The sequence below is a fragment of the Ctenopharyngodon idella genome, chromosome 18, assembly GCF_019924925.1.
Source record: "Ctenopharyngodon idella isolate HZGC_01 chromosome 18, HZGC01, whole genome shotgun sequence".
Taxonomy (NCBI): domain Eukaryota; kingdom Metazoa; phylum Chordata; class Actinopteri; order Cypriniformes; family Xenocyprididae; genus Ctenopharyngodon; species Ctenopharyngodon idella.
This window is the reverse complement of record NC_067237.1, coordinates 32,804,554-32,948,732: the sequence shown is the minus strand read 5'-3', so window position 1 is coordinate 32,948,732 and position 144,179 is coordinate 32,804,554. Positions and strand designations below refer to the sequence as shown.

Genomic DNA, 144,179 nt, shown 5'->3' with positions numbered 1-144,179 from the left:
AATGCTGATTGAAGGAATTGGTCTGGAAAGGAATACGCCGGTTATTTGTTTGAGCGTGTCTGTATTTGTTTGCAACCGCAAACTTTGTGTCAGCATGTTTGAAGATCTTCACCTGCTTTCCATCATCATTTTCTTTATCCCTTTGCATTTTTTTCCTCTTCTCACTTGCAAAATAAAGAGAGGATGTTAGAATGTTTTGGTGGTGCAGGATATAATTTTACTACATAAAATTGACTTTTCCTATTTGACACTATGCTAAAAATGCAAAATAAAGGTATAGTATAGGCATAATCTAATGCGCATCCAATATGAGTAAAACATGCATTGTTTGCATTCATATAGCTGCACTGTCTTATATTTGGGTTGTAGAAAGTTGGCATCTCTACCTCTTAATCTGATGCAGTGTGCTGTTCATATAAACATCCTCTTTACAGAAATAAATCAAACAAAATTTGAGTAAAATAAGAACAATAATGGGATTTGTGGTAACACTCAGCAGGGGTCTCAGGATTAACGGTGGAGCAGAACAGGCATGCGTCTAATAAATAAAAAGCCCTTATCTAATTGAATTCTGCACGACTGGTCGATGTATTGATGTTGATTAAAGCCTTTACACTGATTAATGATCGTCTTACTGTGACTGAGCATTCTGGGCAAGAGCCGTTGAATCAAAGTTTTTTAAGAGAACACTGCTCAACAGACAATCCTCACATGTAGCTGAAATTGCACTCCAAAAACAAATAAAACTAATTAATTTTAGTGTCTTAATTCTCTCAGGTAAGCGCAGATGTTGTAAGTCTACAGTGTGAAAAATAAGGCTTAAAATAATAAATTTAGTGAGGTTTAAAACAAGTAAAGGAATTGAGTGTATACTGATATTTAACAAATTCTCACAATGATTAAATTTGGCATGACATCAAAATTAACCCTATTTTTATTTTCTTAAAGCATATTACTGGTCTTATTGTAAATGCATCATCCATGAATTTATTATTTTTTTCAATATATTTTTGGACTTTTTTTTTGCAATCTTTAATCAAAATATCATAACTTCAAAATCAAAGCTGCATTTATTTGATTAAAAATACAGTATTAGTAAATTTGTGAAATATTATTATTACAATTTATAATAACAGTTTTCTATTTAAATATATTAAAAAAGTAATTTATTCCTGTGTTGCATAGCTGAATTTTCAGCATCATTACTCCAGTCTTCAGTGTCACATGATCCTTCAGAAATCATTCTAATATGGTGATTTGCTTCTCAAAAAACATTTATTACTATTATCAATGTTGAAAACATTTCTGCTGCTTTATATTTTTGAGGAAACCGTGATGCTTTTTTTCAGGATTCTTTAATGAATAGAATGTTTAAAAGAAATCTTTTGTAACAATGTAAAAGCCTTGCTGAATAAAAATACAATTAATTTCTTTCAAAAAAGAGAGCATAAACTTCTGAATCATAGTATAAGTCACATTATGGTAGTATAGTCACAGTCACAGCTTCTGTTTCCTGCCACCTTTAAGCAATTTTGTTTCCCTGGTAAATTGATCTTGTTTTTAAGCCATTATGAAATCTAAATTGACCCTATTTATTTTCTTAATACATATTCCTAGTAAAATACAAATATAAAATGGTTTGTCTTTCAGAAATCTTCATCAGAATGCAATAATTTTTCTCACCTCCAAATTTCGACCATCCAGGTCTGTATCCTATATCATTTCTCACTGAATATCCTGTTTCAATGGAAAAGAAGACAAAAACACTAATTAAGAAATGGAATCACTGTTATTTTGCTCTTTCTTTGCTTGCGGTGTTATTGAAATCAGTTATTTGTGAAAAGTGAACAAGTGTTCAGGCCTCTATGTTTAATGATATGCAAAATACTGCATTTAATAAGCCGAGACTTATTAAAACAGTGTTAAGAGAGATCTGGACACGCAAGACACTGCCTAAGGCTTCAAATATCAGAGCTGTTTTACATATAGTATATTTAAAACACACTACACGTATGCAATCACAACACCCTGAAGGCAGAAACTCATTGGGAGAACTCTTGTCATTTAGACAGATTTACGCCTGCAAACATCATTCCCACCACAGCATGAGGATCTCCAGACAGATGAAGGTGAGAGATGCACATGTATGAATGTTTGTTTGCATATGAAGACGAAACCCACGCTTACTGACCTTGAGCAGAGATGCTGACATTTAAATTCGGTTTCATGGATAAGGGAATAACTGGTGTGTTGACGTTTATCTGAACATATGAAAGCGGCAGGAAACAATAATGTCTCTGGAGCTGCAGGGCTCCGGCAGTAAACAATGCATGAGAACTCCCACTGTGCCTTGTGTGTTGTGGATACATGCAGTTCTGGAATGAGCAGGCGGCTCATAAGATCGTCTACAGGTTTCTGATCGATGGGGCTGAAGAGAAAAGGCACATATGAATAATGTCAGTAAAATTCTACACATTTACTTCTATAAAAATCCGCAATCACTGCCTAAGGTGAGTGAACAAGGTTCAACCCTGTTCTCAGACGTCCCTACACAACAATTTTACATCTTTTATGGTAAAATAAAGTATTTTATTAAAGGGGTGGTATAATGCCATTTTTACAAGATGTAAAATAAGTCTGATGTCCCCAGAGTCTGTATGTTAAGTTTTAGCTCAAAATACCCCACATATAATTTTGTATAGCATGTTAAATGTCACTTTTTGAGGGTGAGCAAAAATGCTCAATTTTTGTGTGTGTCCCTTTAAATGCAAATGAGCTACTCCTAAGCAGACAGCAGAGTTTTTAAAGGGATAGTTCACACAAAAATGAAAATTTGATGTTTATCTGCTTACCCCCAGGGCATCCAAGATGTAGGTGACTTTGTTTCTTCAGTAGAACACAAATGATGATTTTTAACTACAACCGTTGCGGTCTGTCAGTCGTATAATGCATGTCAGTGGCAACACAATCTATAAGAGTCAAAAAAACAAGCACAGACAAATCCAAATTAAACCCTGCGGGTTGTGACGACACATTGATGTCCTAAGACACGAAACGATCGGTTTGTGCGAGAAGCCAAACAGTATTCATATCATTTTTTTACCTCTAAAACACCACTATGTCCAACTACGTTGCCCATCCGGTTAGTGAGGTCTGAACGCGTTCTGAATGCGGAAGTGATGTCTCGCGTGTATACTTCAATGAGTGCGAAACATCACTTCCGTTGTCAGAGCGCATTTTCAGTTTTGGGTGAACTATCCCTTTAAGAGCTTGTGTTAGCACACAGTGTTAGCAGCGCCGATTACCTCATGAAGACTCACTGAAAATGTCAGAAACTGTTCAGCCTTTTATGTTCAAACCGGAGTCGGACAATGATGGAGAGACTCAAGAAGAAGTGACAACATGTGGAATGCAACAGGACATTTCTTTATGTAAATTCTAGGGTTAGTGATATCACCAACCTGGGAAGAAGCTCGTTGTAGTCCCTACCATCCATTTGTTGTAGTCCTTAAACAGAGAATTCTTTAAAAGAAATATCTCGCTTTGCTTTGAACTTTGAGCGTCATAACTTTGCAGACGTTGTTTGTGCTTTAACAGCAACATTACACACTAACTAAAGTTAAAAAAGTGAAATCATAATGAACCACCCCTTTAAATACTGCTGTTTTCGTTATGAAAGTCATTTGAACTATTTGTGTACAGTATAGGCTATGCGTACACTACAATTCAAAAGTTTAGGGTCAGCAACATTTTCTGAGTATCTTACCAAGGCTGATCAAAAATACAGTAAAACAGAAATATTATTACCATTTAAAATAGCTTTACTATTTGAATATATTTCAAAAATGTAATTTATCCCTGTGATGCAAAGCTGATTTTTCAACATCATTATTTCAGTTAAATCATTCTAATTTGCTGCTCAAGAAACATTTCTTATTATTATCAATGTTGAAAACAGTTGTGCTGCTTCATATTTTCATGAAAAACCTTTTATCAGAATTCTTTGATGAAAAAAGTTTAAAGTCCAAATTTCAAAAGAACAGCAATTATATAACAGAAAAATAAAAGATATTTTGTAACATTATAAATGTATTTATTTACATACCTTTTGATCAATTTAACGCATCATTGATTAATAAAAGTATTAATTTCTTAAAAGAAATCTTGCTGACCCCAAACTACTGCATTGCATATAACAGTATTGTTACATTGAGTGTATATTTGTTGGCAAGTCAAGTTAAAGGTAGGGTAGGCAATTTTGGATAGGCTAGCAATAGCAAGCTAGCTTTGAAAGCATAAGATCCCAACCTCCCTTCAGATCATCTCCAAAGCCATGCCTCCTTCAAAACACATGAATGCAATGCACACAGCAGCGTCTGCAAAACGTCACAAGAGATGGCGTTAAATTACCTCATGTCTCAAAGCACATAACATTACAATAATAATGAACTTAAACAACTTACAGAGCTGTACCAAGGACTATAAAATAAAAGAGACGTCACTATATTGTTTTGAATGGGAGAAAGTGCAACGCACAATATGGCGAAATAAGTCCCGCCTTCTAAATAAGAGCCAATCGCCGATTGGTATAGTCATCACGTCATTGCAGCAGCCGTCAGAAGCTCCAGTTCCTATAGAAACGGTCAGACACGTGCCTCTGAAATTAAACAAAAGAGACGCGCACTTAGGACTGCGCATTAGCTTGATCCAGCCTGAAAAATACCATTTTTTTGTTGTCATGATTCGAGCATTTTTTGAGACAGTTTTTGTCAGATTTTATTGGTGATTTCAAATATGAAATTTAATCAAAAGCTTGGCAAACAGCTTTGGAGAATTTGATGTTTCCCCATTTAAAGAGATAGGAGCTGCACTTGCATGCCCGAGAGGCGTTTCAAAGATGGCCGCCGAGTGAAATGACTTGTCTTAAAGTGCCCCTATTATGGATTTTTGAATGTAGTGTGTAACATAGCTCATTTGAATGAAGTGAATGAAAACATCCTGCAAAGATTTAAATCTGAAAGTGCACCGTATATATAAAGTTATTGTCTCTCAAAAGTAAGAGTCGACTCTGAGTCAATTAAACGAGTCGTTTTTTTTTTTTTTTTCAACAATACCACAGCAGTACAATCTTTTGTTGTGTTCCCGTCATTTTACTGACAACTGCATCTCAAACCTCGAGGAGTTTAATGCAGGATTCACAAAACGCTTGGTCTTAAAATATGGATCAATGCCCAGTTTATTTGGACCAGCTTGCTCCTCTGAATCTCAATCTGTACGTATGATTAATAATTGATGTTTATATTTTCTAGTGATCGTTCAAAATTCTTAGTTTTGTATTTTAGGTTGTGTAACGTACACCCTAGTCTGTCTTCTGCTAACTGGCTAACTCACGTTTCTGTAGTTCTGTTATTCAGATATGGGTCCAATATTGTCTTGTCTGTCTTATTACTTGGAGTAATGATCAAGGATGGAGCACGACTTTTGTTTACGAAGTGTAATGCAGTATCAGCTATTTACATTTGTGCTCGGCTAACGTGGGAGTTTACAACATAACTGTGGGCCAGGTTCGCTTACATAACTGTAAAACAAACTGTTTTTTTCTCTGCGTTTTTATTATTACAATAGAGATTTATCTGTATTGTAATGGGATGTTAAGATGCTAGTCCGCGCTAATTAGTTGAAGTGTTCTCTCTGTAAACATTGTAATGTCAAACAATGATATACCCATTTTTCTTTGTTAATAGTTATGGCAAAAAAGTCTGTGTACACATCTGGCCTAAATGTTTATCTTATGTTTAGAGGTTTTCAGCTTCGCTTGGCATTCTGATACAACACCTACATAAAGTATAACAGTGACGCTGCTATCACGTCTTATAAATAATGCAAACTAAGGTGACACTTACCATAGAGAAATGTCCTGCTCCAGTCAGTTTCTGGTTGATCGACTACTTCAGATGTTTCATCGTCGGACTCGGGCTCGAATTGATACGGTAAAATCGATGCCATCTTTTCTGTCCATACATTGTATACAATGTCTTGCAAATTGATAGCTGTCATTCAGTTACGGCAATGGGTGTTTCGTTTCCGGCACGCGGTGTGCGCAGTAGACCAATCACAAAGGTTTCGGCCATCTGACCAATCAGAGCAATGTAGGCTCATGGAAAGGAGGGGTTTAGAGAGACTGATTCTTGCGAATCGTTTACGAATCATTGAGAACTGAGGTGAAATTAAATGTATATTATGAGTAAACGAAAGTGTTTTTTGAGCTTGCATGCACATAAACCTGTTGTAGGAGACTCCCAAAACAATATTAGGAACCTTAAAAAAGGTACAATAGGGGCAATTTAAAGGGACTTTGGCTGTACCACCTGACTGCTACAAATTCATTTTGGCATTGATAGTGTTGACACAGAAAAGCATAAATCCGAATAAGAGGACGTGAACATTTCTGAGTAGAACACCAGGGTTGCCATGCATTTAAACCAGATGAACATTTTTTGGTTCTGTGACTTCCACAGATGATATATGTAAGTTTTAATATTTAGACCAGTTCTATTATTGACTGCTATCAGGATGTGAAGAGAGTTTTAACCAGTATAACAAAAGGTGTTATACAAATAGCATACCCTACCTTTAATTAAGGGATTTTAATAATTCTACTCAGAATTAATATGATGCATAATTTAAAAACATCTTGGCTCCATAAATTTCTTCAATTAGCAGTAAGCTATTTGTTTGTTAGTAGCTTGAAGTGAAGTGAACTACTTCTTCAGAAGTGTAGCTTTACTGTATTTGAACTTTTTAACTAAGTTATTAGAGCCTATATAGTTTGTCCATAGGGAAGATGCAGCTTGAAAGTACCTCTGCTTAATGGGAATCTCACAGCACTTGAGGAGAGAGAGAGAGAGAGAGAGAGAGAGAGAGAGAGAGAAATGAAAAAAAAAAAAAAAAAAACAGGAAACCAAAACAGCCAAGGCAAGCCGAGAGCAGATGGAGTTACACACAAACACACTCACACTCACAGTATCACATAGAGGCATGAAAATAAATGCAAAGTCATTCATGCATATGCTCACTCACACACACAACGGCATCCACAAACTTCATCCTTATCACCAGCTGGACCTGTTCACCTGCCAGAGCAAAGGCCGCACCCATCCGAGGAGACTAAAAGACAGGAAATACACAGCATTTATACAGTCAGCATCAAAATTTAATGCATGTTCTGCGTTCATGTGCAGCATGTCAGATCTGTGTACCGCTGACGGATCGCCTGTGAGGTGCCAGTGGAAGCGCAGAGCACAGCTGCCCGATGGATGATAACGTTAATCGTCTCACCTCCGGGACAGCAGCGAGCACGTCCACAGCATATGAAAGCACATGTTTGAGCATGTCTGCATATTCCAGCAGTTTAAAAGACTTGTACTGGGATAAAAGAACGAATTAAAGCTGGTGTAGGTAGAGTTTTATGTTAAAATACAGTTTAATATGACTAGACCAGTGGTTCCCAGCCACATTCCTGGAGGCCCACCAACACTGCACATTTTGCATGTCTCCTTTGTCTGACACACCCATTTTAGATCTTTGAGTCACTACTAATGAGCTGATAACCTTAATTAGGTGTGTTTGATTGAGGAGACATGCAAAATGTGCAGTGTTGGAACCACTGGACTAGACAACTATATATAAGCTGCTCCTGGCTTAAATGATTTACGTGTTGAGTACAGGTATGCTGTTACTTTACTAAGTGATCAGGCAATTTCAATTTGGTAGACTGAAATCTCTTAGGTCGGGGTTCTGACACGCTAAAAGATTAAGGATGGACGAAGGGGGAGAGACTAAATGACTGACTCGTTCTCAATTCCCCATCGAATATTACAACAGCCCATTTTGGCAGCAAATCAATGCGTGCCGAAATGAGAACAGGAGTGCTGTGAACATAAATGATTGAAATAGACTGAATCAGGATGTAATTCATGCAGTAACTTTAGAATGTGAATGTGTGCAATTGTGCGTCTGGTCCTACAGGATAAAATATATGCTCATATGGTTTCAGTGGAAAAACAGCAACTTTAACATGGAAAAAAAATTACACAATTTAAGGCCTGAAGCAACACATGAGAGGCACAACTGTGTAACTACAACAAAAATTTACTTTATGACCTAATTTGATGTTATTGTAAAAAATAATAATAATTAAAGCTGCAAGCAGCGATGAAAGGGCCCTCACACCCGGGCTCACCGCCACCCATTGGCTTTTGGAAAACAGTGAACAATGGGTTACATGCATGTAAGCGAGTAACTACAAGGGACATATGGCAAAGTCATTTCAAAGTGCCACACTTCCTGCTGCCAATAGGTGGAGCTTTGACTGTAACTGAATATTGCCATGTAGATGTCTTCAGGCCAGGACTATTATGAAACATGTGAAGTTTGGAGCAGATCAGACATTGTATGCCTGAGTTACAGCAACTTCCTGTTTCTTGGCGTTAATCGCATACATTAGCACTTAGCCAAGTGTTGCATGATTTAATGTGTTTCTAGTATGTTTGGCACTTCGTGGCATATTGAAATGTGTTTCTGGGAGTGAATTACAGTGTAAAGCAAGCCATTTCCTGTTGCCAGCAGGTGGCACTATGACTAACTGAAAATTGGCATATACAGTGGGTACAGAAAGTATTCAGACCCCCTTAAATTTTTCACTCTTTGTTATATTGCAGCCATTTGCTAAAATCATTTAAGTTCATTTTTTTTTCCTCATTAATGTACACAAAGCACCCCATATTGACAGAAAAACACAGAATTGTTGACATTTTTGCAGATTTATTAAAAAAGAAAAACTGAAATATCACATGGTCCTAAGTATTCAGACCCTTTGCTCAGTATTTAGTAGAAGCACCCTTTTGATCTAATACAGCCATGAGTCTTTTTGGGAAAGATGCAACGAGTTTAAGTTTTTCACACCTGGATTTGGGGATCCTCTGCCATTCCTCCTTGCAGATCCTCTCCAGTTCTGTCAGGTTGGATGGTAAACGTTGGTGGACAGCCATTTTTAGTTCCCCCCTTAGAGATGCTCTATTGGGTTTAAGTCAGGGCTCTGGCTGGGCCATTCAAGAACAGTCACGGAGTTGTTGTGAAGCCACTCCTTCGTTATTTTAGCTGTGTGCTTAGGGTCATTGTCTTGTTGGAAGGTAAACCTTCGGCCCAGTCTGAGGTCCTGAGCACTCTGGAGAAGGTTTTCGTCCAGGATATCCCTGTACTTGGCCGCATTCATCTTTCCCTCGATTGCAACCAGTCGTCCTGTCCCTGCAGCTGAAAAACACCCCCACAGCATGATGCTGCCACCACCATGCTTCACTGTTGGGACTGTATTGGACAGGTGATGAGCAGTGCCTGGTTTTCTCCACACATACCGCTTAGAATTAAGGCCAAAAAGTTCTATCTTGGTCTCATCAGACCAGAGAATCTTATTTCTCACCATCTTGAGCAACTCCATGCGGGCTTTCATGTGTCTTGCACTGAGGAGAGGCTTCCGTCGGGCCACTCTGCCATAAAGCTCCGACTGGTGGCGGGCTGCAGTGATGGTTGACTTTCTACAACTTTCTCCCATCTCCCGACTGCATCTCTGGAGCTCAGCCACAGTGATCTTTGGGTTCTTCTTTACCTCTCTCACCAAGGCTCTTCTCCCCCGATAGCTCAGTTTGGCCGGACGGCCAGCTCTAGGAAGGGTTCTGGTCATCCCAAACGTCTTCCATTTAAGGATTATGGAGGCCATTGTGCTCTTAGGAACCTTAAGTGCAGCAGAACTTTTTTTTGTAACCTTGGCCAGATCTGTGCCTTGCCACAATTCTGTCTCTGAGCTCTTCAGGCAGTTCCTTTGACCTCATGATTCTCATTTGCTCTGACATGCACTGTGAGCTGTAAGGTCTTATATAGACAGGTGTGTGGCTTTCCTAATCAAGTCCAATCAGTATAATCAAACACAGCTGGCCTCAAATGAAGGTGTAGAACCATCTCAAGGATGATCAGAAGAAATGGACAGCACCTGAGTTAAATATATGAGTGTCACAGCAAAGGGTCTGAATACTTAGGACAATGTGATATTTCAGTTTTTCTTTTTTAATAAATCTGCAAAAATGTCAACAATTCTGTGTTTTTCTGTCAATATGGGGTGCTGTGTGTACATTAATGAGGAAAAAAAATGAACTTAAATGATTTTAGCAAATGGCTGCAATATAACAAAGAGTGAAAAATTTCTGAATACTTTCCGTACCCACTGTACATGTCTTCAGGCCAGGACTCTTATCACACATGTGACGTTTCGGACAGATCGGACATTGTATGCCTGAGTTACAACAGCTTCGTTTTTCATGGCGAAACATCAGACTTTATCAGGCCGCCACGGACACGCCCGTTAGTGGAAAACTCTTTATCTTTGCAATTTATCATCCCTAAGGCTTAAGATTTGACTGACCATATATGATGATGTTCTGGTTAAATGTTTATGAAGAGTTAATCACAGTGTAAAACATGTCATTTCCTGTTGCCCGCAGGTGGCGCTATGATTGTAATTGGCATGTAGATGTCTTCAGACCAGGACTCTAATAAATCATGTGAAGTTTGGGGCAGATCGGACATTGTATGCCCGAGTTACATCAACTTCCTGTTTCATGGCGAAACATCAAATTTTGTCAGGCCGCCACGAACACGCCCTTCAGCGAAAACTCACTAATAATAAATGGAGCAATTCCAATAGGGTCCTCACACCATCGGTGCTCGGGCCCTAATAATGATTTCAATTTAATACATTTAAATAAATACACTGAATGATTTAAATAAATAAATAAATTCACTGAGCTTTGACTAGGTCAGATGAAATTATTCAAATTAAAGGTTAAAGTAATATTTAAAAAATATAATAATTATATACTATTATTTTTATTTTAAAATTATAATAATTGATTTTATAATTTAAAATGTATTACCAAATTATGTAATTAAATAAAGCAATAAGCCCCAAAAAGCTGTGGTTTACAGTGACGTGGTTTAATGCCAAAAAATGTATCAATGCAAGTAAAATCATTAAAAGGCTTCCTTCCGCTGGAAAAAAATAGTCCCTGACCGTGAACAGCAACAAAAGTTACATTATTACGCCATTAGATGGCGGCAAAGATTGTCTTTATGAGCAAGGCACTCAAGACTTTTATATTGAAACTTGTTGTGAACACGGACCAAGACGCAAATGACAAATGCTTTGACTAGTGCTGTCAGTGTCAGCAGGGCACGGGAAAACCCATTAAATGTTAAAAGGACAAGATCGCAGCGGACATTCAAACGGATTTTTATTATGAACGTAGGACTGACCTGAAGGAAAATGCTACATTTGAATGCAGGTAATACACTGGTCACTCTATATCTCTCACACAGTACTCTTCTACATAATGCAGCTTCAATGAACAAAGTCAATAGAGAACAAACATATGTTTACGCTGCTAAGATTGGTTGCTAAGACTGACGCAGCGACATACACATTCAGTGGCGCAGCGATACTTATGTAATGCGGTCAGCTGTGTGTTTTCGGGAATTTTACAACGGCTTCGAACGCGGCTTAACCAATAAGAATCAAGGACCGAAACTATCCGTTTTATAATTATGTTTTAACAATATATATTTTTAGATAATTATTATATAATTATTTAAATAATAATTATTATTTAATTATATAATAATTAAAAATAATTATTATTTTTACACAATGGGACCCTAAATATAAAAATGTAAAATCAGTCTCATCAGAATATAATGGTTAGCAACTATTAACTCATCTTGAAATCAAATTTACATGAGGACGGGATTCACATTTAAATCCAAATGATAATTAATCTGCACAGAAAGCAACCCAGACACCAAACTGTAGTCCTAAGCTGCTTAAATCATCTGAATTTAGTCACATTTACTGAATAGAAAGTGTTTGCATGTCCCTCGCTGTGTATTAACTTGCATCAAGTCATTAAACAATAGTAGTATGAGTAGTTCACTCCATCAATAAGCAGCAATAAACAGGTTTATATTTCAATTTCAATTGTTTTCTGCTAAGTTTGCTTCTGTTAAGCAGCATTTCTCTATTTGTGTGTGAATTTTGCAATTGTACAACCGGTCAATACGGGTGCTAAAATTCTGCATATATGTGTGTGTTATGCAACAGGCCTGAGGCTACACCATGTGAAAAATACCAACACAAGATGTTAAAGCCTCTGAGAATCACAAAATTCGTTTAGCGGATCCAGCATGAGCTTTCTTGAGTATATGAGTGTGTAACAGTAAGTGTCTCAGTGTTGGTGTGTAAATAAATGAGTGTGTGTCCTTCCTCAGTCCAGGCCGTCTCTAGGGATCCTCCTGTAGAGGTCAGTGACGGCAGTGTGTGTTGGAGTGTGTTCATCTCGCTATCAATCACACTAAAAGAAAAACTCGCTGAGCAGAGACAGAGAGAGGCAGTTTTTGCAATGAATGAGTTGTACCAGATAGTGAAGGAAAAGCATCATTGAGTGTCCACTGTACATGTTCATCCTTTAGTAATGTTCAAAGGCAGCACAGGATGAAGTTGGTTGATTAACGTCTAGACTGAGTAGAGCTGCACTGCATTAAAATGATTTTCTTACTTAGTTTTTTTTTTTTCTTTCTTGTTTTCTAATACAAACATCTATAGATTCTAAAATTAAGATTCATTTACCTGAGAAGCAAATTTACTGAAGAGTATTAGAACTTTCCTTAGTGTGTACTGTTGCATGAAAAAGGTCTGCAAAGTTACAAAGCACAAAGTCACTCCAAAGGGAGTTACTCTCTATATCACTGTCTATAAGCACTGTTTCTGAACTCCCTGTAACGCCTCGCCTCAAACATGTCACAGTATCCCTTATTTAAATGAATCCCGCCCAGGGCATTCGCAAAATAAAGGGGATGAGGCCCGGCTGAGTTGCATTAGTAGTGTGTTGAAACTCGCGGTTATGATAAGGGCCTTGACATTTCTTAAACACTCTCAAAGTGACTGACCTATTACAACCAGTGTTGAGGGTAAAACATTACAAGTAACTTGAGTTACGTAATCAGATTACTTTTTCAATAACTAGTAAAGTAACAAATTCATAAACTAGTAAAGTAACATTACGACAAAATACAAGATAAGTTACTTTTTCAAACAAGTAGCACAAGTTACTTTTTCACATTTATTGACTGACAGCTCTCCTGTCCCCAAAATGAATGAAAACAGTAAAATGCAATCTCAGAATTTTACGCAAACCTGTAATAATTAACTATATTAAATTACACAAATATACTTCATGTATTTAATCTCACTTTATTAACCAATATCTTTGAGGCTGACCTTCAATGATCTAATTCAACCATACTAATAAGCAAAAATTAGATTAGATTTAGAAATAAGAGTGTTGAACTTCCTTCTCCTGTATCCTATTCTTCTTTAATCAGAATTTCAGCACAGCTGAAAGGTTTGTTTGCGCTGCGCCCTCTACTGTACAGGTGTAAATACGCATTTCCTTCAGCCTGAGGGTTATTCATTTCACTTTTGGTGTGAAAAAGCATTTGCCAAAAATAGAACAAACAAGCAAGCCCAGCCCAGGTGAGAAAAGTAACGCAAAATAATGTAACACATTACTTTTTATAAAAAGTAACTAAGTAACACAATTAGTTACTTTTTTAGGGAGTAACGCAATATTGTAATGCATTACTTTTAAAAGTAACTTTCCCCAACACTGATTACAACACACTGGTCAAGCCGACCAATCACAGCACACTGTGCTTTTTGGAAGGAGGGGCTTCATACAGACTGGAACTAAACAGAGCGTTACTGACAGACTGGGAAGAGAGGTGCTGCAACAATGTCAAATATGTGAAGAAGAAAAAAAATGTTTTTTGAACATAATTTCAAGCATGAAATCCTATTCTAGTAGACCCCAAAAACAAAATTAAGACTTTGTAAAAGAGCATAATTTGGCCTCTTTGAGGCTTGTTTTCTGAAAAAAAAAAAAAAAAAGTATCAAAATTAAGCAAGTTTAAGCTTAAAACAAGAACAAATATCCACCAATGGGGTCAAAAAAAAAAAACTTAATTCAAACTGAAAATAACATTTTTTATGGCAGATAAACAAATTCTGATACAATTTTCAGAAAACAAGATTTAATATCTTATGTAATTTTGCTATTCAAGTAAATGTACCTTCATTTAAGAATGTTTAGATATTTGTAACGGAAAACAAGACAAGCATACTGAGGAAGAAAATTATTATTTGCAGTGTAGAACCTAGACAAAGAAGAAGCCCAAATATAAGAGATTTAATTTGTGTCACGTGCTGCTTTTTCAGTTATTTCAGAATTTACAACACTTTATAACATGTGCAAACAGTTGCTAATGCTTTCCAATGTTTATTTACCAAGTCAATAAAGCAGCTTGAATCTTCGATCGTTATATTTGAGTGAGATGAGAGATACAAAAACAGACAGACATTCTCATGTGTTTGAGAGATAAAGTGGAGACACCTGAGAGCTGCATGCTTTTATCCTGGGAATCCAGGAGATAAGATGAAAAACACAAAAAGAGGAAGATGAAAAATGGAATAAGAGAAACGCAGAGCTGACAGGAGGGAACAGCGCTGTGCTCCATGCAGGAAAGACATGAAACCTGGAGGATTGAAGATTCTCCCATAGTCTTTAGCACCTCAACACACACCAGAAAACTGCCAAAAAGCTTTGAGTGCAGGTGCATATTCAGCAGTATGAGCTTCAGGATGAAGAGAAGAACTTGAGCTCACTAGCTGATAGAAAAAGGAGGAGGAAGAGAGAGAGATGAGATGAAACAAATCACAATCTCGACTAAAGACGTTGAAATAAAGTGTGCAGGTACTAAAGCAAATTATCTCTAATGATGCAGCACTCATTGAGATGCTAGGAGAATAATTAAAATCTTTAGATCCAGGCAGAAATAAATTAGATTAATTAAATGACCATGTCACAGAGTCTCTACTTACAAAACTAAACTTTAAATTAAAGAAAGCACCAATAAACTTACACTAAATGAAGGTTTATCTATTAATTCAGTCCAATTCATTTACCTTTAAAACTGTTCTTTTGAACTTTCTATTCATCAACGAATCCTGAAATAAAAATGCATTGCGGTTTCCGCAAAAAAACAATGAAGCTTCAATGAAGCAGCACAACTGCTTTTAACATTGATAAAAATAAGAAATGTTTCTTAAGCAGCAAATTTAGCATATGATTTCTGAAGGATCATGTGACACTGAAGACTGGAGTAATGATGCTGAAAATTCAGCTTTGCATCACAGGAATAAATTACATTTAAAAACTATTACAATAGCAAAAAGTTATTTAAAATCATAATAATATTGTAATAATATTTCACAATGTTTACTGTTTTCACTGTATTTTTGATAAAAATAATTATATTATTAAAGCTGCAGTCCGTAAGTTTTGCCTCTTTGTCTCCATCTCTGTTTGAAACCTGCAATTGCAGTTATTTGTGGAATTATCATCTTTACGTGGGTTGTGCTTCAGCAGGGCTCCTCAGCTCGGCACGCTGCCAATGGTGAATAAATCTAACGATCGCTTAGCTCAGATCACTTCAAACCGTGCAAATTATTATTATTGTTACTTTGTTCTCAAATTGTTAATGTTAACAACATCAGCATTGCGTGACTATGTGTATTTAGTGTGTATTAACGTTACCTGTAGATTTCAATTTCTGCAGCCAGTTCACAGTCCGAAGTCTTTTGCTTTTGACTACAGGTGAATCTCCAGTTGTCACTGATGATTGTCACTGATTTTGTTAAGACATTTTTAAAATAAAATGATGCAACACCACTAGAACTCAATTAAAAACCTAGATAACAAAACTTGGATTAGCTCTAACCTGATTAATTTAAAGCCACCCAAACAGATCGCACAGAGTGAATAGTAGCCTACGCATTAATGTCAGGACACATCAGAGAAGGGGAAATGAAAAAGAAAATATAAGTTCATCTCACCTGTTATTGTTCCCATGTGTCACTCTGTTCCCTTATCTTCTTCTAAACTTAAAGATGGTCAATGTAATTCCACCACCACTCAACCATAATTAAATGTCCAGCACAGTCTGGCTTGTCTAATGGAGTCCATCCACTCATCTGGTTTGTCCATGTCTCTTTACAAAAAGGGTTTCTCGCCTCATCCAGATCTAGAACATTTTCCATCTTTGTAATAGTGGAACACACTCTCATTCAGTATCAGAACAGCCAATTCACCTTTATATTCAGACAAAATATGAAGACATACAGTGGGTACGGAAAGTATTCAGACCCCCTTAAATTTTTCACTCTTTGTTATATTGCAGCCATTTGCTAAAATCATTTAAGTTCATTTTTTTTCCATCATTAATGTATACACTGCACCCCATATTGACAGAAAACACAGAATTTTTGCAGATTTATTAAGAAAGAAAAACTGAAATATCACATGATCCTAAGTATTCAAACCCTTTGCTGTGACACTCATATATTTAACTCAGGTGCTGTCCATTTCATCTGATCATCCTTGAGATGGTCCTACACCTTCATTTGAGTCCAGCTGTGTTTGATTATACTGATTGGACTTGATTAGGAAAGCCACACACCTGTCTATATAAGACCTTACAGCTCACAGTGCATGTCAGAGCAAATGAGAATCATGAGGTCAAAGGAACTGCCTGAAGAGCTCAGAGACAGAATTGTGGCAAGGCACAGATCTGGCCAAGGTTACAAAAAAATTTCTGCTCCACTTAAGGTTCCTAAGAACACAGTGGCCTCCATAATCCTTACATGGAAGACGTTTGGGACGACCAGAACCCTTCCTAGAGCTGGCCGTCCGGCCAAACTGAGCTATCGGGGGAGAAGCCTTGGTGAGAGAGGTAAAGAAGAACCCAAAGATCACTGTGGCTGAGCTCCAGAGATGCAGTCGGGAGATGGGAGAAAGTTGTAGAAAGTCAACCATCACTGCAGCCCTCCACTAGTCGGGGCTTTATGGCAGAGTGGCCCGACGGAAGTGGCCCGCATGGAAGGACTCCAAGATGGTGAGAAATAAGATTCTCTGGTCTGATGAGACCAAGATAGAACTTTTTGGCCTTAATTCTAAGCGGTATGTGTGGAGAAAACCAGGCACTGCTCATCACCTGTCCAATACAGTCCCAACAGTGAAGCATGGTGGTGGCAGCATCATGCTGTGGGGGTGTTTTTCAGCTGCAGGGACAGGACGACTGGTTGCAATCGAGGGAAAGATGAATGCGGCCAAGTACAGGGATATCCTGGACAAAAACCTTCTCCAGAGTGCTCAGGACCTCAGACTGGGCCGAAGGTTTACCTTCCAACAAGACAATGACCCTAAGCACACAGCTAAAATAACGAAGGAGTGGCTTCACAACAACTCTGTGACTGTTCTTGAATGGCCCAGCCAGAGCCCTGACTTAAACCCAATTGAGCATCTCTGGAGAGATCTAAAAATGGCTGTCCACCAACGTTTACCATCCAACCTGACAGAACTGGAGAGGATCTGGAGAGGAATGGCAGAGGATCCCCAAATCCAGGTGTGAAAAACTTGTTGCATCTTTCCCAAAAAGACTCATGGCTGTATTAGATCAAAAGAGTGAAAAATTTAAGGGGGTCTGAATACTTTCCATACCACAATATAATATACAATAAACACAATAATGTATCAAAAATAATATGTATCCTGATTTAAGAATGTTTAGATATTTGGGTCACACTTTAGTTTTGGGAAAATATTTTTATTATTAACTACGACTTTTGCCTCAATAAACTCCTAATTTACTGCTTATTAATAGTTAGTAAGGTAGTTGCTGTAGTGGTTAAGTTTAGGTATGGGGTAGGATAAAGGGATTTAAAATACGGTTATGTAGAATAAGGCATTAATATGTGATTTATAAGTACTAATAAACAGCCAATATTCTAGTAATATGCAAGCTAATAAGCAACTAGAGTGAGAATTAATCCCCAAACTAAAATGTTACCAATATTTGTACTGATAAACAAGAGAAAACTCTTGCACTATAAAAAAAAAAAAAAAAAATCACCACAATGTGCCACAATCAAAACTTCTAATATCTTTTATAAAGATCTGATGCTTCTTCAAAGCCTTTAAACATGACAGTTCGCATCACTTTTGTCTTCAATATAAATCTGATATTTAATGAACACTTCAACTGCAGTAAAAACAATAGCATGTTCATTAATATCAAGTTTATCGAGTTCATTTCAAACAGCAGATTCAATAGTTCAGTACGTCCAAGTATGTGAAATGGTCTACAGCATTAAATTTTCCTCTAGTGTTCTTGAGGTCTAGCGCTACTTGACTTGAGCTCCATACTCTGGTAATTACCACTGACACGGCCTGTGAACGATTTTATAAGTCACTCTGGTAAGAAAGTATCTGCCAAGAAGAGAAACAACAAATGAATTGACAAAAGCACAGGAGGGAAATCTCGTGTGCAGAAAGAAAGAAGCACTGTGGTGATGGATCACAGTTAAGTGATGGTAATTAGTCAGATACTATAGTACTAATGTACTAAGAACACCAATTCAATATACACCTTACGAGCAGATGAGCCCATATGAACGCAACAAGCTAAATTGTTCGTTAAAGGGTTAGTTCACCAAAAAATGAATAATGAGCTCACGTTCAGACGTAGAACCCGGAAGTGCTGCACTGTGTTTACAACGTCAACAGCGTAGGAGACTGAAGAAATTGTTGAATAAAGTCATTATTTTTGTTTGTTTTTTTGTCACAAAATGTATTCTCGTCGCTTCATAACATTAAGGTTGAACCACTGTAGTCACATGGACTATTTTAATGATGTCTTTAATACCCTCTCTGGGCCTTGAAAGTGGTAATAACATTGCAGTCTATTGAAGGTCAGAAAGCTCTCAGATTTCATTAAAATTATCTTAATTTGTGTTCTGAAGATGAACAAAGGTCTTACAGGTTTGGAACGACACGAGGGTGAATACTTAATGACACTTGGTGAACTAACCCTTTAAGCATTTTCCCATAGAGCTATTATAAGGAAAATGCTTAATGTGGCTTAATGCATTAAGACAGTGATAGTGGAGGACCAAATTCAATATACCTTATTAAAAAAACATACTATATGCAGGCAAGCTGATGAATCTTGGATATGAATGCAACATTTCACGTTAAACATTTTCCCGCTGAAAACAATTATAAAGAAATTTTAGTGATTGAGATGGTTCTTTAAAGGTTCTTTACACGTAGTAACAGTTCTATTTAGAACTCTTTTATGCTGAGATGGTTCGGTTACAATTTATTTTGATGGCCCCCTTTAGACATTCTGTTGACTATAAGTAATGTTGCACCTACATGTAACTCCCGTTAGAGTATTAGTTGAGTATTAGTGGACGGTTAGGGTTAGTAGAATAAGGGGTTAGGGTCAGTAGAATAAGCATCACAAAAAAGTGTTAACAGATATTAAGCGGACAGTCTAATAATAGTTTATTAATATTTTAATGTCAGTTAGTTGACATGTAGGTGCAACTTTACTTATAGTCAACAGAATGTCTAAAGGGGACCGTTAAAATAAAGTGTTACCAATGGTTCTTTGTGTTAGAATTTAGGGTTCTTTATTTCCGCCTTTTTGCATAAACTTGCCCAGTCACCAAAAAAAAAAAACATGAATCCTTAAAAAAATATAATCCATATGACTCCAGAGGGTTAATAAAGGCCTTTTGAAGCGAAGGGATGCATTTTTGTAAGAAAAATATCCATATTTAAAACTTTATAAATTCAAATAACTAGTTTCAGCGGACAACCGCACGCATACTGCGCACATCGATTTGGGCAGAAGAGCAACCTTTGACCTCACGCAATGATGCAATGACGAACGCGGAGGCGCAGAGGAGACAGCAAAACAAAACACCAATCATGAATTAGAAGTCTTAAACAAGAAATTTTAAAGAGAAATGTCATAGGATTTCGATATAAGAGAAGAGGAGCTTGAGTTTGTTGCACAGCCCTATTTGTTTGAACTGTGAGAGGCATCTAAGCTTATGATACTCCTACATCCTGCATCATACATACATTTTTTTTATGGATGGATGCATTTTTTTTGTTTGTTTGTTTCTTTTAAAAATTTGGGTTCCCATTCACAAGTGTTATATACCTTGGAGGATATTTTTTAAATATATCTCTGATTGTGTTCATCTGAAAGAAGATAGTCATAGACACTTAGGAGGGTGAGTAAATCATGGCATAATTTTCATTTTTGGGTGAACTATCTTTAATCTTTAACTATCTTTAAAGCTATGCCATGGTAATTTGAAAATGTATCAAATTACCCTGGTATTATTAGGTTGTTTTGGACATGTAGCATGGTAAAACCATGGTATTCTTGGAAGTACCTTGGAGTATCATGTAAATTGTACATAAATTTCAATATCATGATACATAAATACCATCTGAAACCATAACTATACTACAGTACCACCATAGTACTTTGTCATACACTGCAAAAAAAAAAAATGCCTTTATTCCTCATTAATTTTGTCTTGTTTTCCAGTACATATATCTAAAAACTCCTAAATCAAGATACATTCACTTGAGAAGTAAAATGACTTAAGATATTAAGTCTTACTTTCTGAAAAAAAGCATGAAAATTAGGTGAGATTTTGCTTAAAACAAGAAAAAAAATCTGTCAGTGAGGTAAGAAATCATGATATTACTGCATTCAGAAGACATTCTGCAACCGAATGTCCCATTGGAAATCCAGTGCTTTTGTAAGTACATTTGTTCTTTATCTTACTCGGAAAATACTTTCTTACCGAAATGACTTAAAGTATGGAAGAAAGGTGGCAAAAGGGCATAAAATGTGTGTGTGTGTGTGTGTGTGTGTGTGTGTGTGTGTGTGTGTGTGTGTGTGGAGAGCATGATTAGTATTCCACGGTGAGGCTTCATCCCGCCGAATGTCAGCAGCACCTGGTCACGCCTCAGAGCGCAGAGCCACAGCATGATGGGATTGATACGGGCCTCCCTGGAGGTAGAGGAACCGTGTCAGAGAGGAGTGTGCCTAACAAGACTCTGCTCTCCTCCTCTCCCTCAGTCAGCGATACAGCCTCCTGGGCTTTTTCCACATTGAAAGCGGCTCCCAGAGAGGAGAGGGCCAGAAATGACGGCACCCCAACGTCTCTGACTCAAAAATACAAACCTGGGCTTCCCCACAGGGAGAAGACGACGTCTCAATGTGCAGGAAAAATCCTTTTACCCGTCAAAGACTTCTGACAGTCTGAACTGCATCACCACGACAAGACTCCTGAACTGTCCCTCGAAAATCTCTTTTTGGAAGAAAAGCACTCCTAAACGTCTCATGAGAATTGGTTTAAATCTGGCTTAAGATTTTAGCCAGTTTCAACACAACATGTATTCGCAGCATGCGAAAGTTGCAGCAGCATATCTGCTTCATTTCTGCTTCATAACTAAACTATGAAGCTATACAGAAAATAAAGTGATTTCGGTGATACTTCATCAAGTATTTACGTATAATTATGTATATATTACATACATTACATAATATGATAGGGTTACACTTTATTTTGATGGTTCACTTTTATTCACTCTACTAACTATAAGTAACTCTGCAGCTACATGTCAACTAACTCTGTAGTAGACTGTAGTACTTAGTAGACTGTTAGATTATGGTTAGGTGTTAGGTTTGGGTTAGTATTTGACATGTACTTGCAACCCTCTACAATGGGAGTAAATCATTTGCGTGATTTTTTTTTTTTTCCCCAAATGGTTCAACGGAAATCCCCGCCCTGCATCCAATTTCATTGGCTGAGGTTACAGTGACAGGTAGGTTTAGGGATCAGGGTTGTAGGTTACTGTGATTGACGTGGCTAATAAAATGTTTAGAATCGGCTCCAGAGCGGGGTTTCCGCTAAACTGGTTTGGGGGAAAAAATCACGCAAATCACTCGCATATGCACCTAAATTTTCACTCTGGGCGACTAAATAATGTCTACCATTAGCCATTTGCTAAAAAATTCTAAGATTTTACTTGCCAGTGTGTGTATTAGAGACTATTTAAGTTTATCATTGATATATTTTCACTCGCTGACCGTGTTGGGGGAAACGCATTACAAGTAACTTGAGTTACATAATCAGATTACTTTTTCAAGTAACTTGTAAAGTAACACATTACTTTTTCAATTTACAATAAAATATCTAAGTTACTTTTTCAAATAAGTAACACAAGTTACTTTTTCACATTTATTGACGGACAGCTCTCCTGTCCCCATGTTGAGAGAAATAAAGTGCAGAGGTGTTGCGTGCGCTGTGTAAACATGACGGTTATTGTAGTTAAACTAAATGTGATCTTGGATTTACTAATCTCACTTGCACGAATACATTCAGTATTCCACAAAAATGAATAAAAACTGTGAAATACAATCTCAGAATTTTACGCAAACCTGTAATTATTAATGATATTAAATTACACAAATATACTTTATGTATTTAATCTCACTTTATTAACCAGCGTCTTTGCTGCTGAACTTCAATGATCTAATTCAACTATACTAATAAGCAAAAATTACTTTATATTAGATTTAGAAATAAAAGTGTTAAACTTCCTTCTCCTGTATCCTATTCTTCTTTAATCCAGAATGGCAGCATAGCTGAAAGGTTTGTTTGAGTTGCGCCCTCTACTGTACAGGCATGATTTTGCAGCCTGAGTTTTATTTATTTCATTTTTGGTGTGAAAGGGCCTTTACATTTGCCAAAAATAAAACTTTTGTTGTTATTAAAAAACAAGCAAGCCCAGCCTAGGTGAGAAAAAGTAACGCAAAAGTAATGTAACGCATTACTTTTCATAAAAAGTAACTAAGTAACGCAATATTGTAATGCATTACTTTTAAAAGTAACTTTCCCCAACACTGCTCGCTGAACACTGAGCACTTAAGAGTTTCACTCTCCATCAAGAGATCTGTACTATTTTAATTCAGATCAATAGATGCGCAGTGTAGCTGTATTTGATGTAGGCCTACCGCAAACTCTAGTGTGAAGGCGCACGACTCGCCGTCACTTTGCCGAGAGAGCTGTTTCTCTCACTGCACACATACAAATAGAGAGAAAGAGAGAGAGAGAGTCTTACATACCACTTAGATGCACTACATGTAAACAATATTCTTTGTTGTAATTTCCTGTCAAAGTTCTGAGTTCATTTGGAATTATTCATCTTTTAAGAACATGCAGACGGCAATTTCATTGGCTGGCGCTCATCTATTACCGTCCCTGTTATGATTTCAGCCAATCAGTTCGAGCGAACGCTGAAAACGTGATTAATATTCATGAACCCAGCAGTTCATCAATCCTTAGTGAGTTGTATATTGTTATTAGTAGTAGAATTAGTATGCTAACTTAGTAGTATTATTATCCTTTAATAATAATTACTATTATCTATTACTATTAGCTATCTATTTTTTTACAGAAACACTGAATGACCAACAATATCTTAAGCACCACCACCAGTCCTAAGTTTAGTTAAAATGACAAATAGGGCCTATGTATTCATACATGGTAAGTTTTATTTCTGATTACTAAAGTTCTGTCATTAGATAGTGCTTGATTATCATAATATCATAATATAATGCTTGATTGACTGATGTTAAGAGTGTACGTTCAGATATTTAAAAAACTGCGCCATTTTACAAAGATAATCTGATAAACTAAAAAATGTAATAGCCAATGCCGATTCTATTGCCAAGGTGTGCGTAGAGAGTTGACTTGTCAGTAGAATGTCAGTTGAGGGAGCATCAAAATAAAGTGTTAGCAGATATTAAGCAGTTTACTAATACTCTAATGAGAGTTAATTGACATGTAGTTGCAAAGTTACTTACAGTTAGTAGAATGACTAAAGTGCACCATAGAAATAAAGTATTACCTATGATGGTTCATGTTAATAAATTAGACCTTATTGTAAAGTTAGAAATATTAAAAGACTAGGTTGACTTTTAAAAGCATAGTTCACCCAAAAACTCCCCCTCATGTCGTTGGGCCGAGGCCAGCGATGCCAAACAATACAGCAACTCGACTCTGCAGTGCTTTGAAGTGATATCAGCGAGAGAAACACAGACAATCATTACTATTCCAATCACAGAGCTGAAGTTTACTGAGTCTTATGATATCAAAACACAAGAGATTCACAATGTTCTTCAGTGAAGGTTTCGCATCTACGTTATCTGCAGAGGAATTAGATGTGAGGAAACACTTTCTTTAAAAAAACCTAAATGAAAAGATTTCCTGCACAAAACTAAAAGAAAAAAAAGAAAAAGAAAAGAAGCTTAACATTTAAACTTAAATTTTAACTTAACATTTAATGAAAAATATAAGTACTTCTAACAAATATAAAAAGTCATTGCTAAAAATAAAAATCGCCAGTGAATATTGTTGGTACAGCAAGTAAAAAACAAAAAAAAAGTTGTTGAGCTCAGAAAAGTGATGTTTGTACCATCTAGATGACATCTATATGAGATAATAATAAAAACTGACATTCATGTCATCTATTAAATTTATAATAAGATAAAAAAATAGATCTTTTCTTGGAAATCACTGTGGTAGATTAAAGAAAGACAAACAGCTATTAACAATGGCATCAACAATCAACAAATTAATAAACAATTTGCTTCTCTCTTGGGTTCATTGAAAGACTTCAAAACATTATCCATATATACATAATTAATATCACAGTATGTACACGTCAATCACTGAGGCCCACTCTGTGAGTCTATGAACGTTTAAGATTTTCATAAAAAACCAGGGAGTTGAAGATCTTGTATTATAGATAACTGAAGCAGCATCTTTCTACAATCAACTTCTTCCATCATCATCATCCTCCATCTTTCTCTTCCTCTCTGTCTCCAGTTTAATTGTGCTCGTTTGACGATGACCCATCAGTGTGTTTGTGTGTCACATGTTTGACAGTGTAAACCTGGAGACAGCGAGGAAGAGAAAGATGGAGGATGATGATGAAGAAGAGTACAAAAATGGGCAACTGGAGGCCTGAAACACGGGGATGCAGTATGAGAAAAGAATGAGAGAAGAGAAAAAAAATAGTGAAAGAGCTCCAATACAGACCTAACAGTGATTAAACACATTATATTTAACAATCCTTCACTGTGATGCATTTAAGAAGGAAACAAACCAGAGTATATCAACGTATTACTGTAGTAGTCTTTCAAGTCATTCAAAAAATAAATCACTCTTTTGAGTTGATTCGGTTCAAAGCCTTGATCAAATAAGTTGCCAAAACTGTCTAAATTGGTTCGCGAATCAGTTTGAATGATTTGTTCAGTTCCTGCACGCACTGAATCGTCTGAAGCGGTTTCACTCTGAGCGTTGGATGAAGTGGCAGTGGACCGACGTCAAAGCAAATCTGCAAATGCGTCCTATTGTCTGCCAGCGATGAAGATTTTTATTAGTTGAACTGCGTATGCTGTCTGTGAACAATTCCACAGGTATCGATTTCATTTGATTTCAATTTATACAGCCTAGCCTACATTTTACAACCAAACAGATTACGCCATGATAACAAAGTATGTAGCATTTCTTTACCGTTTTTTGTTTTGTTTTGTTTTGTTTTGTTTTTGTTTTTTGGACATATATCTTAATTGATACAGTAAATAAGCTACCATTGTTCAGAGAGTATGAAATGAACACCCGCCGTCCCGCAATAATTTATGGGTAGCGCAGTGGCGGCGCCGGGCAACCTGTTTGTCTTGAAAATTAACGTTAACCAGTTTACACGCGCCTGCAGAAATATACATTTGATTACATTTTGGAGAACAGACGGAAGAAGATCCGTCAATGTGCATTTGATCATTGTGTTCAGATGTTCAGAGGTTATGAGCGCGAGCACATGTAAAGAGTTTTCACTCTTCCTCAAATGTAGCTGTATACGTTATTAGTATAGGCCTATTATACCAAGCATAGGACATGCAATGATATTCGGGTTACAGATGCCAGAAATAATGCTTGTCTCTTCTGTGTTTGTTGCAAAGATATCTAATTATGATAATAATAATAATTTAAATATCTATCTAAATAATAACATGCTATTGTGTGTGTGTGTGTGTGTGTGTGTGTGTGTGTATATATATATATATATATATATATATATGTTACAAAGTAACTAGTAACTAGCTGAGTAGTTTTTTTATTGGATACTTTTTTACTCTTACAAGTAACTATTAAGATTTTTACTTTCACTTTCACTTTGAGTAGGCCTAAATATTTCTATAAGGTCAGAATTGCAGTTTCAATGCAGGTCCCAGACGAGGAATAAGGGTCTTATCTAACGAAACAACCGGTCATTTTCGAAAAAAAAAAAAAAAAAATTTATATTCTTTTTAACCACAAATGCTCGTCTTGCACTAGCTCTGCAATCCGCATGCATGACGTAATCACGTTACAAAGGTCATGCTTGATGTAGACGGGAGTACTGATCCAGTGTCTACAAAGTGAACGTGCAAAGATTAAGCCAAACGCCCTTTACAAAAAAAAAAAAAAAAAGGTAAAACAATGATATTAGACGATTTCGAAGTTGGAGAAGAAAATTTTTCGCCCTACCGCGGTACTTCCGCCTATGTCACACGTGTCCTTTCCATGTAATGCGTGGCGCATCGCAGTGAAGTGCAAGACAAGCATTTGTGGTTAAAAACAATATAATTTTTTTTTTTTTAAATGGCCGATTGTTTCGCTAGACCCTTATTCCTCGCCTGGGATCACGTAGAGCCCTTTGAAGCTGCACTGAAACTGGTAAACCCAGGTTGAAGGTCCAATTTGAAGTCCAATATATGGAGAAGAATCCTGGAATGTTTTCCTCAAAAACCTTAATTTCTTTTCGACTGAAGAAAGAAAGACATAAACATCTTGGATGACATGGGGGTGAGTAAATTATCAGGACATGTTCATTCAGAAGTGAACTAATCCTTTAATTTCTACAGCACAAGACAACAAGAAAGCTCGCGGTCAATATAAACACAAACCACATGCTGCACTGACCACAACAAAACACCCGGACAGAAGAGCGTATGGCCCGAGCGAACTCGAAACAAACAACAAGACCAGAGTGCACGGAGAATGAGCGAATGCTCACCCTGTGTGCTCATAATGGAAGATAAAACATCTGGAACATGAATGTCTGAACCCCGACACAGAACCGAAATCAAACTAGTCCAATTTCGACCCCCCGCCAGATTACTACCCCCCTTGTTGAAGTCCAATCCTAACCCCTCCCCCACACCTACTCCTAAACCTACTGATACTAGGGGGGTAATAATCTGGCAGGGGGTCAGAATTCGGCACAACACCAGGATCCGAACATTACAGTCCACATACAATACAACTCACCATGTAGACGAATGAGAGGAGTGTCAGGGCTCTGCCACCAAACAAGAATATACCAGACCAAAGTGACAGAACAATGACAGAACCTTTAAGTTTCTATATAGAAGAGTGTAAGAGTGTAGCGTGAAAAATATGCTAATCCTCTTCTTTTATGTTTCATAGAAGAAAAACAACGGCATAAGGGAGTGCAAATGATGACCATTTTCATTTCTTGGTGAACAAACCCTTAAAAATTTACACTCGTTCACTCTTGCCTTACAGCAGGCAGTTTACCAATGTTCACAACCCAATAAAGTTTAAATACAGCATATAATGCAAAACCCAGGGGCATGAACCTTTGTTTCAGCAGCTGTAAACCACATCAACTATGCCAAACCTGTTCTATCGGTTCCCCAAAATGATCAAGTTGGGAGAATTCATTTTCCAGCTAAAGACAGATGGCTAGAAACCCGAAGCCCCAGAACATGTCTAAACGAAAAGCACACCATATCCTCAGCTCAAGTGAGTCTTAAAGATAAAAGCTTCAGAGGGCACACGCTGAACGAACACGCTGAAACCGAGGCCTTTAATGGACCCCTCAGACTAGAGCGTTTTCCACTGGGGATTTTATGCTGTGGTTTTATTGGAACTATGAATATGATTTTGTTATGGTCCAACACATCACAACATTGATTGCTTTGGATTCTGGGACCTTCTTTAGGTTTTGCTGGACTGACTTCTACAGCTAGAGGCCCAAAGAGTTTATTATCTGCTTTAAATGGCTGGAAGACTTTATTGTCTAGAAACACAGCATGCAATCCAAACTGTCCCAAATGAGCCTCGGTTTGCACGCATACACACACATAAACATTAAATAGTGATCTAATATACATATAAAGCTAACTGCATGCACAACGTTTTACCACACACATACAGTACACACTGTGTTTGATAACAGTGGGTCATCTGGACTTCACATCAGGCCATTTGTTCATTATTTATCATCTTGCATCTCATGAGAAATTACAGAATGCAACTGTGATAAATATTTATTAATTTTAAAGCATGTGCAACTGTGTTTATATCACTCACAGGTACCAGATTATGACTCAAACAGCATCATTTTTAGAGTACAAACAAACTCATGGACTCAATTACACATAACACTCAAACTCAGTACTCATCCATACAATATGCATTAGCAATTTGTGATGCCTGCTGTTTGATGTAGTTATCGGATTATGACTCAAACAGCATCATTCTTATGATTCTTACTAACACAGACAATTGCTTTAATAAGGCTTATGTTTAATTTATAATTTATGCAGTGAAGACTGCATAAAGTGTTTGATAAATTTATTCAATTACTATATATTTCCTAGGAAATATATATGGATACATTTATTTAGGGCCAGGCCACAGATTTAAAAAAAAAAAAAAGTTAAGTTGTTTCTACATTAATTTGGAGAGTAACGGTAAAATTATTACAATATAAAAATATTAAAGAGGGGAGAAGAGTCAGGGGCCTCCAACATAAATTTTGCCTAGGGCCTCCAAATGTCTAGAACCGGCCCTGCTCACACAGCAAATATAACTCTCAAAATGGATCATTACAAACTGTTCGTGATGCAGCATATCAGATCACGTAGGTATGGCATGAATTTTGTGGATGTTTGCTAACATTCGATTCTGATGAGTTTGATAGCATGCTGCATGGCTAACATGGCTAAAGCTACACACTATTGGAGAGATTCAATAAGAATGGAGATGCGTTTATTAAGTTTATGCAAGCGTTTTTGGGTTAAAAATGAAAATAACGACATGGCTCTGGTCTCCGTGAATACAGTAAGAAACAATAACTTTAGCCACATTTAACAGTACATTAGCAACATGCTAACGAAACACATTCAGGAAGACAATTTGCAAACATCACTTAATATACATGAAATGAACAGGATCATGAACAGTTGGCATCGATCCATCTTTGAGAATTAACTTAATTAATCCTGTGTTTTACTGACCCTAGTGTGCTAAGCAGTCTAGTGTAAAATGACTTGCACATTCTGGTATATGAATTTATCTGGACACATTCCCTTCATAAATAAAATTACACTACTGCATCGTTCGTGGCTCAGATGCCAGGAGTTTATGGAGACTCATATGTTTACTATTATAGCTGTTAACAGATCCGTGATAATGTTTACATAGCTGAGAGTGCTTGAGTGCTGCTGTCCTGCAGAGTTTTGCTCCGACCCAACTCGCCTTCTTTCACGTAGCTTTAGTAATCCTGAAGAAATTCAAGTGTGTGTGGTCAGGGTTGTAGCTAAACTGTGCAGGACAGCTGCACTCCGGGACCAGTGTTACTGGTACACCGTTGTCACTTGCGAAAACAAAATGGCGGCGCCATGGGTGGAAACATACAGATTAAGAGATGGTAATATTATAATAAGATCCCCTTCATATGTCACAAGGGGAGCGAAATCGGAACGGCTTGTTTTTTCACATGCTTGCAGAGAAAGGCTTTCTGGGTTGGTAGATGCACCGGGGACCCGATTATAGCACTTAGATACGGAAAAGGTCAGATTTTCATGATATGTCCCCTTTAAAGATTTTGTAAGCATATTGCATATGCTTGGAGTCAATTGTTTTATTTGTGATAATGCAATGTTGCCATATTTTTTTGGGCCAGGCTGACATACAAAGACATTATGAACACATACAAAACCAAGAGAGAACCAACAAAATATTAATAACTGATTATGTTGTAGTCGATGTATGCTTTTTCCTGTGAGCTTTTTGTTTGCTAACTGCACTATCCAGATCTGTTAGTCGGAAAATTGGACTGCAAAAGCATTTACATGACATTTAATTAAAATCACATTTTTAAAGTGCAAGTAGACTTACTTAATGTGATGGTAACAAATCTCAGTATTCAAAGAGGTGATTGAATTTCCTTCAAATGTCAGTGACATTAAACCGGATGTAACCAAATTCAGATATCTAGATATATATATAAAAAAAGAGAAAAATAGAAAAAGTTTGCTGGTTAACATGGTACCAAAATATTTGCCACATATATGTACAGATTAAAACAGGCCAGATACATTTCGAAATGCATTTATAGGTAAAATCAAGCTTTCATAGCTAAAAGCATCTATACTGATATATTTGCAAAGAGGATGTTTGAGGCCTAATAAAGCACTCGAATCGACACATACACGCACATAAGGTACGGTCATACAGCCAGAGCTCTTGAGACTCAGTTCACTCTATAATGAGGCGTCAGGCTCTAGCAGCACTAATGCGAAGCCCCCAGGTAATAACTGCACACTGTTCCACATCTCCTCTCTTCTTTTGCACCTCGAGAGCCAAGCAGAGATGAAACACTGTTCTATATAATGAATGTGTGTGTATGAACAGCAACTGGGCAGTTATGTGCGTTACCGCAGTTTCTCGTGGCTTGTGTTGCGGTGAGTTTCCTGCCGTGGCGTCACACCAGCTCGTGTAATTAATCAACACTTGATCACACACACACACACACACACACTTTGAGGACAGTAGAGATGGACCATCTGCTCTGGAGTGTGTGTGTGTGCGCATGCATGCGTGTTCAAATACTCTTATATGTTAGTGTGTGTAACTCTGTTTCAAACCTGTGCTGTCAACATGCAGGTGTCTACTATGGCAGCATACTAACTAGGGATGGGTATTGTGAGAAATTAATGATTCAGGATCTGATTGCACTTAAATGATTTAGTTTCCTCAACAATTCCATTAATCAATCTTTCAGTATAGAAGAATAATTGGTCCTACCTGTCCACTTAAAAAACAAACTAAATGAAAACAACTTGTGTGTGTGTGTGTGTGTGTGTGTGTGTGTGTGTGATGTTAATTTATAAATATCACCCTATATTAACTTAAAACCACTAAATATATGCAACGTTGGCTTAGATTTTGTGAGAAAAATTAGGTATCTAATAAGTCGCCTTTCTTTTTGGAACTGCCTTGGCTCCAGGGGTGTGCCTATGGTGCATTAAAATGCTGTCTAGATAGGCAGCACACTAGGATTTGGAACAAAATCAGAATGTCTGTAATAAGTGTGGACGCATTTGTGAGCTGGAGTGGAATTGTGTGACTTTCACCCGCAACAGACACAGTGATCTCATTGTCCTCACGTCCGACAGCAGCGTATATATCACATAAAACAAACCACATTCCTTCAGAATAGTTTCTATAGGGTTCTGTCTGCACTTTAGTGAATCACAGATGACAACAACCTGCTTCAAACAAATGCAAGACAAAGAAATGCAGTTCAGTTGACTGATGGTAGCATTTATATCAAAAGTATATTTCACAAAAACAAATAATGGAAACCGAGCAATAAAAAAGTCTCAAGGGAAACAAGGACAGACAGAGAAATAGTTTTAAACTGCCTTATGTTTATGTAAAAGTAATTCAGGTTTCTGATCTACAGATAATAAGGGAAATAAGACAGACCGACAGACAGACAGACTCCTGGACGAGGAAGGTGCATCAATAGCAGGACAAATGAGGCCAAGTTTCCGATAGCTCCTCTCGGAGCCTGTGGGGAAAGATATCTGAGTTTTTCAGGGCTTTTAATCAATGTTTATACTTAGATCCGGATCAATCAGTCGACCTTCAGTGTGTTTGAGAGTGCCGCTGTCAGTGGTACAATCCTCCCCTGAGCGCAGGTGGAAATAACACACTCAACACTTCACAATCCAGGTGACATCTTATTAAGTGAAATTAACGCTGCATCACTCTGTGGTGATATCTTTATCCATGAGCACATAAATGGGTTTCAGATGGCTTCCAAGCAATAAATACACGCTATCAACCTGTTAATAAAAGATAGGCTACTATAATTATAAAAGTTAAAGAGTTAGTTCACCCAAAAATGAAAATTCTGTCTTTAATTACTCACCCTCATGTCGTTCCACACCCGTAAGACCTTCGTTCATCTTCGGAACACAAATTAAGATATTTTGGAAAAAATTTGATGGGTCAGTGAGGCCTGCATTGAGAGCAAGTTAACTTAGACTTTCAAATGCCCAGAAAGCTACTACAGACATATTTAAAACAGCTCATGTGACCACAGTGGTTCAACCTTAATGTTGAACCAAAGTGGCGAGAATACTTTTTGTGCGCCAAAAAACAAAATAACGATTTTATTCAACAATATCTTGTGATGGGCAATTTCAAAGCATTGCTTCATGAAGCTTCGAAGCTTTACAAATCTTTTGTTTCGAATCAGTGGCTTGGAGCGTGTATCAAACAATCTCAAAGTCACGTGATTTCAGTAAACGAGGCTTCGTTACGTCATAAGTGTTTTGAAATTTCAATGGTTCATGTGACTTTGGCAGTTTGATACGCGATCCGAACCACTGATTCGAAACAAAAGATTCGTAAAGCTTCAAAGTTTCATGAAGCAGTGTTTTGAAATCGCCCATCACTAGATATTGTTGAATAAAGTCGTTATTTTGTTTTTTTGGTGCACAAAAAGTATTCTTGTCACTTCATAACATTAAGGTTGAACCACTGTAGTCACATGAACTGTTTTAAATATGTTTTTAGTACCTCTCTGGGCATTTGAAAGTCTAGGTTAACTTGCTCTCAATGCAGGCCTCACTGAGCCTAATTTGTGTTACGGAGATGAACGAAGGTCTTACGGGCATGGAACAACATAAGGGTGAGTAATTAATGACAGAATTTTCATTTTTGGGTGAACTAACTCTTTAAAGATTGAATTAGCCATATTCAAAGTCTGATTTATACAATTAGTATACACTGGGACGCTTCACTGTTTACTGCATTGATTCTGAATTGGCTTTGTTTGTAGCTATTTTTTAACAGAGCAAAAATAGATGACATAACTGCCAACATTGTCTAAAATGTAAGTTACTCAATATTATCTTGTTTAACTGTAATAGAAAAGCAATATGATACTCACGACTGTGATTAACAACAACTGCACACTTGCTTGAGTTGTTGCTTAACTGATGCCCGTTACAGGGATGTGCGACACTCAGAATTTAATTAAAAATGCCCTGTAAATTCCAATTTGATTTCTGAGTATACAGGATTGCAATTTGAATGTAAGGAAATACAATTAAAACCATGGATGGATGGATGGATGGATGGATAGATAGATAGATAGATAGATAGATAGATAGATAGATAGATAGATGAAGAATGAACACGCCCACAGCAGGCAGTAGCTGTCAATCATCTAACACTGAAACGCAGCGAGTAATTACATCAGTCAGACAGCAGCAAAGATTAAAACCACACGTATACTGTACGACCCACACATCACTATTCAACACCTACAGCAGTGCAACCTCAGATGCTCATAAAAAGAGCATTTCTGAAATTAACTCATGGTGGAATACTAGTAGGAATACACTGTATATACAGAGTATGGCCTGCTATTTAAAAAAAAGTGCCAAATGCAGTATGAAATCCTAACCATTTCAAACATTAGTATTCTTCTTTTTTTGTCAGATCACATGACCATGGATGTTGCATGTTTAATTCAACAGGTGTTGGTTATGTATTATTTTTAATCCAATTTTCTATAGAGATGTTTTAACAGTTTGGAAAAAGATTATATTACTTCATTCGTCAGTGTAAATGATGAACGTATTACACTGCAGATTTTGGCAAATCTTGTAGGTCATCCAGGCATTCCATGGGTATATCTAGAATAGCATACTATACTACAGTATGCATACTGTGCATAGTACATTATCTGTATGCAGAGAATATGATGATCTACTACAGCCACAATCAATGTCTGCTAAAAAGTAATTTTAATTTTAAAAATGGAAAATTGTTTATTTCTGAGATGATAAACGGATGCCATTCGCATACTACTACAATGTAGCATAATAGACTATTAAACAGTAGTCTATTATGCTACAGTACTTTGTAGTAGTATGCGAATGGCATATTCCTTAAAGGGACAGTTCACCCAAAAATGAAAATATTATCATTTACTCCCCCTCAAGTTGTTCCAAACCTGTATAAATTTTTTTGTTCTGAAGAAGATCTCGACCCCCTTTGACTACCATAGCATTTTTTTTTTTACCTACTATGGTAGTCAATGGGGGGCGAGATCTTCTTCGTTACAAACATTCTTCCAAATATCTTCCTTTGTGTACAGCAGAACAAAGGAATTTGAGGGGGGAGTAAATGATGACAGAATTTTCATTTTTGGGTGAACTATCCCTTTAAGTATTAATCTAGTATTCCTTTCTTAACATAGCACATGCACAGCATATATACTGCATACTACAAACCAAGCATCTGCCTTAAAAATAGGAAACCACCAGTTGAAGTAATGCAGAGAGAGCATGCTAATCTTTTTTTTTTTTTCTTGACCCAGTTTATGAAAACAGTGAGCGCTGTAGAGACAGAACTGGGTCTGGACACTAATTATTCAATTTAATCAAATCTGAGGGTGGAAAAATAAGAGAATGATTCAGATCAATCCCCGTTATTACCGTCCATTTCAATTTGCCTCACACAAAAGCAGCATTAGCGATGCTAAAAACCAACATGAATTATGCAAATAGCATGCAGAATATTCCAAAACACAGGCTTTCTGTTGGGCAGAAGTGGACAAATATTATTTTGGCTCATGAAAAGTGACTCTTATGCTGATGTGAGGGCTGTTTAAACAGGCAGTCATTAGAATGGAGTAAATATTGGCAAGAAGAAATATAATATTTCTAGCAAATCTCAAAGATAATCATTAAAACTTAGGATTATTGAGTGTGGACTTTCTTTCACCTATATGTTTAGTTTTCACTTATGATAGAGACTAATATGGTTTTTAAATTGATCATATTTTAATATGTTCTATCCCTCGCATAAACCTTTCTGCATTTTTACATTTTCATTATTTATGTTTATTAAGACGTTTCCTCATGGGGACCGTTGGCTGCTCAACACAGTGTAGCTCATTTCAGGTTTTACTATCCTTGTGGGAATATTTTGTCACATACAGTGTAAAATACATGCAAATCTGAATCACACACAGGTTTTTTTTTTCTAATATCTAATGAAGACATTCATATTGCTTCTAATGCTTTTGTATAAAGCTTATAATAACAGATTAACCTGCCTGCACCCTACAACTGCATTTTTAGAATTAAAAAATATATACTTCCAATTGAAAATGTACCCGGATGTGATATTTAGCTTACATTTGGCGACAAAAAGTGCACGCACACACGCAACAAAGAGCGCGTCTCTGATGCATGGACTCAGGCATCATGGTCTTATGCAACATTCACAGCACTGTTTTCCGAGAGAGAGGTCACACTCGTTGTGTTGATGTTTGCGACTGCTTGAGGTGGACCTGCACATCTCCTTGAATCAATCATGTGGAGCTGCAGCGCCGGGGGACAGGCTTTCCTCACCCCGCACATGGAACCACAACGTCCACACATCAGCGCTCATTCCCAGCTCTCTCACTGCTCACGGACAGAGTGACACGCTACACTACACACGATCTAACTGTCACATCATGAAAATGCTGACTTACAGCATCTCAGACAAGTGTGAATTCATCATGTTGTCAGTGATTCAGTAAATCAATGGATCTGGAAACAAGAAGTTAATATTGACATTTTAGACACAATAATATCAGTTTCTGTATTTTTTCTCAGCCAACAAAATAGCAAGATTTAGGGATCATTTGACTTGAACCAATAAGAAACACCCTAGCAACCATTTAGCAACAGTGTTGGGGGTAACTCATTACAAGTAACTTGAGTTATGTAATCAGATTACTTTTTTCAAGTAACTAGTAAAGTAACGCATTACTTTTTCAATTTGCAACAAAATATCTAAGTTACTTTTTCAAATAAGTAATGCAATTAGTTACTTTTTTTAGGGAGTAACGCGATATTGTAATGCATTACTTTTAAAAGTAACTTTCCCCAACATTGTTTAGCAACCACCCTGAACATTCTAGCAACCATTCTGAACATTCTAGCAACCATTCTGAACATTCTTAAAATGACCTAGCATCACTCTAGCAACCATGTGAACATTAGCAACCATCTAGCACCACGCTAGTAATCACTTTGATCATTTTAGCAACCACTCTGAAGGATGGATTCTGATTGGCTGTCAGTGTTTTATCATTCATCAGCTGGAAAAAAAAGTGAATCCAACGATATTGTTTCTCTTTGTCGTTATCATTATAGTTGTGGTGTAGACTGTTAGTCTTTTATATTTAGAATGATTGGTAACACTTAATTTTACAGTGTCATTGTTATGGGGCGTTCACACCAGCCCCGACTTTCTGCGAATAAATCGCGCGTAGTTGGATGCTTGAACATTTTGAGTTTACTCGCTTCATTCGCGCGTGAAATTCACTTCACAACAGACGTGAATTCGCGTCATGGGAGGGGCTTCTGCCAGGCGGCTCCAGTCTCGTTGCGAAATGCTGACTATGCTATGGAAGGCTGAAATACGGCGAATAAGCTCAATTTGCCAGCTTTAGCTAGCTTGTATTCTCAATATATAGCTCAAATTGAGTAAAGAGCGTTTTTTACAACTTACCAGATTGTCCGGCCTCCTCACTTTCTTCCAAGCAAGATCCTTTTATTCCTGTTTCTATAAAAGTATGAAGATGTATCGTACAGCCCCGGGTATCCACACACAGCGATGATGACTTTGTCCTCCATTGTTGTTTCGGATTTCTGTCTCCGCTCACTACGTCGTAATCACGTCACTACTAGAGCAAACACCTGATTGGTTAACACAGCGCGAATTTTCGCCAAAGTTCTGATTTTTCACGCGTCAAATGCTCAATTCGTGCCGCATCATTCGCGCCGCAGGATGTCTATCGCGTCTTTGCATTGACTTAACATGTAAATCACTTGCGCTTAATGCTTCATTCGCATCTGGTGTGAACGCAACACGTTACATGTAGTTACTGTAGTAATAACTATAAATTATGCATAATTACATGCAATTGACCCTAAACCAAACCCCCATAACCCCTAATCCTATTGTAAGTACATGTAGTTAATTGTCATTACTCAGTACTTAAATGTAAAATTACACTGTAAAAGGGATACCTTAAAATAAAGTGTAACCGAATGATTTTTAGAACTATATCTTTATCGTTATCATTATAGTTATTGTCCTTGGTGTGAAAGAGCCTTAACTGTCTAGCAACCACTCGGATCCTTCTAGCAACCACCTAGCATCACCCTAGCAACAATTCTAGAATATTCTACACTCTAAAAAATGCTGGATTAAAAACAACTTAAGTTGGATTGAAAATGGACAAACCCCAGTAATTGGGTTGTTTTAACCCAGCGGTTGGGTTAAATGTTTGCCCAACCTGCTGGGTAGTTTTGTTTAACTCAACTATTATTTAAAAATTACTGCATTGCTTGCTTAAAATGAACCCAAAATATGTTGGAAATTAACATTTATTATTATGTTTAATAAATGAACATTTATTAATAAGTTTAATGAATTATAATTAAACAATAAACATTTATTAAATTGCTTATTAATAAATGTTCACCTTTTGATTATTATTGTTGCCTCTAGTAATTATGTATCTGATTTTTAATTTCCAACCTATTTTGGGTTTATTTTAAAAAAGCCATATAGTAAATTTTAAACAATAGTTGGGTTAAATAAAACATTTAAACCAACCGCTGGGTTTGTCCATTTTCAATCCAACTTGGGTTGTTTTTAACCCAGCATTTTTTGTAGAAAGTGCAGAAACCTCCCTAGCAGCCACTCTAAACATTCTAGAAACCACCCTAGCAACCACATTTTAGAACACTCTGAACATTCTAGAAACCAGCTAGCATCACCCTAGCATCCACTCTGATATTCCTAGCAACAACGAAGCATCACCCTAGCAACCACTCTGAACATTCTAGTAACCTCCATTATATATCTATTACATTCTATTCATTCTATATTCTGATTTATCAGCAGTTTCATTTATATTCAAGAAAATGATTTAAATGAAAGACATGAACACAAGAGAAGAGAAGTTATGTCCTTGCTTCCCTATTGTGATGTACAGTCAAACCAAAATGTATTCAGACACCTTGAACATTTCATTCTCTAGTTTATTCACTAGAGTTTAAAAAAATGGTAATAAAATATGACAAGATCTCAGAGTTAAACTGTGTCAGAAAAAAATAATCTTAATTATGTCAGATAACACTTAAGCAAAACATGGTCAGGTCAAAGTGTCTGAATAATTTTTGGTTCCAAATTGTTATCATCATTTTACTGGTAGTCCACTGTATGAAGAATTTTTGGGTATACTTTTGGGTATTACTTTATTTGAGTTTACTTTATTTTGCTATCCTCACTTACATAAATAAACTATAGTGTCCTGCACCCAATAGTAAAAATATATAAAAAATGTCTGAATAATTTTTGGTTTGACTGTATATCAGAGTGAAACGTTTCTAAAACAAGAACAATTGTAGGGCGGGACTTGATTTTGCCCATAGGGAATTGATTAGATGGTTTTCTATTGGTGGATCTCCTGTGAGTGACAGGTTGTCCCGCCCTCGTGCCAGTAATCACAGAAGAGATCCAAGTTATTTTGATTAAAGATTACGAGACACATGAATTAAAAAAACAAAAAGATGTACATGGATAAATATTTTATAAATTACAATTACATTATAATTACATTATAAATACAGCAATATTCCATAAAAAATAAGAATTGCCCATTTTGATTTCATGGTGACTTCAATACATGGTGAAATGTGAGTTAATTGTTACTGCATAATCTGGTTGTGTGTGTGTGTGTGTGTGTGATTCTTAGAGCCTCTTACTGCTGCAGAAAAGTGTCACATTTGATCAGAAACAGCAGAGGAGGGTAAAGTGTGAAGAGAAGGAATGATGTAGATATAGATCAGAGGTCTAAAAAAATGGTACCTACGGGGTTGCCTGCATGGAACCTGTGAAAAAAATTGTAAAAATTGTCCTTTTAATCCGATTTGCTTGCCTGGTGTCTCTTTCTGGTGGTTTGCACTGGTTATGGCTCTGTGAATTCATGTTAACTTAAGACAGTCTGAGGAACATTTCTAAAGAAATAAATCACAAAATAAACACATTGATTGGAACACTCTTGACCAAAAAGATTTAAAGGTGCAGTGTGTAAATTTTAGTGGTATCTAGCGGTGAGATTGCGAATTGCAATATAGAGAAGCTACGGTGGCCAACACAGGACAAAAATGTCGTCGTCTGAGACAAGAGAGTAGCCACTCAAGCAAACGCCCTCTGTAGAGCAGTTTGTCCGTTTAGGGTTGCTGTAGAAACATGCCGGCGCAAAATGGCGACTTAACATGTAAGTGGATCCGCGGTGTATGTAGATAGAAATGGCTCATTCTAAGATAATAAAAACATAACGGTTCATTATGTAGGGTCTTTATACACCACTGAAAACATAGTTATGTATATTATATTGCATTTCTTTCAATAGATCCTCCTAAAATTTACACATTGCACCTTTAAGAAATCAACAATGCTGTTGTATGAAAAATTCATAATGCTTATTTGTGAGAATTCATTATCAACATTCATTAAGGACATCAAGAAATTGGATATTATCCAAGTATTTCAAAACAAGCAGCCCACCAGATTATGTTGGTCCTTTACTATAGAGTGTTATAGATGTTTTCCAGAGATTTTCAGCATGTTCTGTGTCCACACAAGCGAGTTTGTTATGAAAACAGAAGACAGCGCATCTTTTCTGCATTAAAAAGAGGACAGAAATTATTTGCCTCAAGTTATTTTACGCAATTTCACATCACATACATTTGAGTATTTATGAAAACAATTAAGCCATAAAATGATTCATAAGCCTTGTTTTAAATGTCACAATACATTTGAAATTGTAATGTGACAGTGGACACGTAGATTCACCAGTGCAGATTAATGCCGCGTCTGATGTGCTCCAATTTAACATGCTTATCTAAACATTTCTCTCCCCTGAGTCTTTAGAAATGAGTCCTGTAGGCTGGATGAAATCTCTCTCGAACATCTGTACAGAGGCACAAAGGCTAATGCCTCAACCAGATGGCTTTACTCACACTGCAGAAGTAAGACAGATGTACACATCGTAACATGTCAATCGGCTGACTCTAAACTAAACAAGAGATATTGATACTCAATAAACATGAGGAGCGATCAGAAGAGTTTTACATTTTTCTCAGATGCTTTGAAATAAGGTTGGCATTCTGAAATGCTGCTGACGCTCATTCATGCATTCATCCGATCTTCCAGCTCAAAGGTCAACTGACTTCTATTTTTTCATGCAACTTGACTGATGTCGTTATTAAAGGCGATATATCATACACAGATGACAGTAAAATTACAATATTCAGCTCCTGCTTGAACTATGGCATGGAATACTAGTGCACTCCCTAGTGTATAGGCCTACTACACAGTAGGAATGGGTGATTCAGCTAAATAAATCTCTATATTATTCCGCTTTTTTTCTTTTCTTTTTTCTTTTTTTTTGCGTATTTGCTCTGAATTGAGGTGATTTTTCAGGCAAACAGTCACAACAAGGCTAAATTAATACATTTTAAAATGTAATTTATTAATGTGATGCAAAGCTGAATTTTTAGCATCATTACTCCAGTCTTCAGTGTCACATGATCCTTCAGAAATCATTCTAATATGCTGATTTGCTGCTCAAGAATCATTTCTTACTATTAGCAAAGTTGAAAACAGCATCATATTTTTGTGGAAACTGATTTTTTTTTTTTTTTTTCAGGATTCTTTGATGAATAGAAAGTTCAAAAGAACAGCATTTATTTGAGAGAGACCTTTATAACATTATAAATGTCTTTTAATCATTTTAATTTATTCATTTCTTTCAAATGGTTTTGGAACGGTTGTATATATATATATATATATATATATATATATATATATATATATATATGTTTCATTACAGATCATTACATTATAGGCTACTTCATGAAACAGTATGCATTATGCAACAATACACATTTTGGTAACACTTTATAATAAGATCTCATTCATTAACATAATTTATTAACTAACATGAACTAACCATGAGCAATGCATTTGTTACAGTATTTATTAATCTTTGTTAATGTTAATAAAAATACTGTCATTCATTGTTTGTTCATGTTAGTTCACAGTGTATTAAGTAAGCAATAAGGTACGAGATACAGCACTAGCCGATACGATACAGCACTAGTACCTTATTGCTTTTATAAAACGGTTACAACACAATACAAATATTAAAGCCAGAAAAATGTATCAATGCAACTTTCATGAAGTAAACTTTTTCTAAAAGCCTTCCTTCCACCAGAAAAAAATAGTTCCTGACTGGGAACAGCAACAGAAGTTACATTTTCACGCCATTAGATGGCGGCAAAGACTGTCTTGATGAGTGTGTCAGTCATTAGCGAAGACTTGTATATTGAAAAGACTGAATTGTTGGAACAAGACGCAACTGACAATACTTTGATTAGCGCTGTCAGTCACGGGAAAACCCCTTAACTGTTAAAAGGACAAGACATTGCAGCTGATATTTGAACATATTTTTTATTATGAATATAGGACTGACCTGAAGGAAAATGCTAAACCTGAATGCAGGTAAAACACTCACTCACTCAATCCTTTTCTCACAATACTCTTCTGCATAATACAGTAAGCTTCAATGAACAATATCAATTGAGAACATACAGTTTACGTTGCTAAGAGTGGTTGCTAAGGGTGTTGTGTAGTGATACACAGAACCGTTGGGTGAAGTGGTCATAGTTTTGTGTTATCGTGAATAAAACACAGCTATTGAACAATCAGAATCAAGGACAGGAACTAACCGTTTTATAATTAATGTTAACAAATACAACTTTTGATTTTAATAACGTATTAGTAAATTAGTAATTAAAATTAAGATCAATTGTAGGAAACTAGAATTATTGTTCATTCTTAGTTCATGTTAACTAAAGTAGTTAACTAATGTTAACTAACAAAACCTTATTGTAGTGCTAAGTGTTAAAGACATTTCAAACATAAACATGTTACATTGTTGTCACATGACCTCATGTGAGTAGAATCCCATCCAGTTATCTCAAAATAAATATGGTTGTTTTACATTTGTAATTCAATTTTGTGTCTAATCAAATAACAAGTCAAGAAAAAAATCTTAAATCCCTCATACTATTTCTAGTTTATTTGTTTTTGTGGGACACAGTAATTCACGCAGTGTGCTCCGCTACCATACATTTTGATAAATATGTATAGTATGGTAAATAGTATATAGTACATATACTGTGCACAGTATGTATATTTTTGCTTGGATGACCTATTACCATTCATGCATACAAAAATGTACATACACATGCATACACAGTATACTTATAATATGCTGGAGAATTAGCATTATGGTTGGCTATTCTGAGTGGCTCCACCCACTGTCATTACAACATCATGAGAGTCAAAACATATCAACACAATGTAATTCTGCTGTGAATACCTTGAGGGAGCGGATGAGATGGGCCAAAGCCTTTAAAGCACAGCAGGTGCTGCATGAATAAAAGAATGCATATTCATGAACATTAGCATTCATTTGCATGCATTGATAGAACTTGCATCAAATTAAGGTCAGTTTAAAGCAGTCTAGAGGTGAAACACCTAGAGCAGAAATAAGAGTTTAACATTTCCACCAGTTATGCTTAAAGGTATATTTTAACATATTCACAGTGTTGGGGAAAACACTTTGAAACTGTAGCTTTTCAAACTACTAGTTATGCATAATTGAAAGTAGCTAAAGCAAAGTAATGGTTTTTGATGTTAAACTACTTCCTCCTGTCCCAGTTTGAGATAATTATAGGCCAAGTAATTAAATTGTAGATTAATTCACCTCAAAAGTTTAACACTGTAGTGATTTCAATTCATCTGTTTGATCACCCAGCTAACAAAATATGTTCTTAGAATGTTTTGCTAACATTCCCATTATGTTATGAAAACATTATTTTGGAACGTTTTTTAAACATTCAAAACATGTTTTATTATTTACTATTTATTATTTAATATTGTTTTTTATTAACAATATTAAGAACGTTTTTTCTTGGTTTATGTGAACATTAAAGGAACATTCCATTCCATCATTTTAAAAATGTTATGAAAACATTATTTCTGAATGTTTTCTGAATGTTTAAAATGTCCAAGTTTTTTTTTTTCGCTTGCAAAAATCCTCCAAACATTTCCCTGGGAACATTGTTTCTATTCATCCGTTTATCCATTCTCCACACCACTTATCCAGTTGCTGGAACTTATCCCACACTATAAACCATACTATACAAATTAGTTCAGTCAAATTAACTTTTATGAGTGTTTAGCACTTTCTTTCTTTCAAGTTCACAGAACTGATATATTTTAAGTAAACTAAACTGTTTAATTGTTTTGAGTTTTATGAACTTATTTCTTTTAATTTAAACGAACTTAAGTTTAACTGAAACTGGACTGGGATTTCTATTTCCAAATAGAAAATCCTAAAATTAAAGCTACAATATGTAAGATTTTTGCAGTAAAACATCCAAAAACCACTAGGCCAGTGTTATATATTTTGTTCAGTTGAGTACTTACAATATCATAAATGTTTCCAACTATTTGTAAATTGTGAGAAAATTGCGATTTTAACCAAGGATACGGGACGTGTACGGGAGTCGCCTGTTAATGGCATCACATCTGCGTTACCTTGGTTTTCGGCTTTATCTTGTAAAAACCAGGGAAACACCAAAGATGCTTTAATATATTACATGTTTTATTAGACAAAGGAACAACTGTTTGGTTACATTTATAGACAGAAAACGAATTATTGTTATATAGCTCAACACATTTAGCCTTATTGTTTAAATCTACGTTAGTTTTCTTGATTTTCCGAGAGTACCATGCTTTTACCATGACTCAGAGAAAAACACTATTTTGTCAAATAGGTAAGTAATACAGAATTTTCTCCATCATACAGTACGTTTTAAAATTAATTGCATTCCATTTATCAACACAAGCCACCCAGCATATGATATTCTAAAATCGATCTCGCTTACTGCAGTGTGCAACAAGTGTTTCAAAGCAGCCGCCGAGCGAACGCACAGAGCAACGTCATAACATCATTTTCAACACAGTTAAATGTATCTAATATGATAAACGACTAAATGACTAAATGTAAATGTAAATAAACAGCGCTGTGTTACCTCATACGCTTGACCGGAAGCGGCGCCAGCAACTGCAGCATAATAAAAGCTCCACTGCTCTCGAGGCGTGTCACGCTCGTTTCTCATTAGCAATCTCTCCAGCGGCCTCGTTCAGCTCCAACATCACTCGGCCCTGCGCTGCTTCACACTACAGTAACGTTAATAATCTCATCCATGAACATGATTTCTGCTCAAGTCCCGTCCCGATTCTTTTCCACTGCTGTGAGGTGAAGACGGCATTTCCCAAGATTCCGCACTCAAACTCACCATCATCAAGCTACGCCTTTGTTTTGAATAGGTGACCTCTAGCGGCAAAAAATTACATATTGTAGCTTTAAGTGTTATATTTTTTTTTGTGCAAGATTAATGTTAACTGGGAGATTTAGTAGCGATTAACATTCTGTTATGCTAATTTAGAAGAGTTTGTGGGTTTTTGCAGAGTTACCATCATGGTGACAAGTGGTGCATGCGCCTTGGTTTGAGAGCAAGTATGTTAAATGCTTTATATTGCTGCACTCAAGTGCTATACCATATTATTATTAACATGTTAGCAAATTAGCAAGTTAGCATTTTCTGAATTAGCTTGTTATAGCTAGCCAAGTTTATACTATTATAATTGTTCACATTGAGGTTACATGAAAATTTTAAGTTAAATGTATGAGTTAGTGTACTCAAACTTTTTAAGTTGAACAATTGAAATGTATGAGTAGTACAAAATAAATATCTGCCAGTTCTGCTTACTTAAACATTGAATTTCTTAACTTAAAAAAATTTGAGGCAATTTGAGTTTTGCCAACTTATTGGGGTTTACAGCTCACCATCTCGGGCCACAGGCGGGGGAACACCCTGGATGGATGGCCAGTCCATCACAGGGCTCAAACACAGACAATTTAGTATTGCTAATTTAACTATACTGCATGTCTTTGAATTGTGGGGGAAACTGGAGTACCTGGAGGAAACCCACACTGACACAGGGAGAGCATGCACAGAAAGGCCTACTAGCTCAGCCGGGACTCGAACAGGGGACCTTCATGCTGTGAGGTGGCAGTGCTACCCACTGAGCAACTGTGCTGTCCTGTCAAGTCAAGGTCACCTTTGCAAACAGAGTTCATTTTGGCTGTACAGCTTCTCTAAAGAAAAGTGTCATTCTTCAGCTGAAGTCAGTTCAGTGTTGATTGAGTTTTGTTGTAAAGATCATCAATTATTAAATCATATAAAGCAGCTCAGCAGACAACTGAACTTATGTTTATATCATAACAAATTATTAAAGGGGGGGGGGGGGGGGTATCAAACACAGTTTCTGCCAATCTCATGTTAATCTTGAGTACATATAGAGTAATATTGCATACTTCATATCTCAGAAAAGTCTTTAGTTTTATCACATTTCTAAAAAATAGATACGCTGTACCGAGTCTTTCCGAAAAAAGCTGAGCTCCTGGAGGCGTGCCTGCCGTCAGTGCCGTGGGCAGAGCTAAAGAGTCACGAGCGCGCGCAGCTTTTGCGTAGAGATCATCTGCAAGCTGTGACATTATTATAAATAAAAAAGGGAACAAAAACGTTTGTGTTGTTTACATTTTATGCACTTGCACGCCGATTGACAACAAACACCAATTTACTCACTACCTGCAATCTACATATCCAGGGCCGAACTGGGACTTGTTTATAAACTTGTTCCCGAAATCCCGGGAACAAACAAACATACATGCACAACTCCGTTTCTGCCCCGGAAAAACAAACTTCATCCACTGTTCTCTTAACGCTGGGTTCTTTGGGAAGTTGAAAAAGGTCATCTTTCCCTCACAACCAAAAACACACTCCTTTGGTGACAGGAGCTGCGTCTCATTTCGGAGGCTGCGTCCTCCGGAGGTCGCATTTGAAGGCTGCATACGTCATAAAGGATGTCATATTTAAGAAAGGTAACCATAATAAAACTGACTGATATTTATTGTGAGGTGTAAAATACTGTAATTTCTTTCTTACTTTGCAATCTAACGGTTATTTTTCTTAATTGAGTCTGCCTCGATGATGTATGCAGCCTTCAAAGGGTGCAGCCCCTGAATTGGGACACAGCCACTGTTGAAAAATCTCTCGGCTTCTGTATCCCGAACGAAGCGCGTTGATGGGTGTCCTCTTGCTCTTGCTCTAGGTGATGTGTGTGTGCTCGCTTATCAGGGAGAAGTGCCTATACAAGGAATTCCACCCTTTATGACGTGATACAAGCCATACTCAAATAAAAATCCAGGCAAAACATGTCCACAACCGGAAGTAGTATATTTGGCACAGAAATACTCCGTCATACGTCCAACTCGTGTTTTAAAACTTTGGCCATGTTTAGCATGAGAATGCAACTCTTTTAACAGTGTAACTGCATGAAATAGCATTACACCTCCCCTTTAAAATAGATAAAATATAAGCAATTCATTTTTTGTTACCATTTTTAAGTACCAAAAACTGTTGACATTTTTCCAGAGTATAAAAGTAAAAAAGTGCATTAAATATTTGAATAACATAAGACTTTACTTTAAGATTCACATTTTACTGTTGTAGTACACTAAACTATGTAAGAGTCTCTGGGAAGTACACAGTCCAAAACATGGAATCGTAAAGAGCAAAGCTTACATTTTCTAAATCAAAAACACAACCCCACCAAGTTAAACAAGGGGTAAAAGAACACAAACTCAAACATACAACTAGACAGCACACAAGTCAAATCTAACAAGACATGTGGAAAACAACACGACAGAAAAAGAAAACATCACAAAATTGTGTTCTGTTCATATGAACTGTTTCATATGAAGTTTCAAACACTGTCATTTTACAAAATGCTTTGTGATGCTTCAGGCTGGGTAGAGTGTAACGGTTGTCTACAGACTCTGGATGTTTGGTTTAACAATGAATGGAATGGAGCGCATGCGCAGAGTTGTGAGTAATAGAAAGAAAATGAGAGAATTTAGTTCAGAATCAGATGAACTGCTGTTACAGAAGGGGAAGATCAAAGTCCTGATTGATTAGTGTATTATTGAAGTCAGTGTATTATACCTGCTTGCCTGTATATTTCATTTACAACTTGCTTTCATTGTTTATTCCTTATGCATGTGTCTGGTGACTTCATGTTCTCTTCTCTTTAATAATCAAACAAGTAGTAATGTTTAGTGCTTACGTTTTGAGAACATTTTTAAAGACCAGATCAATTTGAAGGAACATTCTATTAGGGTTACTGGAAGAAAGTTTGTTCAAAGCTTTGAGAGAACCTTGCTAGAACATTAGCCAAAGTTCTGAGAATATTTCATGTTAGCTGGGAATCTGCTAAATGCGATTATAAGGCATGAAGATATTAAGATATTATAAACATTGTAACATCAAGACTTTCTGTAAAGCTGCTTTGAAACAATGTGTATTGTGAAAAGCACTATACAAAAAGTTTGACTTTAAAAACATAACACTTTAAGGATGTTTCATTAAAATTGTTCTCTCAATGTTTCATTCAAACATTCCGAAAACATTCAGCAAATATTAATAACATCATAAAGCCGTTCTGAGAATGTTATTCTAAGAAAGTTTTCTCTCAACATTATGAGAACATTCATTAAGTACAAATAACGTCATAAGGACATTCCAAGAATGTTGTTCTAAGAACATTTTCTCCCAACATTACGAGAACGTATATGAACTATTAATACTTTTATGAGAAAGCTCCATACACTTTATTTTAAGAACGTTTTGTCCTAAAATTTATTGGAATGTTCCCGGTTAGCATGGCATCTTTACACAGAAACACTGCCTCAAAAATGATATGAAGTTTGGTGCGTGACTGATCGGGAAACTTGTTTGAAAACAATCATTCTTTTTGCTATTTGTTTAGCATCACTAGTGGTGCAGAAAATACACACTTCTCCTTTAAACCACTGCCAGGCTACTAATACTAAAATTGTCATCAATTACTCACCCTCACATCATTCCAAACCCGTAATGAAATTAAAAAATGAATGAAAAGAATGACCACTTTGTCGTTTCAAAAAATTCATAGAGAGATAATAAAACAAATCCATATGAATCGAGCGGTTTAGTCCAAATGTTCTGAAGAGACTTGATTCCTTTATATGATGAACAGATTGAATTTAGGCTTTTATTCACATACACTGTAAACCCGAACACTCAAAATTCTTAATTGGTTTGAGTAGGACAAACTTAAATTGAACAAATTAGTTCAGTTAAATTAACTGCTATGAGTATTTAGAACTTTCTTTTTCTTTTGAGTTTACAGCACTGAAATATTTTAAGTAAACAGAACTGTTTCATTGTTTTGAGTTGTATGAACTCATTTCTTTTAATTTAGACTAATTTAAGTTTAACTGAAACTGGGCTGGGATTTCTATTTCCCAGCATGCTTTGCCCCTGGCACTCGAAAGTGAGAGTAAATGCTAAATTTAAGTGTTATATAATGTTTTTTTTGTGCACGATTATTGGTAAGGGAGATTTAGTAGTGATTAATGTTTTGTTGTAATTTAGAAGAGTTTCTGTTAATGTGGGTTTTTGGAGAGTTACCATCATGGTGACAAGTGGCGCATGCTGCTTGGTTTGAGAGCAGGTAAGTTACATGTTTTAAGATGCTGTACTTATTTAGTAAGTGCTATACCATGCTATTGTTAACATGTTAGCAGATTAACAAGTTGGCATTTTCTTAGGGTTTACAGTGAAGTAAATAACTCGTTTGATTTGCAAGAACTCAAAATAAAAAAGTGTACTAAATATTTCATGTTAATTGCTATCAAAATGTATGAGTTAGCTAACTCAATACTTCAAGTTAGGAGAAATTAACATTATTTAAAATAACTTAAAATTTAAAATGTAATTTATTGTGTTGTCAAAGCTGAATTTACAGCATCATTAATCCAGTCTTCATTGTCACATGATCCTTCATAAATCATTCTGATATGCTGATTTGAAAACAGTTCTGCTGCTTCATATTTTTATGGAAACTGTGATATATTTTTTTTAATTTAGTATTCTTATGAATAGAATATGAATAGTTCAAAAGAACAGCATTTAACTGAAATATAAATCTTTACAGTATAAATCAATGTAATGCATCCTTGCGGAATAAAAGTATTAATTTCTTTTTAAAAAATCTCACTGACCCCAAACTTTTAAACAGTAGTGTATATTTTATAAGTGTGTTTATTTTGTGATAATGACCTTCTGTACATTATCCTGCCTATTAAAAAGCTTCTTAAATGAATAAATACACAAACATGAAATATTGTTGTCTAGCCATCTATCAAAGGATTTATACTCATCACCATATATATTAAAATGAATACTCAAGTCCTCCAAGGACTTTTTTACTCACCATTTATTGGTCATTATACCAACATATTTGACTCAATGCTGGAAGTATTCCAGAGAGCAGCGTAATAAATGTAAATATTGTAAACAGTGACTGGCCTCAATGAGTGTATGATTTGCAGAATGAGCTGCGGTGTGGACTGTATTCGTCAGATAAAGCTGTGGCACCCGTCTGCCAGACAGACAGAGTGATATACGACCCGTGTGTCTGTCTTCAGCGTATCTGTGGCCCTGAGGGAAGCTTTGATCTGTTCTTCACTTGCTTTCATCCCCTCCGGTTGAGCTGCCGAAAGGGAAAGAGGGGGAGGTGCAGAGATCAACGGGCAAAAAGAGGGAGTGGAAGACAAGCGAGGGAGGAAAACCAGAGGAGGTCATGGAAAAAAAGGATTACTATTGTACCTTCTGATGCATTCAGAGAGACAGAAAGTCCATTGAGAATTGAATACCTGTATTTAACTAGTGGGTCACGACCAAAAAAGGAGCCTCAGGTCTGTTCTGATAAAAAAGATAGACAATGCTAAAGCAAACAATAACTGTATAACATGCATAATTAGAGAAATAAATAGACTTTGCTGTTGATGTCAAAGGATGGATGTCCAATCAAACAATTTTATGAGAAATTCACCTGTCACTTGCTTAATTGTTGATGTCAGCAAGGAAAAATGTCTGGAAATGTCTAATGAAATACATATAATACAATAAAAATGGGTGACACTTTAGTATGGGGAACAATTCTCACTTTTATATGTTTTATTGTTTTATTAGCTTGCATATGCTGTTTATATTAATGCATGACCATATTCTACATCCTTATATTAATCCTTACTAAAGTTAAACGCTACAACAACTACATTACTAACTATTAATATGCAGTAAATTAAGAGTTTATTGAGGCACTTTCGTATTCTTCAAAAAGCTTACGCTGTATGTCCTACACCTTCCTAATTCTACTTCCTAGTTCGTTCCGTAAGTTGAATAGGGAAGAATACGGAAGTGCGGTTTTAGCGGAACCACTTGAAGGCGATCATTTGTTTATATAAAGCGCATACATTTAAAAAAATTTTAGAAAATGACTGATCGTTTCGCTAGATAAGACCCTTATTCCTCATCTGGTATCGTTCAAAGCCCTTTGAAGCTGCACTGAAATTTATACCTGTAATTTATACTTTCAGCCGTTTGGAGACCATTGAAGTCCACTATATGGAGAAAAATCCTAGAATGTTTTCCTCAAAATCCTTAATTTCTTTTGGACTGAAGAAAGAAATACATAAACATCTTGGATGACATGGGGGTGAGTAAATTATCATGAAATTTTAATTGGAAAGTGAACTAATACTGTAAAAAATTATTTGTTATCACAACATTTTTTCTTTTGTCAAATCAACTTAGATAATTAATGTGGTTCAGATAACATAATATTTTGAGTTTCTGTTGATTAAATCAATCATCTTCATTTTATTAACTCAAATTTTTAATTTCAATGAACTCAAAATTTTAAGGCAACCAGGTAACTTACTTTTTTAAGTTAAACCAATAATTCTTATTTACAGTGTAGTGAATATGAGTTCCCCATACTAAATTGTGACCTAAAAATGTAGTTTAAAATAATCAAGGCATGCTTTACATATTGTTTTTTGTTTTGTTTTGGCTAAAGGAATATTTTAAATTATTTTTATTTATATACACTACACTCTAAAAAATGCTGGGTTAAAAACAACCCAAGTTGGTTTGAAAATGGACAAACCCAGCGATTGGGATGTTTTAACCCAGTGGTTGGGTTAAATGTTTGCCCAACGTGCTGGGCAGTTTTATTTAACCCAACTATTGTTTAAAAATTACTAGATGGCTGGCTTAAAATAAACACAAAATAGGTTGGAAATTAAAAATCAGACACATAATTACTAGAGGCATCAATAATAATCAAAAGGTGAACATTTAATAATAAGCAATGTTTATTGTTTAATTATTATTCATTAAACTTATTAATAAATGTTCATTTCCAACATACTTTGGGTTTATTTTAAGCAAGCAATACAGTAATTTTTAAACAATAGTTGAGTTAAATAAAACTACCCAGTAGGTTGGGCAAACATTTAACCAAACCGTTGGGTTTGTCCATTTTCAACCCAACTTGGGTTGTTTTTAACCCAGCATTTTTTAGAGTGTACCATTCAAAAGTTTGAGGTGAAAGCAAGGATGCATTAAATTGACCAAAAGTGACAGTAAAGACATTAATAATGTTACAAAAGATTTCAAATAAATGCTGTCCTTTTGAACTTTCTATTCATCAAAGAATCCTGGAAAAGAATCTAACTTATTAATTCTCGTGTACGTTATTAGAGCATTACATTTTTAGCACAAATTCATCTGTCACTTGGTTGAAACCAATTAAATTAGATGCCAATATGAACAGGTTGTGTGACTAATCCTCAAAAACCATTAACAAAATGGTAAATTAATTTGATAATGTTAGTTATTTTCATAATTAATTTTTACATTTAATTTATTTAAATTAATTAAATTATAATTAGCCTTTACTTATCTATAAATGTCCGCATACATTGTTCTACAATGAAAGTGAAAAGTACCAATAACAATTCTAATCTAATCTAATCAAACACTGACTTCTTGACACATTTACCATTTAATAAATATATTTGGGCCAAATGTATCAAATATCAATATGTATCAAATGTGTTGGGTCAAAATGTCTTGGGTAAAAATATAAGTAAATGTGTTGGGTAAAACTCATTGAGCATAGATGCTTTTCTAAAGTCTGTGAATAAAAAGTTATTTGTGGAGCTGTAAAACTTTCTGGCTATTTCTAAGAGTGCACAGTTAATTTGTACGCTCTGTAAATTAAAGTGTAGAAACACTTCAGATGTGCCACTGTGCACTGCAGTTTTACCCAGACGGGCGATTTATTATTGCAGTGCGGCCGCAGAGGGCAGTCGGGCTCGTTAATGCTCTTCACAAATGTCAGTGCATAAATCTTCGTTACTCTAATGATATTCACAGAGTTTGCTATGTTGCCATTGCTACTTTGATGCTGAGACACCACATACGTCTAATGTTACCGAACTTGCTGTTGCTAAGTTACCAGCACATCAGCAGTAACCCATAGTGTGAATGCGCTGACACTGGTTTCCCCATGCAGAGCTCTATATAGCAAACACAACATATGGATCTGTGTGATGATCCTGATGTGATGATTAAAGAAGGGAGCCGGAAACCTAACGGTCTGAGGTTCAAACCCCACAGAAAGCCTGATCCATGAACGAAGGTGTTGATGGGTTCAGTAAATCACTTTTAAATCCCTTTATTGCTCCATTGATTATACATGATGTGTGCCAGCTGTTCATATAAGCTGTCTTTCTTTCAAATTAAATGACTATATTAAATCATTTATTCATTCAAAATTTAATTCACTGGATTATTTATACATATTTTAAATAACTATGTAAGATTTTGGAAATGAATTTCCAGCAAAAATAACTATATCATAAAATGTATTGCACTCAAAAAATATTTGGGCCTAAATTTGTGTATGTAAAATGTATTTGAATTGCATATAAAAAAAATTCCATCCACTTGGATTACACAGTTTTAACAAACAAACTAATCAACTTAATGTAATTATATCATACATAAACTAAGCAGGTAAGACTGCACTCAAAAAGTTTATTAACTCTTTGATTTTATTTACATAATCATATTTTCAAATTGCTTATCAGCATAAATCATAGTGAAAATTAAATGTATTCAGTTAAAAAGTGAACATGATTAAAATATGGCTAGCCGTGGGACAAGGAATATATTTAATCAGTATATGAAATGTATAAGATTATACATTATGTTTATTAAAATATGAGATTGAACAAATTAGATGTATTGATGATACACATATAAAGTTGGTTATTGCGTTTTTAAAACATATTCAGTTTATTAGAACTATTACGGAAATATTTCGGTTTTATTTATGTACGACTGACAAATATGCATCATATTAAATGTATTAGTTTGTTAGTTAAAACTGTAATACAAATGGATGGAATTTTATATGCAGGTTAAATACATAAAGCTTAAATTTAGGCGTAAATATTTTTGAGTGTACTTCCATTTAAAATTCATCATATAGTAATATAAAATGTTGGTCATAATGTAAATGATAAGAGACCTACTCACCTTATTAATACAAAATTAATATTTGTGGCCTCAAAGTTGAGCAGTACTGCTTTACAGCTTCTGTCTCTACAGTCAAAACACGTGATGGCTGTAACAGTTTTTTTTTTTTCTTCAAGTCTGATGAAAGAGAGAGAAACAAAGAGAGTCAAGGCAGTTTGATATGTGAAGACATCTTTACAAATACTGTGTCTTCTTATTCTGTATGTGACAGGACTATGACAAACACCTAAAACATCTCCAGCTTCACTTCATCACTCAAAGTGTTTTCAGACTGGAGACATTATGGCTTTGTTCCAAAACCTAGTGAGCTGCCTATATAGAGAGTATTTTAAGACATCTTGAGCATAAATACTCATAAACATGATGTCTTCTAAGATAACTTCTTCAAAGGAAGAGAAATGTTGATTATAAATGTACTTTGCATTCAATTCCAAAAAATCAATGGTTAATCAATAGTGAGTTGAATGTCTGAAGGACACTGACGACTGCTGAAAATTCAGCTTGCATCACAGGAATAAATTACATTTTTTAAAAAAGTTATTGTCAAATTGTACTGTATTTGATCAAATAAATGCTGCCTTGGTGACTTCTTTTAAAAATAAGCTTTTGAACACGAGTGTATATAAAATAAAACATCAATATTACTTAGATATATTTTTTTAATAAAACATTGTAAAAAATTATAGATAATTAATAATACTGTGTTGTTAACATAGCGGCATGCTAATGTCGGTTACTGTAGCTCTATTAATGTGGCAAATAGAGTTGCTGTCTGTGTAGAGTGCAGATCCAAATTACTTATTATGAGGTTCTATTTGAGTTAGGATGCTGCCCTAGAAGGTCGATGTCTGTGTAGACAGCAAGGTGGGTTTGGAAAAGAGCCTGTAAAATCAAAATATGTAAGAATACAGAACAATCAGGTTTTTCTTCCTATTACATACATCGATCAGGCATAACATTATGACCACTGACAGGTGAAGTGAATAACACTGATTATCTCTTCATCACTGCACCTGTTATTGGGTGGGATATATTAGGCAGCAAGAGAACATTTTGTCCTCAAAGTTGATGTGTTAGAAGCATGAAAAATGGGCAAGCGTAAGGATTTGAGTGAGTTTGACAAGGGCCAAATTGTGATGGCTAGACAACTGGGTCAGAGCAGCTCCAAAACTGCAGCTCTTGTGGGGTGTTCCCGGTCTGCAGTGGTCAGTATCTATCAAAAGTGATCCAAGGAAGGAACAGTGGTGAACCGGCGACAGGGTCATGCGGGGTCCGTGTGGTCCTATCCAACAGACAAGCTACTGTAGCTCAAATTGCTCAAGAAGTTAATGCTGGTTCTGATAGAAAGGTGTCAGAATACACAGTGCATTGCAGTTTGTTGCGTATGGGGCTGCATAGCCGCAGACCAGTCAGGGTGTGCATGCTGACCCCTGTCCAATGCTGAAAGTGCCAACAGTGGGCACGTGAGCATCAGAACTGGACCACGGAGCAATGGAAGAAGGCCTGGTCTGATGAATCACGTTTTCTTTTACATCACATGGATGGCTGGGTGCGTGTGCGTCACTAACCTGTGGAACACATGGCACCAGGATGCACTATGGGAAGAGGGCAAGCCGGAGGAGGCAGTGTAATGCTTTGGGCAATATTCTTCTGGGAAACTTTGGGTCCTGCCATCCATGTGGATGTTACTTTGACACGTACCACCTACCTAAGCATTGTTGCAGACCATGTACACCATGTTTCATGGAAACGGTATTCTCTGATAGCTGTGGCCTCTTTCAGCAGGATAATGCGCCCTGCCACAATGCAAAAATGGTTAAGGAATGGTTTGAGGAGCACAACAACGAGTTTGAGGTGTTGACTTGGCCTCCAAATTCCCCAGATCTCAATCCAATCGAGCATCTGTGGGATGTGCTGAACAAACAAGTCAGATCCATCTAGGCCCCACCTCGCAACTTATAGGACTTAAAGGATCTGCTGCTAACATCTTGCTGCCAGATACCACAGCACATCTACAGGGGTCTGGTGGAGTCCATGCCTCGACGGGTCAGGGCTGTTTTGGAAGCAAAAGTGGGACCAACGCAATATTAGGAGGGTGGTCATAATGTTATGCCTGATCGGTGTATGTTAGTGTCTAAAGCATTCTAAAGGCTTATAAGTATAAAAATGTAACTTGCATAATAATGTATTTCAATAAACTGATCACATAAACATCACAAAACAGTGTAGTCTAGTGAAAGCATAGGTAGAAGATTTGGCCAAAACATTGTAGATAGTGTGAATGCCTGTAAAAAATAAATAAATAAAATGTTTTTGTCCTAACAATCTGCAACAACCAACTAGCACCGCAGGAGATTTTGACGACTGCTTAGTTTATATTCCTGCCACATTGTTCCAACAACACTGAGACAAAATCCAGCTCCACATAAATGCACCATATACATTCTACCTGGTAGTCACTGTTTCACGCAGCGTTTTCATGTTGCACCTGCAGAGTCTTTCCCCTCAACAGTGCACACATGCACACTAAACACTTGCACATACAACCTCATCCTCAGTAGACCATTAGCTAGTGGTGCATGCATGACGAGGCTTACTTGTTTGCTGTGCTTGAACCCTCAGGATCTTCAGCTCAAATTCACACGTTTACCATGTGATGCCACATGCTGATCTGCTTTCTGACTATTTGCAAACCAAAAGCTTCAATTTCAGGCACATTATAAAACGGTTACTTCCTGTCCTTGATTCTGATTGGTCAATAGCTGTGTTTTATTCACGATAAAACTTGGCTATGACCACTTCACCCTACGGTTCTGTGTATCACTACACAACATCCTTAGCAACCACTCTTAACAACGTAAACTGTTGGTTCACAGTTGATATAGTTCATTGAAGCTTACTGTATTATGTAGAAGAGTGTTGTGAGAAAGAGATCAGGTGAGCGAGTTACCTGCATTCAGATTTAGCATTTTCCTTCAGGTCAGTCCTATGTTCATAATAAAAAAATCTGTTTAAATGTCCGATGTATTATCTTGTCCTTTTAACAGTTAAGGGGTTTTCCCGTGACTGACAGAGCTATTCAAAGCATTTGTCAGTTGCGTCTTGTTCCGTGTTCACAACAATTCAGACTTTTCAATGAAAAGTCTTCGCTACTGACTGACACACTCATAAAGACAGTCTTTGCCGCCATCTAATGGTGTAATAATATAACTTCTGTTGCTGTTCACGGTCAGGGACTATTTTTTTCAGGCGGAAGGAAGGCTTTAGTGAAAGTTTACTTCATGAAAGTTGCATTGATACATATTTTTGGCTTTAATATTTGTATTGTGTGGTAACCTTTTATAAAAGCAATAAGATACTCGAGGCTAGTGCTGTATCGTGAATAAGTCACGGCTGAAGGGGTTGCAGGCACTCCGCTTTGCGTCGTGCCTAACAACGCCCTTCAGCTGTGACTTATTCACGATACAGCACAGCCTCTCGTACATTGCCTACATAAGACATGCTTTTGAATGCAAATGTAAACTAAGGTCAGTATTAATTATTTATTTAAAGATGAAAAGTAAAAATAACTGTATTATATAGTACTTCCTTATAAAAAAATTAAATTATTTGGCTTGAATAAAATGTCTGTTCATTTTGTTTAGTTTCTGTGGTACAAGGCGTAAACTAAAGACTGCTGGCTATTTAATAAAAAGACAATCTCTTCAATGTGTCCCGTACCAACTTTCTGTGTAAATAACGTCAACACAGGAAAGTCGAACTGCACTTGTCAAGTGTTTTTATGAGGTCTCTGGATCTCGTGGGACATCTGCTCCTGTGAGACTTTCACTGTCTCTCTGTGTTTCACACAGCTGTTCTGTCAAAATAAAGCTGTAGGGAAACTATCGGACCTCAAAAACACACACACTTCTGACACATTTTACATCTCCACCATCTATAATTTGGCATATTATCAGCATAGCTCAAGAAACTAATTCCAGACAGTCGGTTTAGCCCAAAAGCAAAAATGAACAGGCAAAAAATACAACTTTTGACGACTGTCACTGATACAATGAGTCAATGATCTGATACTTTAATACAAAGAGATTTGCAGTATGCAGATTCAAGCAAGTTCTGTATTGCTTACGGACACAGAAGTGATAGTCATGAATTGCTTCCTGCAAGATTGGAATCTAAACCTATTGAATTACATTCAAGTCCCATTTTTTAAAAAATGGTGTGGCATTTTTCTGCAGTACCTTTCTCTAAAGAAAAAATCTCCTGTGATATAATCACTAAGGCCTTGGGGAGTCTAATTTTCAAAACATTTGTCATTGAGCCTGCCTTCATTTGCATACTTCATAATTAGTGATAAAGCTCTGCATTCCATTTGGGAAAATAAGATGCTGCTGGCATCCTACATTTGGTCTTAAGGGGAAAAGGTTGATTTAATAAGCAAAAACAAAGACGAATGAAGTACAGCCACGCAAATCCACTTTTAATGTGCATATTCATCTATAAATGATATAATAATGTAATAGTTTCTCAATCATCACTGAAAAAACCCTTCAGGTGCAGATAGAGAACACGCCCATCTGAAGGGCTCTTAAGAAGCGCAGTCGCGACCTCTACTGGACATACGTTATATTACAAACACAACGACGTAACACGTGTTTGGATGCTACAATATCTTACAGCGTTATGCGTTTTGCAGTTAAATTCTGATAGTATCATTTTTATTACACTGACCTGAATGATAATATCATATAGACTGAATTATCAGTAAAGGAGTGAAAGCATTATTAACGCAACAGTCATTTAATTTCATTTGCGTTGCTAATTGCTCAAGAAAGGTAGCTGTATAAGGCCTAATAATAATGTGTCACATGTTTGGGCCTAAATGTCAAAAATGAAAACCATTTACTCACCCTCCTGTCTTTCCAAACCTGTGATTTTGTGTCTTCTGTTGTGTGAACATATGAAAGTGAATGAGGACAGGCGTTGTCGAACTTATCAACTATGTGTAATAAATAATAGCTATACAATTAAAAGTAAAATAAATTTTCAAACATTACGCGTTTAGACGTCAAGTCGTTTAGACAACACATATCAGGGTGAAATTATGAAATGTTTTTTATTAAAATGCTTATTTAAAAGTGTGTTTTGTGCATGTAGCTTGAGTTACTAAATACAGACTAAAGGTGCCTCCCAGTTCGCGTACTTAAAGGTATAGTTCACCCAAAAATGAAAATGTCATAATTTACTCACACTCAAGTTGTTGTAAGAATGTATGAATTTCCTTCTTCTGCTGAACACAAAAGAAGATATTCTGAAGAATGTTGGTAACCAAACAGTTGACTTCCATTGTTAAAGGGGGAAAAATAGGCCTACTAGGCCTATTGGAAGTCAATCCCATCAACTGTTTTGTTACCGACAATCTTCAAAATATCTTCTTTTGTGTGCAGAAGAAAGAAATTCATATAGGTTTGGAACAACTTGAGGGTGAGTAAATGACAGAATTTTCATTTTTTGCGGTGAACTATCCCTTTAAGCACTATTCTATGTTGTTTTTTAGTATGCCTATAAATAGTGAGAGTAGTTTGTTTACAGTGAAAATTCCAAACAGAAAAAGTACATTTTAAATACCCGGATGATGCACTTAATTAACCGAAAGAAACAAAGAATGTTAGACACTTAATGTGATAGTTCACCCAAAAATAAAAATTCTGTCATCATTTACTCACCCTCAGGTTGTTCCAAACCTGTATACATTTCTTTGTTCTGCTGAGCACAAAAGAAGATATTTTGATGAAAGTTTGTAACCAGGCCACTTTGGGGCACCATTGACTTCCATAGTAGGAAAAGAAATACTATGGCAGTCAATGGTGCCCCAGAACTGTTCTGTTACCCACATTCTTCAAAATATCTTCCTTTGTGCTCAACAGAACAAAGAAATGTATACAGGTTTGGAACAACCTGAGGGTGAGTAAATGATGACAGAATTTTCATTTTTGGGTGAACTATCCCTTTAATGTACTCAACTCTCGCAGCTTTAGGGAAAGGGGTTATCAGACTCTGATGTTGAATGACAAAATAACCTACTACACTGATGAGTACATAGTGCATAGGTACTTAGTGTATGTGCGCATAGTTTGGCAGTGATTGCTCTTGTTCTCGGCAGTTACAGCTGTTCTCGTATGACGGTATCTGGTTGCTGCAGTGTTGTACATGATTTTATGATGGTTTCTGCTCACCAGCTGCTGAGAAACTCCACCAGAAACAGCACAGCGCTGAGACCTTTTAATGATGCATCAACACACAGACAGACAAGAAAGAGAAAGAGAGAGGGATAGAGCTTCACTTTGTCAAGGTGCTTCTCATGAAACAGACTCGGTGAGCAAAAAAAAAGTAGACCGAGGGGCTAGTTGGAGTAATATTAAATAATATTTATTATAATAATATTTTTTAATTCTATCTTCCAAACTACAATTCCAAAATAATTACATTTTGTAATAACTGTTGAATAAGTTAACACAATAAAGCCACAGTGACCTAAAGGACCCCATTTTGCTCCATATATATATATATATATATATATATATATATATTCTGGGCAACAACAGTGGAAAAGTTCAATAGCTTTTATGCAGACAGTCATAAACCCACCAGAGTAACTGCGTAACCCACAACACAGACAGAGCCAAGGCAGCATGGAGAATCTATAGTTAAACTTTGTCATAAATTTTAAATTCCCCTATATGCACAGCGGTGAAAACCTCTCATGGCTAATAGTGGAAAACGAGGAAAACAGTTTATCAGCAGCACAGTGAGTGTTTGTAAGGCAGGCAGAGAGTCTCACTGTGTGTTTAAAGTGTCTTTGAAGCAGGCTGAGCATCTCAGGGGACTGATTTTACACTATAACACTCAGTTTTTTCAGCGTCTACAGACCCACTGAAGTTCTGGGCCTGTGCAGGTCTTCCGAACTGACGATATCAGGCTGGTTTTTGTGACTGCATTAGAACAGACTGCAGAGGAGTTAAAGCCCAAACCAGACTGACTTCAATCCTCAGACTGTTCACTAAAATTTTCTCATGCACTTCAGGATGGACTTATTAAAATGTGAAGCAATAACTAAACAGTCAAGTTTATATCCAATTACTACATTTCATGTCTTTGACATATGCCATCTTTGTTCTGATAAAACCAGAACAGGCCTGTTATTTTACTGTGTGAAGTTATATATATCTCAATATAATTACTGTAAATAAGCTTATTATGTACACAATTACATGTAGAAGTAACTGACGGATCACGCAAATGTAAATCATTAAGAATTCAATTGATATACTTGAGGGGAAATAAACTTAAATTTTGAAAAGTGAAATATCCTGGAATACAGATATGATCGAACTTCAACTAGTGTAATGTGTGATGGTGTGGATCTTTGATATTGTGTTATAATTTCTTCACTTTTGGATGTAAAGGATAAGCTTTGAAGTCAGTTAACATTGAATTTATAAAAAGCTATAATAGCCAAAACCATAAAACACTGTAGGCCTACTTTAAAATCATCCTACAGGAAAATATTCCGCATTAAAAATCCTGACTGCATACATTCACATACCAAAAAAAAAACAGTTGACTGGAAGTCAAAACGGTGAAACTTGACCTCAATCTCTGTAAAGAAATGAAACGAAGTATTGAATAACATTTCACTTTTGCTCTTAAATGCTTAGAAAAGTAGGAAGAATGCGTAAATAAGTCCTCACCATTATCTTCTAGATATTTCGGCCTTCAGCTCTATTAAAACTTGTTGAATGTCAACATCACAGACCTGTATTTAAAAACACAATTATACTTTCTAAAAGCTCAATGTGTAATATAAAGAAAGACTCTTGTAGATTGAAGGAGATTCATTTATTATGACTTTACAACGACAAAAGCAGTAACATGATATTGCGGAAGAATCTTCCAAAAAAAATTACTCTGTAGTTTAGATGAATTTCCATGTTGTAGCACATCCAGATTTTCGAATATGAAACAAAAGTCGCATGTTTGTTTTTCCACGCTCGTCGCCCTCTGCTGGACGTTGAGTGTTACACAGAATTATTCCCAGCACAACAACGAACAGGAGAACACCTGTTCAAAAGACCTTATTATTCACAGCAGCGCCATCTTTGATTTTTAACGGGAATGAAAGCGAGGCTGTGAGGGATAGACATACATCTATTCAGTGGGTTGTATTATTTAATGTGTTATTGGATTGTTCTGCTGACGAAACACTGCACAAATCTTTCCAAGAGATTTTAGTAGACGACAAAACAACAAAAAAAGAGAAAGTAATTTATAGTAAATTGTAGTATACTGTATAGTATTTACAACACTTTGTTAATGAATGCTACAGCATACAGTAGTATTAACTATGGTGAACTGATAAACTCTAATAAAAACTGTAGTATACTTTAGTTTTTACTACAGTAAACTGTAGTGTATTGTAGTATAATATACCCTATAGTTGTAGAAAACTTAGTACAGTATTGGGTAAACTAATTTGTTTATATTACTATAGTTGTTATATTACGACAGCAACTATAGAATTACCACAACAAATTAATTCAAGCACTTTACTATAGTATGGTTCAAAAACACTATAGTATTTACTATAAATTATTATAGTATATTTTTATGTGGGTATACAGCTTTTTACAGTGGATGCCATTGACAACACGGCAAGTCTATCCTTTCCAGCCTCGTTTTGGTGTGATACGGGAGACCTAAAACTAGCACTTTAAAGGAAATCCTTTGCCTGGGACAGCAGTCAAGTGTACAGTGTAATGTGTCATCATACAGCAGAATCTCATTATCAATGATAAAAACCTATAAAACGAGACGCTGTTGCATCCAAACCCAATGCACACAGCAAGAGTCTAAATAAATAAAACCACTGCAGAAATGGGAAACTTTTTATTCATGTCTTTCAGGAATCCAATGTTCAGACCAGAATATAATTCCATTTTTTCCAACATAAAAATATTACAGCAAATGTTTTGCAGGGAAATGTGTTCAAAAACATAACCGCTGTGAAAATAAAAACCTAAAAAGGGCAAATGTTTCGGTTGTCTGAAAGCACACAGTAGGTCCTAGTGTTTCGGGTGGACAGTGGTACATACTTGTAAACGTATGGAATGTATTTATTTACTGTACAGACACGCAGGGACAAACCCTGCAGAAGAAACATGATTTGTGCTGGGGAAACACCCTAGTCAAAGAAATTATTTTATAGAGAAAAATAAAACATACTAAAAAATATCTACACAAAACCTTTTGTAATATATTTTTCAACCACCTTTAACTTCCCTTTTAAAAACTCAACGTCTCTAAAAAAGCAAGTTAAAACAGTAACTTATATGATTCAGTCTTCACTCAATATTTTCTTGTTTCATTTTCTTTTATCAGTCGCATTTTTATGAGGAAGTTTTGAAAATGCTGCATTATTACCTTCAAAATCAACGTAAATAGCACAGCATGTTCATGACCCTATGGGTGAATCTCATGAAAACCTGTCCGGTCACATTTCACTGTAAAATCAAAAGAAGAAAAAAATCAGAAATAATAGTATGCATAACAAAATTGTAGCCTACTTTAAGATTTTCATTTGTATTGTGACATTTTCATTATAAATAAGCACATTTTTACCCCAAAATATCAAAAAAAACAATTCAAAATTACTTTTGTAATTCCTACTATTCTCACTTCGGAGTCTCATAACAAAAAGTATATGTAATACATATACATATAATATATATTTAAACATTTTAAAGAAGTTTAATTAATTAAATGAATAACTTTCTTTTCATTTTAATGAGAATTTGCAGTAAAAATGTGCGTAAATATGAACATTTCAAAATATTATTTTCTTTCTTTTGATTTTGGGGTGAAACGACGTGGCCATGTTCTTGACTGTGTTCGTGAGGTTCACCCTCGTACACTTGGCCCCGTTTTAAGCGTGGAAACCAGCACTGCTGGGAGTTGAGGACTCACTCCAGTAACTCTGGCACGATGCAGCAGATCTGTGTGGGAAGTAACAGCGTGTGGCACTGCCTCTTGAAAGGCAACGAGTGAACAACATCTGTGGTTTTCAGGCTCAAGGCGACACATAAACACACATCCAGCTTTGGGCCACGGATGAAGTGTGTGTTGTGTTGGCAGACAATCATAAGCAAAGCCATGCAAATGGCAATGTAACAATCTGAATAAAAATGAAATGAAAATAAAAAAACAGCTTTTATACTGCCGTTCTATTTCAGTCTAACTCCCAACACCCAGAATCCCACGCATGCAAGACCTGTTACATATAGAAACACAACAGCAATATAAATCAGCCCTTGTCAGTCTATCAGCTGCGACCAAGGCTATAAAAATATAATAAGTGTTTTATTCATTTACTGTGTTTCAAACGTCTTTACATATATTTGTTTTTTTTAAAATTGTGCCCATCATGATAAACCTTGCTATAGCACTTTAATACACCTCTCAGTTTTACAAGGTCAATAAAGTCTGTGAGCTTTTAAAGTTAATAGTTTTTTTTTTTTCTGTGATTGTAGTACTAAAAGTAGCACTAAAAGTGTCATTACAACAAAACCCTGTGGCTACACACTAAAACTCCTGACAGAAACATTCAGCAGATCAGATCTCAGTCCTGTTTCCCTCATGTGTTCATCTAAGTCCGTTGCTAATTAGTGTAATTCAGTCATATACATGCTGGTTTGGATTGTTTTCAAAGGCTCACGGTTGAATCTCACGTAAACATGCCACACTTCACCCAAAATAAAAATTAAAAAAGGTTTTTCTCCTAAACATTTTATTTATTTGCACTGTGACATTATTTTCATAATAATTAAAGGGTTAGTTCACCCAAAAATAAAAAATCTGTCATTAATTACTCACTTTCATGTCGTTCCACACCCGTAAGACCTTCGTTCATCTTTGGAACACAAATTAAGATATTTTTGATAAAATCCGATGGCTCAGTGAGGCCTGCATTGACAGCAAGATAATTAACACTTTCAATGCCCAGAAAGGTACTAAAGACATAATTAAAACAGTTCATGTGACTACAGTGGTTCAACCTTAATGTTCTGAAGCGACGAGAATAATTTGTGCGCCAAAAAAACCCAAAAAAAAAACACAAAATACAACTTTTCAACAATATCTAGTGATGGCGGATTTCAAAACACTGCTTCATGAAACTTCGAAGCTTTACGAATCTTTTGTTTCGAATCAGTGGTTCGGAGTGCCAAAGTCACATGATTTCAGTAAACGAGGCTTCGTTACGTCGTAAGTGTTTCGAAATTTCAATGGTTCACATGAATTTGGCAGTTTGATACACGCTCCGAACCACTGATTCGAAACAAAAGATTCGTAAAGCTTCGAAGTTTCATGACGCAGTGTTTTGAAATTGCCCATCACTATATATTGTGAAATAAAGTCGTTATTTTGTTTTTTTGGCGCACAAAAAGTAAAGTATTCTCGTTGCTTCATAACATTGAGGTTGAACCACTGTAGCCACATGAACTGGTATATGTCATATAAATATGTCTTTAGTACCTTTCTGGGCATTGAAAGGTAAGTGTTAATTAACTTGCTGTCAATGCAGGCCTCACTGAGCCATCGGATTTTATCAAAAATATCTTAATTTGTGTTCCGAAAATGAACGAAGGTCTTACGGGTGTAGAACAACATGAGGGTGAGTAATTAATGACATAACTTTCATTTTTGGGTGAACTAACCCTTTAAGCTCATTTCCTACCTAAATTCTCATTACCGTGATGCGCTTGGAAGTTTTATTTTATTTTAGTTTTTTTTTTTTTTTTTTTTTTTTTTTTTTTTGTGTAATGATCATTATTCAATAGTTATTCTCATTACTGTAATACAGTAAAATTATGACTATACAATGATTTATTATTTAAATTCATAAGTTAATTGTATAAATGTAATTTAATTTAATACATTAAATTAAATGTATAAATACAGTTTAAATAATATTTAATCATTTTTTGCATTGCTGTTATTTGTTTCGTTTGTCATAAAAATAATGTCACAAAAAAAAAAAAATCATAAGGGTCCATATAAAAAAATAAAAAAAAATTAAAAAAAAACTTAAATTTCTTAAGTATAATATCTTGTTTATATCATTTCAGGGTGAAATGTGACCTAGACAGGTTTTGTGAGATTTAACCATCAGCCACTGTAACTCTCAGATATGTGAGCTTGGGTAGTTTTGGCCAACTCTCATTCCCACATAACTTGAGAGTCAATAATAATAATAATAATAATAATATTAATAATAATAATAGTAATACAAAAAAACACCACCCATAATAGTTAAAGATATTAAAGTGTAAAACTAACTGTTAAAACGAAAGAGAAATATTGCTTCAAAGAAGTCTCTGGACATGTTTCTCTGTCCCGTCAGTTGTCTCTTCTCCCCCTCTGTTGTCTGAAGGCTGGTTTGGGTTTGAAGAGGGGTGTGTTCACAAAGCAGGTAGTGTGTGTGAGTGTGTTACCGTTACAGAACCGTTCAAGGGTCTCTCTAGAGCAGAAAAGAGTCTTAAAGATCTTTGGGGCTGATTGGAGGACATTCCTTGCGATTCGCCCGTTTACCACTCGGTCCTACAGAGCGAGGGGAGACGCAGTGCTGGGACTGGTTGGGGTCGTGCTGGGGGAGGGCGTGTGCTTTGGAGGAGCCAGATCGAGGAGGGCACGAACCGTCCCGGCCACCTGAGCCAAACCTCTCTCTTCCAGGATGTGCAGGGGAAGACACAGCTGACTCTGCGGCCGTAAACACACACACACACAGCAGGGGCGAACAAAATAGGGACAAAAGGTGTGTCAATGGAGAAACAAAATTATAAAATCAATATAACTTAAAAGAAATGATTACAATGGAGGAACTCAAATAAAGCAGATAATGTACAACTAAGGAAGGACAAGATGGCTTTTGGAAACTGTAAAGAAAGATGAAAGAGATGAAGAGAGATGGAAAAATCATTCAAAATCTGCTAGACCAGGAACTAACCGTCGACTAATCTGGCACTATGAGTGAACTGAAGTATTAGTAGTGGTTGTTATTGCATTGGGTTAGAGAACTGAATGAACTCATGGCATGTAAATCATTCTGCACTTTTTTTGCTAAAAACATGAATGATATTTCAAACTGAGGTTCTGTCTACAGGTCAAAATTTATATAATAAAAAAAAAAAAAAAAAGCTTTCTGATGTTTTTGTTTTTTAAGTGTCTTATGCTCAACAAGACTGCATTTATTTTATCAAAAATTCAGTAAAACGTTAATTATTGTAAAATATTATTACAATTTAAAATAACTGTTTTCTATTGTATATATTTTTAGAATGTAATATATTTCTGTGATGCAAAGATGAATTTTCAGCATCATTACTTGAGTCTTCAGTGTCACATGATCCTTCAGAAATCATTCTAATGTGCTGATTTGAGTTATTGTTAATTATTGTGGTACTCAATGTTTAATTATGGTTCTTTAGCTACGTAATATTTTTGTGAAAAATGTGATGTGTTTGTTTTTGTTTTTTCAGGATTCAAACAAATGTCCAAGTTTAAAAAAACCCCACTGTTCTTTCTAATCAAAATCTTTTGTAACATTATGTCTTTACTGTTACTTTTGTGCATTTAGTGCATCCTTGTTGAATAAAAGTATAATTATAATAATTATTATTTTAGCCTTACTGACCCCAAACTTTTGAGTGGTAGTGTACCACTGTGTCCACAAAAACATTAATGAGCAATGTTTGAATTGATAAGAAATGTCAAGCATATTTGAATGATTTCTGAAGGATCATGTGACACTAAAGACTGGAGTAATGAAGCTGAAAATTCAGCTTTGATCACAGAAATAAATTATACTTGAAAATATATTCAAATAGAAAACAGACGTTTTAAATTGTAATAACATTTCACGGTTTTTACTGTATTTTTGATCAAATAAATGCAGCCTTGGTGAGCATACGAGTCTTCAAAATCCAGCAGTGTATAAGGAATCAGACTTATTTTAACCTGCTAGACCAGGGGTGTCTAGATTCGGTCCTGTCCCCAGTTTTGCTCCAACCAGCTCCAAAACACCTGCCTGTAAATTTCTAGTATGCTTAGTTAGACCTTGGAGCTAAACTCTGCAGGACAGTGGCCCTCCAGGACCGAGTTTGGACACCCCTGTGCTAGACAATCCAGAACATGCCAGTCAAGCATTTACCACTGCAGCACCACACTACCCAACATAAAGCTGCGACTCTGAGACACAAACACACAACTACTGATAAAACACACGTCTACAGTGGACACTTGAGTTTAGATTTTATTGTAGAAAAGCAGAGGACGACAACAGTCAGACTGTAGGAAAATCAGGCAATATGGCACACAAATCTGACAGACACAAACGCTCACACACACTATGTGACCGGTGTTGTATTTCCTATGTGTGTTAGGAATATATTACACTGTATATTAATTAACAACAGGTATACTGGTTGATAAGGACTGTTATTTGAGTAAACTGGGTTCTGGTGCAAGACTGACAACATGCTTTGATAATGTAGTGTTTTGAGAGCGGTTAGCGAGATGTTTTCTAGCAATTTAAAGGGTTAGTTCAGCCAAAAATTACAATTCTGACATTATTTACACAACCTAAGTCACTACAAATGTATGATTTATTTTCTGCACAAAAGGAGATGTTAAACAAAGTTGTTGCTGCTTTTTTCCACGTAATGTGAGGCCATTCATTGAAACATGAGCATAATTCATTTTTGAGAAAAGACCTTCTTTCGGATTCATGAAAGTGTTTGTATTCATACAAAAAGATTATACTTTTATATTTATTTTTGCAAACTGATTACACCGATTTGACAACACCATTTGCCATAATAATAATAATAATAATAATAATACAAATTATTATTACATATTACAAAAAAAAAAAAACTTAACCAATTAACCACATGTAAAAATAAATTTGATTAAAAAAAAATGATTGAAAACTGCGACATAGTCCATTTTGCTTTGTGTTATATTACAGTGATTCTGTGCACCAGTAGCGTTTGTCTGCAAGAACATTTAAATTTAATTTTTACAGGCATATGGCCAATTAATTCCTTTTGCATTTATGTAATATACTGGAGCCAAACCTGAGAAGGGAGTGCAGAAGTTCCCACAGCGTTCCAGTACACGCAATTTACTTATCTGTCATTTGTGGGCGGGATTATGCTAATTGTGAATTAGCACCCTAGTTACAAATGATTGGAATTCATTAACACGCACGATTAACTATAAAATCTGAGGTTTTCCGAAGCATTTGTGAATCCGGAGGAGAGTTTTTGGAAAGGTCCATTTTACACACAAATTACTCCAAATGTATTTATTGTTCATGAATGTAAATAAATGAGTTCAGGGACTGTCAGGCTACAAAAAGAACTTAAAAATGAAATTTAAGTCATCATTTACTCACCCTGGTGTTGTTCAAATGCCATATGCCCTTCTTTCATTTTCAGACCACAAAAAGATTTTTTTTTAAAAATGTCCTGCTTGTGCTTGTCCATATAATGGCAGTGAATAGAGACCAGCATCAAGCTTTAAAAAAGATGCAAAAGTATCACAGAATGGTCCCACGGGACACATGCCATATATTCCAAGTGCCCGGGGGGTATATGATAGGGCTTGGTGGAAAACAAAATGAAATTTAATGTATTATTTAAAGAAAATCCTGACCTTGGCCGCTGATCTTCTGTGTACGACTGCACGTGACTACTAGCGCCGCAGTTCACGCAGACTCACCCAGGAAAAGCACACAAGTTGTGAGAACTCAAGGTAAATAAAAACACAACATGACATACTACTCCTAAAAATCCCCCAAATAAATGTGTACTTTCTTCACTGAGGTAAATATCTTCAGACCAGAACTCGGTTGTCAGATGACTGTCAGAATGACAGCTGACAGATGTGAACGCAATAACTTCTTGTTGTGATATACAACAGATATATTCACCACAGAGAGTACAAGTACATACACCAAAAGTACATGAATTGTTTTTTTTGCCACATTTTTATTAATTTCTTACAACTTGTGTGCTTTTTGGAATATACAACTTTGCATGGGATCATTCTGAGATACTTTTGCATCTTTTTTTTTTTTTTTTTTAAAAGCTTGGTTCTGATCGCTATTCAGTGCCATTATAAGGATATTTTTGAAATCACCATTTGTGGCATACGGCATTAGAATAACACCAAGGTGAGTAAATAATGACTTAATTTTCATTTTTAAGTGAAAGATCCTTTTAATATGCAAGTAGGTAGGATGTACTATGGTGCTTTCTGCTTTGCTATTTTTGGTTCTTGAAGGCTCCCGTCCCTATTCACTTTATTTGTATGGAAAAGAGCAGCTCAGACAGTATGCAAACTTTCTCCTTCTGTGCTTTATTGTAGAAAGCAACTCATACAGGTTTGGAAGGACATGAGTGTGAGTAAATTTTATTTTTGGCGAACTATTGTGTTAACTGTGAGGTGGAAGACATGGACATACACACAGTAAGGCACAAAGGGATAAAACGGGGAGTTAATGGTTTGGCTTCCTCCACAATGTCTTATTTCCTTCTTTCAAGAACGTCAGGGAGAGTTCATTCACGAAAAACCTCACAGAAACACAAAACACTCATCCATTTGGGACTTTGGGAAAATGTGCAGCAGTACTAACACACAAAGGGCTCGTTCACAGAGCAGGCAGCTTGTTTTGTCGTCTTGTTTAAGGCTGAATGGGGGAATCCACCCATCTTTGTGCTTTTTGATGAAGCTTTGATTTTTGCTATGGAAATGTGCTCTCTCTACACACAGACACGCATATAAACACTCAACTGACTCTTCGCTAAGCCCCGCCTTAGAACGTCACTGACCAAACCTTAGCAACTATTGCCATTCATCAACTATAAAATGAGGCATTTGTCTTCAGATAACTGCGATAATGTACACTACTGTTCAAAAATTTGGTGTCAGTAAGATTTTTTTTTTAAAAGGATGCATTAAATTGATCAAAAGTGACAGTAAAGACATTTATACACATTACAAGTAACTTGAGTTATGTAATCAGATTACTTTTTTCAAGTAACTAGTAAAGTAATGCATTACATTTAAATTTACAACAAAATATCCAAGTCACTTTTTAAAGTAAGTAACGCAAGTTACTTGGTTTTCTAACTTATTCACCGATATCTCTCCTGTCACCATGTTAAGAAAAATCTTAAGTGCAGAGGCGTTGTGTGCGCTGTGTAACATGATGGTTATTGTAGTTCTAGACTAAATGTGAACATGAATTTACTCTTCTCACTTGCAGAAAAATGTATGGTATTTCTCAAAATGAATAAAAATTAAATGCAAACTCAGAATATTACACAAACCAGCAGTAATTAAATGTTAAATAACACAGATATACTTTATGTATTTAATCTCACTCAACCAAGGTCTTTGCTGCTGACCTTTAATGATCCAATTCAACCATACGAATAAGCAAAAAATACTGTAGTTAACATCACGTGTGTATTTTTATTTTTTTTATTGCTGAAGTATAAGGTGTTGAACTTTCTTCTCCTGTGTCCTATTTTTTTATTCAGAATGTCAGCACAGCTGAAAGGTTTGTTTGAGCTGCACCCTCTACTGTACAGGTGTGAATTTGCATTTCCTTTAATCTGAGGCTTATTCATTTCACTTTTAGTGTAAAAGGGCCATTATATTTGCCAAAATAAATCCTTTTGTACAAGCAAGCCCTGCCCAGGTGAGAAAAAGTACAGCAAAAGTAACGTAACATTACTTTCAATAAAAAGTAACACAATTAGTTACTTTTTAGGGAGTAATGCAATATTGTAGCACATTACTTTTAAAAGTAACTTCCCCAACACTGTTTATAATATTTCAAATAAATGCTGTTCTTTTGAGCTGTCTATTCATCAAAGAATCCTGAAAAAAATGTATCATGATTTCCACAAAAATATTGATACCACAACCTGACTATGATTCCACAAATCAACATTGATAATTATAAGAAATGTTTCTTGAGCAGCAAATGAGCATATTTGAATGATTTCTGAGAGATCATGTGACTGAAGACTGGAGTAATGATGGAGTAATGATGCTGAAAATTCAGCTTTGCATCACTAAAATATATTCACATAGAAAACAGTTCTTTATAACTGTAATAATATTGTAACAATATTACTGTATATTTGATCAAATAAATGCAGCCTTGGTGAGCATAAGAGATTTCTTTCAAAAAAATTAAAAATCTTACAGACCTCAATTTTTTTGAAGGGTCATTTAATTTATTTAAAAGAAAATTGCACAAATATTTTGCATAAAACCCAATTATTTCCAGTCCATTTCACAATAGGCTACTTGTACCATGCAATCAATTTGTATTACTTTATGAGTACGCTTTGAGTAACCGTAATTTGCATGAACGTTATTTTATAAAGCTTGCCTGAGCGAGCAACAAAGCAACAAAGGGGTCAGAGCTTAGCGAAGTATCAATTATGTGCACTAGAAAACACTATAAACATGTGCATAAACACTAGCTATCGTGTAAATCTGTTCATATGCACGCAAACAAACAACTGGCTGTTTTAGTGCAGTGATCAATATGTAAGTGCGATTTAAAGGCTTGGCACCAGGTGGCAGTAGAGAACACATAGCAGCGACATGATTGACAGGTAGAAAAGGGCAAATCCAGCCAGCTGGGTAGAAGGGGCGGAGTGAAGGGGAGGCGGTGCCAGGGAGAGCAAGGCCTCGACCAGCCTGAACACACAAACCACCTCCCCTTTCAGCACGTCACCCGCTGAACACAAACTATCCTGCCCGCAGTGCCAAGACAACCAGTGGGGAAAGATGAACATGAGTGTTCAAATAAAACACAATGAGAGGTTGATGGGATGTGAGATGGTTTTAAATTGGAAGGGAATGAGGGGGGGAGAGAGAAAGAGTTAGTGGTTTTAGCTATTAAACTTTTAGAGCATTAGTGGAAACAACAAGAGAAGTTAAAAGCCCAGTTAGTTTTGAAGCAAACGTGTTTGAGAAGCTATTTCTTAATTTGATTTTAAAGATGAAAAGGAAATAGCCTGAAGTGTGGGAGACCAAATCTACCTGAGGAACTCCAATTCTGCGGCACGCCTCTAGGAAGTTCTCCACATTTCGTCGACACTTGGCCATTGTCAGTTTGGGCTGGAAAGAAAGAAAACATGAAACTGTATGTATTCCTATGAGCAAACACACACATACACAAAAACTTATAAATGTAGTTATGAGCAAAATAAATCTGAAAAGTCACTCACCACTGCCGGTGAGGGTACATGGATGCTCGGTATGGATCGGGGACGCACGTGGTTGGCCAGATGGCACAACACGACCCCGTCAGTCAAAGCTGCCCCAAGATCACTGGGTAAAGACACCTTGAGTCGACACTCGATATTCTACATGAGGGAGGCAAAAAGAGACTTACAGTTTTTATTTGTAATATTTTTATTTGAATTATATATGCGTAACAGGACAGCGCAATAAATTAGATATAGATAAATTAGATATTAAGGAATTTAATACAATATAATTTAATAATATATAGATAGACGCACCCTCCTCAGCTGCTCTATCAGTACCGCCTCCTCTCCCGTTGGGGCTGGAGACTGTGTGGGAGTGGCTTCCACTGGCTCCGTCTTCTGTGTGTCTCCTGCAAAATGGTCACACATGCCATTAGGTATACGTAATCATGGCATAATTACATGAGCAGTCCTAATTAGGAACGATGATTGACATGCTTGTAATAGAGCACAACAGTGACTGCCCACTTTTCAGTGTTTTAGTATTTATATAATATATTGTAGTATTTATTAATATTTTGAAGTAGCAATATTCATATTTTCAGTTTTCATTTTAATTTTAGTTTAATTATTAGTATCGTTGTTATTTGCTTTTCTCATTTTTTAATATTTCTATTAAGCTGTAATTATTTTATATTTCTAGTAGTCATTTTAGTACTTTAGTACTAATTTTCAGTTAGTCACCAAGGCAACATTTCTAATTTTTATTTTTAAGTTTTTCATCATACATTTTATTTCTGCTTTTTCTTAAATTAATGACAAGGATTTTTAATAGTTTTAGTTAACAACAACAACACTGCCACCTTTTCAGTGATTTTGGTTCCTGAATGACTGTATTTCCCATTTTGAAAAATTCTTTACTTAAGAGTTCAAGGCAAACCAACTAGCTCCGAGATGAATTACATCAACACAATATGTGATTCGAAGAAAAAAAAAAAAAAAAAATGTATGAAAATAAACATTAATAAGGCAAAGGTACAACACTGGTATACAAAACTACTGAGTAAAAGTATCTGATAAAACATTTTGTTCAGAGGTTTATTAAAAAATATTCAAATATATATATGCAATCTCTGATTTGTGCACTTAAATTACAATGCTTCATTCTGGGAGTGGGCAGTCAAATAATATAACAGTTTTTCTAAATAACAAATTTCTATTGTTATTTCATATGTAATATGATCCAGAAACACATTAATAATGCACAGTGCACATATTAAAAAAGTGCACTACTGTTCAAAAGTTTAGTCAGTAAGATTTCTTTTCTTTTGAAAGTAATACTTTTATTCAGCAAGAAAGCATTAAATTAAGTGACATTTATGTTACAAAAGATTTCTTATTCAAATAAATGCTATTCTTTAGAACTTTCTATTCATCAAAGGATCCTGAAATAAAAATGTATCATGGTTTCCAGAAAAATACTAAGCAGTACAACTGTTTTTTGTTGTTGTTGTTTTTTAATATTGATAATAATAAGAAATGTTTCTTGAGCAGCATATTAGAATGATTTCTGAAGGATCATGTGACACTGAAGTACGGAGCCCCGGACATGACATGCAGGAAAAAAAAAAAAAAAATAGTAGGCTAAATCGTGCGGACGTTTTAGTAAATCGAGGGAACGAAATAGTAAATTGTGCGCACGATTTAATATTTTTTCTTGCATGTCATGTGTGGGGCTCCGTACTGAAGACTGGAGTAATGATGCTGAAAATTCAGCTGTGCATCAGAGGAATAAATTACACTTTAAAATATATCAAAATAGAAAACAATTCTTTTAAATTTTATTAATATTTCAGAATATTACTGTTTTTGCTGTATTTTTGATCAAATAAATGCAGCCTTAGTGAGCATAAGAGACTTTTCAAAAACATAAAAAATCTTATCGATCCTAATCTTTGAACGGTACTGTATGTGCATCACACGCTTAATCATGGCATCACAAATGTCCCGCAAAGAAGCAATCAACTGCATAAGGTAAACAAACCTTTTTTTTTCTCCTCTCGCTGACTCAGGCGGAACAGATAACTCTCAGGTCGCTGGTTGGGGCCACGGGAGGGAGACGGGGCAGCAGGGCTGGGGTAAGAGGGTGATTGAAGGGCTGCAGGACAAGCAAAAAATTGTCAAAATGGGATGTGGGGCAAAGAATTAAATAAATAAATAAAAACAGCAGTAAAGAAAGAGAATGAGAGGAGTTCAGGATTTAAATGAATACATACCAGTGGGTGACAGCGAGGCATAATCTTCACCTTGCTACCGAAGGCAGGAGTTGAATTGGAGAGAAAATAAGATGTGAAAAAGGTCAAATGAGTGGAAATAACAGAATGAACTCTAAGTGTGAATCTCAAAATGAAATATCAGTAACCAATATTTCTTGTCTGTTTTTGTGAGATTCACCCACACACCTCACTTTATATTACGTTTTTGATGTGAGAACTTCCAAACCCTAAACAAGCATGTACATGAATCAGCTGAAATCTTACACCATGTCCTAAACAAGCATGACACGATAGGTTTCCAGCATAATTTCCTCAATGAAACTTGTCTTATTATGCTTTACTGCATTCTACCTGGTTATGACAGGGTGTTAGATCTGAGTGCAACCACAACCGCATCTTTGTATAATGATTTTTTGAGAGTAAAATCTTCAAGAAACATCCACAGTCAGCTTATTTGCATCTACAGAAATAGAGGCAGAGGCAGATCATCTCCAGGCTCTTGCGGTTCAGTACCTGCGGCGTACAGGAGGGGGCGACGGATAAAGTGGGAGACACACACCCATCCAGCGGCACAGCAGAGAGAGACTAGCCAGCCACAAAGAAATGAGGAGAGGATAGAAATGAAATGAAACGAGGAGAAATAAAGGACGAACGTAGGAAATAAATTGAGAAAGTGTAAGTGTTTTTTGAAGAGTCAAAGATTTCATAGTTTATTACTGAAAATACTGCAGGAAACACACATCATGAAGAGACAATATTACAGCAGTAATGCATTAAAGCTGCAGTCCGTAAGTTTTGCCTCTTTGTCTCCATCTCTGTTTGAAACCTGCAATTGCAGCTATTTGTGGAATTATCTTTACGTGCGTTGTGCGTCGGCATGGCTCCTCAGCGAGGATGAATCTAATGTTTGCTGTCAGTCACCACATCGGTGTGGATACTGTACTTCAGAATCACAGATTCTACGTCTTGGAAGTATGACCAAAAATAAGAATTTTCACCGGAAAATATCTGAACAAGTAACATGTCTGCCACTTTTGTTCTGACCAACTGAGAAAAAAAGCATTACAATAAATCGCGCTACCAATGGTGATTAAATCTAACGCTCGCTTAGCTCATATCACATCAAACTGTGCAAATTATTATTATTGTTATACTTTGTTCTCAAATTGTTAATGTTAACAACATCAGCATTGTGTGACTGTGTATTTAGTGTGTATTAGCGTTACCTGTAGATTTCAATTTCTGTAGCCACTCCCCAGTTCTTTTGCTTTTGACTACAGGTGAATCTCAAGTTGTCACTGATGATTGTCATTTGGACTTTTCTGGATTACAATCCGCCATCAAAATGATAAGTTTAATTATTCCAGCTGCTGTGAGAAAAGGCTATAAATGATCCGCCATCTGCAGCATCCTCACATGATATAGCCTACTAGCTGGGACTCCTTCATGTAAACAGACGTGACGTAATGACGCAAAGACGAACGGCTGCATGCTCGAACTTCCCACGGAAACCCACCAGTACCGATTTTATTATAAAACATTACAAGCTTAGCATTGTGAATCGGGCTAAGGTGAACACTGGCTGGTTATGTACTTGCTCAAAAATTGATTTTGGATAATTTTTAACCAAAAAAAAGTTACGGACTGTTGCTTTAAATAAGGTTTTATTTATTATAAAATTTATTATTTATTAATAAAAAATAATTTTAACAAATATAAATTAATTTATAAATTAAGATTAATGTTTAGTACATAATTTAAGAGTAGTATTATCAAGAAACATCCACAATAAGCTTATTTGCATAATAATGGGGGCAGATCATCTGCAGACTCCAAATAAACATAAATATTTATTATACATTTAATATGTATTATTTAAAATTTACTAATGAAATCGAGAAGTGCTGCAACATAGAAAAGATTTGAGGTTCATTCATATTCCTAACCCTAATTATAACCAATACTAATTGTGATGCTTTACAAACACCACTAACAAAAGTTTATGCTAAATCTCCATTTTGACAGCAGGTAAACGTGTTTGTGTGTCTCTTTCACCTGTTTGTGAGGGTCTGGCCTCTTCTTTATAGTGTTGGTATCTGTGTCTATCTCAAATATCAGTAGAGGCTCAAACTCACTCTGACACAGACAGAACAAACATGAGAGAGAGAGAGACAAGTAGAGAAAGAGAGATAGAAAGTAAAGGGGACAGACAGGGAAGCAAAAAGAAGCAGGGCAGGCGTGTTAAAGATGCACACTGGGAAAAGCAGATATAATGTTAAAGGTGCATTCAGTAAGTGTCAATAATAAGTAAATAAAACAATATATATAATGTGATTCATTTTATTTATGTGTAAAACTTAATTACTGAGTGCACCTTCAAAGCATGTTAGCAGTTCAAACGGATCAGAAAAGCAGTTTTAAATGGAAATAACCTTAAATCATGTTAATACAGTATGCAAAGTTCTAGACTAATACTGACATTTGTTAAGGGAAGTGAAAACACAGTGAGAAAGGAGATGGAGGATGACGCATGATCCGAGCTGTTTGGCTCTTACCATGAAGAGGGCGGAGTCATCAGTGTGAGTGGACCGTCTGGAGGGGTACAGACTCTGGGGTGGGACAGTAATGCTTATGACTACGGAGTCACTCACACACACAAAGCAGGATGAACTGATGGATAGGGGGAGGAAGTGAATGTACAAATATAAGGATGAGACTCACCTCACTGTCTGTTGGACTGAGCTTCGTAGGGCTTGGAGTTGATTTATGCTGAAAGTACAAAGACAGAAAATTGTCTTCACATCATAGTGGTAGCACTGGGCATATTTTGGGAGAGTTTCTGACTGGGATTTGGATGAGAAAGATCAAATTTTGCCCTTCAGAGCATCTCCATGCAACTCAATGTTAATGTTTCTTTTTCAAATCCACCATTTGATATTATTGCTAGAACTTTTATTATACTAACAATAAATTGCGTTAACTACTCGCAAAATTTAAGCAGCTTAAAACATGATTTAATAGCTATAGAGTGCTGCTGGGATGACGTATTTTTGTATAAAAAGTTTTGTTTTAGGCTACTTAAATTTTGCCAATAGTATTTTGGTACGCCAAAACCTGGAAAAGTCAAAGGGTTTTTTAAAGGGTTTTTGGTTAAATGCCAGAAATAAGGTCTGTGGTTGTCCCTATGTGACGTTTGGATGTGTTGTTTGGTGTACTTTTTTTCTCTTCCGTGCTATTTTCTGCCACTCTCTGTTTTCACTTTCGTAGGTGATGTACTGCTTATTTCCCTCTGTTGTCAATCATCCAAGAGGGGCAGTTGAGCATGCTGACGTCAAACGGTGATTTGTGACTGATTCGCCACCGGAAGCCCGGAAAACTACATAAAGGACACGTCAACGCAGAAATAGAGACTTGAGCTGTAATTTTGCACTTTGTAGTTTTGTTGTGTTTGTTTTGTTTCATCTTTATTTTGAGTTATCAGTTTTATCAGTGTGTTTCAGTAACCATGTGAACCAACATTATCTTGCTGACCCTATTTTGGTTCCTTCATTCTTGAGTTGTTGAAAGCAATACCGTTGTGTTTGTGTGTTTGCTTTTCCCACTCCCTAGACCTTCAAAGCCAGGGAAGGGTCGTAACAGTGGTCAACACAAGCTTGTGATTTTTATAGGGCTTGTCTTGAAAAAGCGGTTGCTAACAAGTGGCTAAATGGGACTACAGAGGTTGTCTGGGCCATTAAACATCAAGCTGAAAAGGTAAACTCATCTACTCACTAGTCTGCTTTCACAGCCTCATTGTGCACATTGCAAACTATTCAAACTCAGACTTTTCAGGGAAAATGTTTTTAAATAATGACTGAAAGTTGTCGGAAGCTTAAAGGGTTAGTTCAACCAAAAATGAAAAAATTGTCATCATTTACTCACCCTCATGTCATTCCAAACATCTTCGAAACACAAATGACGATATTTTAAATGAAATCTCAGAGCTTTCTGTCTCTCCATTGAGAGCTACGCAAATAACACTTTTGTAATTTCAAAAAGTTCATACAGAGATCGTAAAACTAATCCATATGAATTGAATGGTTTAGTCTAAATTTTCTGAAGAGACTCGATCGCTTTATAAGATGAACAGATTGAATTTAGGCTTTTATTCACATATAAACCTTGATCAGCAAACAAAAACAGAAGCTCAACCATACTTACTTGATGCGTGAAAATGCAAACTTGCTGCATAACACATGAGAATGAACCTCATTGGTTCTCGCATGTCAAGCAAGCAGGCTTGAGCTTCCATTTACCATATCTGATGTGTGCAGTGATGAACATATGTGAATATGAGATATGTGAATAAAAGCATAAATTCAATCTGTTCATCACATAAAGCGGTCGTGTCTCTTCAGAAAATTTGGACTAAACTGCTCAATTCATATGGATTAGTTTTACAATCTTTTTATGAACTTTTTGAAGCGTTAAAGTGGTAGTTGCATAGCTGTCAACGGAGGAACAGAAATCTCTCAGATTTCATTAAAATATCTTCAATTGTGTTTTGAAGATGAACAAAAAGTCTTACAGGTTTGGAACAACATGAGGGAGAGTAAATGATGACAAAATTTTAATTTTTGGGTGAACTAAATCTTTAAGAGTGGAGACGTTAAAGTCATGCGCCCATGGTGTAGTTCATTATTAGACTACCTTTAACTTTTTACTTCTGGTGATTTTTACACTTTAAAATTCATCAATTCATCAGTTCATTTGTGAAGATTATCATGATGAACAAAACGTATAAGAATCATAAACTTTTGTTTGTCACAGACCTTATTTTCTGCAATAATCCAAAAGCTTTTCACATATTGGGATTGTATTGAGGGAACCAGGATGACGCTAACTTACAGCCTGCAAAAATATGTAATCACTGCAGCGCTCTATTTGGCTAATACATTTATAATAAATTGTGTGTGTCAGTACCTTGACGTAATTCATAACCACATCTCTTTGCACTGATCTTGTTTTATGTCTCTCTTCCTCGTACCGCAGTGCCGCCAGCTGAGCTTCTCGTCTTATTCTCTCCACACCACCACCAGAACCTGACGCCACACCAGCAGACCGCTGATAGACAGAACCAGAGTAAAACCACAAGGTTTTGTTTTGATTTACTGTATCATGTGGTGTATATGTATAAAGACTCTTACCTGGTTATGAGTGTATGAAGACGTGACCGCCGTATCTGACCCACCACTGAAGAGAGAACAACTGTTAGTGACAACACAGATGACATTTTATTTCTCTGTTAGACTTGATTCTTTTGCTCTTCTGAACTATTAATTTTTTTTTTTATATATATATATATATATATATATATATTTTATGTATTTTTTGCCCCTTTAATGTTATGTTAACATTTTATATTATTTATATTATGATTACATGTATGTATATATATAATTTATGTACAAATATATGTATAAAATTGTTATGACAGTGTCATTTGGTCAGTACCGGTTATGTAAGGAGGTTTGGCGTCTTGGGTCATCATTTCTTAAGTCTCTGGATGGGCTAGTCTTCACAGGTGAACCCTAGAAACAAAGTTATCATAAACCCTGTTGGTAACATCAAAGTCAGAACTAATGTGATCAGTCATTAAGTACTAATACACACCTCTCTGGTGATTCGTCTTTCAATGTAGGCCATAAACTGAGAGCTGAGGCTGACTGGATCCGTCCCTCTACGGCTCCGTCCATCCTCCTCATCATCATCCCCTGTACAGCTGTCAATGAAGTCTATCTGTTCAAGCTCTGCTTCCACTACAGAAAGTGACAAAGTGCTTAAAACCCACTTAACCATGGTAAAAATCACTGTAATACACAGCTTCTCATGGGTTATTATTAGAGATGCACCGATGTATTGGCCGATTTTTGATCAATTTACAACCACCGGCATATCGGCTATAGCATGAAAAAGGCCGATATATCAACCGATGGTTTATTAATTAACTGCGTGAAGGCACTGAGCTGTTTAATGTCTGTTGCATATGATTTCCGCGAGGCGGAAAGCGCATACGGAATCGTGGAATCCAGTCATAAAAATGGAATTTAGGCCACTGTATAACAAGGAATGTCACGGAATTTGTCAAAGTTTTGGTGAATAAATAAAAAGTTGGTCAGTACACTTAAATTGCGATATAGACTAGTGTCTTCGAATACCGAGCTGCAAAAAGACTATTTAAACATGAATCCTGCCTGTTCTGCGCGTCTCTGTGTTAATGAATGGCACAGACACGCGGTTTCATTTAGCATACCACACACACACACGAGACACTCGCTGTGTTTTTCAGGCTCTGCCGCCTCACTATGTGAGGACATGAATGCATGAACTGCATCTCCAGAGTCACTTTGTGAGAATTTTACTGTTTCATTTGAGAAAATCTATTGTCATTTCATAATCACACAGAACCTCGAAAGTCTTCGTCAACCCGTCAAAATAAAAGTTCAGTTTAACCTGAAGTAATTGTGACAGAAATATATTACTGTTGTACAATAGAATTTAGCTGTCTCAATGTAATAATATATGGATTTAATTTATACGGTGAAGAATATGCAGTGTTATTTTACATTTGTTTACTTTATTTCTGTTTCTGAAAACTGTTACACCTACATAAAAGCACTGCTTATTTCATATGTAGGCTATCTTTGTTCTGTTGTATTTATGTAGGCCTGCTGAATGATAGATGGATCCAATCCATGTTCTTTAGAAATTATTTGATGATGCAGCAATAAACTAGCTAGTATAACTTAATGCATGGATAACTTTGCCTATTTAAAACATGATCAAAACACTATTTTAATGACTAATGTTAATGACAAAAATAAGAGAGCAAGTGACAAAAATCGGTATCGGAATCGGACAGTAATTGTTAAAATCGGTATCGCTGCATCCCTACTTATTAGAGTTTATAGTCTAAACTATCCATTTCATAAGTGTAGATGTCATCTCACATGTGCCATTGGTGATGTGAGACCCTGTCCGATGATCCTCACGTTCTCTTTCTCGATCTCGTCTCTGTCTTTGCTCTTTGGTGATTTCTGCCACTCTCAAAGGCAAGTCTGACAACTCGTCTGAAGGCTTTAAGAAGGGATAGATGGGGAAAAGGCAGAACAGATTTAATTAAAAAATAAAATAAAATGTTTAAAAATAATTGTTGGATAGATTGGAATCTTGATTGAGTGACCTGACAAGCACTTGCCTCATTTCCTGACCACCTCTTGTCTCCGCTGTCCACACTGTTAAACCCAGAGTCCAGAGCTCCATACGGCCGACCGGAATACAAATCCTCTGCACTGAGAGGAAACAGACCAGAGAGAACAACATCATATCATCATTTTGTTCCATAAGGAAAAATGCATAGAAATAGTCTGGTAAATGACTGAAATAACTTTAATATGCAATTAATTTTAACACTCATATCACCCTACAGGAGATAAAGTAAAAATGACAAGATATTTTACAATTTCTGTAGAAATGTGAGTGGTGTTTACCGGGGTGATGGTAAAGTGTTTTCAGTGGTTTTTAACACGTTGCTATGTGATTGCTAGGGAGGTGTGGGTGGTTTCTTTCTGGCCCAAATGAAAGAAGCCCACTCTCTAATCTTTGTGAACTTCATTTTCTATATATGGCTTGGGTCCTTCTTTCAGTGCAAGTCTGTTTTGTTTTGTTTTGTTTTATTCATTTCACTTCACTTAATTTCCACCAAGCAAAAAAATAATCTGATAGTTGTGGTTTGTATTTTAATGACTCAAATCAAAGAAGCCCATTCTCCAAGTCTCTGTGATCTTCTGGCGTCTAGATTTTTCTGGCATCCCTACTTTAGTGTAAGTCTATGGGATTTTTCCCCACCATTTTAATTTATTTATTAATTTATTTAACTTTACTTTTATTACCACAGAGCAAAAAATGATCTGAATACCTCTCCTAAATAAGATTTAAGCATCGTATGAACATGTTTCTGCAATATAAATTTCTGCCACTTGAAAAATTTGATGTCCACATCATCTTATCTACCGTCATCCGGTGTTGCTGCAATCTTTCCTCTCTTCATACCTTCACTGCAATCAATCTAATCTTTCATTCAGTCTGTGTTTTTTCCTTTCCCTCCCTTCTTATCTACAGAATCGCCCTGCTCTGTGTGTCCTCTGAGAGATGCAGCGATAAACACTGGCTCAAATGGATGTGGGTACTTGTGGGTACAAGTGAAAGCAGTTTGATCCACATTACGCCCTCAAAACCCAGTGAAATGAAGTGTGTTCTCACCAGGATCCGAACGGCAGTGGTCTTCTGTCGTAGTCTGGAAGGTCTGATGCTGCTTTACATGCCTCCATGTTCAGATATTTAAATATATGGATCTTTCCCTTTATACAGATCTGTAGGAAAATGCAGAACCACATCAATAAACATGATCCTCAGGATGTGAAACCTCTCAGAAGTGCTAAAGGGGACCTATTATGCCCTTTTTCAAAGTTTTGTTTTTGGGGTCTACTAAAATAGGTTTTCATACATGAATGTTCAAAAAACACATTATTTTTCACATATTTGACATTGTTGCAGCACCTCTCTTCCCTGTTTGTCAGTAACGCTCTGTTTAGTTCCAGTCTCTATGAAGCCCCTCCTTCTGAAAAGTGCAATGTGCTCTGACTGGTCAGCTGGACCAGTGTGTTGTGATTGGTCAGCCACTTTAAGAGTGTTTGGGAAAAGTCACGGCCTTTACCATAACCGCGAGTTTCAACACACTACTAACGCAACTCAACCAGGCCTCGCCCCTTTTTTTCCCCATACGCCTTGGGCAGGAATTATTTAAATGAGGAATATTGTGACGTGTTCATTACCGGAAGAAAACTTGAGACTGAAACATGTACAAAAGCATAATAGGGCCCCTTTATTAGGACCTCAAAATAGTTTGAAGGACCCCAAAACAGGATGTTTAATGTGGATCAAAACAGGAACATGTGTTACCTGTGCAGGTGGGCTCTGCAGAGGATTGTTGTCCAGAATGATGCTCTGAAGGTGTCTGAGATTGCGGTAGCATACAGGGATTGTCGTTACCTTGTTGCAGGAAAAATCGAGCCGGACCAACGGGAGCTCAGCCAACTCTGCAAACCAATCAACACAGAAATGACACAACACATCAAAAACATCACTCATTTCATACAGGTGCAGGTGCCTGCGTTTCTGACCAGGAGGCAGGCGAACGAGGTGGTTTCTGCGGATGTTGAGGTCACGTAGAGCTTCCAGCTGACCGATCTGTGGAGGAAGTGTCTGGATCTCATTACAGCTGACGTCCTTGAAGAGACAGAGAAAAAGTTGATAAGTAATGTGCAGGAGTGAGAGAAAATGTGAAGATAAATTTCAGAGCTCAAGAGAGAGAGCTGGTCCACACACACCAGTTCAGTGAGCTGTCTGAGTTTGCCCAGATCCTCCGGCAGTGATACCAGCTTGTTATTGCAGGCGATCAGAACTTTGAGCGGCAGTCGGCACAAATGAGCGGGGAGAGTGGACAACTGGTTCCGACTGCAGAAAGAAAATGAGAACCATGGGAATCAAAACCTGCAGGGCTCAAAAACTAGATTTAAGAAAATGTCAATGATACCTTCCTGTGAAAAACTTATGGTTGCCAAAGAGTTCTGAGTGATTATAAGCATGTGTTTTTTTTTTTTTTTAATTAAAACTAAAACTATTAAAAATAGATTGTCATTAATTGAAATATAAATATTATATAAAAACACATAAGAGTTAATTCACCTAAAAATAAAAATTCTCTCATCATTAACTCACCCTCATACCATCCCCCATGTATATGACTTTCTTTCTTCAGATAAACACATCCAGGATGGCATGAGGGTGAGTAAATAATCAGAGAATTTTCATTTTTGGGTGAATTAACCCTTTTAAAACAGTAATCTAGAAATGTTGCTTGGCAACTAATCAAAATAAAATAAGCTGAAGTATTAAAATTACTAAAATTAACGAACAGTCAATTTAAAATATGAATACATACTATAACAGTAAAATAACACTGTTGTGGTTGTGGTTTCTAACTGGTTTAAGTCAAAAGAGCCCACAACTTTGTCTCTAGATATGGACTTTAATGCAAGTCTGTGGGATTTTTTGCCCATCTGTCAGATGAATTTCGTGAGTCGGATCGCTTAAAGTAATAACACACCTCACACACTTCTAAAAAGCCAAACAATATGAAGTGTAATTATGTCTGACACATAAACCATGCATGACTCGCTGAAATAGAACTTGGGCTGGAAATTTGGTTGTTCAAATACCAAACCTTAAGTGTAAGCAATAGTAATAGTGATGTTTGCCCTAGTAAACACGTCTAATTAACACTTGCTGTGCACCAACTGTGAGTAAAATAAGGGTTTGGTGAGTAATTGTACTAAGTAAATTACAACGAGTTCCTTGTTAGTTGTTTGGAAGCTTTTTTTGGAATTGCAAAATAATGCATGGTTTAAAAATCTCAGAATCTTCTCAAATCATAATTTATAAGAACAAATGGATTGGGTTTTATCATCTGATAAATGACATGAACAAATCAACTGAAAGAGGTACAAACAAAAGAAACTAAAAAAAAAAGATCAGTAAGTTGCACGTCTTGTGCGTCTTTGCATGTTTAGCTCGTGGTAACACAGCTAGGAATTAGCTGTGGTAATGTTTAAAAATATTCAATAGCAATTTTTTACAAAATTGAGTACTGTGCATGTAATGTTATGAATGTGGTAACTATGGACCTGATATTTAGGTAGGTGAGGGACTGTAGGTTGATCAGACTCTCTGGTAGTGAACGGAGGCAGTTCTGGTACAGGTTCAAATTCTCCAGTGACACAAACATGCACACCTCCATCGGCAGCTCCGTCAACCTGTTTCGTGACAGATCTAAGGGGAGATAGTGGATAGATAACAGAGAAAGAGAGAGAGAGAGAGAAAGAGAGATGGACAAAAAGACAATAAGAAACGGATGTCTGGCAGGAGACGAGCTGCACACCTGTCTTTGGTTTCGCTCATGTAAAAGCGTGTTTGACGAGCTCTTGGCTCATTCCTGGACCAATGTGCTGGAAACACAAGTCTCTGAAAACCTTCTATAACCTCTGCTCCACTTTCCTGCAGGTAAATGAAACTACGCTATTATATCAGTATTAGACCAAATATTTTTTTTATTACACCTATTGATCTGAATTGGCCAATATTTGGAAGCATGATATATTAAGGCTCATTACTGCAAGCTAAAATGGCAACATCTGAAACCAAATGTACATTTCCACCTATTTGCGTAATACTTCATATAAAAATTATAGACTGCAATCTAAAGTATGTGATCTCATACTTTCATAGCTGCTGACCATCATGAACCCCTTATCTGCTACAGATTTAAAATAAATAAAAAAGAAAAAAAAAGAAAAAAAAAAAGGGCATTTCTATTGCACACTTATTATCCAGGTCTGTCCAATCAAAGTCATTCACACACCACTTATTATGGTCTATGGTTGCTTTCAATAGTCAATAAAAATACATAATATTGTCAAATTGCTTTATTTGTGCACACACTAGTTGAAATACAAAATGTATCCACAAATTATACATAAAGTATCAATTTATTATACCTCTGTTAATGCAGCCACAATGCAATCATCCGAACTGCATCTAAAATCTTAATTAGATATAGTAGTAACAGCACTACTGGTGCATACATAGTGCTTGGTTGCTGCTTGCCGCAACTTTTTGAAAGTCATTTCTCATTTAGGGGTAAACAAAGTGTTTATGCATCAAGATTTAGGATCTTTTTCAGAACCAATCCAGAAATCATCAGAAACACAAGTAACTCTGGCTATATTTACATGCACAAACAACACACATACTCAGACTTTAAACCCAGAGGACAAACACTCACAAACACTTATGAGTAAGACCCCATGACCACCAAAAATAGCTGCCGGACTAAAAGCGAGATAAGTGTCCATTTTTCTGTTCTGGCTTACATGAAAGAGGCCAGTATCGTTACTGGTGCTCAAACACTCATTTCAACATCAGACAAGATTCTGGGCCTAATAATAGTAAAGCATAGAGAGAGACGTCAGACAGGAGATGCTGAACATTAAGGAAATTTCAGACAACACATGGCAGCTGTGATCGTTTGAGGGTGTGTTTAAATCTTAGCTGTGGTTATTGTTAGACTGCTCAGATCTGGTTTAGTTTAACAGAGAATGTTCACATTTTAATGCAGAGGTAAAGTAGATGATAGATAAGGTAGATGAAATGAACTAATTTAATAATTGGTGATCTTTACAACGAAACAGAATCAACACTAAACTGATTTCAGCTGAACAATGAGACTATTTTCTTGTACAGCTGCTGTTCAGCCGAAATGAACTCTGCATTATTGAATCATTTTCCTGTTATCACTGTAAAGCTGCTTTGAAACAATCTGCATTGTATAAAGTGCTATAAATAAATGTGACTTGACTTGAATGCAATTGCAAATATTTACAATATATTCAACATTAATAAACTTATAATATAAAATTAACCAATAACATATCACTACAATTCCAAGGCGATTATTGTGCCATAAAGACACAGTGAATACTTTTCAATAGCATCTCTGATTCACAAGAGAATAAAGTATTTAAAGCTACCCCCGACTAAAGATTTTTCTAGTCAACTAAAAGTTGTTCATTTAAGCGATTAGTTGACTAATTGCGCGTTTGTATCAATAAACCATATAAATCATAATAATGAGCCTTTAATCGCCGATATATAATATATATAACCTAATCAGCGATCAAACGCACGCTTACAGCTTGCAGTAGTGCACCGGCAAACGTAGTGATTAATGTGGCATGAAAAAAACAGAAGGAGACTGTCTGGACATTTTAATAATTTATTTATAAACTAGTGTTTTGTGTGTTTTCAGCTGCAGAGATGAAGTTGACAATGCTGACTCATGTCCGCAGTAGCTAGTGGATGCGCCTATACGCACATTTCATACGGATTATAATCGGAGAATATTTGTTTTTAGATTTGGATCAGTTCATTTAAAAGTAGACATTTCAAGCTTTCAATAGATATATTTCTCATGTCTGTGTGAGGCAAGTATATGCTGATTTTTGGTTCATTTTTGTGAAGTTTTCATGAGACCAAGATGGCAGAAAGCGCATCCTTTAGGTTCTCATTATTTTACAAAAGCACAACGTTTTGTTGTTATTGTGAGTTTACAGAAATAAAAGCAAACCATTTACAGTTTCGAATGTTGATTTTTCTTATCTGTATGACCAAAAATGACTGTATTTTAGATTAAATGCAAGTGACCGTGCCGGCAGTAAGTGCACTCTCCACACAAACACTTGGATATGCTCCAAATAATAGCGCACATTTATCTAGGTTAACGTTAGAGCAAACAGACTCGTAAAGTTGCTACTACTTACATGTTTCAAGTGATAAGACATGTTTGAGGTCGATGGATGGTGAATGATAGGCAAATGTTTGGATTTCCCGATGTTAACGATTTGTCCATTACAGACTGCGTGATTTCACCACTTCCTGTGGAGATTTTTTTTTTCCTGCGACTAACCGACTAATACCAATTTTGTTCGACTAACTATTTTCTGAATCTACTACTTCGAGCAAAAAAACAATTGAGTTTCCGCCAAAATCAGTATTGTATCTGGTCGGTATTGAAAAATGCGATATCCGTCATGTTATTCTATCATGTTTCTCCCCTTTCTTTTCAAAACGCGACAAACGCCACTCTCCTTTCTCTGCAGAATGCGATATATCCGCTCAACCAATCACAGCGCACCATTCCACACACTGTAAACTGTAACGGCGGCACTCTGAATACACCCGGCATCCTAGTTTTCCTTATCTACTTTGTACTTTGTCATCAACAAAAACAGAAAAATTAATAATTTTAACGGCATTGATGAACCTGTGGTGGTGTCTGCAGTGGGGAAGAAACGCAAATCATCGAAATGTAATCATTTACGTGAGGAGATTAAGAAGATGAGGCACTTGAGTTGGGAGGAGGAAAAATGCTAGCTGTTGCTTGTTCCACGACAGCATCAAACATCTGTCACGGTCCCCAAAACTGAATCATGAACAGTTTTTAAAAGCCGTTTTAATACCAATGTACTCTGTAAATATGTTTATTTTAACCGTGCGGTGGCGCCAGATACTCTTTAATCGGTAATGACAAACGGAGACATTAACATTAACAAGATGACTCATTGAATTCATTTTGGGAGCAACGATTGAATGTATTTTTAGTCAAATGCCTGTATATAAGATTAGTATTGACAAAGTTCAGAGGCTGTCATATATGTGAATCAACTTACTTTGTTGTGTATTTTCAATATGAAAAATAACTTTTATATTGATGGATTAATTGCATTTTGAAAAAAAAAAAAAAAAACGTGTCATGGATTTATAGCATTTTGGGGGGAAAATAATCTGTTTTTATAATAAACCTTTGAAAATCCTAGATTTGAATTTTTAATGTTTTTATAACCAAAAGATGCTATGTGAAAGTTTGAAACAGAAAAGAGTGGTTGCTGCTTTCTTGGTAAAGAAAACACATTTTTACTCAAATTAATCAAAATGGATTTATAGCGTTTTGGAACCAAACTCTTCAAATATTGAGACATAATTTTTCTCCTAGGTGAAGGAGACAGGTTTCCAAATCACATACTGTGTGTCCGTGAGCTCTGTTCTGACAGGACAGAGTTTTTGTTACACATAATCAGTGGAATCAGGGCTTTGTATTCATGGTCAGTGTGTCAATCTGTGGCCTGTAGATGTTGTTTGTCATTGTCGTGGAGGTGTGTGGATTTACTGATGGGTTTCCAATCCACACTGGATCTATATTTGTAACTGTGCAGCTGTGCAGAGATCCGGGATGGGGAAGACAGGAAGTGCTGCTGACTGTAACGTCTGCTTCCTACACAGAGTGCTACCTAAAACCAGCGCACGGATCCATTATGAAGAACTCAAAACAATAAAAGCACTTGTACAATAAAGTGGGAAGATTTTTTGGGTGAGCACGAACATCTAAATTATATTTTGCATAAATACAATAAAGCTTACTTTAAGGAGCAACGAGTTTTGAGTTTCACCGTTGGTTTTTAGACACTCATGCAATCCTTACAAATGCACTGTTATAGGAAACACCCACTAAACAAGCAAAGTCGGATCAGATTATATCAGGCCTACACAGGACCCAAAACACTTGTCCTTAATACTTTAAGAATTAATGATCTGTTTATTACATGGTGCTGATGCTCAAATTCTAAAAACCTCCAACATTACGCAACAACATGGCTGAGATGAGCAAAGGCAGAGTGATGTGCATCTACTCGTTTTTTCGTTTATATTTCCTTTATGAGTGTCAAGTACCGGACAGCGTTTCAGACTGACTCATGGCCTCCTGTCAAATATAGACAGTAATATCCAGTTCACTTCACTTCCTCAATACTTGTACAGAACAGTCATTAGTTCGGGCCTCGAGGCAAGACAACAGCAGACACGCTCACTGCAATAATGTTCAATCCTGCATCTCCCTCAAAGGATTCATGCACCATTCCTTCTATATCAAATATCTCTTTCATATGTCTTTTTAATAAAACACACTGCAAAATAACTCACTAAATACAAGCAATATACTTCGTCTAAAATGAAAGAATTCACATGAACATTTGTGTCCTTTTGTGTATATGTAAGTTGTAATATTGCTTTTATGTTGTATATATCTGATTAATCTCATATAGATTGCGTTTGATTGAGTTTATTAACCCGCTAGCAAAGCGCTTCAGTTTACCAGTTCATTCACTCTTCAGCATCAGCTCAAATGGTACAGCTCAACAATACATTGACTATGATTGGGTTATTTGAGACAATCATAGTCCTTTTAAATGTTTCTTTTTCAAAGACATTGATAATATTATTAACAATCCAGCAGTGTTATTTTTTCTTGTCATATTTTTTCAACAGTAGGCCTACAACGATCAGGCATAACATTATGACCACCTTCCTAATATTGTGTTGGTCCCCCTTTTGCTGCCAAAACAGCCCTAACCCATTGAGGCATGGACTCCACTAGACCCCTAAAGGTGTGCTGTGGTATCTGGCACCAAGATGTTAGCAGCAGATCCTTTAAATCATTTACCTCACCCTCAGGTTGTTCCAAACCTGAACAAATTTCCAAAGAAATTTGTACAGGTTTGGAACAACTTGAGGGTGAGTAAATGGTGACAGAATTTTCATTTTTGGGTGAACTATCCCTTTAACATCTTGAGCAATTTGAGCTAACAGTAGCTCCGCTGTTGGCTTGGACTACACAGGCCAGTCTTCGCTCCCCACATGCATCAATGAGCCTTGGCCGCCCGTGACCCTGTCGCCGGTTCATTACTGTTCCTTTCTTGGATCACTTTTGATAGATACTGACCACTGCAGACCGGGAACACCCCACAAGAGCTGCAGTTTTGGAGATGCTCTGACCCAGTCGTCTAGCCATCACAATTTGGTCCTTGTCAAACTCGCTCAAACCCTTACGCTTGCCCATTCTTCCTGCTTCTAACACATCAACTTTGAGGACAAAATGTTCACTTGCTGCCTAATATATCCCACCCAATAACAGGTGCCATGATGAAAAGATAATCAGTGTTATTCACCTGTCAGTGGTCATAATGTCATGCTTGATCGGTGTATATGTCTTAATTAAAATCGTTTTTTTGTCATGGCTTCGAAAACGCGCAGTTAAGTTCAAGATGTGAACTTCCATATACAAAACATTATAATGAGAACACTAATAGAAAGTTGTGAATTCTTTGTGCTTTAGTTGCCCGTATTTCAGCGCGCTGTTACAGGAAGAGCGCATCCACAACGGGAATAACACTTTCTGTGGCTAATATTAACTTAGTTCTAGTTCACTTGCATTTCTGTCCTTTTGTGCAGATACAAGTTGCAATGCTACATTTATGTTGTGTATATAAGATATCTGATTAATCTCATATAGGATGTGTCATAGGACAAGCTTCAGTTTACTGCAGGTGTTCATTCATTCTTTAGCTTCAAACTTTAGATGTTTCTTTTTCGAAAACATTGAAGCATTACTAATAATCTAGCAGGGTTATATTTCTAGTCATATTTTCATATTTTGATAGACTTAGTTTCATGTCATTAATATTTGCAATATTAATTTTTGTAACAGTGTTTTATTTAAAATATTTTCATTATCGCCATGATGGACAAACATTTTTTGTTGTAGCCTAAATTTTAACCAGATGGAAATAAGTTAATGTGCATTCTAAAAACCTGAAAACTGGATAATATAGTAGCCTATGTAGAACTGTTTATGGAGCAGATAAAATACCTATAATTTATCATTTTGACTAATCCTATAAAAATCACAACAGACAACAAAGCACAAAAAGGCACTACTTGTTTTGTCCATCTCTATGATGTGTTTGAGACAGATCACACCACCGTGTGTTTAAGTGGTCACCATGTTGCAAGCAAGAGGTCTGCTGTGGTGAACTTCATATGCTTGCTTATATAAGCCCAAGAACTTCTGTTCAAAAACAAAGCATAGCGTGGGAAAGTGTGTAATTGCAGTGTCTCCAACATTTTCTAAACTACAATCGCAAATCTGACATGACCACAGTCCACAGCATTTTGTGAGAGGTAGCGTTCCACTAACCACCTGTGCACAGCTGAAGCTTTTCACAACAAAATCAAACAAAAAAAATTTAAGAAAATATAAACTTAATTCAATATTCATTAAAAAATTAAGCTTATTTAATATTATCTTTTGGATCATGACATGATTTGCATGACGATTAAACATTTTACTCCCAAGTTGTCATTACAGTAAAAACATGAAATTCTCATTGTCATGAACGGCACAGATTGTTACGGACTATTTAAAATACGCAGTGTAAGTTTGACTATTTTATTCTGCAATGTTAGAACTTATGTTGTGTGTGTGCGCAAGTGAGACGCCTGCACAATCGCTTGAATTTTTTCCTTATAACAGCGGAAACGACTTAAAATACTCATTTATAGTCATACCAAGCATGCCACACAAGTCCTGAAAAGTGAAGCCAAAGTGCCTCGAATGCCCCGAGGTGGCTGGATGCAGTACAGGTCATAAACCCCGCCCTCTCCATGTAATGTAATGGGATGTGAGACAAATTAACAAAATTATACGTCAAATATTTTTTTCCAAAGATGGTTTCTGTCATTTTAGGCAGTTTTTAATCACGCTGATGTTAGTTCAAGTGTTCGTTCTTTAAATAAGTTTGGTTTTAGTTAGTTATTTGATGCAGGTTTTGACGTCATGATTGACAGCTGAGATTGACAGCTTCTCTGAGCGAAGTAGTCACTGAGGCACCAACTGACTTTTTTTCCTGGATCTTCGGGAGGAGACTGGAGCTTTAAGTTTAACTCCTACATTTCCAGAACTGTTTATTTCACACCGTCACAATGTGTTATTCCTGCAGTAAACTATATTAACTGATTCTGCAGGAGTGTGGGCAGGACCTTGATATTTTGGCTCCACTTCGTGCTCACTACTGCGCAGACTCGGGCTTCAAGTTCACTATGCGCAGACTCGAAAATCAAGATGTCAACACCAGATTGGCACACTGGCGGCTTCACTTACTACAATGGAAGAGAGTGAAGGTGCGTCGTCCATCTTTTTTTACAGTCTATGAGTCATACAGATAAGAGTAAGACATCATTCGAAACTGTAAAGGTTACTTTATTTGTGTACACTCACAATAAAAACAAAACACTGTGCTTTTATAAAATAAAGAAAACAAACAGGATGCCACTTTCTGCCATCTTGGTTTCCTTTCCGTGAACTTGTTTGTGGAGCTGGAGCGCATCACAAAAATTTACCGAAACTCAGCATATACTACATGTTGCAGTTTTTTCTTTCATTTTGTTAATCTGTTAATCATTTAAGTGAAACAGCCGGCCAATACTGAGCCTGCATTCAGACGTAAACATGGAAGCTATGCAACGAAAATAGTGTAGCAGTATGACAGAGGACAGTAGGGCTGGGCGATTTTTACGATTTTTTCGATTAATTTGAATTTAATGTTTTGCCTTGATTTTATTATTTTTAAATCGAGAAATTGCGATTTTGAATAAAAATGTTAGCAAACATTACAATTAGACATATTGACAATACAGCAATGATAACAGTTAAGAGAAGAAAATGATCCGACCACATGATGGCGCCGGCGTGCCTGATTAACCGCTCTCATGTGATGCTCTATGAACGTAGAACACATCACTATTCTTAAGCGGCTGTTCATTCAGAAACGCGTTATTGTGTTGAAAAAAAAACCAAAACAAACGCGGGCAGTGGAATGGGGAAAAAAAAAAACAGTTATTAAACGCAAGTTGAACTTTTTTTTTTTACTTGACCGCCGTGTTTTTAGAATGCCGTTTCATGGGTGAGACGCTGCAAAAGACGCAAGACACAAGTGCAACAGCCAAACACATGGAATGCAAAAACCTGTAAAGAACTACTGCTGTATGTTTGATATTTCATGTTTGCATGATGGTGACAGGGTGAAAGCTGCTGTTATTTTCTGTTTTTACAAAGCATTTGCTGTTAATAATAGTCTATTACTGGTGTTATTTATTGCTATTACTTTTTGGCTAAGAAATATTTTTAGCATTTTTCTTATTTTACATCATTTCTGAGTATATAGAATATGTTTAAAATAAGTGTGTACACATTTGCCTTCATATTTAATGCATAATTTCTGCTAAGATATTTAACAAATAAGTCATTTGTTTCACATTTACACCATGTTGATCACTTCAGGTGTGGTACACTTGGAATAAAACTTTTTTAACCAGATGGTTAATAAAGAAAATGTTACTTGAATCATATTGTAGTTAAGTTAAGTTGACTAGTTAAAAAAAATAAATAAAAATAGAAATCGAAATCATGAATCGGTCAATTGTTCTGAAAAAAATCGAGATTTTATTTTTTTGCCAAATCGCCCAGCCTTAGAGGACAGATGAATTTGTTGAATAAAGTCATTATTTTTGTTTTGTTTTTGCGCACAAAAAGTATTCTCGTCACTTCATAATATCAAGGTTGAATCACTGTAGTCACGTTGACTATTTTATCTATGTCTTTAATACCTTTCTGGACCTCAAAGTGTGCAATGACGTTGCTGCCTATGTGTGGATGAGATACCCTCGGATTTCATCAAAAATATCTTAATTTGTGTTTCGAAGACCCTTTAACAGTTCTAAAACAGGCAATGCAAAATAATTTCTTATCACTTATAAACTGTAAGATGAAATAGGGCACAAACATGTTGACAGGATTTGTGAGATTCACTCATAAAAAGTTTATTCATATAATTAAACAGGTTTGTTTGTTTGCAATTAATCGTTAAAAGATGTTAAAAGTTAAAAACCAGTTAAAAAAAAAAAAAAAAAACATTTTTAACATTTATCTTTGACTTAAATCTAAAACTCTCAATGTGGTTTCACTTAATTAAAAATTATTTAATTTGTTAAACAAATAGCCAGAATAACCAAATAAGTCCTAAAGAAGTTGAACTTGAAACCATAAAATAATTATAATTAAAATATGCCTTAAATATTTTGGACTCTGGCAAGTGGAATAAAGTGGGATTTTCACCAGTTAACAAGTTGCGAGTGCTAATTAAACACAGAACTGTCATATACTAACTATTATCAATAGAACAGCCTAAAGCTTACAATCAAACCTCCATCTATCGATCTGCCAAGGCTGCAAAACCAAAATATTTATTTACATCATCTTGAAGGAAACTTTATCAATGTAACTGACAAGACAATAACAGCATCTAACACTAAACACAACACACAGCACAAATGTATAAATGGGAGTGTGAAGTTAATGAATCAGTCAGCAGGGACAACCGTGCTGTCTGCACTGCGGGTGTTGTTGAATTGACAGCAGTCCAGAAAGCCTTGTAATCGTTCTCAGAGGGAGGACACCTGTTCTGAGCCTTCTGAGCTGAAGGAAGACAACGTTCCTTAGCAGGAGACCAATACATTTGGCACAGTTCACAGGACAACACAGCCAAAGCAATCAGATGAGGAAATATCTGAGGTCAAATATCACATCACGTCAAGTCAGCAGAGACTTACAAACACTCTTAACAAGCTGTTTCACTATGAATTATTCAATATGAACAGCCATTTCAATGAAACATATTTTTACTCTACAGGTGGAGCATACAGATCTGCGACTCATTAAAATCACTTCTTAATCATGCTTTGTAAGAAATGTCAGTACTTTTAATGGAAAAGCTAAAATATTACCAAAAAAAAAAATCTGTTGCTTGTTTAGCTGTAAGTTATTTACCATATATAAAGATTTTTGTTGTTGTTTTAAAGGTATACTGTTAGTAATCTTAATGGAAAAAGTAGGCTACCTGTCAAAAACCTGCTAATTAGTTAACTGTAGGTTATCGTACCATATATAACGGAAAAAATACAATAGGGGACAATAAAAGGACAATATCAGCAGGTTTACTGTAAAAATGTAGGTTCTCTGGAAGAAATGTATTATAATTTATTGTGAAAATCTAAATATTATTTTAGCACCGTATTATTGTAGTGGTGGTTGTAAGAATTGTTTGTACAATGCAGATTCAAAGGGTTAGTTCACCCAAAAATGAAAATAATGTCATTTATTACTCACCCTCATGTCGTTCCACACCTGTAAGACCTTTCTTAATCTTCGGAACACAAATTAAGATATTTTTGTTGAAATCCTATGGCTCAGTGAGGCCTCCATAGCCAGCAATGACATTTCCTCTCAAGATTCATTAACGTATTAAAAACATATTTAAATCAGTTCATGTGAGTACAGTGGTTCAATATTAATATAAAGCATCGAGAATATTTTTGGTGCCAAAAAAAAAAAACACTTCTATAGTGATGGCCGATTTCAAAACACTGCTTCAGGAAGCTTCGGAGTGTTATGAATCAGCGTGTCAAATCAGCGGTTCGGAGCGCCAAAGTCACGTGATTTCAGCAGTTTGGCGGTTTGACATGCGATCCAAATCATGATTTGACACGCTGATTCATAATGCTCCGAAGCTTCCTGAAGCAGTGTTTTGAAATCGGGCATCACTAAATAATTCGTTATTTTGTTTTTTTTGGCGCACCAAAAATATTCTCGTCGCTTTATAATATTAATATTGAACCACTGTACTCACATGAACTGATTTAAATATGTTTTTAGTACATTAATGGATCTAGAGAGAGGAAATGTCATTGCTGGCTATGGAGGCCTCACTGAGCCATCGGATTTCAACAAAAATATCTTAATTTGTGTTCCGAAGTTCCGAAGGTCTTACGGGTGTGGAACGAAATGAGGGTGAGTAATAAATGACATTATTTTCATTTTTGGGTGAACTAACCCTTTAAGAAGTTTAAATAGGTTGTTACTTTAAATATCATTAAATAATATAACATTCATTGATATATCTAGTTATGAACTGTAAAATATACAGGTATCAAACTGCATCCAATAATGTCCGAATCATTGTTCACTCAACAGAGTGGTGCAGGGATGATATCAAAAAACCCAGACGACTAATTCGTCACTGAGATTTTCCTATGGGGTTTTAGAATGGGGTTTTTCAATGTATGAGTAAAATAAAGCTTGTGGTAAACAGAACTCAATGATATTTTGACACTTTGTTCTACAAAGTAAATTACATAAACACATACCAAAAATGCAAATTTTGAAGTAATGTTTATTTTTGAAAACGTATGTTTTAAATAAGTAACTGGATAAAACGTCACAGTATCGTCAAGTTATGTTTACCACAATTTTTATTTTACTCATAAATTGAAAATAAAACCCCACAGGAAAATCTCAAGGGAAACCATGGCGAATTAGTCTTTTCGGTTGACGTCATCCCTGCACCACTCTGTATCTGACAATAAAAGCTGTCACATTTCCTGTAAATTTAACAAGACGATTTTACAGTGTAGTTAAACAAAAAAAAATACAAAATTTTATTATTGACATCATTGATAAACCTCTCAGTCAGAATCAAGAGCCAATGTTAAACTGTTATTATCACCGTAAAATGACCTCGCTAAAAAAAGACCCATAAACTCTCTGGCAGAAACAAAGCTATGGCGCTCACAATCTGTCATTTGCAAACCATAACAAACTCACAGAAAAGCAAAAGAACTATTTTGGGGGCTCCAGAACTTTCTTTATTTTTTTTCCTGTTCATTCCTACAGTCTACATTTTTGAGACCTGCCTTTTGGATGAGAACGAAATCAGAGATATCTGCATGGATCCCAGCATGCACTGCACAGACGATCAATATTGACACAGACACAAGACACCATGTGTGCTCAGGATCTGAGCTGTAGTCTTCACCAATTCCTATTTTCAGAGCGTGCAACACAATACAAGATGGCTAACCAGAGAAATGTTTACAAACTAGACCTGGGCTTTGTTAATTATGAGCAGTAATTAAAGTGATACCTGCTTTAAGAAGCATCACAACATTAAAGATAAAGATGCTATTGTGGAATTATGTGTCTAAATTTCTACACAATGCAATTAGCTCCTTTACGCAGTCAAACTCTACAATAAATACAGTTTTTCCACAATTTGAGATGCTATACGTAATATACATCATGCATTAGAGTATAACAAAATTAGACTGTAAATTAAATTAAAATTCTCAAAAATCTGGAATTTGTACATAAAAAAAAAAAGAAAAAGAAAAAAAAGGAAACATTAAGATGTCAGTGTGGTATTTTTATAAGTGTTATTATGATTATGATTATATCTGCATGTAACTAACCATCAATCAGGTAGACTTTTAAGCATTAACTAGTCATACAAGCACTTTATTTAAACAGCCTAAACAGCGGTTCACAAAAACCTTCAGACAGATGTTTATACAGCCTGCTCGGTTAAACATCCTACATGCTTAGGAGACGTGACTTGTTTAAAGAGGTTCTATATGATTCTCTCACATTGATGAGTGTAACACAACTCGTGTACAGGACATGCTACATTTCTGATTGTGCTTCAGGAAATAATTAAAAAAAAAAAAAAAAAAAAAAAATCACAAGTCTGAACACGTCTAGAAACTCCTAAACCATGATACCTGCACCTGTATGTGTCAGATAAGCAAACTACTTTGTACTGTAGTTTAGTTTGATTACTACAAATCTTGTTTTAATATATGCAGAATAGAGTTGCACGATTAATCGTTAAAAGATCGCGATCTTGTTTCAAAATACTCACACGATCTCATTCCTAAATGACAAAGATTCACCTGCATCTATTAAATCTTTAACAAAATCACACCGGAACATTCAAATCTCCATCTGCGCTGCCGCTGACCCACAGAAAGCAGTTATTATGTATATGTATGAAACTACTTTACAAACACAGAAACTACTTTTTCAATCTGGGGCCCCCAAGGGGCCGCAAATGATGCTATAGGGGTTCCATGGCAAAGCTTTGAGAAAAACAGTGCAACAAAAATAATAAAAAATATTACAATAATAAATAAATACTAAAAACAAATTAATAAGTTCACTACTACATTGACAATAACAATAATATAAAATAATAATGATATAATAATTTCCAAACAATGTTTTACATGTTTGTTTGTTTTTTCATTTTTCACTTTATACATTAAAATACATTTCATTTTAAGTTTTAGGATGGGGGTCACTTGGACGTGGCTTCTAAAAGGCCCAGATCCACATGATCACCAACATCTTGACTGGATCTAATATGATCAAACAACTTAGTTCAAACTCAAAGCCCTGACTACATTAAGATAAATATGATTGGATCCCACAAAACAATGACCAAACCTATCTTATAAAGTCAACAAAATGATCAAACTTCTCGAGTGGCTCTTAAAAAAAAAACTACATGATGATCAAAACCAAATTCCCATAATGATCAAGCCTTTCACATAAAGAGCAAACAACTTAACCTGATTACCAGGAGCATGTCCAAACCTCTTAACCTGTCATACTCCTATAAACCTGATGAACAAGCCCCATGTTTTGGTCTCATATAACCTACATGGAGCTCAATTTGACAGATATTCCCAGAGTGTTTAGTGTCCCATCGGATCATAATAGTTTCAACACAACTATGAGCTTGAGTTTGTGAGATAATCTTAACTTTAAACAAACCTCAGCTGTGAAGATTAAACGTTTATATTTATTGGACACAAATGACTGATCATGAGTTCAGATGGGCTACCAGCCCAGCACACACCCGTGTGTTTACACCAGTGTAAACTAGTGTAAAACTCGACCAACGCGGCTTTAACTAGCGTTTGGGTCGGTTAACGGTTAAAGGGGAGCAGAATATAAATAAATAGGCTCGGTACCGGCCCGGGTGGTGTCGGTCAGGTCGTGTCCGGCGGCGCTCCTCGGGAACTCCTTCAGCTTCCTGCCGCTCAGGTTGAGCGCTCCAGTGGCCGCCGCCTCGTCCAGCGCCCGATCCAGCGAGCGGTTCCAGGATGCGGGTCCAGGAGCATTGGATAATCCGTGATGGGTAGTTCCCGCCGCCGTAACTCCGGCGGGATGGCCGATGGTAAAAGAAGGCACGGCGCTTTCCGTGGAGAGCAACACCGAAGCCGCCATTACACAGCTAACACTCCCGCTGGATCCTCACGGGCCCCACACGAGCGCGGACAGTGGTAGTGCGCATGCGCGGACGCACAGAGGGCAGAAAGGGGTCTGAAACAGACAGATCCAACGGAGCACGAGCGAGGACACTAGTGCATGCGTGGATTGAAGGCGAAGGTTCAGCATTAAGAAGTCCAACCAGTCTGGCCTGTATGGAATTATCTCACTTCACCTTTATTTTATCATATTCTAAATTCATAAATACACTTATTATAAGGTAGTTGACAAATCATGAACATGACTTTTATTTTAAAAAAATTAGGTTTAATAAACAAATAAATATTCTCTTACATTTTATAAATTCTAATAAAGTGTTCCTTATGTAGGAAAATGGCATGTGATCATAAAAAAAATGATCATACATTGAAATAAATGTCAATGTATGATCTGTGATGAAACTAACTCAAGACATAAGTGCATTCAAAATAATCTTGATTTAAAGATTGTTTATTTGATTCAAGAGTCAAGAAAACATGCAAAAAAATATTTTTAGATTTGTGGTTCTATAATCTGTAAGTGTGACAATTTTTTTAAATGAAAAATACATTGACTTATAATGTAATTTAAATGTATAAATATGCAAACTGCCCCCTACTGGTGAATTATAAAACTGAGAATAGGATTGTCTACTCAGAAACCCCTAAACAGCCAACAGATATTTACATTTGTTTAATGATAAGAGCTTGTATGTATATGTTTTATATCATTCTATGGGCCCCTTTATGGATTCATGGGGGGGGGGGGGGGGGGAATTTTTTTTTTTTTTTTTACAAATTTTAAAGACAAAAAAGACATTTTAAAAGTATTGTTTTTTTATTTTTCATGTTCTCTAAACATACAACTGAATATGTGGACCTTCATTTCCTTGAGCGAATAGTCAAAGAACACAAATTCAGCTCTAAATGTAGAGGGAAATCCAATAAAGGTGCATAGTACCAATAATGTTAATTAACATGAACTGGTCCAAAAACCTAGAACACAGAAAATACATTGCAGCATTTCTTTTAAACAAACATGTGTTTTTTTCCACAGAAAAAGTTGAAAGTCATTTGTAGTCTTGGGTTTATTGCCTCAGTTATGGATTCAGCAGCAATACTGATAGTCCCACACTGGAATGTTTCAGAAGATAACGTTCCTCCAGCTTTTGAGTAAGGCACAAGAGACCGTGGTGTTGTGATGAAAAAAAACTTGAGACATATAAAGATTAAATAAGAAAAGGGAATGATCAAGTGATCTTCAGGCAAGCCAGGAGAAGAGAAAAAAAAAACTGATGACCATTCATTTCACATTCCCATCCTGATGCTCTGAATGATCTGGAATATTGCTGTAGTGAGAAGACAGAAAAATAACATTAGAACAAATATATTTGTAAAGTATCTAGGAATTCTTATCATATTTAGTCCTTGCACTTTCATCAGAAGAAAACATAAAATATACTAAACAATGATGTGCTGATGACAAAGCGCATGTTGATTAATTACGAGAGCAAAGAAATTGTATGGGGTCCTAAAAAAAAGTGCATGTTAGTTGGAGCACATTAACACTGAATCAAGTGCTCATGCATGTGAAAAACTCTTTAAGTTTAAAGAAATTAAAGTGATTGCTCTCAGACATTTATCTTTATTATTTATCCAATTTTACAACACTAGCTAAGGTACAGACTAAAAAGATTTCTTAATCGTATTGTGTACAAAGAAATCAAGAAATTAAAATTGTGTCTGTGGATCAGGTTTTAAATCTGTTTGCAGTTTGAATGCACTTTGTCCTTTTAAACAGAGTTATTAAATAAAGTTCATGTTTGGCATGCTGATCTATTGCTTTGAGTGTATTTGATTTTAAAAAGTCCACTGTAAATTCAAAGAACATACTTTTAATGTATTAGACAACACATTCAATGACAGTGGATGTTTTTTGGATTGTAAACTCACCTGATCCACATACTACAAAGACGAACAAAGCAAGAAGCCACGGTCCCACCACTGCCTTCTCTTCTTGAGTGCCTCTCTGTTGAGAAAATATTAGCATTAGTACATTTAGAGACATAAATTACTTATAAAGAAAGCCATTATGATCAACTGAACATATTAAAGCTGCTCTGTATGACCTAATCAATGTTCAGTATAAACGAATATACGAAGTAAGCGTTAACTGTAATGCAAACAAAGCTAGTAAGTCCTATTTTAGATAGCGTATACATTAAAATATGTACTATAGTAAAAGTCAGAGTGGTAAAAGCTGAAAATTACCGTGGATTTGGCCACATTGCCTCTTAGAGTGATGTTCTTGCTGTGTTTCTCATTCGCCATGCGAATCCTCTGTTTGGCCACCATCTTTTACAACTAATTTGATGTTTTTAAAGAAAGAAAAAAGAAGAAGCGTCGAGACCGACAGAGATCCGAGAAGCTGTACGATCAGTTGACGTGTGATCTTGTACTGATATACTGGTTTAGTCTACGTGTGCATAAGAGAAACTTACTCCACCCACGAGACGTGGACGCTTCGAAACAGAATAAAGGCGTAAGAATGGCAATTCGGATAAAAAGGATGATATCTAATGGGCGGTAATTAACCAACAGAATGATCTAAATTATATATATTTTTCTATTTTAATTCTTTTCAGTGTATTTTTTTTCTTGCCAATGACTATTAAAGTTAATCTATGTCATTATTCACAATTAAATTGTTTTCCGGAGCGCTTCAAAAGCAGTTGTTGTCACGTGGCAAGTGTTACTTTAATCAGCGCTGGCGAGGTTGGACCAATCACTGCTAGTTGAAATATATATATTTTAGTCATTTTGTAAAGTAAAGTAAACATTCTTATGTAAACATTCATTTGTGTGTGTTAAGTGGCAAACGTTGAAAAGAACATCTTATTTTTAGCGTAAAAATGTCATAAAAACAGATTTACACATTTTTATGCGGCTAAATGGAACATTGACTGAATGGCCGCCGATCGCCCCCTGAAGGATTATTGAGTGTTTAGCAGAAAACAGTTATGAGCATGCCTTCATGTTCTTCTTAAAACTCACACATTCTCTTTTTGAAATGCCTATTCAGGATAAACGTCATTCTTTTGTCGTCGCAATTATTCAGTGCATTAGTCAATCATGGAAACATATGTCTGTGAATCAGGTCCAAATTTCTGAGAAAAATGTTGTCGTCAGAAAGCATTCATCAAAATTCATTGTGCGGTATTTTTTTCTACGAAGTTTGTCAACAAAACGAAATTATTATTATTATTTTACTAAGCTATATTCGGCTTATTTTAAAAGACTTATAGACAATCAATATCACACACTAAATCTAGCCTATAAAACTGTAATAAGATTTATTGAGATACAAAAATCAATAATTTATAGAAATACTCTCATGAAAATCGGAAGGTATATTCATAAAGTATAAAAACTTTACTTTATGAATTTTGTTTTGACATTTTACACGTCAAACTGACCGAAAGTCTCTATAGTGACGTCGGCGCTGGATGCTATGACGTGGCACGTTGTCGTACTTCCGTTTCAAAATGGCGCCCCCCACACCTCATTTAGCAGGTGAGTTGTTGCTCTAAAATGTATATTTCATGCCCATTCCAGTTGCGTAAAGATAAATTATCAACGTGAGATGGCAAGCATGTTATGAAATAATTCTCATGTCTTTTATTCTGAAGTTTTGCTGACATATACACGCATGAACTCATTCATTAGCCTGTCATGTGCGCAAAAAAAATTTGTAACGTTATTTCAGCGTAATGAGAGAAATAAGTTAACACGTATTAGCATATCACACATATGAAAATTTTAAATATATATAAAAAACGATATATCTAGTTAATGATCAGCTGATAAATGCTTTGTAGTGCATGGCATCATAAGTTTAGAATAAACAGTTTTAAGAGGGCTTGAGAAAGCCAACACATTGTAACTTAGGTCAGGGTTTGTTTGTTGTTGGGCTTTTTTAACCTGAGAACAATTATTTGAACTGTATAAGTTAAAATAATTTTCAAGCTACATCCACCAAACTCAGAAAATCCCTCAGCTTGTTCTGATTTAATAGACTTATTTTTCCCTATGGTTGACATTAAAAATCTCCCTAAGTCCCATAGACTTACATATATTAAAAAATCTATTCATCCACCAGTCCCCCTGACTGTACAGTACAAACTTCAGATTTCTTTTCAAAGTGACCCAAATATTAAATCTACACGAGATTTATGACCTTAAAACTTCAAGGCTAAACTTTGTTTGTGTCAAGCCAGCATTAATTTTTAGTTTTTCTTTTCTGGTTTTAACATAGTCTGTTTCATTTCAAACAGTCAGAGGATCGGATGGAACGTTGCTGTTGTGTGGACCTCCGAGCTGTCAGGAAAGCTCTGCTTTTCAGAGGTCAGTCATTGTATTTGCTGCATGAAGAAAGATTTTACACCAAAATTTTGTCCGCTTTATTAAAAGTACATGTTTCATTTGTTTCAGAGATGACCGGCAAGGCAAATACATGACGTTCAGCAGTGATGGGACCCTGTTTGGCTGGTGCAATGGCTCACAGTATGTACACTGTAAAACCTAACAAATTTCCTAACTTTGACTTAACTTTAATTTGTTGAACTTAATGGTAAAAATGTAGTATTATGCCTTTGTTACTCAACTTAAGATAACTTGATTTGTAGGAGTACCAATTTGTCAAGCAAAAGATGAGTTTTAATCTCGATAGATTTCCCCCTACTTCTGCAGTTATCTATATCTTTAGTTTCGTTCACTCATTTTCCAAAATACGTTGTTAAATTGTGAATATTTTTGAGAGAATATCACAGAAGTTGGTTTAATAAATTGGTAGTTTCCCTAAATTAGTTTTGATTTATTTAGTGAAATGCACTTAATTAACACACTCAAGTTATCTCTACCAAGTTGTGATTAGCTTTATCAACTCAAAAATGATGTAGTACTTTACTTGCAAATTTTAAGCTAATCATGTTTTCCAATAGTAAAGATTGACATTTGAGTAAATATCCTGTGTGTATTTGATAGGGTCAGTGTGATCAAAGTTTCCACTGGAGATTTGGTGAAGTCTTTTGATTTACCCAAAACAGCAGCGCTGGAATTCTCACCTTTGAATAAAGTTCTGGCCACCTGGCAGCAATATACCAGTAAGCACCTTTAAAATATGATATTATATTCATATATAATGTTTTTTAATGACATTCTAGCTTTATAATATCTATAAGAACAGACTAAATGTAATCTAAGCAAGCAGGACACCTTAGCAACTGCATAGTAACATGCTAAAAACAACTCAGAACGCCTTAGAAAATGCATAGTAATGCCTTGAAAACCACAAAAACAGTTTTTATTTTTCAGAAACGCAGGATAACCCTCAGGGAGAGGCAAACCTGCAGCTTTGGGACTTGCAAACAGGTGCCTGCATTAAAGCTTTCTATCAGAAGAAGGTTACAGGATGGTAAGAGACTATTACTGTTCATATCAATATTGATTATTACTGTCAGTTTATTCATGTTCATTCTGTAACTGTTAAACATGTTCTTTGCATGTTTGTTGTCTGTATTTTCACAGGTGTCCGAGCTGGGCAGATGATGAAAGTATTACCGTTAGAAATGTCAATAATGAACTTCACTTCTTTGAGAACAACAACTTTGGTAACACAGTATAATTAATTCATTGTGCATGTCATATTCAAATAGGCTGGAAACATGTTGATAAATAACATGGACATGTTTCTTAACAACATTTTTATAGGTTTAAAATGTATATGAATGTATAAAGGATTTCTCATTATTTGTAGTAGTTAGCTTAATGGTTCCTGCATTATGACAAATTAAATTTAAAAATATTTCATGTAGCCTGCATGTGTCATTCATATATACAAGAATTACTAAAATAAAATATTGATTTTTAGATGTCATGACTTTAAACACCCATTGAGTTTGCAATCTATATTGTGTTTTGTTGTGTAGAAACTATTGCCAACAAGCTTCACCTTCAGAAGGTGTCTGAGTTTGCTTTGTCTCCTGGATCACAGCCGAGCAAGGTATCAGAACCCTTCCAGACTTTTTCTCTTACTGCAGCATGTGCTGTTTTACTCATACAAACGTGTATTAATCCCTCACACATTGCTTAAGGTTGCCGTCTATGTTCCTGGAAGCAAAGGAGCTCCGTCTTATGTACGGCTGTATCAGTATCCTAATTTCGGAGGTCCAACATCTGCTCTGGCAAACAAAAGCTTTTTCAAAGCCGATAGAGTGAGCATGCTGTGGAACAACAAAGGTAGATCATTTTTGTTTTAACAAATAAGTGGTTTCTCAACATTTTGATTAACACATTTATGAAAGGATGTCAAATATATATTAATATTTTCTGTTTTTTTCTAAAGCCACTGCAGTTTTAGTGACCGCCAGCACAGAGGTTGATAAAACAGGAGCCTCTTACTATGGAGAACAGACGTTACATTATGTCGCCATCAATGGAGAAAGTGCAGTAATTCAGCTACGTATGTATGACTCCGTTTTGAATAATGATTCATCAGTGATATGAATAACTAATTACAGTGCAGTCTATAGAAATCAATTTCTGTCTTTAACAATTAAACTCATTAAGGTCAGATAATATTTCCACTGACTGGACTAAAAATTGGGTGAATAATATTTATACTACTGTAATTTTATATATAATAATGTGTGTGTTAAAATGTTGATCGTATTTCTAAGGATGAACTTCAAAGGAACACTCCACTTTTTTGGAAAATAGGCTCATTTTCCAACTCCCCTAGAGTTAAACAGTTGAGTTTTACCGTTTTCGAATCCATTCAGCCGATCTCCGGGTCTGGCGGTACCACTTTTAGCATAGCTTAGCATAGTTCATTGAATCTGATTAGACCGTTAGCATCTCCTTAAAAAATGACCAAAGAGTTTCAATATTTTTCCTATTTAAAACTTGACTCTTCTGTAGTTACATCGTGTACTAAGACCGACGAAAAATGAAAAGTTGCAATTTTCTAGGCCGATATGGCTAGGAACTATACTCTCATTCTGGCGTAATAATCAAGGAAATTTGCTGCCGTACCATGGGTGCAGCAGGCGCAATGATATTACGCAGCCAAAAGTGGTACCGCCAGACCCGGAGATCGGCTGAATGGATTCGAAAACGGTAAAACTCAACTGTTTAACTCTAGGGGAGTTGGAAAATGAGCCTATTTTCAAAAAAAGTGGAGTGTTCCTTTAAGAAATGTCATATTTCACCTCAAAATCAAAAGAACTAAATAAAAAAATTAAACTACTGTTTAAAAGTTTTAGTTCAGTAATTTTATTTTATTTTTTTAAATATTAACATTACAGAATATTTTAATTTCAAATAATTGCTTTTCATTTTAAATTGCTGTTCATAAATTAATTGTTTCTTGAGCAAAATCAGCATATTAAAATGATTTCTGAAAGATCATGTGACACTAAATAGTGTTGGGAAAAGATTCTTTTAAAAGTAACACATTACTTATTGTATATTGTGTTACTCCCTAAAAAAGTAATTAATTATGTTACTTATTTACTTTACATGGAAAGTAATGTGTTACGTTACTTTTGCGTTACTTTTTCTCACCTGGGCAGGGCTTGCTTGTTTGTTTTTTAATAAAAAAAAAAGTTCTGTTTTTGGCAAATGTAAAGACAATTTTATGTATTTTAAAAGTAACTCATATATTTTCAGAGGTGCACATATGCGACCAAAATAAAAAATGCGCTGGGTAAATAAGTTCAGACCGGGCATTTGCGTACCGACATGGTTGACAGCTGTTAATGCACAATAACGGTTATAGATTGACTAACTGTAAAACTGTATAAGATTTCCATTTGAACTGAATGCATAATAAATCTGCCGGTTTGAGCAAAACACAAAACTGTGACACTGTGCTTCACTCGGCAGTGCTAAAATCGGCAGTGATAATACTTACTTCCTTGCAACCCACCAAAATAAAAGCTTGCTGATTTTAGGTTTGAAAATGCTGAAAATTCATATAAAAAATAAATGAAAATGTAAACATTAGTATTGTATTTTTTTAAGTGTACTATAAAATAATTGTATTTTTATTTAATAAACATTTTTTACTTTAAAATATAATAGTATTATCACACTTTATTTATTATTTTGTTTATTTTATTTAAAAATTAACTAAATAAAGTGCAATAATTCTATTATTAATTATTTTATTTTATTTTTTATAGTTATATTTAATGGGTCGCACTATGTGCAGTGTGAGCGCCAAACCTAATCTCCAGGTGCTCTCACGAGAACCAGACAGAAAAACTTATCTGATTATGTAACTTGCATTACTTGTAATGCATTACCCCAACTCTGCTGAAGACTGGAGTAATGATGCTGAAAATTCAGCTTTGCATTACAGGAATAAATTACATTTTAAAATATATTCAAATAGAAAACAGTTATGTTAAATTGTAAAAAATATTTCACAATATTACTGTTTTTACTGTATTTTTGATCAAATAAATGCAGCCTTGGTGAGCAGAAGAGACTTTCAAAAAACATTTAAAACTTAAAAAATCTTTTTTGTGGGTCCATTAAGATGTTTTTGCATTATTGTTTCTCATTAATGTGTACATATATATATATATATATATTATATTAAGAATATACTTTTTTTTTGCCCTCCACAGCAAAGAACGGCCCCATATATGACGTATCCTGGAACCCCAACTCTTCTGAGTTTTGCGTGGTTTATGGTTTTATGCCCGCCAAGGCAACTGTCTTTAACCACAAATGTGAGTCAGTGTTCGACTTTGGCACGGGCCCCCGCAACGCAGCTTTCTACAGCCCCCAGGGTCATATCCTTGTCCTCGCTGGGTTCGGGAACCTGAGAGGGCAGATGGAAGTTTGGGACGTGAAGAAATATAAGCAGGTGTCTAAACCCCAGGCTGAAGATACCACACATTTCTTCTGGTGCCCTGACGGAGAACATGTAGTGACGGCGACCTGCTCCCCTAGGCTCAGGGTCAGCAATGGCTATAAGATCTGGCATTACACCGGGACTGTGTTGTACAAGCATGAAACGCCATCAAATAAAGAGCTCTGGGAAGTGTTATGGCAACCCTTCCTGCCTGGAACATTCCCAGAGAAGGCAGTAAAATACCAGGCGTTGCCAAGTGAGCTTGGCAGCACTGAAGCCAAACCAGCCCAGGCGTATCGGCCACCCGCTCTCCGCAACAAACCCCAGACAGCCAGCTCAAAACTAGTGAGTTTGTGTCATGCTGATTCTTTTTATCTTGTGGTTTAGATTACATAGCCCTGCATCTTGAAAAAAATTCTGCTGATTTGCACCAAAAAAAAAATTAATTAAAAAAAAAGAATTTGATGATGCTGAGTTCAAAAATATCAATAAAAAATTTCCATCACATCGGGTTTTTTCCCTGCAAAATAAGAATGAAGATTTTTCAAATTATATTCACTACTGTTCAATAATGTTTTTGAAACAAGTCTCTTCTGCTCACCAAGGCTGCATTTATTTGATTAAAAAATACAGGATCATGTGACACTGAAGACACTTTGCATCACAGGAATAAATTAAATTTTAAAATATATTCATTGTAATAGTAATAGTATTATTTTACAATATTTCAGTTTTTACTGTATTTTTGATCAAATAAATGCAGCCTTGGTGAGCAGAAGAGACTTCTTTCAAAAACATTAAAAAAAATCTTTTGAACTGTAGTGTATTTTTCAGCTTTAATGCACTTATCAAAATAACAAAAGCAGTCAAATGTCAAAAGTTTTGACAAAATGAAGTATTCAGTATGTATAATTTAACTCACAAATGTGTTCAAATACTTTATTTAATTTCAAAGAACTTTACATAAATACAAGTTTATAAATAAATACACTTCTTTCACAAAATCTGTAATTTTTTCACTGTTTGGATGTAGTAAACCATCCACAGATGTAGCAGCATTTTCTTCCGTCACTTACCATAATTCTAACCTTGAAATCAGGATTAGGCCAAAAATAATGTTATACATGTGAAAATCAGCTGAGAATTGAACACATCTTTGTGGCAGTTTTTCTGGTGATTAAGGAATAATACAAGACTTCTTCACCTTATGTATGGTTGTCGAAATGCACGTCATATTTTGTGAGAATGTGTGATGTACTAGAACAAAAAAGGTGCTGTTTTGGATTTCATTCAGCAAATTTGATGCAGGGCAGCATTATGAATGTCCCGTGAACAGAATCATGACAATAATATGTCTATCCAAGCATGAAGAGGAGCCGCCGCAGAACATGAAACCTGGTGCTGCAGGAGAGAAGCAAATATCTAAAGCTGCTTTGAAAAACCAGAAAAGACGAGAAGCAAAGAAAGCAGCTAAGCAGGTACATGTTTTTAATGTTCAATTAACAATACAGAGGAATATTTAACTCAAAGTGATGCTTTACATTAATTCAGGAAAACAAGCCTGATGAAGCTCTGCCTCCAGTAGCAGACACCGCCCCTGCCAGTCATGTGACTTCTAGCTGTGGAGACCCTGAAACTGACAAAAAGATCAAGAATTTAAAAAAGGTAAATGTTTGAAATATGTTTACAATCAAATAAAATAAATGTATACATACACAGATACAGTCTTCCTGAAGGGAAAGAAACTAAATTCTGCCATTTATTTTTGACTTGGAATAGAGCACAAATGGACGTACTTTTGTGATACTTTATTTAATTTAAGTCATTTTAATCTATTTTATTTATACACCTTTTATGTAATTGGTAGAAAATTAACTATTTACCTTTATTTTGAGTAAATTGTCACTTTTTTAATGGAGTAGCCCTGTAAAGGTCTTATTTCTTAAAAAAAAAAAAAAAAACTTTTTGTGTGTTTTTCTGTATAAATGTACCAAAAAAATTATAAAAATTATGATAATTTCTGGGTGTAGTGCAGTATACCTGTCTGATATAGTATATATCACGTATACTGATATAAGCATATATATATCCAATGTGATTTTTGTTTCTCTTTTAGAAACTCAAAGCCATTGATGAACTGAAGGAGCAACAGGCGGCCGGCAAAGTAATGCAAAAAAATCAGGTACAATAGCTTTATAATCTCATCAGCACCTCTTAATGAATATTTCAGATTATTTTCATTTGTATCATTGTTTTTGATTTGATTACATCATTTGCAAAGCTTCATGAGATAAATAGTTAATTCCGTCCTAAAAGACATTAAGTACACAGTCTTTTTTTCCAGAAGTTTTCATAAGAATTTTGTAATGTTTACCCGCACCCTTAATTATAATATTTTCCCACTTTTTTACAGCTTGAGAAGATGCAGAAGGAGTCCCAGCTGTTGAAAGAGCTTGAAGATCTTGAATTAGGACTGTAAACTCACTTCACCAGTTTTTCACATTGGTCATCTGTTTTCAAACATTGCTTTGTCATACTGCTATGAATATGTAGATTCTTTTTTTCACAAACTACTCATGGACAACAAAGAGACTGTTTTGCTTCTTTGAACATGGCTACGATAATAAGAACTTAATTCTCAAAAGCAATATTGCTATGCAATGTGACGTATAGCACGGGAGAACATCCATGAAATACTAAATAAAAATGTTGAAATTCAAACTGCGTGACTTTTATTATGTCGGTTGGGGAGCCGGAAGTGTTCATTTCTTCAGTGTGGTACTAAAGCAGTCGCAGATTTCAGCCCAAACGCAGATGAAATTGTTAACAAATAAACTCAAGAGGACGAACTAAAACCATTTGATAATTCAGGTTTGATGAGTGCGCACTTTATTACACTGAGTTTCGTATCTGTGGAGTGTTTAATTGGGTGTTTATTTGTGATATTTAAATGAGCCGGTGAGGTGGTGTTCATATATGTTCATATAGCACATGCGTGTTTGTCTTTCTTTTTACTCATACCATCAGTTGTTTTGACGCTCTTTTAGTTTTAACCTCTATATAAATATATTTTTATCGATATCACACGTTTCGATGAGTTTCGGGCTTTCGCATTAAGCAGTTCAGCCATTTCAGTAGCCACAAAGGCGATGCGTCAGTTTTGTTTTATTGTTTTATCTGATAGTTTTTCAGTTGTTTGTTTTTAAATTGCTTTTAACTTTATCTGTGTAAATCAAACATTACGTTTAGTGTCAGGGAAATTTAGTACATTCTTGGATTAATTTCTGGATCTAGTAAAATGATATGATTTTAATAAGCAGCCATTTTAAGTTCTATTTAAAATAATACAACAATACATTCCTTTATGTATTAAGTACGAAGTTTAAGCTCAAGTGTTTCTCTAGACATTTTTTTTTGTTCTGTCAAATGGATATTTTGCTTTACATATTAACATCAGGATATGCCTCGGATTTTAAAATGATTATGTGACATTATTCATGTTTATAGTTGTTTTTGATGGCGTTCACATGCAGGCTAAGACATCCAGCAATGACATTTGAAGATATTTTGCATGTAAAGCTGGTAAACATCACACAAATTATTTCTTTTTCTTTTGTAAAGGTCTGAACAGTGGGACGATAAGAAGAAAAGAGGTATTTGTGACGATATCTTTGCCTTGTAAGTCCTATATCTTGACAGCACATATTTGAATTTTAGCATGAGTTAATGTTTAAATCTATTTGTTGTATAAGTCATGCATTGACTATGAGTATGAAGTTCTCATTTTGTTTTTCCTCCTGTTTTAGAGTCTAGTACACTTGAATGGACACGGTGCCCAAAGGTACACAGGTAGAGCTGGTTTCTGCTTTTTTGACCCTGAAATATTGAATTGGATGGGAAGGAAAGCAGCTGTCAGCTTCAGTTGGTTCTGTTTGATTGTGATTTGTTTAGTAAGACCAAACCAACTTACCTGAAGCTCCATTATGCCTGTGAAAAAGAAAAGAAAGTCGTCCGGCTCAGAAGACCCTAACATCAGAAAGTGCAAAATCACCAGGTAAAAATATTTGTCTTTCTCTCTGCATCTTTCACTCTTTCATACATATTCACTGTATCATCCCCTCTTTTATCCCCTCAGTTACTGTAGGACACAAACTCCAGGACGGATGGTAAACCCAGAGGATCAGTTTTCTAGCAAGAAATGTCTCGCCTGGTTTTATGAATATGCAGGTATGTGAATCAATGCTTTCCTTAAAGTCACCATGAAATTAAAATGGACTTGTTTTGTTTTTTTGTTTTGTTTTATGGAATATTGCAATATTTATTATAAATGATTCATCCGTGCACACTTTTTTTTTTTTTTTTTTTTTTTTTTTTAATTCATGTGCTTCATTATCTTTAATCAAAATAACTTCCCCTCCTTCTTGCAACGACATCGCAGCAATAGCAAACCATAACAATCCAACCATCCAATCAATTCCAGATGGACAAAAAGGCCTGCCCTGCAGTTTTTTCTTGTTTAAGAAGCCGTTTCACTCGTGTATATATACGTCACAATAGAGATAAAACAGACTAGTGCAACATCAGTTTCATGGCGACTTTAAAAACATGCAGCCAGTTAACATGAAACTGCATTTGCAAACCATTTTACTTCCGTAATGTGACACATATCCAAGTGTAAACGGTATTTATCAAGAAAAAAATAATGACAGGGCATGATTTTATGAATCAGGATGGTGAATAATATGTCTATATGACATTTGTAGGGCAAGGGCTGAAATATAAGATGGCTTGAGGTGTAGAGCAAGTTATTAAATATTGCTTAAAGATTTTGAAGACTTGCACTGATGAATCATTTGCAATAAGACCATAAACATGTAATAAGAAAGTCAAATGGGGCCATTTTTTTTCTTCTTCTTCTGTTAAATGGAGTTTAAATGATTATTGTTGTGGCTTTAAATATGTGTAGGGTCAGATGACATTGTCGGACCAGAAAGCATGGAGAAGTTCTGTGAGGACATCGGTGTGGAGCCAGAAAATGTTAGCAAAATTCATTCATATGTAAATCCTAAAGTTAATTTTTAGGAACAGCCTTCTGTCCAAATATGAGAAATCACTTGAAATAATGTGCACCGTGTTTTTGTGACCCTTCAGATTGTAATGTTAGTTTTAGCCTGGAAACTTGAAGCAACAAATATGGGATTTTTCACAAAAGAAGAGTGGCTGAAAGGAATGACATCACTACAGTAAGAATGACCTTCACGTCACATGCCATGGATGTCATGAGAAATCAAAAGTCTTTTATGATTTTAGCATTTAACTTCTCTTATCTCTCTACAGTTGTGACTGCACAGAGCGATTACAAGGCAGACTGGATTATTTACGCTCTCAACTGAATGACCCAGTTATATTCAAGAGCATTTACAGATATGCCTTCGACTTTGCCAGGGTGAGAGGCTTTTTTAAGTAGGATGAAAAAAAGCACTTTCTTTTACATTTTAAGATAAATATTGCTTGCATCTTTTTCTATATGTAATTTTGCAGTGAATTTGTGTCTGTTTAAGGCTGGAATACACTACACAACTTTTGCTCAGATTTTTGCCCCGATTTGCAGTCTTGAAAGTCTGTGCCAGTCTGCAGATTTTGGGCAGTCGGAGTTGACAGATTGATGGGCACAGACTCTGAATTTTTAGCTTCAGACTATGATTCCATCCAGTTAGAAGATATCAAAACATGTTTGATATATTCAGCTGATTTTAGAACACATATCGTACAGTGTATGACGTGTCGCTACTGAATCTAAAGCTGTCCTCTAGCAGTGTTGCAATAAAATACAATACAAATAACAATACTAAAATAAATTAACAGAGCACACATAACAAATTAGCCTCAATGATTGTCTCATCAGCACAGATAAAACAACTGGCTGCACCACTCACCTCTAAGTCACGTTGTAATCTGTAGAGTCCATACTGACCACGTCTACCCACCTAAAACCGCATTCAAATTCGCTTGACTCGTTTTTTTCTTTTGCGACTCAGCACACAGAGTCACTACAACAACTACTGCAGTCATCTCCTTTACATCCATGTTTGTTTAATCTGTCATGCGCCTCCTAGCAATGAGGCACATGTTTCTGTGTGAGTTTGTTGTGTTTGGAAAGATTTGAAAGTCTGGTAGTGTATGATCCTCAGTCATTAAGGCTACGTTCATACTGTCAGTCCAAATCCGATTATTTGTGTATCCGATTGGAATCTGATCTAAAATTATTGATGTCCACAACTGTTCAGATCTAATTTGTGTCTCCATGCCGCTCTTTCGTTTGCTGGAATATCTGCATTGGTTTCTATGGCAGTGATGTTGCGTTGGTAGGTATACGGCAAAAACAACAGCAGCAGCAACGTGGAAAGGGTTTGCAATACAGATGTTGTCTTTTTTACAACATGACAATGTGTAGCCGCCGTGCTGAACTACTGCATCTTCTGAGGCAGCGGCAGAAATGTAGGAGGCCTGTACGTGTGGCTTTTTCTGTTTCAAAACATGTCTCCTTTATATTGTAATTTTCTGCTCGTCCGGCACTTTGCAACAACACAACCTTGTTTCTGCAGCAACTTTCTGCATGTTTCCTATAACAATGTCTGATGTTTTACGTGGCATGAGAACCATGCGAAATCCGATCAGAGCGGTCAGAGTGAAACGGATTTCCAGAAATGCGATGTAAATAGGATTTTAAACCACATATGAATGTAGCATGAAACAGATTTGTAAAAATCACATTTCATGTGATTTTTTTTTTTTTTTTTCTTTTTTTTTTTTTTCTTCTGTTCTAACTTGCTAAATCTGATCTGATTTCAATCAGATATGCACAAAAATCGGATTTGGACTGACAGTCTGAACGTAGTCTTGGTGTATGATGCCCAGTTTTTCTCTGTAACCATTTACAAAGTCGGCAAGTGTAAGATGCCTAGTGTTTTAAAATGTGTTCAGAGTTTAAAAGTTGTGTAGTGTGTTCCAGCCTTTATTGATGTTCTTTTAGCATATTCATCTGGTTTTGTCTGTAGGATAAAGATCAGCGCAGTCTTGATATGGACACTGCAAAATCCATGCTGGCGCTGCTCCTTGGAAGAACGTGGCCTCTGTTCCCAGTGTTCCACCAATTTCTGGAGGTTTGTCATCTCTTTCTCTAATCCAGACTGTTGAATCAGCTGTCAAGCTCCAAATAGGACAAAAAGACGCAATTTAAAGCCAAACTGAACCATATATGATCTCTTTTTGGTGGACTATGCATTTAAAAACTCTGAATTTAGTAGTATTTGTTCTTTAATAATGTGACTAACAGAAGTATCTTTCCTCTAGCAATCAAAGTATAAAGTCATGAACAAGGACCAGTGGTACAACGTCTTAGAGTTCAGCCGTACAGTTAACACAGACTTGAGCAACTATGATGAAGATGGAGCCTGTAAGTTTATGTTTCTCTTGTAGAGCTGCACGATTAATCGTTAAAAGATTGTGATCTCGATTCAAACACAGACACGATCTTATTCCTAAATGACAGCGATTTGGCTATATCTACTAAACCTTTGTCAAAATCACACCAGAACATTAAAATCTGCTGTTGACCCAGAGAGAGCAGTTGTATAGGTATGACACACAGTATCAATATTTCTGTGTTACAGTAATTCAAATTGTCACAGAATTATTGGGATTAAAGTTTATAGTTCGGATATAAACATAGATGTCTACAGAAGCGTTAAATAGAGTAAGGCTCCATTCACACTGCAGGCAAATGTAGCCCAAATCTGATTTTTTTTTTTTTTTTTTTTTTTTTGTGCCCATATGTGACTCGTATCTGTTTTCCCCATGACTGTGTGAACAGTACAGACCACATGGAATCTGATCTTTTCGATTATGATTTGTGCCACTTTCATATGTGGTACTAAATCTGATACAGGTCAGATGTTGTGTAATGCGACAGTTATATCAGAATTCATGCGATTTCAAGATCAACATTCGTCACGATTCTGCGCCCATTAGTCTACTCAAAGATTTTACATACCCAATGTCATCAAGGCAGTTGCAAAAGGTAGTCAGTAGAAGTGCAGTGATGTGTCATACACTCGTAAGTATTACAGAGACAGCTCTATAATACAAGCAAAACATGAGAGGCTCGTATCATAAAAGTTTCAAAACTCTGCTCTCTTTTGTCACATCATTGTCTTTATTTTTCATTTTGCCTGCACGTAATTTAGCTGATTTCCACGGCAGATCACACTATAAATAAACGTGTAATCGCTTACTTTAATGCCCTCCGTGTTTACTTCCATATGACAGCATGCTGTGTGTGTTGCCAAGTCCGCGATTTTCCCGCAGAATTGGGTTACTTTTTCACTGTTGCCGCGGGTTGTTTTGCAACTCCGTGGGTTGAAGCGACCGCACTAACGTGATGTTTAACCCCCAGAATGCGATTTTTACCAGGATACCCCCTGGAACGCAATTGGGCTAGTTTTAGACTAGTTTTGGACTAGTTTTGAGAAGCAATTGAGTGGATTTTGTGGTAAAAACCAGGCAATCCCATTTATATCGTTCTTTTGCGCATGCAGGTCAGTTCAGAACCATGATCTATTCACACCGGAAATCTGACATTGGCCTCATTTAAAACAACAATGTGTGAAAAGCTATACAAAAAAATCAGATCTGAGCAAAAATCTGAATTGAGCATTAAGACTCGCAGTGTGAAAGTAGCCTAAATCACCTTTTGAAAGTAACTTGATGCTTCAAATAAAAATCAATTGCGTCGTTACACCAGTAGGTGGCGACAAGTGACTGTTAAAAAAAAATGTATCTGTCAGTGAATCATTCATTCGATTCGTTCAAAAACGCTGATTCATCTAGTAATGAAACAAGTGTTTATGAGCAGAGTAGAGCAGTATTTAGGAGTCACTGAATCATTCATTCAAATCATTTTTTTTAATAATTCATTCAAATTAATTAAACCTTTTTAATTAGACAGCAATTACATTTTTGTCAGAACCTCTAGTAAATTACATGTTATTTTGTTTAATTGTCTATTCAGAATCAAGGGAGAATCGTGATCTCTATTTTATACAAAAAATAAATTGCGATTCTCAATTTATCTAGAATCATGCAGCTCTATTGTCTTGTCATTCGCCCATTCATCTTTCTCAGTTAAATTGCTGATGTTCTCTGTCTCTCTGCTGATTTCAGGGCCAGTGATGCTGGATGAGTTTGTGGAGTGGCATAAAGCCAGAATTGCATTATAGCAAAACCAGACGCTGAATTAAAGCACATCAGATATTTTTTTTTTCGGTGTGCCCCAGGCTGCCCCAGAAGTTGGCATACCTCTCGAGGATTGCTTCAATGTATCCGATGCCCAATTCGGATCGTCACTACCCAGAGACATTTACAGTGTTACTTTAAAAGGAAAATGACACAGAAGAATCACAAGACAAACAAAAGGGGAAATATTTTTCATATGTATTGATTTGTTGAACAGTTATATTGCCAGTGTTGTATTATTTCTTTTTTTTTTTTTTTTGAGAGGGAAACGGTCTGTTTGTAATTTTTGTCCCTTTCATTTTTTTCCCTTAAAGTTTTACTTTGTTTATAGTGTCTTGAAAAGGAAATAAATAAAGCAGTTGTAAATTATTTTTTCTTCTGGACATTAGTGGCTTTGCATATACAGCACTGTTAGAGCAATAAAGCATTATTCAGCAATCTAAATTAAGCATGAATAAAAGATTTACTTTCACACACATTACTACTCAAAAGTTTGGGGTCAGTAAGATTTTTTTTTTAAATGAAAGACCCTTAGGCTCATCTAGGCTGCCTTTATTTGATCCAAAATACAGTAAAAACAGTAATACTGTGAAATATTTCAATTCTTTCTATGCATACAGTATCTCACTGAAATGTGAGGGGTGTACTCACTTTTGTAACCATTTTAGTATATCTTCTCAAGGGACAATACTATAGAAATGAAACTTGTATATATTTTAAAGTAGCCAATGTGCTGCTTGTATAGCTGTATGGATTTACTGTCCTCTGAAAATAACTTAATATACAACCATTATTGTCTAAATAGCTGGCAACAAAAGTGAGTACACGCAGTGATTACAGCTCTACATCTTTTAACCATGCAAAGCCACATGTCCTATTCATCATGTTCATGTTTTTGTCTGCTTGATAGGACAATACAAATTTGCGTATCTTGTATTAGAGCAGTTAAAATTTGGTGCTTTGAGTACAATTCTCTCATACTGACCACTGGATGATCAACATGGCACCTCATGGCAAAGAACTCTCTGAGGATTTGAGAATTAGAATTGTTGCTCTCCACAAAGTTGGCCTAGGCTATAAGAAGATCGGTAACACTCTGAAACTGAGTTACAGTACAGTGGCCAGGGTCATACAGAGGTTTTCCAAGATGGGTTGCACTCGGAACAGGCCTCGCAAGGGTCAATCAAAGTAGTTGAGTCCTCGTGCTGTGAATCAGGTGCAGAAGCTGGCTTCAAAAAACAGATGCACGAGTGCTGCCAGCATTGCTTTAGAGGTTGCAGAAGCGGAAGGTCAGTTTGTCAGTGCTCAGACCATACGACGCACACTGCAACAAGTCGGTTTGCATGGCCGTCGTCCCAGATAGAAGCCTCTTCTGAAGCTGGTTCACAAGAAAGTCCGCAAACAGTTTGCTGAAGACAACCTGTCCAAAAGCATAAATTACTGGAACCATGTCCTGTGGTCTGATGAGACTAAGATAAACTTGTTTGACTCAGATGTTATCCAGCATGTGTGGTGACGCCCTGGTGAGAAGTACCAAGAAAATTGTGTCTTGCCTACAGTCAAGCATGGTGGTGGTAGCATCATAGTCTGAGGCTGCAGGAGCGCTGCTGGGACTGGGGAACTGCACTTCATTGAGGGAAACATGGATTCCAACATGTACTGTGACATTCTGAAGCAGAACATGATGCGATGGAGTGGCCAAGTATGTCTCCAGACCTGAACCCTATTGAGCACCTGTGAGGCATCCTCAAGTGGAAGGTGGAGAAGCGCCATGTGTCTAACATCCAGCAGCTCCGTGATGTCATTATGGAGGAGTGGAAGAGGATCCCAGCAACAACCTGTGCAGCTCTGGTGAATTCCATGCCCAGGAGGACTAAGGCAGTGCTCACAGAAAATACTGACACATTGGTCACAGTTTTGACATGTTCACTTAGGGTGTACTTACTTTTGTTGCCAGTTATTTAGACAATAATGGCTGTATGTTGAGTTATTTTTAGAGGACAGTAAATCTGTACTACTATACAAGCAGCACATTGACTACTCTAAAGTATATACAATTTTCATTTCTATAGTATTGTCGCTTGAGAAGATATACTAAAATGGTTGCTAAAATATGAGGGGTGTACTCACTTTTGTGAGATACTGTATATTTTAAAATGTTATTTATTCCTGTGATGCAAAGCTAAATTTTCAGCATCATTACTCCAGTCTTCAGTTTCACATGATGCTTCACAAATCATTCTAATATGCTGATTTGATGCTCAAGAAACATTTCTTCTTATTATCAAAGTTGGAAAAAAACTTGTGCTGCTTCATAATTTTGTAGATTTTCTTCAGGATTCTTTGATGAATAGAAAGCTCAAAAGTAGCAAGTAGCATTTATTTTAAATCAGAATCTTTTGTAATATTATAAATGTCTACTGTCACTTTTGGTCAATTTAATGCATCTTTAATGAAATAATATCGTTCAAAAAAATCTTACTGACCATAAACTTCTAAACAAGTGCTGTATGTAAGCAATAAGGTACAAGAGGCTGTGCTGTATCGTGAATAAGTCACAGCTGAAGGGCGTTGTTAGGCACGACGCGGAGAGGAGTGCCTGCAACCCCTTCAGCCGTGACTTATTCACGATACAGCACTAGCCTCAAGTACTTTATTGCTTTTATAAAATGGTTACCATACAATACAAATATTAAAGCCAAAAAATATGTATCAATGCAACTTTCATGAAGTAAAATCACTAAAAGCCTTCCTTCTGCCAGAAAAAATAGTCCCTGACCGTGAACAGCAACAGAAGTTACATTATTACGCCATTAGATGGCGGCAAAGACTGTCTTTATGAGTGTGTCAGTCAGTAGTGAAGACTTTTATATTGAAAAGACTGAACTGTAGTGAACACGGAACAAGACGCAACTGACAAATACTTTGACTAGCGCTGTCAGTCACGGGAAAACCCCTTAACTGTTAAAAGGACAAGATATTGCAGCGGATATTTTTTTTATTATGAACATAGGACTGATCTGAAGAAAAATGCTAAATCTGAATGCAGGTAATAACCGTTGGATGAAGCAGTCATAGCCATGTTTTATCATGAATAAAACACAGCTATTGACAAATCAGAATCAAGGACAGGAACTAACCGTTTTATAAAAATATTTTTGATTACATCTCTAATATATGCAACAAAATTACTACTGCTGAAAGAACATGTGACATTGTATAAACATTTAACTTACAATTTAACGATATACACAAAATTGCATGGATTTTACTGAACACTTAATTTTTTGACAATGACAGTTAGGCCTAAGTCAATCGTCCAATCAGACCCAGTTAAATTTTCAAAGTTCTTTACAATGATCATTTCCTCCATTTCATGTCTCTTGACTTGTTTGTGAGACTCCGTCTCCTTCTGTAGCTGAAACACCGTTTTCATGGGAAGGAGCATCTGGTTGAGTCGACTGGCTCTCAGCTGAATCTTTAACTGGGTTTAAGTCTGCCTGTTTCATGATGGCATTGAGTCGCGTCAAAGATTTCGTTCTGATTTTTGGCCTGATCTTGTCTTCACCCTCCATCGCAGAGTCTTTGATGTGGCTGAATCGATTCCCTTCTTCATCATAGTTGTACAATTTAATGACGCGGCTCTTCTTCTTTGGATGTGGACTAACCACTGATCTGAACTCTTGGTTTTGTTCTTCACCTTCACAGCCCTGAGTATCATCCTTCCCGCCATCTGCATTTCCATTTCCTATAGCGTCTACATTATCAGAGGTCCTGCGTTCCTGATCAACCAAACTAATGTCCACAGTGTCTTCTCCACTGTCGTGGTTTTTATGGAAGAACACTGTCTCAGGTTGTGCTCTGGTGGTTTGTTCGTTGTTTTCTCCATTGATGTGATTGTGATCATCTTTTCTATAAGGTATGTGAGCCCTTATCGTTCGTAGACACTTTATTACGTAGGATCTACTGAATGCACCAAGTGTGAAGGCCACTAAAAAGCTCACGATTACTGATGATGCCACAGCCGCCGCGAAATGGCTTTCTGACAGCGTGTCGGCGTAAACCTCCCTGGTCTTCCTCGGCTGTTTGTTAATGTTAGGATTTAAGCCCACTACATTAACTCTGTAAGGCACAATTGTTTTGCTCATCTTGTCCAGGCGGATACAGATATAGAGTCCATCATGGCTGGATGTGGCCCTTAAAATCCTCAAAGTGCCATTGCATGTTTCCACTGGGTCTTTGTTTTGGTGGTTGCAGCCGTCAAACAATCCAAAAGGTGTCTGCCACCACTGCGCCAGCACTGCAAAGTTAAGAATAAACAATCAAAGAGACACTTTTCATAGCTTCAAATAACTTAAACATGGAGCTACATTTTTGTTCTTTTTCAATAAATGGTCAGTGAAAGAAGGCACTTAACCTTCAAGAAATATTCATCCACAACTATTAATTTATTTTTTTATTTTTTTGCTCGAAATAAAATGTTTACTGAAATCAAATAAAATTTAAAAACTAGGTAGTTGCCAAAGCAACATTTCACTTCACATACTAAAATTACAAAAAAAAAAAAAAAACACAAAACTGATATAAAATTTTAAAAAAACTATATAGACATTTAAAATGACAAAAACACAACAACATTACTAAAATTAAAAATATAGATTACTATATATAAATATATATATATATTAGTGGTTTAACGGATCACAAAACTCACGGTTCGGATCATATCATGGTTATTAAGTCACGGATCGGATCATTCTTCGGATCAGCACAAAAAAAAAAAAAAAAATGGGGGGTGGGGGGTAACTTTGCATTTATTACTTAGCCCACTTTAACTACTCCGATACCACAGCAAAAACTACTAGCCTAACTAATACATTATTAAAGGCAAGTGAACAGACTGTAAAAAGAACTGTACATACATACTGTACGTACATACTGTACACCAATTACAAGAATAGATAAATACAACATAAAGTTACAAATAAAGTATAAGGTCTAACTGTAGTAGCCTATTAATTTTCATGTACAGAAATGTAATAATTAAATGTAAAATGACACTGTTCACTGTATAAATACACTGTATAAAGCTGTGTTTTGTTGTTTGATTTACATGACAGACAACAGCAGATATTTATAGGTTGCTGTCACTTTAAGAGTAAGACCCCATGCACGCACACATCCCATACATACACATCCGAATTCTCACCTCGTTCAATTAAGACATAACCGAATGTGTTTACGAGAATACTTGCGGAGAGGGGTATTTTGACTGACATAATGCGTGTATGTATCCATCCAAGTGTACTGAGGACGCGAAAGAGAAATCAATTTGGAGTTCGCGAGCTATCTGAAACGCACCTCTCTCTCTCTGTGTGGGTATGTGTGTGTGCGCGCGAGCCTTGTATGTGCGTCTGTGCGCATCGATAACAGCGTGGCGTGCGATACCGAATTAAATCCTCTTTTGCCTCTTCTAGCGCTGGAATGGTTTTATATCTATTTAATGTGTAAACTAGCAAGACAAAACACGTGCAAATGATAACCTTTCACTCTATTGCGGTTAAACTTGCAATTGATCCGTGCCGAACCGTGGGGCTTGGTCCGTACGGGTCACGGATCAACAACGATCCGTTTAATCACTAATATATATATATATATATATATATATATATATATATATATATATATATATATATGCAATCAACACTACATATATACAAATGCAATATAATATATGCAAATGCAATCAACACTACAATTTGTGTAAAATTCAAGAAAACAGAATAAGTTTGTATATTTGTATTCCCAACATGCTGTAGAAAGAAATTCATTTCTTTGTATTTGTGCTGCTCACCTTCATTTCCTTCCTCTCTGCACTGAAGTGTCAGCGTTTCTCCTGGATGAATGTGAACTGAGTTTTCAGGTCTGACCTGCAGATGGTTTGTTTGACTCATTAGAGTCTCTGGCGACTGTTGAGAGTTTCTCTCATAAATGTCACTGTGTTCTGTTCTGCTGCTACTAATACATAGAAAGTTCCAAAGGAGAATCAAACTCAACAAAGAACTGATTCTGACCTCCATGGTCTCTAGAAAAAAAATGAGACGTTCATTAACTTCAATGTAAATTTAACTGCTGTACCAATATTACTGCATTTGCAATAATTATGTAAATATAAGACAGCTCTTTGACCCAAGTCATACATATTATATATCTATGTACAGCAGCCAGAAAAAGTACGACTGATTTGTCTTCACAAAACAAGCAAAACCTGAAATTTTGTCAAAGTAGAGAATTTCTTACTGTTATCATTTGAAGAATGAAATACATTTAAAACCACACAGATATATGACCTATATTTATAAATATGTCTCAGATCAGGCAGTCAAATACTCACAGAATGGGTCTTGTAGTTTGTGCTGTTGTCTCAGTAAGAAGAGTAAAGTACAGTCCTCACATGACAGCTCTTATATTTCATCTCGTGCTCCATGTTTAAAGATTAACATTTTTTCGCTTCAATAATAGACAGGATGTCATGTGGATGAGAATGCCAGTGGATTATCTTAAAGGTTTGAGTTGATATAACAGTTAAAGCCGGTTTATTATGGCTGAACAAATGTGAGTTTGAGGTAATTAGTAACATTCTTTGCCACCGTAATAAATTTATGCAGAGTAGCAAATGAGAAATTGACAATTGTTCAAGTAGGTATTCTGATTGTATCCATTCAATGCAATACAACAGCAGAAAAATCATATTTGGGTATAACTCTGTATTTCTCTCAGTGGTGCATCGCTTTCCAAAAATGGGTGACAGATTTGTTCTGATGAGTCATGGACAGGAGGGAAAACAATATTAAATGCAAATCATGAAACATTTGTGTACTGTTATAATTTTAAAAATGACAGTTTGTTGTTGTTGTTGTTGTTGTTGTTGTTGTTGTTGTTGATGATGTCAAAGGCTGTGCGTCTAAACATAGCAAAAAAAAAATATTCAGGCCCTTCCTAGATATGACACATTTAAATTCTGTTCACTTTACTTAAACATATCTATTTTGTCACAACTTAATTTATTTGTGTTCAATCAACCTAATATATTTATGAAGATATATTTATGGACAGAAAACTAATTGTTGTTATATAGCTCAACACGTTTAGTCTTGTTGTTTAAATCTAATTTTCTTGATTTTTTGCGAGTACCACGCTTTACCATGCCTCAGAAAAAAACACTATTTTGTCAAGTGGCTAACATAACATAATCAGATGCAGATTTATTTTTAGTAACAGCAATACAGAATTTTCTCCATCATACAATACGTTTTAAAATGAATTGCATGCCATTTATCAACACAAGCCATCCAGTATTTAATATGCTATTCTAAAATCGATCTCGCTTACTGCAGTGTCTCAAACAAGTGTCTCACAGCAGCCACAGAGCAAACGCACAGAGTAACGTTATAACATCATTTTCAACACTCTCAAATGTATCTAATATGATAAACAGAGCTGTGTTACCTCATACTCATGACCAGAAAAACTGTAGCGGCGCCGGCGACTGTGGCATAATAAAAGTTCTGCTGCTCGTGAGGCGTGTGTTGCGCAATCACTCCAGCGGCCTCGTTCAGCTCCCACAGCACTCGGTCCTGCTCTGCTTCATACTACAATAACATTAATAATCGCATCCATGAACATGATTTCTTCCCGAGTCCTATCCCTATTCTTTTGCACCGTCCGTTGAGGTAAAGACCACATGTATGTCCCAAGATTCTGCGCTCAAACTTTGCGTCATCAAACTACGCCTTTGTTTTGAATAGGCCTCTAGCGACCTCTAGCGGACAGAAATCCTACATACTGCACCTTTAATTAATTTGTGTTAAAACTACATGAATCATTTTTGTTGACATAACTAAATAGAGTACCTCAGGGATGACGTGTTTTTGTAGGCAAAACACGGAAGCGAGTTAGCATTTAGCATTTTAGGACTATCGCCCCGAAGTCAATGGGTTTTTTGAATGGGTTTTTGCTAATTCGCCTGAAATAAGGTCTGTAGTTAACAAAGCCTCTAAATATTTTCACGTTTTGATCTATGACATAAAACACACCAGTTATTTTTTAAATCTTTATTGTGTCTTAAAAACGGCGGTTGCTAACAAATTGCTAAAAGGGACTATTTCCTTTGGCAGGGAACTTTAGACGTCATCGTGACAAACTGGAAATTTGGACAGCATTTCTCATGAAAAAGTGGATAAGTATTTATACACAGCGCAGATCATAATCAGCGAGCATGTTTTTTAAATAAAGTTGTTTTTTTAAATAAAGTTTGAGGAAGCTTGGTGGTGGTGACGTTGATCCGTGACCATGGTGTGCTGTAATCCGTTTATAGCCTATACTGTTAGCTTTTTATATCTGACGACTTTATTTAGGCTTCAAAATGTATAAATGTTGAGTTAACTTGTAAAGATTATCTTGATAGACAAAACGTGTAAGTGTCATAACCCTTTGTTAAACACAGAGCTTATTTTTTGCGATTTTCTAAAAGTCTATGGGAAAAATGCATAGGCTTTCGATCGAGGGAACCCGCGCACCGCTAACTTCCGGGTTGGCCTACAAAAACATGTCCTCCCTGAGGTACACTATTGGCAGTGCATCTGTAGTTCCCAGCATGCTTTGCAAGGGACTGCATTAGGAGAGTAAATTAAGGGATTAAAGTGTTATTTTATATGTTTTTCTGTAAAGGGAAAGATGTTGTTAGTTAATGTTAGTGTTTAATGTTCACTTATGTTGGACATTTAGAGGAGTTTCTGTAATGTTTTTTTAATTTTGTGGTATTCATTATGCAGAAGAGTGGCGCCTGTGTTTAGGCTGTGGGCACTCAGTGATCCATGCTAATGTCAGGAGTGACACCAATCTTTTTTGTTCATAATTGATTTTCCTATGAAATATTTTAACTTAAGTTTGACAAGTAACTATAAAAAGGTGTAGGGCCTATAAAATTCATTTAAACTGTATTTGACCAAATTGAGTTGGACCAACTCATTTACATTTCATTGCATTAATTTGTTTTCATGAGTTGGTGCTACACATATTTATTGAATGGAAATCCTGCCCTCAATTAAATTGAGTTTGTCCAATGACTTTTTTTTTGTTTGTTTTTTGAGTGTACTTGATGCATTTCTGCACAAATTGATCCACTTAATGCCCTGAAGATTTGGGTCCTGAAACCACTGATTTAAATTATTTTAGATTCAAACCATTGACTTAGATTCTTTCTTTCTTTCTTTCTTTCTTTCTTTCCTTTTATTTTCAGGGTTCTGCTGCTCTTTTATGCATGTGGCAGATCACGGTGCCCGCCAAATTTCGTACACAAATGTAAATTACTCATCAATAATGATAAACGAATGTGATTGGACCATAGTGACCTGCGTTGAGAAAAGTAACATATATCACGTGACTCCACCCTATTTGAGCAGCGATCTTCACAATTTTCGATTTTTTTTTTCAGCAATAATTACACATCCAAATAAAAACAACTTGCAGGTTGCGACACCTTTTAACTGAATTTCAAAGCAGTCGCAATTCCACCTGTACAGTGATTCTCATGAAACGTTACAGAGTTTTTGCCACAAGGTGGCAGCAGTAAACTTAAAGATCACCATGTTTTGTGAAACTTTTGTTCTGTGTTTCTCTTTCATTTGTCGCCTTGCTTTTCTGAGTTGGCTATAGAAAACTGGATATAGAATTACAGTGAAAGTAAGCAATTCTCTTTTTCAGAAAAGTCTGATTATGTGGATCGAAAACCGCATTTCACCCTACTGTATGTTTCCCTCTGATAAATGGATGAGTTGCAGAAACACACTCGAGTGTCAGCAGTGAAGGCCCCTCCCTCAGACCACAGAGAACTTGAAAGACACGAGGAAATAGACACAACACACAGTAAAACACAGTTCAGTGGATTACAGTCTCTGGAGGACTGAGAAGAAACCTGTCTCTGAACTGTGAATGTCTATCATCTGTGCATATGAATTAGTAAATTAAGAAGCATCTGTTCATACCTAATTTGAATATCCTCAACCAGCTGGGGAAAACACGAAGAGTTCAGGTAATTTAAGGAATTTAAAGTTCTTGCAACATTACGGATCATGTTTACTGAATTTTTTTTTTTCAAAGTCACTTTTAGGGGGGTGTTTATGTGGCATCTCGCCTCTTTGCAGTGTTTTTCTCTTCTTTTGGTGTTTTTGTTGTGACGTTTTTAGTTTGTTTGCGTGTGGTGTGGAATGTTGAAAAGGGAGGAGTTGTTACGCGATAACAGCCTGTAAATGAAATTGATATATTGATACATTTGACAGGGTTCTATGTTCATAACAATATAAAGAAATGTTTAATTTGTGATTTCCTGGCCTGGAAAATGAAATAGTGTGAGTGCAGTCTCTATAAAATATTTATTATTAGTATTATTTTATCCAGTAATCACTAACATTTGCCAAAATTACGGGAAACTTGATTTAGTCCATTGGATACAACGTTGTGTTGAATTCTCTCTACTGAAAATGTTACATTCCAAACATACTGGCCTACATTTTTCTTTTACAAAAACATATTGTCCCTCTAACAATAAGAGTTGTTTATCTGTACTTAAACAAATTTTATTTTGGGTGTTTATGGCTGCATGACTGTTTTGTTCAGTCATTTACAAAAAGTAGGAGTTACATTGAGCCCAAACAGTTTTTGAACGCTTAAACAACACTTAAAAATGTCTGTATGTCATTGAACTACATCAACTGATGTCATACATTCACTAAAATTACTAACATTGAGCAAAAATTAAGTCAATTAACCCTGTAAAGTCTGATAAATAATAGTCAGAAAAATATATATTTTTTTTTAAAATAGAGCAGTTATTGAAGCCTTAGTAAAAAAACGAAACATTTTATTTTTATATATATATATATATATATATATATATATAAGTTTTCATAGGCCTGTGTTTTGTTTTATATCTTATTTGACACATCAAGCTGATGAAGACTGAGCAAAAATATGCAATTAGGTGCAGTTGTTGATATTTATATGGCCAAAAAGTAAGATGAAATTCTGATAATTTGTAATGTAAATCAATGAGATCTTTATAACTATAGCAGACTACGCATGTAAAATGCATATAAATATGTATAGTTAGTAAGTAGTAAGTATAGTTGTCACTCTACATCTCCCAATAATGAGTCTTAGATCATATTTAAATGCTTAGTTTTATGATCAAAACTGTAGTTTTTATTGTGGAGGCAAAACACATAATGCAATGCAATACAATGATGATTGAGAGATGGACAAATAAACGTTCCTCAAAAGCCTAATGGATCATATTTGATTCTCACATTTTAACAAGATTTAACAGTAAATGTTCATCTTGAAATATTAAGAAAAAAGATCCTGTAGCATTTGAGCACAGATAACATCATTTTGTATGTTATTTTTTTAATGCAATGTCACTGACACATTTTAAGTGTCCGGATACTTTCTGAAGGCTTTCAAACAGCCCAAATAAATATGTCACCAGTTGAAGACGCACCCTCTGTAAAAACACAATGCCATCGCTGACTCATTCTCATGATCCTGATAGTCGAGAATGAAGAGCCATGTGTTGTGAAAGGGATTTATATTGTGTGTGTCTTCAGAAACCAGGATCTTTTGTGCTGTCAATTGGATGGTGTGGTTCCGGTCTGGATGGGTGTGTGATGTCTTAAACCGATTTATCTGAGCTTCGTATCGATCTTTCCTCTCTCACAGTCGTGTGTAATGCTTTTACAGCTGTGTGATGTGAGTGGTGTTCATATTCGCGAATCCTGCAGGACACCCCCTGGTGCTCCGTCAAGAGTGATAAAAAGCAGAACAATACAGTAAACTAAAGGAGGGGCCAATAGTGTTTATCAGACGTTTGAAGACCATTTCAGATTTTTTTTCCCCTTTTTGGCTGTCCTGGTTTGACAGTGTGATACTGACTCATGTTTCACTGATCATGTGACTTTTAGATGTGTTCTGCATGTAGGAATAGTTCCTACCATTTCATTCCAAACCCATGTTTTCTTGAGGCAAGACAGGCCAAGACAGGCCAAACCCTGTGTTTTTCATGCACTGGTAAATTGAGATTTCGGGCTATTTTGCTTCCATTACACGTCTTCTTTCAGACTAGTGGAAAGAAAACATATAAAATACATATTAAATTGTTTATTTTATTACACTTTATCTATTTGCATCTGTAGATTTAAATTAACCCATATCTTTAAAGGCCGTGAGATTAATTTCTGTCCTGCGCTGAGACCAAAATCTCCACTTCAACAGCTTTACATACACCAAACTTTACAATTTTATTCCTATCTATATTCTGAAGGTTTTTACAGTGGGGTTTGTTCATATATCATTAACCTGATATGTGTTTTAACATTTTATTCCTAAAAACAAGACTTATTTTTTTCTTTTCTGACAGTATTTTCTGATTTATAGAGTAATAAAAATCCCCTCTGTAAAAACCTTTAACCTTAATATGTCAACAAAATGAAACAAGAATTTTGAACCTGGCTGGGCATTTATGCAAGTGAGTGTATATTTAAAGGTGCAGTAGGTGATCTGTGAAATGCTAACGTTAGCATGCTAGCATTGAAAGCATACAATCCCACCCTCCCTGCAAAAGCCACACCTCCTCCAAAACACATGATCGTGCGCATACACACACAGCTGCAATTGGCAAAGCGTCACAAGAGACGGCGTTAAATTACCTCATGTCTCTAAGTACATAACATTACAATAATAATGAACGTAAACAACTTAGAGAGATTGTAACTGACTGCTGCAGATTCATTTTGGTGTTGAATCTGTTGACATGGAAACTCATAATTCTGAGTCTGACTGAACAGCTCATAAAAAACAGATATTCTAATATATTTGTTTATTTAAATGACGTTTAATGAGAAAGACGTTATTTTTTTAATCATAAAGTTTTTGTCTGAACAAGCTTACGATTAGGCAATATACACAACAAGCTTAAAGTCTGCGAGGCAGACGACAACGCTCTGTGATCAAATACAATCGACTTGTTAACATGCTCCACAGCGCCACCCAGTGCATTTAGTTATAACTGTGAGTTTTGTGCTTAGGATTTATCATTGATTCACTGCATTTACGGTCAGCAAAACAACTTAGTAATACTTGAATAGTATTTTTATTTTTCGAATAATAATTACAGATTGAATATTCGACTATTCGTGCACACCCCTAGTAAAAACATATGTTGACAGGCAGGTAGGACATTGTATTATTTCATTACACCTTCCACAGACCATATATTTATAAAAAAAAAAGCATTTAGACCATTTAACATAGTGATTTTCAACCAGTATAACAAAAATGTTTCAGTAGAATAGGGCTGTAACGATTCCTCAATTAAATTAGAATACTCGATTTTAAAAAATCCTCGATTTCAATTTGCCCGTGTCGAGTAACCAGAAAATACCAGAAGTGGCGCTTTCTATGGACGAGAATCCATGAAACGCATTATTAGACCGTTTTCTAAGGCTGCCCGATATTAAACCCGTTTAAAAATCATAATAAAGCAAAATTCTATTGTGACTTTACAAAGGCTGTGAATTAATTAAACAAATGTATGTGCTGCAGGTTTAATATGCGCTCTAATTATTTACATACGTGTAGGTTATCCACGTGCGTCTCATGCAGCTCCATTCACGATAAATTACTCGAGGAATCGTTAGAATAATCGAACGATTACTCGATTACCAAAATAATCGTTAGCTACAGCCCTAGTAGAGAATCATCTATTGCACCTTTAATTAGATAACACCTCATTTGCATATTTAAACATAACAATTCAGAAAACTTGTAATTCAAAACCGTTGTCTTATGTTGTGAGTAATTAACTGGGGAAAGTATGGTGATATTTACTAGTTAAAATCCCTTTTCACCTGTAGTGTTTTGCCATAAACCCCATATTACACAAAATGATATGTTTGGTAGAATCTCCAAGCTTCTTGTTTTTTTTTTTTTTTTTTTTTTTGTTTGTTTTTGTGTTCAGATTTGCACTGTATACTTAAAGTCAAACTGTGTTGAATGTAATTCAGGCCAGAGAAACACATCCAGAAAGGTGATTTTCTACATTAGCTTTTTTGCGCTGTTTTATAAATGACACTCATAACTCAGTTCTTGTTCTGTATTGCTACCGTATTTCTTCTGAAGACACACACTTACTGCTCAGGTCAGGCAAATGTAGAAGATATTGGTGTAAGTGTAAAGCAATCCCAGCGCCCGGGTCAATAACCCACAGAGCGTTCCTGCATTATGATCTTGTGTCTGTGTGTGTCATTCCAGACTGCAGCATGTTCTCGTCAGTGAAGCCGTTTGAAGGGCAGCAGTTTTCAGCCCTGAGGAAGCAGTGCCAGCAGAACAGGACTCTGTTTGAAGACCCAATCTTCCTCCCTGTAGACCAGTCACTCTTCTATCGCGGAAACCGCATTGGAAAAGTCACCTGGAAGAGACCAAAGGTATGAAGAAAAATTGCTAATTTAGATGCAAATTCTACTTTGATGCAAATAATGTGAGTCATTTGTTACATAATGTGAATTTGTTGTTAAGTTTGTGTGTAGTTTTTGTGTTCTAGCTTAATTTTGTCAGAAAATAGTCTTTAGAAACAGATTCTTTCCCTACATCTGAATTATTGGTATTTTATTATTAAAGAAATCTAAATATTTTGAATAGTCTGAAAATATCAGTCTATTTTCCTTACTTACTTATTTATTTATTTATTTATTTATTTATTTATTTCATGAATCTGAATTTAAAGTTCAGTATTTGAACAAACCCCATACTTCAAGTATTACAAAAGGAAAAGTTAGCGAACAACACTAATTACGAAGGAATTTATCAAAACACCTGATAATTAGTGGCCTTTAGTAACTATTAATACACTTTAATCAGTTAAAGGTGGATTTTATGGCTGCTTAGATTAAACCCATCACCTAAATAACCTGGATGTTGTCATTACTCATATCTGAGCTCTGTGCTTATGGAAGGTGTGTCTCTGCTGGCCGCAGATCTTGTGTAACTGGACACCACTTGTAACTTACGCATTTAAACTGATGGCAGATAAAAGCGTTTGTAGTTAAAACAATTAACTCTGCTTACAGTCCCCTGCTTGACATTATTATATTTAGCCAAAGGTTATAATAGTTATTGTTTCGAAATGTACCTGAGTAAATGTTTGTGTACAGGAATAATTTCCTGTAGCTGTCATAACTGGAGTCTTGGTGTATGATAAATAAATGTGTTTTCTCAGCATATAAATACACCTGAACCAGGATGAATGTTGATAAACTATGCCAGAAATGGGTGGCTTAGAGCTGTTGATGAAATCTGTTTTCATGTGCAATATTTAGTACAGTACCATTCAAAAGTTTGGGATCAGTAAGAATTTTTTTTTTTTTTTTTTTTTTTAAACAAGTATCTTCTGCTCACCAAGGCTGCATTTGATAAAAAATTCAGTAATATTGTGAAATATTATTACAATTTAAAAAACTGTTTTGTATTTGATTTTAAAATGTAATTTATTCCTGTGATGCAAAGCGGAATTTTCAGCATCATAACTCCAGTCTTCAGTGTCAAGATTTGCTGCTCAAGAAACATTTCTTATTATTATCAATGTAGAAAACAGTTGTGCTGCTTCATATTTGTGTGGAAACTGCGAGACGTATTTGTCAGGATTCTGGATTATTTGAAATATAAATCTTTTGTAACATTATAAATGTATTTACTGTCACTTTTGATCAATTTAATGCATCCTTGCTGGATAAAAGATAGATAAATAAATACACAAATAAATAATAAATCTTACCGACCCAAACTTTTGAATGGTAGTGTATATTATCAATTCACGAATTTTAGCAGCTCTAACCAACTTGCTCATAAATTCACAGATAAGCACAATTTAAGCAAAAGCCCTTAGATCAGAAGGTCTTTAAGATAATAAGAAACATAAATTCAGATTAATTTCTTGACACGTACTATATGAAATGTATTTGTTTCTCTTCTTTCTTCCCCTCCCTACTGTTTTCAGTGTCTTTACAGCAGCAATCACACAAAACAAGCCTAAAAGATCTTTGTCAATTAAAACTGAACCCAGTCCATTAAAGGCTCTTAGAAAAGTCTTTTTGGCATTCCATTAACTAGTTAAATATGCATGAGGTTTTAAGTAATCCACTGAATGGATTGTCATTGTTAGACAAGCTTAAAGGTGGTTTTAGCTAGTGAGCGGCTAATGTAACCATGTTTGCTCAGTGATTTTGATCTGTAGATTTGGCTTCGTTTTATATGTGATTTATTGTTTTTTTTCTACCCGTTTTATCATCCGCCAGGTGAAAATGCTGGATCGGATGACTTAGTAAATTAACAGCAAATCTCCTCAGCATGATTTGAGGAATCAGTCATGTCAGAAACACAAACGTTACACCCCAAAGTTTAATGCTAAGTATGAGCAGTAGTAATAGTAATGCCATTGCCACTAAACGGTTAGTCACACAGAGCAGTGTGTTTACGTTTAGGGAGCATTGCTACATACAGTATATATTCAGGACACTCCCCTTTTCACCATCAGTGTTCTGTTCGGGCATGTGAGTGCAATGTAGTTGAACAAGTGCAATACCATCATCCGCCCACTAAAAACTTCATGTGCATGAACTGCACTGTTTATACTGTTTGTTGAAGCAGAAGTCTGTTTTGTTAACTCAGGCCGGTGGCGAAAACAGACCTTCACTCATGAATGTCACATGAAGCAGCTCTTCCTCACCACAGCTGTTGTTTTCTTTAGCATCTGAAATAATACTATCTGCTCTGTTAAGTCAGGGAGGGAGAAGGGATACTTTAGGGAAAAATCGGATTTATGTATGTATATATTTATTTATTTATGCAATTTTATGATTATTTTTTTATGCAATTGGAGTTTTTTAAAGCCTCAGGTTTGCTATGTTTGTTGTTTATAGGGCTGCACAAAAAGGGTAAAAAAAATTATATTGTTTCTTATACATAAATATGACTGTAAAATAATAATAATTATTATTGTGCTATTTATTATGATGATTATTATTCAGGCATGTAATATAATTAAGCAATACAAATATTGCCATTGTAATAAAACTGGTTTACTGTAGAATAAAAAAAGTATTTAAAAAATACAGTATATAATAATAATAACAAAAATACATTTTAAAGTACAAAATGACTGTTTTTTTGTTTGTTTGTTTTTTACAAAAATACAATACTAATATTATATCTTAAATTCATCATTTTCAGACATTAAACCATCTTAATCTTTAATTTTTTATTTTGGTGGAATATCATGGGAAACCATTAAAGGGATACCAAAAATGAAAATTCGGCAATCGTTTTCTCACCCTCAAACCTGTATTAATATTTTGAAGAATGTTTGTAGCCAAACATTGATGGGCCCCATTGACTACAATAGTATGGGGGAAAAATTCTATGGAAGTCAGTGGGGCCCATCAACTGTTTGGAACATCTTCTTTTGTGTTCAGCAGATGAAAAAAATTCATACAGGTTTGGAACAACTTGAGGGTGAGTAAATGATCACAGAATTTTCATTTTTGGGTGAACTATCCCTTTAAATTGTCTCCTTTTTTGGCAACAACACCTTTAGATAAAAGAAGATAAAATCAGATAAAAGAAGCTTTCACTTGTTTTTTTGTGTTTCAGGAAACAAACTAACCCTTATAAACTACTCTTATAAAGTGGGTAGTTAGTTAGCCTTAGGATGAATGGTATGCCATTTCAGCAGTACTCAAAGCTGTTGTGCCTCAGTGACACACTAACTGTCAACCGAGAACAGAAAAACATGGCTGATTTAATTACAGGTGCTCTGTTTTCTATCTCACAAAAACACACTGCCCTGCAGTCCTTCTGTAACTGGACTCTGTTGTATGTGTGAATATGCAGCACTGGATCATGGGAATCTTGTTGTCTCTCTATAACAGGAGCTCTGTGAAGACCCGCACTTGTTTGTAAATGGAATTAGTGCCCACGATCTGCACCAGGGGCAGCTGGGAAACTGCTGGTTTGTGGCAGCATGTTCCAGTCTGGCCTCCAGAGAAGCTCTTTGGCAGAAGGTGAGTTCATGTTATTATTGTTCCCGTATCAAAATAGTTACCATAGTAATGATAAGTTCTGCCTAAAAACAGTAGTTACCAATATTTGCATCTCATTTAACTTGACATGGTGTCTTAAAATTTAGTGTGAGAAATTAAAAAATTTGTAGAAAAAATCAGAGTACAGTGTCAGCAACGCCAAAGTCACAGATTTGATTTCCAGAGAATGCATGAACTGATAAAATATATATCTTCGATTACAGTGGTCGCTAATACCAATTAACCACGTTTTTCTAAACTAACTCTAGTAACTAAGGTAAGGTGGGGTACAGTATACTTCAAAGAAAAAAATTGTTTAAAAAAATTTCTCAAAGCCATGGGGTTCGCAGCAATGCCATTGAAGAACCACATCACCCCCCCCCCCCTGTTTTATTTACACTGGTGTGGCGACTCTTAGGATAAGCTTATCATTTCTCACAGAATGTGACCTTTCCTCATTACACAGTGTCTACAGGTACACTGTAATCCTTACAAATTGAGCCATGGGATGTGCTTACTGAGAAAATGATGCGTTATTAAGATGAGTCTTGTTTAGATTGAATGAGATTGCATTGATTGCTTGTGACTAATTGGAGACTTGGGGTTATCACCTTGCTCTATTTTCATTTGTGTCCACACATGATGCACAATCGTGGACAAACATCAGATCCCATGAGATGACTTGTTTGTTTCCATGTGTTACAGTTTTCCAAATCCGAATGCTTGGAAATAGTTTTTTTTAAAGCACTTCCGTTTACTCATGAGCTTACAGTCGTACGTCATCCATCTGTGTCGCTCCACGTAATTCTCATTAAAGAGCCTCGCGGGACGTCCTGCCTGTCGCTGTCACACTGCAGCGCCTGCAGTAATGCACCTTACACGGCTACACACCGTCGCGCAGTACGCTGAGCACTAGATCTCCCTCCGTGTTGTGCGTTCTGTCTCTACTAGACATGTTGTTCTCTCCTGAGGTCTAATTACTGTCCGCTAACTCTTCCTGCGGTCCCCCTGAAGAGCCCCATCAGACACACACTCATAGATCTTGTCTGGCCACACACTCATGCCTAGTGAGCTGCCTATCTAGGCAGTATTTAAAAGGTGCTAAAGCTGCTCTTAAAGGTGTGCAGCGACCTTATGTTGCAAATTAAGTTCTCTCTTTGATCAAATTCTAATCTAAGGCAACATCACATCTGTGCTCAATAGAGAACAATGTTTTTGATCTGCCTGCATTGACACCATTGTATGAGAACAGAACTGAGCTGGACGATGACATCACTGTTTTCTCCAGTGCTGATATATAGATAAATTAATTAATATTTATTGATTTTTACAATGGAATTAATCAATACTGAATTTATTTAAGCTGGACAATGACCATTTTCTTTAAGAGCTGCTGTGCAGCCAAAATTATTTGCCAGTTATCACTGTAAAGCTGCTTTGACGCAATCTGCATTGTAAAAAGCGCTATATAAATAAAGGTGACTTCACTTGACTTGACTAGAAAACAATCCCAGAAAACATTGCTACAAGCTCTATTGAGGGGAAAAAAAAAAAGATTTGTAATTAAATTAAAATTAAAACTGTTGACTTTTTGCTTTACTTTTTCAGTACCAGTATTATTTATATTAAGATTAATTAAAATTAAATTTTGAATTAGGTTTTATTTTTATATTTTCAGCTTTCATTTTAATTTTAGTTAAAAAAAAAAAGTCATTTTAATGTGCTTTTGTCATTTTTATTATTATTATTATTATTATTTTTAAATATTACTACTCTCTCTCTCTCTCTTTATATATATATATATATATATATATATATAATATATATATTTATTTATAGAATTACATATTTCAATTTATTTTTATGTCCTTTTGTAGTTTTATTTTACTTTGTTTTTTATTTATTTACAATTAGGATTGTTATGCTTCAACTTATGCTTATTCCAGTTAGTTGCCAAGGCAACATTTCTAATTTTTTATGTTTTCAGATTTATTTCATTAACAAAACTGTTTTTTATAGCTTTAGTTAGCAATAAAAACCTGTTTAGTACAGCATGAAATATTAATAAAACTGTGTTATTAAAATGGTTTGTGTTTGCTGTGTATTTTTATTCTCTTAGAGGGTTGCATTGATATTTTAGTAAAATGCAAACTTAAGGTAGGCTTCTTTTGTGGCTTCCTTTTAAGATTTTTGCCAAATTAGAAGTCACATATACTCTTCACAGTGCAGGCAATCCTAGAATGCAGTGAAATGATATAATATCAAAAATACAGATTATACCATTATTTCGAATGGAGCTATAGATGTTCATTCCTGGGGAAAAAGTTTTCAAAGATTATATGAGAAATTTGCATTTTACATTTATTGACTGCTTAGTTGACTTATTTCATAGCAAACAGAGACCATTTTAGTAGTTCTATGTGTGAGAATTGTTCTTCTGACTCGATTCTTTCAATGATCTAGTTCACAAATTGAACTGAACTAGTTAGATTCTTAGACAGCTCACTGCATACTTTCAGTTATGTCTCATAAAATGTCAACAGATGTATAACGGAAACGCTTGATGACGTAAAAGAACTGAAGAATTGGCTTGTTGAACCAGTTCATTGGAACAACAGTTAAAAAGAACCAGTTCATGGAAGTGAGTCAGACTTCTTAGAACTAATGTGTTGCATTTGCCTTAAGGCTGGGCACATTGATTGATTGCCGATATTAATCCCGTTATGTTGTGGATAGAGATGGATGCTGGTCGAGACCTTCCAGTCAGATGCCTTCACCATATTGACAAAACATTGACATACAGAAACGGAATGATTGACAGCACAATTTATTTTACTGTAGATTCGCTCTATAAGCATCATAATGGCAGTGGATTACATAAGTACCAGACAAAATCATCCAGCAATATCTTTATGCATGTGTATAACAAACAATCTTCCTACAAAATGTTGCTTTTTTTCTGGACGACATGTTAAATAAAACCATCATAAAGTTCAGGAAACAACATAGGACTAGAGCTAAAGTTTTTATTAACACAAAGAGCTTTTGTTGATTGGTGAAAGAAAGAGGATTTGACTGACCATCACAAAGAGCATCTAACCTGTCTGAGGTTTTAGAATACGGTGATTCAATCTGTCACTTGTTTTTGTTGAAGGTCAAAGAGCAAGAGATTTTGTCTTTCGTCGCTCCCTCCTTAAAGGCGAATAGGAAATACATCACTTTCCGCACCTTCGCCAGCTCGGCTATCCTTTCTCCAAACTCCTGGATGTCCGCCTCTAGGCATTTGATGGGCGAATCCTCGGGATCTCCGGCGTTCCTCCAGAACTGGCCGATGGGCTCCAGCAGCTGCCTGGTCATCAGGTTGGTCAGGTCGGGTGTCCAGAGCTGGCAGATGCCGGTGACAGTGAAACGGCCCGTTCCTTGCAGGGTCACGTTCCAGTGGGAGAAGGTCAGCTCCTGCTCGCTGAAGTCCAGACGGTAGACGGACTCGTGCGGCAGGAGCAGCCTCTCGCCGTCCTGCCTCTTCTGGCCCCTCTGCTGCAGCGACTGCACCCTCAAACGCATCACCTCCGTCAGCTGCAGGTCCTCGGTGAAAGTCAGCTCCATTTCCGAACCCATGACCGGATCGCCTTCAAGTTGGGGAAGGATTCGTCTGCTTGTGGCTTGTGTCTGTGTGCGACTGAATAAACTCTCTCCTCTTTCAACCTTCACTTTCCATTACTCTACCCCCACCCCTCTGCCTCTGTGGCCCCACGGGCAAAAAGCCTCATTTAGTTGGGGACATTATTGATTCTGCCACACATGCTCTGAGCCTCTGGATGAGTTTTGGGAGCAGGAGGAGGAGCAAACCAACCGGAGATTCACTGTTAGTGTTTGACGTGTTGCAGCACTAGGCAACAGATGCTTGCTGCTGTTTAAAAACTTTAAGGATTTTTTTTTTGTTTGTTTTTGTTTTTTGATCATTTATATATACATCTGATTAACAATATTTATTTACAGTTAATGGGATTTTATTATTCTATTAGTATTGTTTTATTCATAATAGTATTTTATTATTCTTTACGTACAGGGTTAGTTCACCCAAAAATGAAAATAATGTCATTAATTACTCACCCTCATGCCGTTCCACACCTGTAAGACCTTTGTTCATCTTCGGAACACAAATTAAGATATTTTTGTTGAAATCCGATGGCTCAGTAAAGCCTCCATAGCCAGCAATGACATTTCCTCTCTCAAGATCCATTAATGCACTAAAAACATATTTAAATCAGTTCATGTGAGTACAGTGGTTCAATATTAATATTATAAAGCAACAAGAATATTTTTTTGTGCACCGAAAAAAAACAAAATAACGACTTATATAGTGATGGCCGATTTGAAAACACTGCTTCATGAAGCTTCGGAGCGTTATGAATCTTCTGTTTCGAATCAGCGGTTCAGAGCACCAAAGTCAGCAGTTTGGCGGTTTGACACGCAATCCGAATCATGATTCGACACAAAAGATTCATAACGCTCCGAAGCTTAATGAAGCAGTAATGAAGCAATGACGTTATTTTCATTTTTGGGTGAACTAACCCTTTACTGTATCATATTATTATTTTTGTTGTTGATTATTATTGTTATTATTATAGAATGAGATGAGTTTTTAGTAATTGCGTGAAAAAATATGCCTAAAATGTACAAAAATACATAGGTGTCCTTAAAATCTGTTATTGTTAACTAAAAGTAAAACTTTTACATTTTGTTTTCTGTGATTGAAATAAGGCTGAAATAAAATAAAATAAATATTAGATGAAAAACTTAAAAAAAGTAGTAGTAAAATTACTTAAAAAAAAAAAAAAAAAAATTTAAATTCCAAATATTCATAAATACTAAAATAATAATAATTGTTATATTATAATAAATAAAATAACAGCGCTTAAAATAGGGTTAATTTTTGGTAAAACAATTATTTATTTATTTGATTTTGGAGTGAAATATGGCCTGGGCATATTCTGTCATTTGATTCACCCATAAACTCCTATAATTCCATGAATTTAGGTTTTTATTCACCATATTCTTCTGATCTACATCAGAACTGGCTGTTTTAGGTTTAGTTGACTCCAGTATTTTTCTGTTTATAGGTTATTCCAGATTGGAAGGACCAGGAATGGGACAAGGATAAACCAGAGAGCTATGCTGGGATTTTTCATTTTCGGTTCTGGCGTTTTGGGGAATGGGTAGACGTCGTCATTGATGACCGACTGCCAACCGCAAATGGGCAGCTCATCTACTGCCACTCCAACGACAGTAATGAGTTCTGGAGTGCTCTGGTAGAGAAGGCCTATGCCAAGTAAGTACCACAACCAACATAAACAGAAAGAAAACTGTCTTACTGAATGAAGCTAGCATATATTTTGAAGGATATTTTAGATATATAGGTTGATAAGAAATGTTTCTTCAAATCAGCATATTAGAATGATGTCCTTCACTGAACTGGTTCATTTATCTGATCCCTCATTTATCAGGTTATGTGGATGTTATGAGGCTTTGGATGGTGGAAACACAGCTGATGCTCTGGTGGATTTCACTGGCGGTGTATCTGAGCCCATGGATCTGCTGGAAGGGAAGTTTAACCAGGAGGAGGAGGCCCGTCATCAGCTGTTTGAGCGGGTTCTGAAAGTCCACAACAGAGGAGGCCTGATCAGCTGCTCCATTAGAGTGAGTTTAATATCAAGTGACATGCATTTGTTTCATGCAGTAGAAAATGTGATGAACAAAAGCATAAGCGTTTTTATTGCAGTAATCATATTGGAATTAGGGCCGTCAATTTAACGCATTAATTAATTACGGTAAAAAATAATGCGTTAAAATTAACGCATTTAACACCCCGCCCCAGACCTATGTAGGTCATCTGACATTTCATACAGTTGATTAATGATGAATGTGATGCAGGGCAACAACTCACTGCATGATGAAGCCTATAGAATGTAGTTAGAATGACCCTAAAATTCAAGATATGGGGGCAGAAATACCCCAGTTTGAGTTTATGTCTCATATTTACACCATATGATATAGTAAAGCTATATCGCACAAGTGCTATTTTTGTCTCACTTGCACAAGCGCAAATGCGATACTGTTTTTATACAACAGTTCAATAAATAAGAAGTTA

At 35.9% G+C, this 144,179-nt stretch overlaps 7 protein-coding genes and 1 long non-coding RNA gene across 21 annotated transcripts in view; 3 read left to right on the top strand and 5 right to left on the bottom strand.

The window, feature by feature from the left end:
* Positions 1-50,053: 50,053 nt before the first annotated feature.
* LOC127499857 (uncharacterized) lies at positions 50,054-54,411 on the bottom strand. Its single transcript, XR_007926208.1, has 2 exons — positions 54,250-54,411; positions 50,054-50,559 (listed from the first exon to the last, which is right to left on the bottom strand). It is a non-coding gene; the product is annotated as an uncharacterized LOC127499857 (long non-coding RNA).
* An 8,766-nt stretch (positions 54,412-63,177) lies between these two features.
* Positions 63,178-101,781, bottom strand: lrch3 (leucine-rich repeats and calponin homology (CH) domain containing 3). Of its 7 annotated transcripts, none has more exons than XM_051871353.1 (22): positions 101,348-101,775; positions 86,662-86,806; positions 85,306-85,432; positions 85,099-85,204; positions 84,878-85,014; positions 84,179-84,288; positions 83,115-83,208; positions 82,867-82,993; positions 81,530-81,675; positions 81,371-81,447; positions 81,064-81,109; positions 80,840-80,980; positions 78,599-78,646; positions 78,433-78,486; positions 77,933-78,013; positions 76,391-76,462; positions 75,878-75,911; positions 75,646-75,759; positions 73,917-74,011; positions 73,620-73,757; positions 73,432-73,509; positions 63,178-67,059 (listed from the first exon to the last, which is right to left on the bottom strand). In XM_051871353.1, exons 1-22 carry the CDS (start codon positions 101,601-101,603, stop codon positions 66,901-66,903), a joined length of 2,385 nt encoding a protein of 794 aa, XP_051727313.1. In that variant the 5' UTR covers positions 101,604-101,775; the 3' UTR covers positions 63,178-66,900. The 7 variants fall into 7 exon arrangements, with proteins under 7 accessions (XP_051727313.1, XP_051727312.1, XP_051727314.1 ...); XM_051871352.1 differs by lacking the exon at positions 63,178-67,059 and adding an exon at positions 68,599-73,142 and having other exon boundaries at positions 101,348-101,781; XM_051871354.1 differs by lacking the exons at positions 63,178-67,059; positions 78,433-78,486 and adding an exon at positions 68,599-73,142 and having other exon boundaries at positions 101,348-101,781.
* A 661-nt stretch (positions 101,782-102,442) lies between these two features.
* serp1 (stress-associated endoplasmic reticulum protein 1) lies at positions 102,443-104,159 on the bottom strand. The gene is made up of 3 exons (XM_051871372.1): positions 103,895-104,159; positions 103,577-103,652; positions 102,443-102,972 (listed from the first exon to the last, which is right to left on the bottom strand). The coding sequence occupies exons 1-3, from the start codon at positions 103,976-103,978 to the stop codon at positions 102,932-102,934; spliced, it is 201 nt and encodes a 66-aa protein (XP_051727332.1). The 5' UTR covers positions 103,979-104,159; the 3' UTR covers positions 102,443-102,931.
* Positions 104,160-105,100: 941 nt separating this feature from the next.
* On the top strand, positions 105,101-113,267 carry eif2a (eukaryotic translation initiation factor 2A). The gene is made up of 14 exons (XM_051871360.1): positions 105,101-105,196; positions 105,958-106,027; positions 106,115-106,186; positions 106,667-106,785; positions 106,997-107,096; positions 107,210-107,292; positions 107,611-107,684; positions 107,776-107,920; positions 108,027-108,143; positions 110,317-110,891; positions 111,911-112,024; positions 112,098-112,211; positions 112,663-112,728; positions 112,960-113,267. The coding sequence occupies exons 1-14, from the start codon at positions 105,169-105,171 to the stop codon at positions 113,023-113,025; spliced, it is 1,743 nt and encodes a 580-aa protein (XP_051727320.1). The 5' UTR covers positions 105,101-105,168; the 3' UTR covers positions 113,026-113,267.
* An 8-nt stretch (positions 113,268-113,275) lies between these two features.
* On the top strand, positions 113,276-120,209 carry dcun1d5 (DCN1, defective in cullin neddylation 1, domain containing 5 (S. cerevisiae)). 8 transcript variants are annotated; one of them, XM_051871367.1, is made up of 11 exons: positions 113,276-113,417; positions 114,168-114,224; positions 114,353-114,387; positions 114,498-114,600; positions 114,682-114,773; positions 115,513-115,583; positions 115,698-115,789; positions 115,884-115,992; positions 117,605-117,709; positions 117,900-118,002; positions 119,769-120,209. In XM_051871367.1, the coding sequence occupies exons 4-11, from the start codon at positions 114,530-114,532 to the stop codon at positions 119,822-119,824; spliced, it is 699 nt and encodes a 232-aa protein (XP_051727327.1). In that variant the 5' UTR covers positions 113,276-113,417; positions 114,168-114,224; positions 114,353-114,387; positions 114,498-114,529; the 3' UTR covers positions 119,825-120,209. The 8 variants fall into 8 exon arrangements, with proteins under 8 accessions (XP_051727327.1, XP_051727323.1, XP_051727326.1 ...); XM_051871363.1 differs by having other exon boundaries at positions 114,353-114,395; XM_051871366.1 differs by having other exon boundaries at positions 114,353-114,395; positions 114,469-114,600.
* Positions 120,063-126,597, bottom strand: LOC127500286 (uncharacterized). Its single transcript, XM_051871361.1, has 3 exons — positions 126,235-126,597; positions 125,695-125,925; positions 120,063-124,140 (listed from the first exon to the last, which is right to left on the bottom strand). Exons 2-3 carry the CDS (start codon positions 125,918-125,920, stop codon positions 123,215-123,217), a joined length of 1,152 nt encoding a protein of 383 aa, XP_051727321.1. The 5' UTR covers positions 125,921-125,925; positions 126,235-126,597; the 3' UTR covers positions 120,063-123,214.
* Positions 126,598-129,528: 2,931 nt separating this feature from the next.
* The window catches only part of capn5a (calpain 5a), a 24,072-nt gene continuing 9,421 nt past the window's right edge, over positions 129,529-144,179 (top strand). Inside the window, exons 1-5 of the mRNA XM_051871350.1 lie at positions 129,529-129,933; positions 134,208-134,380; positions 137,879-138,010; positions 143,152-143,360; positions 143,536-143,728. Of these exons, the coding sequence (XP_051727310.1) occupies positions 134,216-134,380; positions 137,879-138,010; positions 143,152-143,360; positions 143,536-143,728 (699 nt within the window). The 5' untranslated portion in view covers positions 129,529-129,933; positions 134,208-134,215. The remainder of the gene's footprint in view (positions 129,934-134,207; positions 134,381-137,878; positions 138,011-143,151; positions 143,361-143,535; positions 143,729-144,179) is intronic.
* ompa (olfactory marker protein a) lies at positions 140,840-143,145 on the bottom strand. Its single transcript, XM_051871351.1, has one exon. It carries the CDS (start codon positions 141,644-141,646, stop codon positions 141,164-141,166), a length of 483 nt encoding a protein of 160 aa, XP_051727311.1. The 5' UTR covers positions 141,647-143,145; the 3' UTR covers positions 140,840-141,163.

Excerpts from the sequence above, each read along its gene's own strand:
- eif2a (XM_051871360.1), top strand. The coding sequence starts at position 105,169 with ATGGCGCCCCCCACACCTCATTTAGCAG. Across the intron at positions 106,028-106,114 it reads GAAAGCTCTGCTTTTCAGAG|AGATGACCGGCAAGGCAAAT; the intron begins GTCAGTCATTGT and ends CATTTGTTTCAG. Across the intron at positions 107,921-108,026 it reads CATGCTGTGGAACAACAAAG|CCACTGCAGTTTTAGTGACC; the intron begins GTAGATCATTTT and ends TTTTTTCTAAAG.
- lrch3 (XM_051871352.1), bottom strand. The coding sequence starts at position 101,603 with ATGGCGGCTTCGGTGTTGCTCTCCACGGAAAGCGCCGTGCCTTCTTTT. Across the intron at positions 86,807-101,347 it reads GACCGACACCACCCGGGCCG|ATCTGTCACGAAACAGGTTG; the intron begins GTACCGAGCCTA and ends ATCTCCCCTTAG. Across the intron at positions 73,143-73,431 it reads GCAGAATTGGAGTTCCTCAG|GATAGTTTGTGTTCAGCGGG; the intron begins GTAGATTTGGTC and ends CACTGCGGGCAG.
- serp1 (XM_051871372.1), bottom strand. The coding sequence starts at position 103,978 with ATGGTGGCCAAACAGAGGATTCGCATGGCGAATGAGAAACACAGCAAG. Across the intron at positions 103,653-103,894 it reads GCAATGTGGCCAAATCCACG|AGAGGCACTCAAGAAGAGAA; the intron begins GTAATTTTCAGC and ends TTTTCTCAACAG. Across the intron at positions 102,973-103,576 it reads CTTTGTAGTATGTGGATCAG|CAATATTCCAGATCATTCAG; the intron begins GTGAGTTTACAA and ends TTCTCACTACAG.
- dcun1d5 (XM_051871367.1), top strand. The coding sequence starts at position 114,530 with ATGCCTGTGAAAAAGAAAAGAAAGTCGTCCGGCTCAGAAGACCCTAAC. Across the intron at positions 115,790-115,883 it reads AAAGGAATGACATCACTACA|TTGTGACTGCACAGAGCGAT; the intron begins GTAAGAATGACC and ends ATCTCTCTACAG. Across the intron at positions 118,003-119,768 it reads CTATGATGAAGATGGAGCCT|GGCCAGTGATGCTGGATGAG; the intron begins GTAAGTTTATGT and ends TGCTGATTTCAG.
- ompa (XM_051871351.1), bottom strand. The coding sequence starts at position 141,646 with ATGGGTTCGGAAATGGAGCTGACTTTCACCGAGGACCTGCAGCTGACG.
- LOC127500286 (XM_051871361.1), bottom strand. The coding sequence starts at position 125,920 with ATGGAGGTCAGAATCAGTTCTTTGTTGAGTTTGATTCTCCTTTGGAAC. Across the intron at positions 124,141-125,694 it reads CAGAGAGGAAGGAAATGAAG|TGCTGGCGCAGTGGTGGCAG; the intron begins GTGAGCAGCACA and ends TTAACTTTGCAG.